This window comes from Cavia porcellus, unplaced genomic scaffold (assembly GCF_034190915.1).
Source record: "Cavia porcellus strain 051 isolate PalLab524CR breed Dunkin Hartley unplaced genomic scaffold, mCavPor4.1 scaffold_2, whole genome shotgun sequence".
NCBI classification, from domain to species: Eukaryota; Metazoa; Chordata; class Mammalia; order Rodentia; family Caviidae; genus Cavia; species Cavia porcellus.
This window is the reverse complement of record NW_026947485.1, coordinates 5778837-5923015: the sequence shown is the minus strand read 5'-3', so window position 1 is coordinate 5923015 and position 144179 is coordinate 5778837. Positions and strand designations below refer to the sequence as shown.

The following is a 144179-nucleotide window of genomic DNA, read 5'->3' as shown; positions in this document are numbered from 1 at the left end:
TTGGGCAGCTCTTGGAACTGGAGCAGATTCTGAGAGCCCTAGCCAATCGTGGGGGCAAACAGAATTTGCAGAAGTGAGGCATAGAAAACATCTAAGTTGGCCACAGTTGCACCAACCAGCCAGTTATTGTGATCAAACTCAACTGGTTTTCACTATTGAGTCACGTACAATCACACATCTAAATCTGTGCTTTCCATGAATTGTATTTAACACTAAAAGAACAGTTTTAAATAGTTCTAATGTAACTGGCCACATTCTCCTACTACAACATATTTTTTCATCATGGGCTATTCTTATCAAGCTTCCATAAAAGAATGGCTACAATAATTTGCAATAAGATCTGTGCATTTGTAGCTCATTGGCTCCATGGGTTCAATTCCTGGTCTGTTTTTGCCATTGAACAAAATCACCCTGTATTTTTTTTTTTAAAGAGGGTAAAACAAAACAGAACAAAGCAGATCACAAGAAAGCAACTCAAGTGACACAGGATTTCAAAGCAAGACAACAGGAGATCAACAGTGGGTACCACAATGTCTGTTGTTTTCTTACGTTCTCAGGATACGTAAACAACTTTTAATTCTAGAAAACTGACATCAAAAATGCATGATGGAGTACAAACTCTTCTTATATTGAAGAAGAATAAGTAGACACTCATACATGCAGATAAGTGCTTTTTCCTCTGGAAAGAATTAGAGGAACCCGACAGGTTTGACATTATGTGTTGTTCTAGTTGACACAGACCTAGAGAGAGTGAGTGTGTTAGAACAGTAGTCCTCCCGGTGTGGTTCCTAGGCAGGAGCGGAGCGGTGTTATTACCCGGGAACCTGTTTCAAATGCAAATTCAGTAATCTGTGTTTTAATGAGCCTCTGTGTGCTTCTGATGCAGACTGAGAATCACTGTTCCAGTACATACAGAGCCAGGTTGAGCATGACTCCAGGGCAGAGATTTGTGACACATTAAAATCATCTAGAGAATTATGGCAAGCACCCATATCCGAGACACAGTCAAATCAACTTAATCAGAATCTGCAGGAGTAAAATCTGGATGTTGTTGCTTCCAAAAATTTCCCGAGATGAATGCAAATCAGAGACGCAAGGTGCTTTCACTTCACACCTGTTAGAACAGCTCCAAAAACAAAGCAAAATAAAGACACCAAGAGCTGGCAGAGATGTAGAGAAATCAGAAGTCTTGCACATGGTTATGGGATACAAAGCATTGCACCTGCTATGTAAAACAGTGTAGAAACTTCTCAAAAAATCAAAAAAAGGAGCTAGCAAATAACCTCACAATCTCAATTCTGAGTACTGCACATGAAATAAAATCAGAATGCTGAAGAGAGATATCTGCACTCCCATTTTCATAACTCAAAACAGCAGATACAATCCCTAAGTCCATCAGTAGAAGGATCCAGAAAATGGGTTATACATACAAATGCATATACATATGGTTTACCATGTGCACACATACATGTGCAACATAAAATACTATTCGACCTTACAAAAGGAGATCCTGACACATACAACAGCATAGATGAACTCAGAGAACACCTGCTAAGTGAAATAAACAATTGCACAAGAATGTACACTGCACCGTTCTGCCTGGAGCTGGTGTCTGAAAGAGACTCAGAATTAGACCAGAGTGGTGACTGCCAGAGGTTTGGGGTGAAGGGAAATGTGGAGCTGTTGTGTGATAATGTTTCAGTTATGCATAGTAACCAAGTTCCAGAGAACTTCTATACAATGTAGAAGCTAGTTACCACATACTACTTTGCACTTAAATTTTGCCAAGAGAATAGTCTCATGCCAGAAAGTCTAACCAGAAAGAGAGATACAAGGAAATTCTTGAATGATGGATCTTTATTACCTAGAGAGGTGCTGGTGAAGTTTTCCCAGGTGTATGCTTATGCCCAAAGTCATCAAAATATGTGCAATGGATAGGAACAGGTTTTTATATATCACTTATGGCCCAATTAGAAAGATGAACTCCCCAGGTGGCTTTAATGTGCCCCAAGGGCTGACACACATTTTGGGTGGCCAAATTAGATGCTTAACTCTTCCCCTTAAAGTCCACAGCTCCTGGGCATTCTTGAGACATGTAGAATGATACAATATGAAGGATGTGAATAATTCTGTCCCACAGCCAGAATCACCATCACCAGGAGGTGTAGTTGATATGTAATGTTTGCTTTTGAGTTAACATTTTTTTTTTTCTTTTTGAGACAGGGTCTCACTGCGCAGTTCAGGCTCACTTTATAGCCTAGGCTGGTCTCGAACTTGCAAGGATCCTCCTGCCTCAGCCTCCCGAGTGAGTGCTGGGATTACAGGCGTGAGCCACCACGCCTGGCTTCAAGTTAACATTTCTTGAATTCCCATATGCCGTAGCTAGAGATAAGAAGGTACTCTGATCATGTTGCAGCACAGAGCCTCTTGTCCTCTGGGAAAATTATGTCTTGGGATTTTTAAAAAAATTATCAGCCTTGGAGACTTGAATATGAATGTGACCAGAGAAGGAAACCCTGTCTCCCTTTCTCTGCCGATGTTATCCCTGCAAGGCTGCAGTATATGTGCAGTTAATTTTTTTTTTTTTTTGTGAAACCTTTGATGCTGTGGTTTGATTGTGATTTAGAAATAAAACATTTCCTTCTCCCAAACCTCTTCCCGTGAGCACCACCCCTCATTGAAAAGCTCCCACCCACTCCAGTGTGGCCAGTTCAGTGCCACACTGAGGACCCACGCTCTGGCCCTGTACTCATCCTCGGGGCTCCAGGCCACCCCTCAGCCTCTCTGTCTCCTTCCTTCCCTCATTTTCCTTCAGAGTTCTTTTTATGCCACACAGGCACCCTGGGGAAGCGAGGAACCAATTATTCACAGCTGTGTCAGCCCGCTGACCCAGGAACGGGAGTGCCACGTGTTCCTGCGCCTTTCCCCTTTTTAAATAAAGAGAACTTTAAATTTTCATTTTAAACTCAATCACTGATAAATTTTTAAACTTTTTTAGACGTTAAAAATCCAAAAGAAGTTTTGACTAAAACATTGCTGTGGCCAGTGGAGGTCAGCATTTGGGGTGGTCTGGGGATGATTCTAACATCTGATGTGTAGTCAATGTCGAAGACCCCTGTCCTGTCTTCTTCAGTTTTCAGTCCTGGCTATGGGTTAGAATTAGCTTAGGTAGCTTTAAAAGCACTCCTTGAGATGCCCCTGAAGGACGCTGATTCAAGCAGACTTGTGGCCAACTCTGATAAGCCGGGATTGCTTTAGGCCACTGACTGTCATGGAAAGAGCTCCATACTCGCCAGGGAAACACCCATCCAACTCTCGAGGAGACTCAGTCTCCCCCCAGCATGGGTGGGGATTGCTACCATGAAAAAGAAAACACAGCAAATGTTGGTGAAGATGTGGACAAAGGGCAACTCGCGTGGCTGCTGGTGGGAGTTTGAGTGCACAGCCGCTCCAGAACACAGGAGGCAGGATGCTCAAAGCCTGCAGCTCGCACCACCGTGGGGTGTGTGTATCCCACTCGGGTGAGACGCTCTCAGGAAAGGAAAGGAACATGTCAAAAAGATGCAGCACTCTGAGGCCCACAGCAGTGTTATTCACAACAGCTCTGCAGTGGAACCAACAGCCATGGCCACCAACAGAACACTAGACAGAGATGCAGAACCCAGTACTGTGCCTCCAGAAAACTGGATGGAATCCTGTCACTCGCAGTGGCATGGATGGGACTGAAGCACATGATGCTAAGAGAAATGGACCAAACACTGAAAGGCAGGCACCACACGGCCTCTCTCACAGGGGGAAGGCGAGAGACAGTAGAGTAGTGGTCGCCGGACGCTAAGGAGAGTGATGAGGGGAGTTTGATCACCAGCAACAAAACAGGATTAGAGGAGAAGTCTAGGGTCCCATAGCATGATAGGCAGGCTGCAGCTTACAACAAATAGGTAACTCATGAAGAACCAGAAGAGAGGATTTCAAAGGCTCCATCCACGATGACATGATACATTTTTAAAAATGGAAATGTTAGCTACTTTGATTTGATCCTTACACATTGTATGTACGTGCTGAATTTACACAGTTTTCCATAAATAGGTACAATCATGTATGCCAATTTAATTTTTCAGCTGAAATTTAAAATGAAGAAAAAAGCCAGAAGCACTTGCTGAAACAGGCATCGACAGAGGAGAAAATTGGTTGGAAACTTGATGTCTACCAAGCAGCAGAAGCAGAAACTGGACGTGACTTACATGTGACCAGCCGTGATCTGTAGTTTCAAAATATCCTGGAAGAGCGTTCTGGGTGTGGGGAAGTCAGTAAGAGCTGAACTCATTCAGTGTATAAGGAAAGCTTTGGCTGGTCAGGGAAGCCCTTGCGTACGCACAGCTCAGATTCTGAACGTGATCTGCTCTGGCTCTGTGCTTCTTGTTTTAAACTGTATATAGGTGATCAAGGTGCAGATGGGGACTGTCTGGGCACAAATATTCTGCCTGTCTGGAAGAAGTTGTGCTGGCTTCTTTCTGCTGCAGGTAAAACCGGCTGTGCCTTTGTTCAGACATTCATTTAATTCTAAGTGTTTCCATCTCTCTGCTCTTGTGAGTCAGTTTCCACCTCTGACCAGTTTCAGCAAGTTAAATGAACATGCCCTAATCTTTATGTCTCTATGCAAATACAAATATTAGTTTGCTATTTTAACACCGAAAATAAAGATTAGCAGGCAAGAGACATTTTTCCAAAAGTATTTGGGGTAAGAATTTTAAATTTTGCAAGTTTGATGTTGCTTAATAAAAACAATCTTTGGTGTATTATGGAATGAATGGACATTTCATAGTACACCAAATGTAATATATGTAATATATTTCATATATTACAACTACTAGTTTTCTCTAAAGAAAATGCCAAGATAAAACACTAGGTGGCAAAGTAGTATTTGCTATCAAATTTAAAGTCCTAAATTCTGGTTAATGTTATTATAATTGGAACAGAGACACTCACTGGACCACAACCCTTTTTCTCAGTAGTTCTTTGACTAAAGGAACTTACCTGTCATTAATATCCTCAAGAAAAAAATAATCTTCATAATATAAACTTTGAAAAACAGCCCCCAAAGTTAAAAATACTGGATCGAACCATCTCTCTTAAAATCAGAGCTAAGGCTGAATTTACAATTATTTTTTATCAGTTATAATACAATCTTTAACTATGACAGGATTTTAGATTCCAGCTCACTAAGCTTCTCCTTGACTGAAGCTCACTTGAAGATATTCCTGCTCTTTAATTATTCATGCTCCTATTAAACATTTAAGTCAGAGAAAATGTAGTTTCACCCATCAGCAGAACCATCATGATAAAGACGTGTTTTCAGTGTGATTATGGAAATAGATATCCTCCCACTCCACATGGCAGGAGACTTTAACAAGCACCCGGGGTGAGTCAGGGCAGTGGGGTGTACACAGAAGCAACAGCACAGAGGTTCAAGCTCAAGGGAGCCCCCTGCTGCCTTCCTTCTCTTTATGACATTGCATCTGGAGGGGCTTTTTGTCTGTTAGTTTGTTATTTTTATTCATTTCTGAAAACAATTTCTGGACTTCAATCCTAGAAAATGTTTCTGGGTCACACAATCTACTTGGCATAAATTCGGTCCAGAACCATCATTGTTAGTAGAAGAACTCTACATACATTTTTCTTAAATGCAAGAGCAAAAACAGGAGGCCCATTGCATTAGTTATCTACTTACAAATGCCCACAAACTTCTCAGCTAAAGAAAGCACACAGGTATTTTCAACATAGTTACTATGCCTCAGGAATTCGGCATCCTTGTGTTGAAGAACTGTCAAAATTGTAATCGAGCTGTTGGTTAGGGCCTCAGTCTCTCTGAGGCTTGATGAGGGATCATCTGTTTTTGTTGAAAAAAGTCAGGATTTTGCATCTAAGATTGAAAGTTTCAGTTCCCGCTGATGTCAGCTGGACCCTACATCTCCACTTCTGCAGGCCGACCTCAGTGTCTGCTCGGTGCGTCTCCTGCCATTGAGAATCTACAATTTGGTGGATTGGTTTTTTAAAAGCAATGGAGTGAAGGGAGTACATGTACAAGATTGTAAACTCAGGCATCACAAGCTTATTTACCTAACCATGTAAATTCCACACCTTTGCCCCAGTCTGAGTTCTTAGAAGGTCACTAGAAGTTATTAGAAGGTCACAACACTCTCAAAGAAGGGATTGTGGCAAAGACAGGGACATCAGGAAACAAGCATGGAGAGGAGGCACCTTGGAGTCATACCCCACAGGCAGCTCTGTTTACTTGACATCACACTTGAGGTGGCAAATGGCCAGAAAACAAAGAGTAGGATAACAGGGATAAAGCCAAATACAGGAATAATAATACTTATCCTGGTCACTTTTGTATCTCTGAGACACATTTCCACCCATGACTTAGAGGAGGAGAGGTTTTAGAGGCCCACATTTACAGTTCATAGTCAGCTGACTCCAAGGCAGGACAGCAAGGCTCAGGGGACAGGCAGAGCAGAAGCTGCTCACATCACGGCACAGTAGGGAGCAAGAGAGGGGAGCTCCAGTGGGAGCCATGCTCCCAGCTCCCAGGGATCAGCTTCTTCCTCCCCACAGACCCCTTTCTTTATGTTACATGCGTGACAGTCACCTCACAGGAAACCCCACCTCTGGCAAGTGAAGCTTTTGAGGGACATCTAGATATAAACCACAATATACCAAATGTAAATGTATTAATTTCCTGCTGAAGAAGAAAATCATGGATCTGGTCTTTCTTATAAAACCCAGCTACATGCTTTCTATTTTGCCTAAAATAATGTAATTTATCTATTTTTAAATTAAATACTCTACAATAATTTTTCAGTATATATAGAAATGAATTTATTTTAATGTATACAGAAATGTATTTGTTGCGTTTAAGGGAAAATGCAATAAAAATTGACAGCATAAAAATGAAAATAGAGTTTTTCTGAACAGATTAATATACAAATGACAAAGTAAGCTACACTGTACTTATAAATAGCTGTTTTTTTTTTAAAGATACCACCCATACAAAACTTTCTGTGCTTAAAAACTTAGAGCAAGATATTTATAAAAAGAAAATGCCAGAGTTCTGGTGAAGTCATCACAAAGAAATCAAGCAATTTCTGACATACAAACTGCAAACACTGAATGAAAATGTGAAGGCCACTCTTCAAAGGCACAGAAAACAGGCAAGATCTGGAGGAGAGTTTAATCATGAGAGACAGCTACCATTCGATTTTCTTCCTAGCCAGTTCCTGAACCTCACCCGTCCAACTGCTCTGGTCAGGGGGCAGAAAACAGAATTCAGGGAAGTAAAAACCCGGAAATGTAATAGGAAACTTTTGGAAGTGAGATCATCACACAGACTCATTGTGGTTTGTCCAAGTTTCTGGACAACTGAAGCATGGAGTGAACCGTACTTTGAAGTATGTGCCCAAGAGGGCAGGAGCTGCTGCACCTCTGCAGGCACAGCTCACAGAAGAGGGGATAAGAAAGACCAGCCTCACCCCATCTGAAGACCCCTGTCCCTTAAGGAGAGGGCGATGCTCCCCTGGGACCACATAAATATGGTCTTCCTCCTTCGTTCTGCACTCTGTCTCTAGTCACCAGCTTTTTTTTTTTTTTTTTTTTTTTCTAAACAACCCTTCATATGGAGCAGTCCAGCATTTCATTCCGATAACAAACTTTCATTTCATTTTCACTTTACCACTGGACCCATGATTGCCATACCCAAGACCACCGCCCAAGATAGGGGATGGCTCAGCCACTAAACAGTGAGTGGGGAGCAGCCAGGCAGCCTGGAGAGAGAGAGGAGGCAGCGGTGCATCAATTCTTGATGGAACTTCTCCGCCTGGGTTGCAGGCCTTTCTGTATCTCTGCCTGGAGAGTTTCTGTGTCTCTGCCTGCACAGTTTCTTGAACTGTGCCAAACTTCAGAGGCAGAAGGTAGAAATTTTTCAGGCTTAAAGTGTGAAGAGAAAAAGCTGAAAATATGGAAGTTGCTAGTAGTTTAAGGAAAAACCCAGACGCAAGAAAATAACAAAAATGATGAATCAAACCTCTAAACTCCCCCACTGTCTGGTTCATGGAGAAACCGCACAGGTCCGGTACCCCAGGAGCCAGGCTGACTGGGCAGGGCAGAGAAGGTGACTGAACTGGGTGGAGACGCTGGCCGATGCTCAGGACAGTGGGACAGAGATGCTGCTTGCGTCTAACCAAGATAACCGCTTATTGTAATAAAAACCAAAGATACTTCAAGAAAAGAAAGATTCCAGAATAACAACTAAAGATTTTCTAAAACATCCATTTATTGAAACAAAAAATAGTACACATGCCAAAAACAGACAAATAGCAACTTCTGAGAGAGTCAAGATGTTAGATTTAACCAAAAAAGGCTTTGGGGTAGCATCTTACATATCTCAGGTACTGACATGTGGATGTTGCTTTAATAAGTGAATGAATAAGGAATTTATACAGAGAAAAGGGAACTATGTAAAAGCTCAAAAACACAAAAAAGCAAAATAAAAAATTAAATAAAAATGCACAGCATCCTATTTGCAATAGCAGAAAAATTTGCAAACTTGAAAACAACTCATTATAAATTATCCATTCTGGAGCCAGATCCAAGCCTCTCCCTGTGAATCAGCACCATTCACAGGCTGGGGACAGAGATACAAGGCCACACCAGGAAGCAAGCCCAGTCTGGGAAGCAGTACCGTGAGTGGGTTGCCACTGGACCAGGAACAGCCAGGTCCAAGCCTCTTCCCATGAGTCAATGCCATTTGTGGAACAGGGGTTCAGAGAACAAAGCCACATCAAAAAGCAAACCCCATCTGGGAACCAGCACCATGCACAGGGCACTACCAAACTGGGAACAGCCAGAACCCAGCCCCTTCTGGTATGCAGGCTGGCAAACAAATAGTGCCAATCCTCACCACCCATCCCTCCAACCGGACCGTAAGCAACCAGCTTATACAGTGAAACACAGGCTGTGATAGAGCTATGGAGGTGAAATGCAGTCGGATGCCTGTGGTGCTTTGGTGTTTCAATGACATTGCAGGTCTAGGGCCAGTGGTCTGACCATGGGTTCAGAGGATGGGGGTACTCAATGTGGCATCAGAGGGGATCTCCTTCTGAGGTTGCAGCCATTGTTGATTCCCTATGGTCTTGTTTTGGAAGTCCTATATCATTTTTACTGTTTTGTTCGGTTATGTTTTGTTTGATTATGTTAAATCTGATGGCAGGAGCAGCTATTTCAAAGGTAACAAGACATATTATGGGAACATATTTGGATCTGGTATTGGCTTGTTTTGCAGTCCTATACTGCATTCACTGTTGTGTTCTTATTATTTCTGTTCTGTTTGATTTGTACTATGTCCAAGATTATCTGCAGCTATTCTGAAGACATCAAAAGGCATTATGGTAACTATTTTTGATCTTGTAATGTTTGAAGTCTCATATCACTTATGCAGGTTTGTTTTGATTGGTTTTATTCTGCTTTATCGTCTTTCAAATAAAATTTAAAAATTATCCATTCTGAAGAATTTTTAAAAATGAAGAAAAGTAAAGAAAGCATCAAAGATCTGCACGGTGATATAAAGCATCCAGTATTCAGAGAATTGGAAACCCAGAAAGGAAAAGGGAGGAGCAAGATTTTTAAATCCGTGATGGCTGGAAAATCCCTTAATTTAATGAAAAATACACAGTTCAAAAACCTCAACCTCAGTTGAATGGAACCACTGAGACACACCTTGATGAAAGCCAAGGATAAATAAAATTTCTGGCAATGGCAGGCATTACAGATGGTTGATCTACAGCCAGAACATAGAACCTCCATGCCTGTTACCTAGTCACGGGAAAGTGTAGCATAGTACAACAATGAATATTAGTGTGAGAAAAACCAAAAAAGGAATGGATGACTAATATGAATATAACTGTGGATGGATCTCAAAAAATACCATGTGGACAGAAATAAGGCACGCATATGAAGCGTGATGCAGTCATTCTTTGTATTAAAATAAAGTCTTGAAAAGCCAACCTTGCCATAACGCAAACTGACAGTTGACGGGAAACAACAGAGAGATGATAGAAGAGGAAGCAGGCGGATCTGGGGACGATGGTTCTCTGTGGAGTGATGACTTGCTACGCTTAGGTTTTGTCATGGTTACAAAACTGTATTTCGTCACCAAAATTCAATAAAATAAGATCAAGTGAAGTAAAATATAAAACATCTGGATTTTTCTATTTGCAAAGTCTGTCTCCATTCTTCTGTTGAGAAATAAATACCAGATAACGGGACACACACATTCATAGTGGACTGAACTCCACAACGGATGTAAACAGGTCAACAAGATAGAATAAACTCGGTCCAGCGAAGTCCACCCAGCTGGGAGTGTGGGATGGGGCTCCTGGCCACAGCTGGGGTCCTGGGTTGGTGGACTCCTGTGCAGAGGTCTGCTCCACCGAAGTGCTGCTCAGTCTGTGAAGCAGAGCCCTGTGGGTTTGGTTATGTATGAATCACCATCTGTTTATCTTCTACTTTAGAAAATGCTTTCCTACCTCAGGTAGAGATATTTCAATAATGCAATTAAAGAGAATGTTTTAATTAGTAATTTATCAAAGTACATATTATGAATAGTTAAAAATACTCTTCCAATGAGTCCAAAGCCCTTTTTACATTTATTTAAAATGGTGATGTGTAGTGTATACACACACACACACACACACACACACACACACACACACACAGTGCTGACCAATACTGTGCATGTGTATACATGTGCAATGGTCATATGTGTTGGCTCCCAATTCAAATACACTGAGGAAAATGCATTTAAATAAAATCCCAAACAATGCTAAAAGATTTTTAACTGTATTCTGAATATTATCCAAATCGGAACTTAATTCACAGACGCTGAAGCTTCATGCAGAGACTGTTTCAGTCTTTCTGGTCCTACAGTTGCACAAGGGAAGTAGTGACATAACCAAACTGAGGCAGAAGATTAGGGCTTGGGCAAACTGGACAGAAAGGTCCCGAAGTCATAGAAGCCCCTGACTAACTGATGTTTCCTTAAAAGAGAAGAAACGCCTGAACCCTGGGCACACCCCAAATGACTCCAGGGTTACGGATCCTGACCACTGATACACAGGACCAAGCAGCACCCCGTATTCACAGTCCTTCATTTGAATTCAGCACCTCTCAGGGAACCAATCAGAAAACCCTATTCCTAATCTTTGAATGTGACCTGTTCACAGGACCAATGAGAAGATGTTCTTCCCAGATCTTCATTTCTGTGTGGGCACAACCAACCAAAAGATGAGGTCACTAATCATTTCCATCTGGTGAGAGGACGGCCAAGTATTTCAACAGGACAGTTTATATCTGGCATGAGGCCCAGTGACTTTGTGAGAGCAGGACTGCCCCAAGGCCGTACTGACATCAGGCACTGTGATGCAAAAGGCCCTTTTCCTGTCACCCTCGGGAGACCTTGCTCCCCCGGCCACAGCTGCCCCTGCCCTTTGGAGTGTGTTTCCTATACTTCCGGGAAGTCTGCACCCTCCCTGGCTTCCCTGCGCGTCCAATCCTTGTCCAGGACACCAAGGACCTGGAAAGAAGCCCTCCAGTGCCTCCATCTAGTACCACGACTGGGTATCAAATCCAAGAAATGAGGAGGAAAAAAACCAAAAGGTAGAAATTTTATGCCATCTTAGAAATTAGAAAGTATTTTTACAGTAGTTCAGGTGGAAGATTTTAAAACCAGTTGATCACGGCTGGCTATGTGTTTTGAAAATCTACAGGAAAGCGTGAACTGCTGAGGACATCAAACAGGATCTACCTCACCCAAAAAGATATAGAAAAGCTGATGGCACAAAACAATGGAAAAGTATTCAAATGAACAACTCGGGTATCTTACTTGATCCTTCCTCCTCCCCCACCATCCTTAGCTTGGAAAAACATCTAAGAATTATACTTGCCACATGTATACATTTTGTAAATAAAAAGAATTTTCAGGAGTATGCTTTCCATAATTTATAACAAAACTATATTGTGAATAATATTCAATAATTTGACTCCTAAATCACTTTTTGTAGGTGGGTAAGAGATATTTTCTAGAGTAAAATAAACTATTTTAAATCAAATATAACAGGAATTATTATAGTAAACGCTTGAAAAGCAGAGGTAAGCAAGGCAAATCAGATAAACCACAGCCTCAGATGACTGCAAGCTGCTTTCTGTACTTGAAAGCGTTCAAGACAAATATTGTACATTCCATGAATGAATCAATATTGACATAATATTGACAATTTATGTAGATACTACAAAGTACTTAGATAATCTGATCCTCTCCTGCAACCATGATATTGAGATAGGAAAGAAAGATATGAGATGTAATAAAAAATTATACTGAAAGTTTACTTCTTTTTTTAAGAAGTATAAGATGCATTGTCATTAATGCTCCTCAGAATCCTCTATCACATCGAGCACACTCACCTCGTCCTGGCCGCCATCTGAAGCAGCTCTAGAGTCCTCTTTCATCAGCATCGTTAGTAGCGTTTACCCTTCCTGGTCGTTTTGACTTTGGAAAAGTACCAGCAGTCATGCAGTGCCGATCCAGGGAGCGTGGGTAACCAGGGCACAGCATGGCCTTCGCCGGAGCCGGGCTGTGTGCTGGACGCCCTGGGCAGCAGCATTCACAGGATTTATTGTCACGCCTCATCAAGACCTACAGAGGTCTTTAGGAGCTCTTTAGGACCTGGCGAAAAGGACCAGGAAAGTGTGTTCTGCATGAGGAGAAATATTTGGAAGGGACTTAATGGCCATACATCCTTTACTCTAGGAAAAAAGTTTTTAATTTAAGCACTCACCATACATCTTGATTGCACCATGTAGGTAGAAGAGAGACAAAGAAAACTGTAGCTTTAAAGTTGTGCTTTTAAGAACCTGCAGCTGTAGGACCCAGTCAACGCTCCCCAAGATCATAATGCTGTTTCCCTACAGGAAACCCACTCCAATAGTAATACTAATTCATGAGGGGCTGAAGGCAGAAAAAGCCTATAAATTGGTGTAGCTCACCAACCGCTATGGCTCTGACCTCCAGTGATTCACATGCCATGAAAAGGAAGAAGATTGTGCCAGGAAAGGGCTGGTGGCCACTCTGTCTCCACAAAGGAGACAAAGGCATTAGGTACTGAAAGAGAACAAAAGACATTCCAGGAGAAAGGCGCTTAAAGGACAGTTCAAGGAAACTTCACGTTCCACTTGAGCTGATAGCGCTGGGGACAGCTGAGCTGATAGCACTGGGGACAGCTCGGGGAAGGCCTCCCACACCCTGGGCTGCCCACGCCTCCCTCCAAGCCACGTGATGCTCAGTCTTCAGGCTTCTTAGCAACTGGCCTTTCAGGGGACTCCAGACCACAGCAGAAGCCCAGCGCTTCACCTACACATTTGCAGTGTTGACTCCACAGTGGGCCTGTGCTTTTCACCTGTAAACTGACTGCGCTTCTCCCCTCATACTATGGATCCCCAAATGCTACAGACGCCCTCCATCAGAGAAGCAGCCCCATGACGTGGGCAGCATATCCCCAAACTTCAAACACAGCCCACAGTCTACACTCTGACCTAGCCCAGCAAACCTGCCCAGATAGCGGAACTACTGAGACTGACTGACCCCGGGAACACACAGCTTAGCTGTCTCCAGGGCACCACAAGAATACATGAGAGAACACTCCAAGCCCGGTCCAGGAGGGATCGCATCCTATGAGTGTGCATTTTTTTCTGCCTACTAACTCTGTCTCTCAATGAGCTGACCTGCAATTCTCCTCTGTAACGTAAGTCGGACAACCTACAAGCTACCCTGTGGTAGGGTGAGTTGAGGTCCCTGTGTCTTCTTTGGGGAACCCTCTCAGAGCCTGTCTGGTGCCATGTCATTATGCTTCCCAGTGGACAGTTCTGTTATGGCTGTTATTATTGTTGCTGTTCTTAGACTTGGAAGAGACTTGCCAATTTCAGTGACTTCTCGAACCATTATCCACCCTAAATAAAACTCTGCCTCAGTTGATATTAACCTGGTGACATGTCCCTCAGCCACAGAGGTGGGTAAAAGAATCCTGTGACATTTTATCGGGTAGCAGGACCGGAAATTCTCCTCCACAGAAATCCAAATTGGGAACAGAGAGGAGAAATGAAGTCATTATTAGTGGACTGTAAAGGTGAAACCATGCCTCGAGGTAGAATCAGGGCTATTAATTGCACGCTGAGTGGCGTTTATGATAAGAAAGGAATTCTAAGTAATTTGGAAATTCAGAATATGAATCAGCAAGGGCCAGGAGGTGGAGAAATGTAGTTAGAGGAGATCTCTGCATTCAGCAGTTATCTAGCTCAACATGCTTGAGGTTAGAAAAATTTAAATGTTAAGCCTTAAATCCAATGAGAAGGGGGTGTGGAGAAAGCTATACATTAGATATTTCTAGGGAGATTATAAGCCTTAAAGATTTCCCAAGGTGCTTTCGATACCTGGCATCACTTCAGTGATAATTACCATGTTCATCTATTTCCCCAAACATGGTAGAATTTCTAGAAAGGGCATTGTGTTTATTAAGCTGCAGTGATGGCCAGTGTTAAATGGCATTTGCACCCCACATTGCTACCAACTCATTAACTCGCTACACAAATAGTTATTAAGATTATTGTGCAGCAGACCCCTGTTACCTGTGGCTGTGGGGCGAAGGTGGGAGCAGTCCACTATCCATGGTTCCACAGGACGAAGGTCACCGAAGGATGAAATCACTTGCCCAGCTGATTATGGCTTCCACACACCAGCACACAAAAAGAAAGGAGGAAAAAGCCCTGTTTCAGTGCCAATTCTTTGGAGACCAAGACCTGAGCAACCAGAAGAAACTGCCTCTCCACCCTCGGGCCAAGTGGTCCAGGTAGGAGAAAGGAAGAGCATTTAATCCCCGGTGAGAAAACACACCCAACACCACATGACAAAAGGAGAAACTGAGGCTGGGTGTGAAAGAGCACACACACAACCCGAACTTCAGATCAGAATGCTTCCTCTTAAAGTCTATTTATCTTCCTAAAGGAATGAAAAAGATGGGTATGAAGTGTGTGGATTATGCAATTTACATAAGATCAAATTCATCCTTTAAATATTCTCAAAATATTCTCCACAGCAGAACAAACATATTCCATCTAAATAGGGGCATGAACAACATGGAACAGCATGAAAGTCAAGCGGTGGGAGACCATGTGACAGTTGGGGAAAGGCTCACGATACATAAAAGTGAAGTTTATACAGTATAGAAGCTACAAGGCAGGTGTGAGCTATGTGGATTTGCCTCATTGGAAGACATGGGAGCCCCACTGGGGTGGGGGACCTCATGTAAATGGGCATCTTCCAGGAGGGGACCTGGCACAGGTGTGGAGCCCAGGCAGTCAGGAAGGCTTTGCATAGGCAGAGGGCTGGTGCATGGGGTCAGAGCGACAGCTGCTGCGGTCAGGCAGGCACTGCCCACCTGTGAGCTCACCATGGTGGGGAAGGGAAGCTACCTGGGCAATGGATGATGATTTCCATACTGAGAAGTTAATAAATGTTCTCATAAGGGCAGCATATAGGGGCCATAAGGGGTCACTGCCAAAGAAGGACCAATGTGAGAACTGTGATAACTGAATGAAACCTGAGGTGTTAGATCAGAACTGGTCAGATCCAACATCAGTGATGACTCACAATTTAGACAAATTCAGTAGAGAAAGAGAGGAAGCAGAGAGATACAGATGTGAGTACATTTGCATGAATAAACACATACGTTTAAGGTGTACATATAGGCACTTTATATATCATGTGTATTATATAGTATATATTATAAATATCATATATATGTATATGTATGTATACATATATGTATATATGACTGCTCTGATTTTCACCACAGGAAGTAGGAGGATGTTTCCTGTGAAGGGGAACAGCGGAGGGTGGCTCCCATCAGGGTGAGGGGTAAGCATGGGAGCTCCTTCTGGCGTCAGATACAGAGGCCATTTGCCCATGCCCCCCTCCCCCTCACTGGTGACACAAGGGGTCAGAAAGAACAGGTGATGGACAGACAGCCATATTCATCCAAGGACAGCTAGAAAGAAAAGAAGAAAGGACAAGGCTTTCTAAATGCAGGAGGCGAGTGAGAGGTTCGGCTTCCTCTTGGGCACATCAGAGAGGGCAGCATTGTCCCTGAGCTGTCCCACCAGATCCGTGGCATGGAGCTGGTCAGCTTGCAGAGAGAGTACTTCAGGCTGCCAGGTATCCGGCAGCGTCAGGTGACACTGCCCATGGGACTGCCTGCACCCTAGCATTTAACCTCAGTTCCCTCGGAAGGACCCCCAGAAACACTGACACTTGTGCCAGCGCCGGCTCCCATCCCTCCCCTCCTCGGTGTCTGGGTGGGTGGTAGCGGCTGTGAAGTTTCACGCATGTGAATTTTCCTGAGTGTGCTTTGCTGCTTTTTGCCCCCATGATGATTTGCATTTGGGAAACAGAGTCGGTTGGATGTTTCTAATTTCCTATTAATCACGGGTTGCTTTTCAGTGACTGTTTCATCATCCTGTCTCTCCGTGTGCATCTCTGGAAGAGGCTGACAAGACGTCTCCCGTGAGCTTTGCCTGGTGCCGTGCCTTCGGGAGTCACCATGGACACAAGTTCTGCTCCGCAATTCTGGAAGTCAAGGATCTCAATCTCCCCAGTTAATCTAGCACAGCTAGGATGGAGAAAACATTCACAACAACCAGGTTTACCGGAAAGATACGCAATGCACAGGTGCACCTGCTGGGAAGATGTCTGTGTGTGTTTGCTAGCTGTGCCGCTCTGAAGAGTAGTTTGAATGATTATGAAACAGACAAAAGCAATAAACACATTAAAATTCAACTCTCACTATATTTGATATTTTACTTTTTTTAATTTTATTTAAGGATAAAAAAGAAAAAAAAAACAGAAAAAGGGTACAAGTTATACAGACCTTCAGAAAAAATAAACAGTAGGAAATCACTAGTTAATTACATATTGTCATCTTAGAAATAGTTGTTGAAGTTACAAAATTAAAGCATATAGAGGGGACTTTCAAACAGTGAGACTGCAAACAGTTTTGTTTGATGATCTAACAAAACTCAGTAATATAGTTATCTATCTTATACACTTAAATATATATGCAGTTATATCTTTTAGAGAACTTTCTTTTCCTTTCTTTTGTACAATGACAATTACACATTTTGGGTTCTATTACTCCCACAGTTCTTATTACTTTTTTTTTTTAAGAAAGTAAAACCAAATGTGACATACCAGGACAGAGTCAGTCAAATCAAAAGGATGGACATAATACATAATATAAAAAACAGAATACAAGGTGATCAACAATGGTTATCATACTCCCTCTTGCTATCTTAAGAAGAATTGCCTAAATCATCAGTTATAATAAAATTGAACAAAACAGTAAAGAATAAGACCAATAAAACCAAAACATTGGAGACATTAGAGGACTTCAAAAGAAGATAATAGTCAACCAGAATGGGCGTCACAATGAATCTTATTGTCTTCATAGTATATTTGGTATTTTAAAAAAGGAAAAGAGTTGAGAGAAAAGCAAGAGCGTGAGACTCCAGTAAGATTATATGATGAAATAAGAAAGTAACATGGTGGAAATCAAACAGATCACGATACCAAGTACTATTTTTTCTGTACTGGGCATCAAACTCACAACCTAGTGCTTGCCAGGCAGGCGCTTGTGCCGCTGAGCTAAATCCGCAGCCCGAGTAGTATCCTTACCAGCTTCTTTAACTATCAACAGGAGTCACAAAGCACACCACATAGGGTTATTATGAGAATCAAATGATTCAATTTACAGGAAATCCTCAGGATGCTATCTGTAAAATTATAGGAAACGCAATGTAAATATTTATTTTCATTCTTTAATTCTTGCTTGTACCCATATCTTACATGTGATTTTGTAGCAATTCTCCATCTTAATGAGGAAATGTCTGTCTATTCATAAGACTTCCCAGCCGAAGTACTATTTTTTTTCCAACTTCTCCACAAACACTGAATTAAAAGATTTCAGGGACTCCAGAGGAAAGAGCAAATCCTACCTTCTTCCTTCACAGTCAGATCTAAACACAGAGCCAGCAGACCCACCCCCACCCCAGACACTAGGGCTAGCGTCTCGAAGTATGGCAGCGTATACCAAGTGAACTTGACCAGGAAAACTGTGTGTGAGTGGATTCTGAGGCCACTTATTTTGAGGCAGACTTTTGGAGCATGGGACAGTTATGGTAGCAAAGTCAGGCTCTGAGACTTGCTTGGCCCTGTGATAGTCCATCTCATGGGTCCTCTGGATGGATCACGGTGTACTGACTCACAGTTGAGGGTCATTCTGCATGTTTCTTTGTAGGATCTGGGTGACACCGAGTACCCCAAGGAACAAGCACTGTCCCCCTTCCTGTGGGAGCAGCTCTGTCCATCCACTAGAGGCCTGAAGTTCTCCTGTCCATGTCAAGGTGAACACAAGTCCTTTCCTGCCTTTGCCTGCAAACTGAAATATCAGTTCTCCCTGGGTACTGGCCTGCCAGCTGCCAGAGTGAAACTACACCAGTGCTCATTGGGTTCTCAGCTTGCCAGTTTTGGGACTTGTTAGCACCATAAAAATATGAGCCAATTCCATATCGATAGATATGAACAGATAAAGGGATATAGAAGTGGGGTAGATACAGATAAATAGAGATTTCCCCATGTATGATTGTGCACCTGTGATCCTGTGTCCCTGATGCATCCTGATGCGTCCTGAATCACACACCTGCTTTGCAGAAACAGAGTGAAGGAGCCCAGCAAGAGCCCAAAAAGGCACAGTGACTGCTCAGTCGTGGTGCAAATATCCAGTGATTGCCACCTCAGTCAGGGCTTCCAGTTCTCCTGGGTAGCACAGCACACTGAAAGCATACATTTTCCAGCAATATTTAGAAGCCTTGGGTGGCCTCTGAATATGTTCCAAGGTACATGGGTAAACACATTTCTGAGTTGTTTCTCAGCAAAATTTACTGCAGATGTTTTTCCTCCCTGATCACCATTCTCATGATTTCTTCTTCAAATTCTCAGCAACACATTTGAAAGGAAACAATCCATCTAAAACATGCTTATTAAAGACACTCCACAAGCTAAAACATGTGTTTCAAAATCAAAGATTTTTAATATGTCTCTCCATGCACTCGCCTCACCTACACATGTGCACACACACAGACACACACACACACACACACACACACACAGAGACACCAACACACACAGACATAGTTGAACCATCCATAAATTTTTAGTGAGAAAATGAACATTATATTTTAGTTGGTGCTAACAAATACTAATCATATGTTACTCAAAACAGTTCATATTTCACTCAGCCAGCTATTGTCATAATCTGTGTCATATTTTTTGCCTACTGCCTTATTGGCCATAGAATTTTTTATGCAGAAAAAAATAAGATGCTGCTTATGATTCATTTGGCATGATCTTTTGAGATTTTACTTAACAACTCACCACAGTTTAAATTTTTCACTGTAAAAATGATTTGGAGGCAAGACTGAACTAATATATATATATTACAGAACACAATTTAAGACATGAATTTTCTTCTGCCTATAAATAGGACTAGATAAATGACAAATTTAAAGGCTCTTTTTCTTTCCCTTATGTCTAAAGCAAAACACATTTATACCCTTGTTTGTGTTAACATAATTTTAACAAATGAGTAAAATCTTGGTTCTCATACAGATACAAATATGAACAGGTGTTTAAAATGTTATTTAATTCACAACCAATGAAAGAAGCAGGCAGATGTTAAAACCAGTTCAAACAAGATTGTTCACAGCCCCCATGCGTGGATCAGGAATACTGAAGGAGTGTGCAGACCCAGGCAAGAGTGTTTTTCAGAGAGAAGGGGAAGACACAGTAGAGTCAACTGAACCTCTCAGCACAGGAAAAGATTGTTTCTCTAGGCTAAAAGACACAATGTCAGGTGTTTGTAATTTACCCAGTTGTCAAATAGCTTCTGCAGAATTAGAATCACATGAGCCAAAGAGCTATCTTCTAGAAATCTCTATATTTAGTTCTCCACGGAAGCACAGATTTTTTTACTCTCCAAATCTAAGCTTTTCTCTGCTTCCAATCTGCTGGGCTGTTTGGGCACAAAGCACCGGAACCCTCAGAGGAGTCACTCCAGCCCTCGCTCGGCCACCCCAGCCCGAGCAGGTAGCTCTTCAGGTACCTAGAGGAACTCTAAAGCTGAAATTCCCTGCAGCCCAAAAGAGTGAGTTTGAGCTCAGTGGAGTGAGCAGGAGTAGGCTGATGAAAGCTGGAGGGACAGGAAGGGACAGGATAGAGATGGGGAAAGGCTCCACCCCTAACCTTAGTGACCTGCGCCAGCTAATGAGTAAAAATAGAGGTGGGCTTCACGATGTACTGCATTATTTTTATCCAGGAGTCAGTTACTTCTTCACCCAGAATTCATTCTCTTAAACTGTGCTATAATACATAGAGCAAGAGTTTACCATGACCTATGTAACTCAGTGGCACAAGTGCATTAAATGGTTGTGTGGCTGCCACACAGCCACCATGGTTAATCCCAGATGTTTCTGGGTCATTTCCCAGAAGAATGAGGTAAGAACAGAAAGTAAACTTTCATATATTTGACATAAAGGAACCTTCCCCTGGTAGCACGTGTCTTCAATAAACATTCACTGTTACAAATGTACACCACTGAAATCTCAAATGTTTTTAAAATTGGTCTGAAAAATGGTCTGAAATTTTGAAAAATGATAACCAACCTGGATCTGAAGCTTGCCTGTAAGTAAGACAGTCTTTTACTCTATGGACACTTTTTAAAACGTCTGAAGCATCTCTTTGCCTACACCAGATAAACACATCACCAGACAGTAATAAGTAATAATAATTTAATAAAAGCTAAGACTCCCTAACCAGGAGCACACATGCGGATATGTTTGGTCTAGCGATATTTCAGATAGTTAGCACTCAGGGTGCACCATTGTGCCCATGGAGTTTTCTGCTTATGATTTCTTCAGTATGAATAAACTATTTATTGATTCCAAAAACAAATACCTCCCTGGCTCTTGGTTAGGTCCCCTCCATCCGAATTCTAGGAAGCTCCAGAAAGAGTGACTGTGTGGGAATTGTCACCAAGAGCACTTGTTTCCGGGTCCTTACTTCGTCTTCATCGTTTAAGTTGCCTTGAAATGTGAAGGTGAAATTGACCTCACCGGTCCTGGGCTTCCCAGCCCAGAAATGTCAGAGCTCTTCTGCAAAGCGCTCTTCTGTTACAGTCATTTCGGCTGTCACCTCCCCGATTCTTTGTCAGGCATGTTTGTTGTCTCGCCTGCAATCGACTGTCACTCCCGTGCTCCATGAGCTACATCAAGGAATATGATGTGGTAGATGACACAACAGATCATTTTGTGCACACAGAGAAGCAGAAGTTTGCAACAACTGCCTCTACTTTTCCACCCTTTAATGGATTTTTTGGAAAATTCAGGCACAGAAAAGCATTTATCTTCTGTGTCATAGTATTAAGGGGGCCAACAACATTCTTGTAATTACCATGTTCTAGCTCGCTGGTTTGATTGCCTTTTGTCTTCTCTGAGGAAGAACAATACAGCCTGTTTTCTCTTGATGTTTTTCAAGAGCAATTTTGTATCTTTAGATCAGGCTCCCAAATATCTCCTCAAATACAAAGGGCTCTATTCTAGTCAGAGCAAAAGAATTATACAAATAACCAGACATTCTCATTCTTGATTGCAAGGAATAAATGGCACTCCTAAAAAATTAAACACATCATTTAAAATTACACATGCCATTCTCTTAAAATCTATTATCACACTTAAAACATTTGAACTGGAAAATTTTAGGCACTGACATTACAAAATATTAACATAGTACTCATTATGAGTGATTTCCCACTAAGTCTTAAAACCAACAAATTTCCAGCAGGCTTTAGATATTTTTTTAAAATTTTTAATTGTAGCAGAATTTATGCTTTTGAAGCTGGACTAGAAGACTCAATGGTTTATGAATTTGTAATGATTGAAAGAAACAAATGTCCTAGATGTCCTGCCAACCACTGTGTGATACGTTTCTCAACTTCTTTCCTAAATCTCCAGTTACGGACAGTATTATTTTACCTTACTATGTGTCTATCTACATCTCACACGTTTGTTTTAGCCAATACATAATTTGAATCTTATATTTAAAAGATGCTGAGTGTTTGATTGTAAGAGTTTTGTTTAATTGTTCACATAAGCTATCTTAAACATATTCTATTAGCAGAAATCTTTGACTTGAAGCTAATGTGAGTTTTAGTACTTACGTGTTTGATTTTTAATCAGGGACTTTTATAGCTACTTAACTTGCTGAATTTTTCTTTATATCTAATCAATGCTTGTGAATTTTTTTCACAACATTTTTCATTTATCTAAGTGTGTTCTGACAGCCCAAAAGAATTTCCCAGCCAAACTTTACCAGTTATTTATTTTGGAAGTAAAAAGGTGGTAGGTTAAAAACCACACTTGATAATGAGAGATTTACAGGAAAGTGTATCATTGGAAACCAGGTGCTTTCCACAGGATATACTTCCGGGTAATCAGATTTTAACCTAATTCATTGCCTTTGGGCTATTTTGTAGCATCTTTGTAAACCTAGGTAACCGACCACTGCATTTTGTCTCCCAGGGAGGTGACTGAATTGACACCTCCCACACTGGGACTACATTTCTACCCATGTTAATTTGTGTCATTTCTGCTTGAAGACAATCACGGCACAGTTTTATATAAGGGACCTGCGTCTCTTCAAACTGCAAAGGACAAATGTATATGTGTGATGGCAGTGCCCTTTGGGAGACCAGTGAGTAATCTCGCCTGGAGGATGAGGAGGAAAACATTTCCAGGAAGAATAAACTGCTCTCTCTAGGCTGTGAAGCTGCAGCAGTTGGTGGGGAATTCTTGGATTTAGACACCAACGGGAAACACTTAAAAGGCTTGATTTGTTTAGCACTCTAAATTTGAGTGCTTATGTCAACTTTAGCTTTTTATTTTTTGAAGACTATTGACATTTAGAAAACAGGAGCGTAACTACTCTGAGAACAGGCACTTTCCTCAGAGCACAGCTTCTTCTGTCAACTTTAGCCTGCAGACCCACAGGCTTGTCTAATCCCCAGCAAGGATGCAGCAAGGATGCAGAATCATCTTTAAAACAAGGTATTGAGAGAATTCTTTTTAGAAAACCGGTCAAAGATCAATGTGTTTTATGATTTCTTTTCCTTGTGTCCGCTCTACAGTGCACGCTGGCCTTGTTCTCACTTTGTAGAACAAGCTGGCCTCGAATTCACAGTGATCTTCCTACTGCAGAGTACAGGGATTATAGTACTCCAAGCCCATGATATCCTCCCCTGTAGCTCTGCATTCATCAAGATAGGATTGTTTTTCATATTAACAAAGACTATTGTTTTATTTTGTTAACCTAGGGTAACCGTTCCATTAATCATCCTAACTGGAAAACTTCAGAGAGCAAAAGGGGATTCTTGTTATGGTGATTCTGGGAGAGCAGGCATAGACCTGAACCACCCGAGGCAAACCAGGAAGTCTGTCAAATGTTAGTCAGCTTCCTCCAACAGTATCTGACATTTCTGGAAGCTCTCTTTCATGAATGTCATTACAAGATGTGATTACAGAAAGAAAAATGCAGTGAATGCTGCTGCCTCGTACCCTGCAATGCAGATGACAGGCTCCTAAAACACACTGTGTGTCCTTGGCCACCCGACTCACTAGATCTGGGGCTGTGGGAGCTCAAGGTCAACATGACCATGAAAGGCAAACATTCTGAGTCAGCTCAGGGCACTGAGGCAGTTGGACAGTGAGACCTAAGACACTCCCTAAAGAGGACTTCCGGGATACTCAGAAGGTGGGAAGAACTGTAGGTGAAGTGTGTCTGAATGAGGGGCTATTGTTCAATGGGATTAATGGTAGTGTGTCTTTCACTGTAATATATTTTTTAAATTTAAACCTTCACTGTATATTCAATCCTACTGCACGTAGTACCTGTAAATAACGATTGGTTTCTTCTCCATTGCTTCTTACAGGTGAGCCTAGAAACACTTTGGACATTTTCCTTTGCTCTTCTTGGCTGCTTTCTCCTCCTCCTCCTCTACTTCTCTAAAAGGTACCTTTCAAATGTGCACCTTTGATTTATGTCTCCCCATATTTTTCTCCTTGGTGCAAATCTGCGTGACTTTCACGGTCAGGTCATCCACCCTTGTTCTTGAAGGAGGATCACTGGGTTTTGATCATTACAATGCATTCTAGCACTGCACGGCCCACTATTCTTGCTGACTGCAAGGTCAGGGAAGACAGTCCGCTCAGTCCCATAAGCACTTCCTTCCTAGACCACCTTTTCTCCCTTTGCGCCCTCATCAGAACTCGGCCAAATCTACAACTACAAATTCCTTTCATCTGTAGCCTTTTCTCCAATGCTAACCCCAATGTTTTCTTCTATAACACCAAATCTTTGCATTCTTCCCTGTTACTTTGGGCCAAATACTCATCAGGGTATTAAGGCCTAGTTTTTATTTGTGTACCAAATGCCATCTCCTCTCACATCCTCATGGATATTGCCCAGAAATTCTTTGTCTCTCAAATTATCCAGGTCTTCTTTTTATTCTCTGTCACTTCTTGAAGTAGGTAAAAATACTGTTTTACAAAAAATTAATAGAAAAATTTCCTAGAACCTCATCATCTCTTGCTTGTACTTCATATTTTTCTTTTCTTATGTTGCTTAAATCCTCAGAAAAGGTGCCTGTAACATCCGTTTCCTCCCTGCCCTTACGCTCTTGAAACTTCTAATCAAATTTAAACCCCTTTTACTTCACAAAACATGCACCTGTTAAACCAGGAACATTTCAGTATTCACTCTGTAATACCAGGGTTTGTTTGTTTGTTTTGTTTTGTTTTGTTTTTCCTTCTCCCTGGACCTACCTACACCACTGCCTATGCGATGGCTTTCTTGTAATTTTCTTTATTTTTTTCCTCTGTGACAGCCTGAACATCACACACCCTGGTGACTTTTTTGCCCCTGCTTCTCTGGACATATCCCAGTCTCTTTCATATCCCTTCACTTCTTCACCTCTAAATGTGGGCATCTTTTAAGGAGTCAACTTTTGGGGTCATCTTGCTATGTCACCATTGATTCTTAGGAAATCTCTTCCAAGTTTATGCTGTGACTGACCAACTATATAATGAGGACATTCATACTCTCATCCTGGACCTCTCCTGCAGAATCCAGACTCACACAATCAACTGCCTCCTTTGTAAGTCTACTTAGATACCTAACAGTCATCTCAAATTGAAACATTCAAAACCGAGCTCCTAATATCTCTTCCTCATGCCTTGCCAAAATAAAGCTGTGATCCATATTCCTGGCTCGACAAATGGCAACTGCAGGAAGTCATCTGTGAAGAGAACGGCAGCCACAATCTTGATGTAAGACATTCAAGTTGGACCTATTCCACTTCAAGGACTGTATATTTTTATGTGCCTAATTAGTGGTATATTATTTTCCTTATATAACTTGAACTCAAAGAATCCTCATCTTTAGGAGGAAACAGTCTTTATGTTAACGTGTTAATTAACTGGCATTGCACTCCCAGGCACCAAGAGGAAAACTAAAGGTGACAATGAAAGTTGGAAAGAAAATACAAGTTACCATAGTATCCCTAGTTAAGGAGTCCTACAGGGTCATTCATTGGGAGGAAAAATTGTTTGCTCTCTCCTTTGTGATGTTTCAACCACTGGTGGGAAGTTTTCTCCAAGAGAAGAGTTCTCCCTGTTACTCTGTGCTCTGCCCTTTGGTCCTTACGGGAGCCTAACAAGAATGCAGAGCCCACGGGCCATGGTGTACATAGCACAGTGCAGATCAGATGGTTAATGTCTTTCAAACCAGATTCTTATCGTGTCCAGCAAAGTCTCTACACTTTGGTATTTTTGAGCAATGTTTAATTAAAAGTAAAGTGTTAAATTAAAAATACCAGCTGTTTTTGTTTTTTGTGAAAGATAAATGTCAATTTAATGTGGCTTCTAATTGTGGAATAATCTGAAAATACATAGGCATTCTGGAACTTCAGCTAATCATTTTATGAATATTTACTGCTCGAGTGTCTGAGTCATTTCCTAAATTATTTCCCAAATTAGAAACTACCTGATACCACATTTTATTCTAATTGTACCTTTCAATCTGTCTGATGTTTGGAATGGTGATGACTAAAGTGAGTGACATGACTTTTTACTGTCTAATCATAAGTGACATTTTCCACATGCAGCTTCAGTTGAATTCCTCCAGCCACAATGCTTTTCTGCTTCTGCTTCTAGTATCTTTCAAAACCACCAAATAGGATTATATTTTTGTGTGCATTATTTGTGGGATCTACACAGATTCACAAATAAAATATCACTGTTAGAAAACTTGATTTAATGTTCAATTTTACTTCAGGCAGATACTGGTAATGTACCTGCCCTAAACCTCAAGGATGAATGGATCTAACTGACTTATTTAAAACCTCAAACTGGTTACAACTGGCTATTAAATGAGTAACTGCAAATTCGGGGAGAGAACAAAAATGCTTTGATTTATCTTGTACGCTCATAATTGAGTTATTCTTTTTAAGGACAGCATACAATAAATAATAATATCTATTTAAGTTATAGTGATATGGAAATTTTTATATTAATTTTATAGGGAACTGCAATAATTAATTCAATAAAGAATATCTTTCAGTAGGTCTGAAGGTGTCAGTAGTGGTTATAATATTAAGAACTTTCTTAAAATAACTAGATTTTGACACACTCTGTTTTTTCATGTAAATGTTACTTATACATAACATATGTGTTAGGCATAATAGTCATATTAAAATTATAAGTTACACAGCCCCGTGAATTTGTACCAGGTACTCCATAACCAGCCTCCAGTCCAAGAAAGAGGGTACTATGGAAATTCCCCCTTTTTACACAGTAAACGTGGATAATGTATGGATAGGAATGTTTAAGTTAATAATTGCCATCTAACACATCTTCAGTTCATGTCTGCAATAATTATCTAAAATGATTTTTACTGAGAGTACAGCAATCATGAGATCTAAGTTTTACAGGCGATCTTATGGCTACCCAAACATTCTCAAGCACAAATTTAATTCTGGGTCTTGACAGTAGCTTCACATTGTCCTTCACTGTTTAGATCAGGCAGACATATCTTATAAAAGTGTCAATTTTAATAGAAAAATACTCAATCATTACTAATTAATTTCTTTATGTATAAAATACCACATTTTTTTGCCTTCTCTTCTCCCAACTAGTAAACACCATACTCACCATAAGTTTTAATGAGCAGTATTTGAGAAAGTTTAAATCACAGATACCTTGTGGACAGGTTTACAGATCGTTAGACAAGAAGCTGAAATAATACTTACATATTACAGTGCTAAAATTGTTCTTACCACTCTATTCTGTGAGAGAAACCAAAGAGCAGGTGGCATAGCTTCCAAAGGGGAAACTGTTTTATAGCTGTTTGCTTCAGGGTAGACTTTCGTTTGATGTTTCAAAAGTAATTTATCCATTGTAGAAGCAGTAGCTCATTAGTACTATTTACATAGAAAATCTACAGTAGAATAACTAAAATAATAAAATGATAGCACTGTGAACACTAGACTAAATATACAACTGGGAAATAAAAGATGAATTTAATATTGCAAATAAAATTAAACCTCTGAAGCAGGAGATGCTAGCAAAGCTACTAGTTGAACCACCTGTAGGCAGCTTTTCAAAATTCAAACTAAAGAGTAAGACAAGTGAGAAATAGTTGGAAGGATGAGTTTTATACATTATTGGATGCCACTGTTTCATGAACAGTTCATTAAATGATATAACTGGTTTCTAATATATAAGTCTTTTAAAGCCACATATTTAACTGGAATGTTGTCATTTTATAGTTCTAAAGTAATCAAATGTCATTGCCTGGGGTTAAACTCACATAAAAATAAAAGTAGTAAGTACTTGATAAACCATAGGATTTATCAATGTTGACTTTTAGATGTTAAAAAGAGCCACTGATGATCAATGATCAAGGAATTTATGAACTAAAATCTTAAGTGGTTGGAATATACACAACAAGACAGCTACATAGGCACATTTGCAATGGTGAATTGCTCAGATCCAAATTATTTTCCCCTCTTACATGACTGCTTTCAGGTTAGCAACACGGTCACCTGTAAAGTGGTATGGGAAAATCTATGAAAAGCAAATACTTCTAACCTAACAAATGGCATTGACTGTAAATTAGATACAAGTAAGTCCATGTTAAGCAGGTTATCTTCAGAAATAACCTATTGATACCCAACTAGAGTAGGTCTTCTTCCTATAAATGTGACAAATCTTCAGGGCTGGCTTGATTTGCTTCATAAAATGAACCTCAAGAAAATCACTAATAAAATTCTTTTGGATGAAACAGAATTGATGCCTAATTGCTCAAGCATACAACGTTTGTTCTCAGGAACTGTGGAAAGTTGGTAGAAAACTGTAAGTAGATGAAATTTTGTATTTTCCAGCTAGCAGTATAGTCTAAATATTATAAGAAGTTCCTTTGGCTAGACTAAGGGTTTTAGAAATCTAATCAAGATAACTGAGCAACATGTATTGATTATTGAGCTATTGTCTTAATAGACAAATGACACCGACTAAGCTGTCATCTGATCATTTTTAAGTAATACACTGTGATAGCACAGGTTACTGTGTTGGTTCCTGCTCCAGAACATATTATTGCAAAATTTAATAGTCTAAAATTAATAAACACATTATTATTATATCTCTGTTTCTGGGGGTCAGATATCCAGGAGGGGCTTAGCCAGATGTTTCTGGAGCAGGTTTTCTTTCAGGGTTCTGATTCAGTTGTGAATTATGGCTGCTGTCATCTCAGACTTGACTGAAATTGAAGGGACTACTCGCAAGCTCATTCACATGCCATTCCTAACCTTCTGTTTTTGCTAGCTGTCCATACGTGTTAGCTTCTACCTGGCTCCTTGTATGATTTCTCACAATATGGTAGCTTGCTGGTCTGCACAGGAGAAAGGGGAAACACACAGTAAGTGCTCAAGACAGAAGCCATGTCGTGTATGTGTGCCAATTCTCCACATGGATGAGGTCAGTATGTACTACAAGATGTACTAGCTAAAAGACAGGAGCCACAGCCTTTTTATAACCCAGTTGCCAACGTGGTACAGCATAATATGTTGCGTATTTCATGCATTAGCAGTGCATCAGTAAGTCCGCCCCGCAGTACTGGCAGGCAGTTGCATAATGGCCCAAATCCTAAGGAGTATGGTGAAGGCAGTCGCCTCAGAAACCAGCCACTGCATCCGCACCAAGGTCTCGGAGAGCCTTCCAGAATCACTCAGAGTGACTCAGTTCCTCTAATCTACACTGCCTTCTCAGCTTTCATCTGATTACTGGACAACTAACTTACTTTGGGGAATATTTGTGTGATATTTTCATGGCACCAGTGTATGGGTTTCACGTAATATATGTTTATAAAGAAAAACAGTGAAAGATTCTGTCATTGTAGCTTTATAAATTTCAAGTCTAACAGAAGTAAATGCCTGAATTAGGAATTGGTAGCTTGATGGCATTATTTCCCGAAATCATTCAACTATGTTAATTATGATTCTATAAATTACATACAAACAGTATAATCTTGCGAAAGTCATGGTCTATTATGAATCTGTCTAAATATTTATCTTCCATCTTAATAAGCCTTCTCAAAATGCAAATGCCTCAGCTCAGATTCCTCAGTGCCAAGGAGATGCAAGGCTGGGCCGGCTGTGCGATTTGCTGGCCCATCTTCAGCTCCCCGACTGGACCAGTTGGCTTCTTCGCTGTGCCAAGGACCCACCTCCTTGAGCCCTGACCTGGATAAAAGGAATGCTAGCATCAGAAAGTGCCAATTAAAATTTTCACAATTGATTTCACGAGTCTCCAGTGACTCACAGAAAATCATTTCCCCAATACTGTAACCTGATAAAATTATGAGTCTGTCATCTCACAGGTACCCAGTAATTGGTGAAATGCCTGAACATGTAAACCTAGCAACCAACTTGCCCGCTCACACCCTTTGTTCTCTTTATTTTAAAGGTCTTTTAATATCTTTCTAAAAGTCCTTCTGGTGTTTGTTTGTTTGATGGCTACTCTAACACTACAGTGCATCTTACTTTGCATTTGAACTATTTATATCTTCTTTGTTCTTCCATTTATTAAAAGGCAAATAAAATGCCTTAAAGTGTGTTTGATTTTATATCTGGCATCATAATTCTATCTTTTTCTGAAAATTACCTCTTGACAATGCTGAGGACTATGTATGACACAATAAAAACCCTAGAATATAAATTACATTTTAACTTTCATGGACTATTATAACATTTTGAATTCTTAAAGTTCATTAAAGTTCTTAAAGTTCATTAGCCTTCATTAAAACATAATTCATGGACATATTTTAAAAATAGTATCAGAGATCTCAAATCAAAATTTTAAAAGGGCTGGAGTTTAGCTCTGGGATGAAATCCTCTATCACGTCCAAAGTCCTGGTTTCAACCCGCAATGCTGAAAAATAAAGAAAGAAAGAAAGAAAGAAAAGTAGCACTGAACAAAAAGAAATTAGAAATTGGAAAAAATTAGAAAAATTAACTTATGTCAATGTTCATTGCAATATTCCCTGTCTCTTAAGCTTCTACCCCATATATCATATACCATATATCATATATCATATATCATATGCCGTATATCATATACCATATACCATATATCATAAAACACAACATGTAATATCTGTTTTCTCTGGTATTCACATTTGTAAGTTAAATAGAAAGCTGTTTCATAACGTCAATTTTAAAACTTTCCTACTGGCTTCTGAGCATGGTGAGTTAGAATTTTGCACCTCATACCATGAAGATCCACTTCTCCCCTCCTAATAACTGCCCACGTGCCTGTGCTTACCCCTACGGAGGGTGCCCCTGTGGCTTCCCAACAAGAACAAATGATTGCGACTGTGTAAACATCCTTCCCTTCCTTTCCAAATAGCTCACCTTGATTAGGCTGCATTTCTAAGGCTGTGGTATTTGTTATCTAATGCTGCTTACCAAATGGCTCCCAAATTTAGCTCCCTGGAACAACAATAAACAATTATTATCTTACTTGATTGCAGTGGGTCTGGAATTCAGAAGCAGTTTAGCTGGGTGACAGTGGCTAAGAATCTCTTGTGAAATAATCAGGGCCAGAGGCAGACACGTGTGCCTGTCACCTCAGTGCTTGTGAGGATGAAACAGGAGGACATAGGTGAAATGTAAGCAGAGGCCAGCTCAGGCAATATCAAATAGAAAAGCTGGGGTGCAGCTGTGCGGTAAAGTGCCCCTGGGTTCCATTCCCAGGGGTGGCCAGAGCTAGGTGTGAGGGGGCACAGCTATGACCCCAGCACTCTGCGAGGCCGAGGACGGAGGACTGCAAGTTTGAGTCCAGCTTGGGCAATTTAGCAAATTAGTGCAATTCTGTTTCAAAATAATAATAATAAAGGGCTGTGGACATAGCTCAGTGCAAAGGCCCAGGGCTCAAGCCCTAGTCCTAAAAAAACTGTATGTGGCCACAGCTGCAGGTGCCTAAATGTCTGACCAGAACTGGGGGCTGGGCTTTCTCCCTGCCTCACTCCCTAGTCTGCCTGGGACTGCAGGCCCATCCTGAACTCCTGGATGAGAGGAAGCCAGAAATCAGGAGAAAGCAAATCAGAAAGCAGCATCTTTCATGACTGAAGTATGGTGGTCAGGAAGTGACGCCCCATGGCTTCCTCATGAGGACACTTTCTTGGTCCATAAGTCACGTGCCTTACCCTTGCTTGTTTAACATGTGCAACTCATTGGTCTTTAGTACATCCAACGACACGTGCAGCCACACTACAGTCAGTTTTTAATATGATCACCTAAATATTCCGATCAGATAACATTTTCCTTCACAGTGTGGAAGGCGGACGGGAGCGATGGCACGCCTGTAATTCCAGCCACTCAGGAGGCTGAGGCAAAAGAACCACAAGTATGGAGACCACCCGGGTGATTTCATAAGACCTACCTCCAAATAAAATATAAAAGGGTGGGGGTACAACTCAGAGGTACAGCACACCCAGATTCCATCCCCAATACTATGTGCACGCACACACACGGAAAAAGAAAAAGGAAAGAAAACAAATGAAAGAAAAGAAAGAGGGAGGAAGGAGAGAGAGAGAAAGAGAGATTTTTGACCATCTCTCCGAGATCTTTCAGCACTGAACATTGCTCTGAGAAGCTCAATACCATTCCGGTTCCATCTCTTGTATGCATCCTCTGCTATGTCCACTGGATGCTTTACCTTTCTACTTGGTACCTGTTCTTTTGAAAGTTCATACTTTGTGGTTTTGGGGGGATCTTCTTCAATTTTTCTACGGGTCATAGTATAATTTGGATCCTTAACATTAATCTCCCAGAGTTGCATACTCTAAAGACTTGGTGATGTCAGGAAATAGCGCTGGATCACACCTGAGGCTTCACACGCACTAGCCCAGGGCATCCCCGTGGAGCTACATCCCCGACGTCCGGTGACAGAAACCTTAACAGATGAGGCTCCAAGAGGTTTTTGATAGGCAGGTGACCTAGAAGAGCACTGTGGAACCCCAGTCTCTTCCCTCTTCTTTTCCAGCCAGCAGATGTATGATGCACTCCTGGCTGTCGTGGGGTACCTCACTGTAGACCTAAGTATGTGCATCCACCTCCTCCCGTACAGAAAGCTCGAGTACCACGAGCCAGAGTGAAGTGTTTCTCTCTATCAGCTGAATACCTCAAGTCTTTCTTACAGTAATGGAAATGTTAATAAAACTCATCTGTGCCAGTTACCTTCAGTGTGTAGATTTGTCCTTCAAGTCTAAGAATTGCATTTCTTGATAGTTTATTCTCATTTTTTTAATGTCTGTTTCAGCAAATGATGCTGAACTTCACAAATATAACCAACAGTTTTCTGGTTTTTTCCCTATGTGTTTTGTCTCAGTCTTTAATTTTCAATTCTTTTATATTACTTATTTCCATCATATTTTTCTTCTCTGAATTCTTTCCTTCTTCTATGTTTGTCATATCTACTTGAAAATACTCTTTTCACACTGAAACATTGTCTATATTGTCTTTGGTTTCAATGTTAGTTTGCCTGTTTTTATACTAGTATTTTGCAAGATCTTATTTTTGTGGTACTGGGAATCGAACTCAGGACCTCACGCTTGGCAAGCAGGCACTTATGCCACTGAGCTAAATCCCCAGCCCAATACTTTTCAAGATTAAAACATTGTGTATCATCATACTCTTGTTCTAGTGAGCTTTGTAGAAGAAAAATATATGATCAGTCATAATATATGCTTTACAAAAGGAATCCACTTTCTTTCTTTATTTTTCAAATACCCATTTCCAGTACTCCAATCGTACCGAGATGAACAGTCTCCTCTAGAATACTCGTCTTACAGAAACTGTGAACGTGTCTTGTTTGGAGTCAGGGTCTCTATAGCTCAATCGATGAGACAAGGTCATCTGATTAGAATGAGCCCTAAATCCAATGCATAGATGGCCCAATGGAGAAAGTTGAGACACAGAGGCTCCCACATATGGAGGAGAGGGGTGTGAAGACAGAAGCAGGGATTGAGCTGACACTAGGGAAGGATTCTTCCCCTGTCACCCGGGAGAGAGAATAGTCCTGTGTCACCTCAGTGTCCGATTTCTGTCCTCCAGAACCAAGAAAGAACAAATTGCTGTGACAAATCCACCACAGTTTACACTTTTGAAAACTGAGTTACTCTTGACTCAGGCAGTTGCAGGTAGAATTTGAGAAAAACACAAGAGTTGTTTTTATGAAAACATACCTACATTAGTATCTTTTAAACCTGCCTTTTGGAAAACCAGAAACCTGAGACAGCTCAGCATTTGGCCTCTGAGCTCTGATCACAGGCCTGGAGGAGCTGAGCTCTTCTCTGGGACAGAGGTCCCCATGCTCTGGACCAGTCCAAACAGCACTGCCCCAGGGTGTGGGAACAGAGCACAGTAGTTCCTCCTAGGGTGATGACGAGGTGAAATTATAGTTTCATATATTTAGCTAATTAGAAGTGTAGAAAATGACCACTTTTCATATATAATTTTGAGGCTTGGGTAATTTGATGCCCTATTCTCTATTTTAAGATTGACATTCATTTTCCTTTTGTGTCAATCAGTTGGTTTCGTGCCACACAAAATTTTTCTTAGTTTTGTTTTAAGATTAGTGAGAGATAGAAAGAAACAGAAAAGTCAGGGAACGATAAATTCATGATGGAAATAGCTCCAGCCAACTCCACCAATGTCTAGAAAGAGTGTGTGGGCGGGGAGTTTCTGAGATCTCAGGGATCTCCAGGGTCCTGGGAGCCACACTGCAGCCTCAGCCGCCTGAATCAGAGGTGAGGCAATCAGTAGGTGTGGAGTGGTTTTGAAAGGAAGGGGACACAGGGGCAGCTAGAGTGCAGTCATTTATAGAACAAAAGTCAGCAAGAATATTTATGTTCAGGACAGAACAAAAAAGACCTGTGGATCTCACAGTGGAAATGCTGGAGAAATGGAGGGATAGAGCAGATAAAGAGATAGAGGGATGAAGAAGTAGAAAAGATAGAGAAGAGAAAAGAGAGAAGGGAGAAAAAATGATAACAAGAGCACGAGAAAGAATGGGGAGAGCTCTTTCGTGAGCAGGCAGGATACAGCATATAGCTTGGTTAGCTCAACGCCTCAGATGCTAACCAACATGGCGGCAGCTCTGTCCTCAGGAAGCTCAGCAGAAGGGACCAGAAGTGCAGGGCTCCACTTCCTGTGGACTGACTCCTGGGCTGAGCCCATTTATGGAAAGGAAACTAAATTGAATACGGTGAAATTATTATTTTACCTTAGAGTTAGAATAAGCCAGTGCTCCAGGAGCTCTCTGTGAAGCATTATAGGAAGAGGATCATTGAGCAGCATTAAGGACCCTAGGCACAGGGCTTCTGAGGCCATTAAAGGAAATTAATGTCATGGTTTATGTCAGTTGCCCCCAGGCCTCCTGTGTTTACACTATGCATCTGTGACTGGTTCATTGTCTAGTGCTTGGATTGACGGTGTTAGTGCTATACCCACATAGGATGAGGAGCCAAGATGTGATGTAATGGCAGGAAGAAGGCGTGTTTTGCTCTCTTTTGCTGGTTTCCGTCTTGCTGTTTGTAGCCGCCATGAACTTCGGCTCTGCCATGCCCGCCTGCCTTGGAGCCAACTGAGTGTGGACTGAAACTTCCAAAAACTGTAAGAAATAAACCTTTCCTTTCCCAACTTGCTGCATCAGGTATTTTGTCTCAACGATGAGTAAAAAAGTAACTAAGACAATTAGTGATTCCACTCACCAGCTCATCAATCTTTTATTCATTTTCAAAACAATACATGATGGGTACAGGCTGTGGTTTCAGATGCTAATAGACGGGGGTTCCGCTGCTTTACCTCCCAAGGCTCTCAGAAGCCTGTTTGGTTTGAAAAAACTCAAGGAGGGAGCTTCCCTGAAAGGCAGCCTGGAGGATGTGGTTTTTGTGAGGCAGGTTCTACTGTACTTGTCTAAGTGCACGATCCTCCGGGTATAAGTAAAGTCTGTATGGAAATTACACTGGCTGTCTTTTTCCAGGGAAACAAACAGAACAACAGGTAGACAAAGCACACAGCTCCTGTGGAGAGAGTGAAAGTCCCTGACTTAAATCTCAACTCCCAGTACAATATAGTAAGTTACTTAGTGAAGTATTTTGTGGCAGAGTGCTTATTCTAGAAAAGAAAGTGCTTTCATCTTTGAGGCATGGAATTTATTCCACCCTCTTGATAAATGAGCACATTCATAATTGAATGTGGCACAAGGGTTTGCTAGAATGCAAAGGCCACACTTCAGAATAAGACCGCTGTTTATCAAAAAAAAAAAAAAAATGGTATTTGTGAAGTAGAGATTTCAAGGAAGCAGGCTAAAAGTATTTTAGCATTGCCATTTATAGTTGTAAGTTTTCTCCTTGCATTTGTGGTGTGGACGAGGGAAAGGACGACACAGTACACAGGCACAGAACTCCGTGGGGCTGGCCCCACTCCGAGGGAGATCACTCAGTAAGTGGTACCTGCTGACCCAGACTGGGATGAAAAGGGTGCCAGTTTCTACAAGGGAAATAGGAGTGCCTTTATGTTTGGGGGCCGCTTCCCCATGCTTTCCTTCTGTCCTGTTGGATTGATGAGGAAATAGAGAAGCACGATATTGAATGGGGTGCCTGTCTTCTTGGTTTGAACTTTTCTACTAAAGATTATTTTGAATGGATTTTAACTTTACAAATTACAGCACCATGTCATGTTCAAGAATTCTAGGGGAAGACTGAAAATACAGAATTATGGAAATGATCCTAGCCACACTTAAAATTTTTTATTGTACTCATGCAAATGAGACTGCCTTAACTCAAGAATCAGATAGAAATTGTGGATTCTGATTACCATAGAAATGGAAGAACTGAGTTTTAAATGCCCGTTTTCTCAATACAGCAGAAGAATATCAAGGCGTTTCGAGATTTATTGAGCAGTAGGAGAAGCACTAAGTGGGTTGAAAGACATTTTATACCAATTTAACATATAATTAATTGACACTAAAACATTACATTAATTACATTTTATATTTTGTTCTCTTGTGCTAGATTTATCTTTTTTAATGAAGAAATATATGTTACTTTAAAGAAACATTTATATTATACAGTAGAAGATTTTTAAAAAATATATTAGGGCCAGGGACCTAGCTCAGTAGCACAAATGCCTGCCTGGCAAGCACAAGGTTCTGAGTTTGATTCCTTTTACCAAAAAGAAAGCTTTGATAATATGTAAATTTGTAACCAGACAAAAAATGTGGAGTGTGTGTACACACACACAGAGGACATTAAAAATGCTATTGCTGGGGCTGGGGATTTAGCTCAGCGGCATAAGCGCCTGCCTTGCAAGCAGGCAGTTGTGAGTTCGATCCCTGGTAGCAATAAAAAGGAAAAAGACAAAAAAAAAAAAAAAAAAAAAAAAAAAATGCTATTGCTCTTGAGTGCTTTGCTTTCTATGCTAAAAAAAGTTCCACAAATTTAGTATGTAAACTAAATTGTATGTTTGCAGCAAATGTAGATAGGTTATAAGTTTATTTCTTAGACTGGCAACTGACACAGCTGTGCATACTGAAATCTCTGATAAAATGCAGAAGGATTAACTCACTGGCTTGCGGTAATTAGGGTGAACTCAGCCTTTAAAAGAGAAACCTCATTTCTATGGTTCCCCTCTCTGGGCCAAGCATAGCGTACTGCTTAGCTCTGGAGTGTGCTTCAGTAGATTTGCAGATGCTTTTTCTTGTCAGTATTCCTTTAATAAAACTTAACACTACTACTCTGTGGTTGGTCTCCTGGGTCTTGCTACTTACTCAGCCTGATTCCTGAATCAGCGGGATCCACCCCACTGGCAGCACATCAGGAAATGCAGGTGCCCAGCTCTGCCCCCACCTGCTGGACTGAAATTTACATTTTAATGAGATCTTCAGGTCTTCTGCATGCACCTTAGCTTTAGAGCAAAAACAGGGACAGAAAGCCTGATGGATTAGAAGGTATAAAGGTCGCAGGAGGCAAAAAAGAAAATAAATTCCAAAGAAACGTAGCTCCAACCCTGCAGCTCTGCTTTTCTACCCCTTAGATTCGCTTTAGAATTAGGCCATCAAGGGAACTAAAAAAATAAGCATAGCCCATAAGTTAGCCGCAGCAAGATTTTATTCACATTTATATAGGCTGGGAAATTGTTTTCAAAATAGAAGGTGCATGTCCAGTGGTTATTATTAATATGTTCTGATGGACTATTTTTTTTTCATTTACAGTGATGATTTCAACAATATTTAATGTTACTGAATCAAATGCAAAAATCTTCAACCATTCAGGAGACTGAGCAGTCCATTCGCTTTCTCTGCATGAGTGAAAAAGAGTCTAAGTCTGAAGCAGCTGTAATAATTGGAAACTGCGCAGGCTTTGGCCCTATGTGACAGTCTACTAAATGCATGTGCTAAAGATTGTCCTATCTTCTCATGTGGAGTGTTTGTAGTCCGACAAATGAATCAGGAGACAAAGGCTATTTTTTCTAGAACAGACTGCAATTGAAAAAGATATCTGGCAAAATCCAAAATGAAGATACATTCAAAATGTTTTTATCTGGCTGCAATAAAATTAGAAAACCCATTTGCTAGTTTAAAATAAGAATTACATTATCAAGAAAAAGGATACTTTTGTTTGGGATCAGCACATTCTCTTTCTGGAGAAAATATGCATCAGAAACATTATAATCAAAAAGCTATCAAAATGATTAAAATAGCTAGTTCCACCCAGCCTAAAAAACTGATACCTAGCTTTTATTTTTATGAGTTCTTTATTATTTTTCCCTTCTACATTGTTGCTGGGAATGTTAAGTGATACAGGTACCATGAAAATCAGTATAAAGAGTCCCCAAAACATCAAAACTAGAAATTCCACTGGACAGCACAATACCCCTTTTTGGTGTCTCACATGAACGGGGTAAAGACATCCTATGACTGGTCCAGGCAAACCCAGCTTTATAGCAGCACAAGTCCTAGTAACTAACCCTTGGAAGTAACCTATCTGTGCATCCACCAACAGGTTAATAGAAAAGGAAAGTGATTCAGTAGTTTTGTAGCTTAAGGATATACTAGTGTTGCATGCAGCTGAGTTAGTCAAAAATATTATGGGCAGTGAGATAGGGCTGGGTCCTCAATGGAGCCAGTGAAAACACCTGGCAGCTGCCTGGGAAGCTGAGGCCTCCTGCTGTGAGCGGGATCTCAAGACAAATGCACCCTTATCCTGGGATTGATACCCTAAATAGTTCCCACCCCCCTAGGAAAGAGTCACAGCTCTGTAAGAATGACTGCTTTCTAAGTGACTCTCTTCCCCATTTGTCCCTAATGTAATCAATTTTACTGAACTGTTGATCTTACTGGCTAACTATAGTTAGGTCCCATCTTATGCCCATCTGCCTTGTGAGCTCCCAGTCTTCCCCCACCTTGAATACGGTTTTGCTCTATAAAAGTCCCTGGAAAAGACAGATCCTTTGGCAACCCGCTCTGGACCCCTTCTGTCTCTCTCAGACAGCAGCTTTGTTTCTCTCAATAAATATATTCTACTCTTCACCTCTGTTGTTCTTAAAATTCATTCTTCAGTTTTAGAAAACATGAACTCGTGGACATGGTAGGTTGGGAGTTTCACTCCCCTATATCACTAGTATTCTACACTTGTGGTATACTAGCTTTTGTGTGTTTAAGGCACCTTTTTCTATGGTCAGTACAGCAGTATTTTGCTACAGTTTTGTCTTCCTGATCCTCCCCCTCTCTCCTTCATTCTGCTCTGCTTTCCTTCTCTTGAAGAAATAACTGTTATGGATTGAGGGAGGCTATTTGGAAAACTGTGGCTCCAGTATATTTGTGTGCGTGTGTATTGTGTGTGTGTGTGTGTGTGTGTGCGTGCGCACATAGATATGACCTCTGCTGCCAGTTTGGCAGGACTAGGCCTTGTTTATGCCCATGTAGTACTTGTCCAGAACTTTTCATTTTAATTAAAATATTAATATTAACATTGGTTCTAGGATAATCAGAAGTGAATTAGGCATAATTGTCATATTTCAAGCTTCTTTGCTAAATAAAACTTAAGAAGCATCCTCTATAAATGCCTGCCTTTTCAGTAGCTTTTCTGGTTTGATGGCACTAACACCTCCCGCCCCAGGGTGGCATGCAGGGTGCTTGCTCCTGACACCAAGGACTCTCCGGTGCAGGTGTCTGAGGACAGCTGCAGGCAGTGAGGGAAGACGCTTTGGCAGCTGTGCCTTAGGTAAGATGTTGTCAAGCCAGCCAGCTCCATCACCCGAAATGTTAAGTGCTTCTGCAAGTCACATAGAGATACTCTAAAGTCTCTTGCTACAGAGTTGCCACTTACTGAACACAATAAATCTACAAATGTTTATGTGAGTGTTTGGTATAGTTTTATTATTGCATCACATTCTTCTAGCAGTCAAGAAATGAAAAGCTAGTGTAATGAAAAATTCAATGCTGAGTATCAAGTAGATAATTACTGTGAACTCCCAACACCTAACAGATTGCCAGTGCTTATGGGAATAAACTTAATAGTCACTAGAGACCAGAAAAGTGAATCTTTAAAAGACGTCAATATCTGCTCCAAAAGTGAATAGTCACACAAAGAATGTTCCCCAAGGGAATTTAACATATCCACCTGCTAATTCTATTTACAAAAGCAAGAACTTTTGTTTAAATAAAATGAGGGTTCTTCTAAATAAGTTAATTTAGTTTGAATTTCATTTGTTTTGAAAGACATGAGAAATGAAGGAGCTCTGATACAAGTTTTATATATATTTTTATATATAAAAATCACGATGGGCTTCAGCTAAGGGATTAGATGATTCCAATAAGACTTTACACATTTTTGTACCCAACTCATGGAATCTGAGTGATGTTGACAGGGGGGAATGAAACTCCCAACCTGCTATGTCTGAGAGTTCATGTTCTCTAAAACCAAAGAGTGAATTTTAGGAACAACGGAGATGAAGAGTAGAATGTATTTACTGAGAGAAAGAAAGCTTCTGTTGTGATAGCTTGGACCCCAGAATAAAACCCAAAGAAGCAAGAAATTAAAATTTGGGGAGCAAAGGCTTTATTTTAGGCCAGGCCTGGCGAAACAATCCCCGGGAGCCAATTTGGAGACTGTGCACCTGACAGCTAAAAGTCAGGGCTTCTATCTTGTAAAAACCACAAACAGCTGCTGGTCTCACAATGCAAGGAAGAGGGGCTGGGGCACACTACAGAACAGGAATGAGGCAGCGATTACATTGGGAAGAGCAAAGTTCAGATAAGGGTTGGGCTGTTAGCAAGTCTCCCTGCATACAAGCAAGTTTAGATTGGGCAAACACCTTCTTCCCCTTAGCAGAGAATAGAGAAGTCTTTAGAGAGCAGTAATTAACAACCCCTGTTAGCTTATTTTAGCACCACATATGTTATTTGTAGAGGGCAACAATGGTTAACATATCAATTAGGTAAGATTTTACAATTTTCACAGAGGAGAGCATTTCTTAAAAAACAGCACATTTTATTACAGATAGCCGGATGAGGGGTAGGGGAGGGGGTTACAGGAAACTGAAACCTAAGGCTTTTACAGCTTTCTCGGGAAACAGAAACTTAACCTAGAAAGATGGGAGTGGGGGGGGGGCTGTGTGGCACATACAGAACAGGAATGAGGCGCAATGGTTAGAACTAGGCTATAACACTCTGAAGAAAGAAGGGGTCCTGAGCAGGTTGCCAAGGACTCTTTTTTTCCCAGGGACTTTTATAGAGTAAAACCATATTAAAGGTGGGGAAAGACTGGAAACTCACAAAGCAGATGGGCATAAGGTGAGACCTAACTCTAGTTAGCCAATAAGATGACTAGTTCAGGTAAAACTGATTATATTAGGGACAAATGGGGAAAGGAGTCTCATAGAAAGCAGGCTTTAAGTCTTACAGAGCAGTGACTTTCCTAGGGGGATGGGAGCTATTTAGGGTATCAATCTGAGGATATGGGCACATTTGTGTGGTCTTTTGTCTTGAGGCCCTGCCCACAGCAGGAGGTGTCAGCTCCCAGGCAGCTGCCAGGTGTTTTCACTGACTCCATTGAGGACCTAGCCCTGTCTCACTGCCTATAATATTTCTAACTAGCATAGCTGCCTACAACAATGTCAAAGTAAACTTTTGGAGAAAGTGAAACATCCGTCATGGATGATGTGATGTCAGTGTTGTAAATCTATGTTGAGAGTTTAACATTTAAGAATTCTCATTTTCTACAGTGACAATAGATTACAAATTTTACTGGAACATTGTGGTAAAAAAAAAAAAAAAATCATGCGAATGAGTGAAGAAACCACTGTAGCAAGTGGACATTGCCACAGTAAAGCTCTGTAATAAATCAGTCCCAAAGCCATTCGTTCAAGGCCACACTGATCCCACGAATGAATGACTGGCTGGCAGCAGGGAAAACAGCTCAGAGATGAGTGTAATAACTAGGGGGAGAAGGTGGCAGTGCAGAGCAGGAGAGGAGTAGGACTTGAAGGGCAGGAGACAGAAACCGGAACGTGTGAGGCGGCTTTGTTTTATCTGTGGGGCTCAGGCTCTCAGCTCTATTTAACCAAGACTCTGTTTTGTAAGTTTCTCATCCTTCCTGTGAGACCAGCACTTGTTCTTATGCTGATAGCCAAGGCCCAGGAGCACGAGTAGAAATCCTGAGGGTTCTGAGCACTGGGCTCCCAACCAGCGCGGTATCAAGTGCATCCACACACTGCAAGCCAAATAAGCAAAGGACGAGAAGATAGAGACTCACAGGACAGCAGTGGTGTGGATATAAAGAAGGAAGCAAGGATTCGGGGCCTGCCTTTCCATCTATAAACCTTCTGGAAGCAAGGACCTAAACAACACACAGAGCCTTGGAATCTGCGTCAATACACAGCTGACTAATCACACCCAAAAAGTACAACATGTATACCAAATGGAGGGCCAGGTGTCAAAATGTACATATTTTATATGTTCAAAGAATTTAAGAGTTACATTTTTTTTGTAAAAGTTATATTAAATAAATTAAAAGTTCCTTCAGCCTTGCAATGCATGCTTTGTCTCTGCTGTTCAACATTAATAGAATTTTAAATGTTGAGCTCAGAAGAATTCATTTATAAAACAACCTAAAAGCCTAAAATGGAATTGAATTTTTAAAAAAGCCTCTAAATTTTTGTTCATTTTGTTCAAAATCAAATTTAGGGAGTTTTACTCAAAATCGTCTTCAAATAATGTAATAAAAACTATACCTCCCCAAGCTTTCAGAAAAGTAAATTATTGAAAACAATACTTAAAACAAGAAGCCATTAAAATATACCTCTATAATAACAATAGAGAGACTGAAGAAATTCATGGGTCAGACCTCAAACAATGTACATAATTCAGTTTTAGCATCCTATAATTGCACTTTGCAATATTTCAATTTTTGAGATGAATTTTTTGATGCAGGTCTTTTCTAAATGGATGTTTATTATATCTATTAATATTGAGTAAAAGACCTACCAGTTTAAGTTTGGTGAAATATTCAAGACATAAAGATAACATTTGACAAGCTTTCTTCTTACAAAATATACAACAAAAAAAGGTTTTCTGAATAGAGACAAAGAGATAAAGCGTGTCAAAATATTGCAGCTAAAATGTTTACATATTCAAAAGCAAAAAAGAAGATAGAGGAAGAAAATTGAATATATGCTCCATTTAGCAAAATTTGCTCAAATCTTACCAGGCATGTGAGAATCTATAAGGAGAATATTTGTTTAGCTGACGATATTATAACCAGGTGCAGTAGTGCGGTCCTATGGTCACAGCTACTGAGGAGACTGAAGCAATTTCACAAGACTCTGTCTTCCTCTGTGCTAGGGTGACCCATTCTCAGTGGCATAGGGCTAGGGGAGAAATTAAAGTCAATAATCAACAATTTAGATTGACTAACCATAAGATATAGCTGATGACTGTTAGGAAAACAAGACAATACTGAAAAGACATTCATAAAAAAATATTAGTGGCATTAAATATTGAAATCCAACAAATATTTAAAAATGATATTTTCCAAAAAATTATTATTCTGTGTATATTTCAATGTTAATATAATCAACATAAGTCTGTGTTAAATTTTTGTTTATGCAATATGTGTATGTACCATTTTTTAATTTTCTAACTCTTTTATAGTTGAGTGCTACACTAAAACATTATAATAAAAGTATTAAAATATATTTCCCCGGCCCTAAATCAAGGCTGGCAGCTTCCTGACACTGTTGGTTTTAAGTAGGAGCCTAAAGAGATGTCTTTCAATAGTCTGTTGGCCATTTCAGAACACGGGCAGTGAAATGGTCAATTCATTAGAAGGAAACAGCTTGAAGCAACCCCTCCCCCCAGTGATTGGCTGTGAGCGTGGCAGGCTCTGGCGGCCCAGGATGGGAGCCACTGATGTTTCCTGGAACCTGTGCCATGCCAGGACCTGGAGCCGTAGGAAACCAAGCAACCCCTCCCCCCTGGTGAGCAGCTGTGAGCGTGGCAGGCTCCAGTGGCCCAGGATGGGAGCCACTGGCATTTACTGGGACCCGCGCCATGCTTGGACCTGGAGCACCAGGAAACCAAGCAACCCCTGCCTCGCTACCTGTTTTGTTTTGTTGAACTTCTATATACATGAAAGTACGGTCTGCTATTTTGAAGAGAACGAGAGACTGTACGACAGCCATTAGTGACTTCCCTATTGTCTAGTTTTGAAGACCTAAAATGCCTTCTTCATTCAGTTCAGATCAGTTTCACACTATGTTGTTTTGTATGAATTCTCTGTATGCAAAGACATGGACAACTATTTGGAAGAAAACAAGAGACAATATGATAGTGAAGATCTCAGGTCCTCTAGCTTTGAAATTAATATCACTTACATTTCTTTCTTATGTCCTGTTTTGTTCTGTTCTGTTGAGTTTGATTTTACCCCCTTTAAAAGAAAAAAGAAAAAAATGTATGCAAACCAATAAATGTAATACACATGACAAAACCAAGGACAAAGATCATATACTGATTTTAATAGACATTGGAAAAGCATTGACAAAGTCCAACATCTATTCGTAATAAAACACTACAGAGAAAAGGAAAAAAATATATATATATATTTCCACTTAATTTTGGTATCCTCTTTCATTCCATTAATTATCCCACATTAAAGTTTACAATCAATGGCCAAATCTATATTTTAGTGGTCTCTGTCTGAAAAGACAATAGCCTAAACTAGGTAGTAATTAAAGGCCGATGGTAGTGTTACTTGTCTTTAAAAAGTAAAATCACAACCAACTACCTTCAGTTTAAACAAAGATAGAAAAGTAGTCTGTATTTATCTTTACATGTTTTATTTATGACATTATTTGTCCAAGGGCTCTAATTTATGGCTAATAAAGTTTATCTGGGGAACTAAAAGTAAGTAAAATCAATAGAGTATGAAAGAGATTCTTCTGGGTTCCAGATTGTGATTCGTGAAATTACTTGGTTAGTGGAACTAAGTGATTACCTTCAGGGCACAATAAAAACCAAATGTCAGAAAGGAGCACTGCTCCCCAGGAAACCTGTTCTCCAGGTGGGGCTCACCAGGCACTGTTCCTTGGGACTGAGCCAGGGCAGCCCTGGCTTCTAAAGTAAATTGCAGGGGCAGCCTCACCTGTGGTGACCACAAGAACCTCCCTCCCCTCAAAACTGGAGTCTTATTCACCTGATACCTCAAAATATAGTCATGTTAGGTGTTGTTAAAAGCTATTAGGAAAAGCACGACATTTTCTGCATCTGTCTGGGTATGACAGAGTAGTAACAAGTTTGTAAACAAGAAAGGAAAGCACCCATTACTCCTTTTTAATTTTCTGTGATACTAAGCAAATCAACGAGGAGCTCAGTAACATAATACAGAGAGATAACTTTCTAATTCCGTTCTCCCAGTAAACATAATGTATAATTCAACTGAACAACCAGTCCATTGGAATTTAGAGTACTAAAGAAATTAATAATTGATAAATTTGCATTCTTTATTGTTTTATCTTATTCTTTATGAAAATGGTTTTGTCACATATAAACATATGCACAATACATACTCTGAAACTACAGGCCATGCAATATCCTGTTGAAAATGTAGATACGTAATTTAGAAAACGGGAACTTCAGGATTTTAAAGTTTTAAAAATAGACTCTTTAAAATTTTGTAACCTGGTTAACAATTGTAATCATCTGAGTTATTCAGTCAGACACTTGCTATTACTGCAGCACTAATTACCCAAATTTATATGATTATTAAAATTTCATGCTTGTGCTTTCCATCTTTCATGATCTTAAATTATTTCATAGGGTGATTTTTTTTATTCATTTATCTGAATATTTTAAAAATAAATTCTTTGCGAGTGAGTATGTGTGCAATTTGGAAAATCTTTGTGGAAAATACAATGCAAAATCCACTGGAGACTTGAATTTATAGGACAGGAATTGGTAGTTCTAGGGTTTATTACATCTGATTGGCTCTAAGTACTTCTCTTTACTAAAGACATTTAGATACTTAGTCTGGGCAAGGGTCACTAAGCAGAGACATCAAGGACTCTGAGAGGTAAGCACAGAGCAGCAAATGAACAAGCTAAGTAGAAAGAGAATTGATTAGACTTTAACTCCCATTAGAAACCTGAGTCTAAAATTCACACACCTTGTTTTCTGAAACTTGGCCAATGTCTGCCTTACTGGTATGTAGATGCACTAATCCTCATACCTCGTAAAGCAAGCTGTTCACCGCCATGGAACACAAGCGCCCTTCCTCAGCCCTGCTGAGAACCCAGGTCTCCTCCCTACCATCCGAGAGTGGCCCTTGAGCCCCTCAGTTTGTGTTCACACCACTTCTTCCCAGCAAAAGTCTCTGCAGTGGCCTCAAAAACACTTTATGCATCCACCATCCCCTGTGACTTTATTCTCCTTTCCACCAATTTATTCTTTTCAGGGTCGCCATGGTGGGCTGCCAATTCCAAGAAGAGCTTTCCTACATTTAACCCCTTCGAGGGACCCTCCCCAGAGGCTGACCCAGCGCTGCCGCCCACTCTGCATCTCTGGTTGGCGTCCTCCTGGTATTTCTGACATGTGGCTTCATCCCTCGCTGCTGCTACCCCCACATCTTCTCCCTAGGTTATGTGTCTCCTTTCCAGGCTTCCAGGTAGCTGACCTGTGCTCCCATGGCCTGACTCCCCTTCTGATGGCAGGTGTTTTCCCTTAGTCTGAATTCTAGACTCATGGTCACCGACCTCAAGTCTTCACTTACATCCCTACCTGGTCTGAAATGTTTAAAAGCCATTCTCTGCCCTGAGTTCTTCCTTTTGTTTTCCCTTCTGGAAAGATGGCCTTACCAGCCTTAATTTTCTGAGTGTTTTGAGTATTCAGTTTGCTCAGCAGTCCAGTATTTCCTAGTCTGTACATATTTCAAATATTAACATGTCAGTACCTCGGACCACTGTTAGGTTTCTACACAGCAAAAATTGAGGCTTCATAGAGGCAAAATTACCGACAAGAAAAAATACGGCCTTTTACCAAAAAAGAGTCATATTTAGTGTTGCTAGAAAAAGTCTTTTAGAATATGAAACAGTGATTATTTCGGGAAAACTAAGTCCTCCTGCATGAGAACTGCTGGATGTGATAGGATGAAGGGTGGTGAGCCCTCCCAAGAGGCCGATCCGGGATTCACACAGTGCAGTTCATGGGAGACACACTGTTGACAGAAGCTTGTCCCAGGCCGAGGCTCCCGCACGCCTTCCCAGTCCAGGTGGAGCAAAGCGATTCCTGTGCTCACGGAGACAGAAGCAGGGGCTGCGGACTGGATTGCTCCCAATCACTCTCAAAATCAATCAACATGTGCACTACCAGGGGGGGAAACCAACGGGCACATCCACTCAAGGGACTGTCTTATAGTCTGCGTTTGTGATCAGGGACTTGGGATCCATACCAGGGTTAACAGGGAGGACAAAATGACACAATCAACATCACTACTGTCATACCACACCGAATCCCTGTCTTTATGTTCCTTATATGAGGAATCATAAGACCTACGTGCTTAAGAGCAGGGTACTTCAGCTGCTTTTATGGTTTCTTTTGGCATCGTGGTGCCTCTTATATCCTGCATCAGAATTTTACTATAATCTTAAGTCAATTTCAATGAACAGTAATTGTGATCTGAATTGTGTTCAGTTCCCAATATTTACACCGTTTACGTAAGTAAACTGAACCTCAGTGAAAAGGCTCTTCGGTTTATGTTATCTCCATAGTGGCCCAGAAGCACCCAGAAGCTCTTGTTTCCCTGTCTCAGCCAGTACTGATCACACAAGCAAGTCCATGTCAATGAACTCTCTGATGGTCAGCGTCCTCCTTGCTAACCTGGGCACAGAAAGTCCTATGCTGCCTGCTTCAGAGGATTATTGTGAGAATCAAATGAAGCAAAACACAAAAGTACATTTTTTTTTTGGAGAAAATAAAGAGAAACCCTTGCTGGAGGTATAGAACAATTTTAATAGTATTAATAGTCACAAGCCCTCAGTTTGGAAATTTTTTTTATACTAGAAATCTTACGATTGCAAGCAACAGAAATTACCTTCAACTAATGGAAGGGATAAAAAGGTGGAAAGAGGGTTGCAGACCCAAAGCATTTCCTGATACTGAAACCAGCAGCCCCAGGAAATCAATGTCTTAAGAAAGAATTCTCTCACCTCTCTTTCATTTGTTCTGTTAGTCTGAAGCATTAAAAAAGTCTATAGATAAGAGTTCTGCTTCTTCTTGAATGAGAATGTGGCTGTCCACAGATTCACTGATACAATTACAGACCCAGCTACCCAAACACCCTCATCTTTCTTCAACTTCTAGCTGCAAATTCAGAGTCTGGCTCTGTCAGATTGTTCAAATCAAGGATGAGATAAATTGTTGGGTGAATACTGCTCTTCTCCAACAGATTGCAAAGAGAGACCTTCCTCTCTTCTTCCCCACACAGGGGATGTTGACTACACAGTCCCTCAGCCATCCACTATTTCTTTAACTTTCCAAATTCCATTCACATGTGAAAGACATAGGGAGAAAATGTTATTTTAACAGGCAGAAACAGGATTTCTCTGAGGTGTGGAGCTGTTTTGTCGAGAGGGAAGAGAGACACTTGGGTAATCCATTGGAAAGAGAAGTAAGATCTTAAGGTGTTGGTAGCAGATGAATTCCAAGAACAAAAGTGTGTAGAGTGCTGGGCTGCAGGAAAATCAGTGCGAGGGATTTTGCTCCTCAGAAGGTTGGGGAGGGGGAAGGCAAAAGATAGGAAAAAAGAGGCCTGGAGCTACAATAAAATAGCAAAACAACCTAAGAAATGCTGTGCATCAGAGTTACATGGAGAATGGAATTTGTAAAACTCTCTTTAGTGGTACACAGCTGCCCTCCTAAAAAGCACATGCAAATACTTTTGAGATGAGAATACTCCATGTGAGAAATTAAAGTTGCTCCTGGTGGATGTTTCCTGAGGGAGGAAAATTCACTACATCTGAACCAAATCAGTATGTGGCAAAAGGGACATGCAGCACACCACAGGAGGGACAGAAGATGTGACACTTGGGGTGCAAGGAATGGCAGGGACAAAGCAGCTGACTGTGAGCTGGAAATGTGTATGCACTGTAACCTGCCACATGACATGAGGAGGAATTACAGATATCAAAACTGGACAGATGAGGAAACTGGAGACAGTCGTTCACCCAGAGTCTTCTCAGAAAAAGGCCTCACAGTAGAAGTAAAGCCAATATGTCTCCTCCCTCTCAGGCTCATGAGACTGCACGGAACTTCCTTCTTTTAAATACTACTGGGCTAGCTGCTTGGGTGGCTGTGGGGAGCAGCTGAGCTGGAGATAGATCACACATGGGCTTATAGCAAGGCCAGCCCTGAGAACGCAGAGCACCCAAGGTGAGCTAAGGGAACAAATTGTTCCAAACCCAAGAGAGGAGGTGCCTGAGGTGAGCCAGGTGAGCAAGTTCTTAGGCAGAGGGGTTTCCTCTGACAGCAACCTGCTGAGTGTCTACATAAACGTGCTACAGTCACTGGGCGGTTCTTTTTTCACCCACCAGGAGACCTTCATCCACCAGGAGTCTTCATTTCTTCATCCTCCACTGTCCTCCCTCCCAGGGCTTTGCTGGACACGGCAGGAAGCGAGAATTAAGTACACATGCCATTAAATGAAATGCTTTCAGTTCTTCAGCAGAAGCCACTAAGATCACCTTTTACTCAGTCATGAATAGAAATTCATTTAATCTCTATTTCTTTAATTTTGGCAGTGTAACCAGGCCTCGGATAGGTAACAGTCCTTTGCTAATGAGTAAGCATGATGTGACTAAAGAAAAATCTTTAAATCATGAAAGAAAAAAGACCAAGTAGCAACACAGCACCATGCAGTTCACAGTGTTCTTTTTCCTCTTCGTGTCTGAAATTGCAGTGACACATGAAGTCTGCTGATGGCTTTAACAGCAGGGTGACTAATTAAGTATTGGAAAATAACCACTTCAGCGGCTCACACCCTGGTGGTGAGAGTGTAAAGGTACAGTCACTTTGGAAAAGAGCTTGGCAGTTTCCATAAAAGTTCAACCTGGTTTCCATATGGCTCAGCAACTTCATTCCCAGGTCTCTGCACCCATGGGAAATAAAAGCTGGGTTCAAATCAGTACTTGCATAAAAATCACATGCATGTTCACATCAGCAATACTTATAGTCAAAAAGTAAAGACAACCCATATTTCCATTAACTCATGACTTAATACATAGAATATAGCACATCCAATAATAGAATAATATTATTCTGGGGATATCGCTCAGTGGCATATATGCCTGCCTGGCAAGCACAAGGTTCTGAGTTTGATTTCCTCCTACAAAAAAAGGTAATGTTATTTATCAAAAAAATTACCTCTATATACTGCAACATGTATAAAACTGTAAAATACAAGAGAAGACCCAAAAAGCTCCATATTATATGATCCTATTTTTCCAAAGAGTGCAGATAAGACAAATGTGTAAGACAGAAAATAAACTGGTTTCGTTTTGGGGTGATAAAGGTGTCCTGGAATTAGTGGTAAAGATTGTATGACATTACAAATAAACTAAAAACTTCTGAATTCTTCAGATGAAAACGGTCAGTTTTACACATGAATTAAATTCCAGTTAAAAGCCATGAATTACGTCATATGTCTATTTGTGGTACAAACATAGAGAAATAAAGCCCATAACAAAATGAATGATAAACAGACCATAATCACCACACCGTCCTTGAGCAGCTCTCTGCTCACTGTGTCCCTGTGCTATTGACATTTTCTGCCTCAGCCTTATGTTAAAAAGCCACCTCAATGATCACCTCAAAGAAGCTGACCTTCTAAGAAAGATTTGTACTTCGCTTTAGCTTTCCTTTTTCAACCATCTGGCTCTGTTTTGTAATTTTTAGCTACTTTCTCAGAACCGTGTTCTGTTGTTATCGCTGAAATGGAATGATCAGTGGTGCTGTCTAGTACGACCGTGCTCTCCATCTGTCCCAAGAGGTGTTAGAGGTAAAGGTAAAAGGCAGATAATTGTTTAGACATTTCCTTTCTAGGATCAAGACATGCTTGGAAAGTACCCTGCCAGCCTACCTGGTTTCTTCTAGGATCCCCAAAGGAGCTGTTGCCTAAAAATGCTGGAGCATTTTTGTAGATCAAAATACCACACACAGCTGGGCCTGGTGATGTGCACCCGTGACCCCAGCACCTTGGGAGGGAGAGCCAGGATGATCACAAGTTCAAGCCCAGCCTGATTGACTTAGTGAGTCCCTGTCTGAGAATAAAATGAAGCTGAAGGGGCATTGGGAATGAGGATGTTGCTCAGTACAAAAGCCTGGATTCAACTCCCAATCCTGCAAAAGCAAAGAAACAAACATCACTACTGCTATGTTCATAACTGTGTAGGACCAAGTATCTGGAGCAGAGTAGGATGAGGAGAGAAGCTTAAAGGTTGAAGGGGAAGGATGAGGGATTAGGGTGACTGAGGTGTAAGGGCTAAGGAGCTCTTCCTGGCAAATCTGAGTTTCCATCTCGTGGGCCCATGTGCTTAGCATGCATGTTGGGAAGCGTGTCATCCAGGCAGGCCATGCAGGGCATGCAAGAGCAGCCCCTCAACGCCCAGGATCTGAACCCCTTGAAATCAGAAGCTGGAGGAGATCCTGGAGCCTGGGAGTCACTTCAGAGGAAGCTACTGTCCTGAGATCAATATGACCTTGGCCTATTGCAATAGTCAGCGTGCTTCCTGGGTGTTAGGGCGACAAGGATGAGCCGGGGAAGGGAGAGGTGGCAGGATCTTGTGTGACTACATCTATTCTGCTCTGATTTCTTCTCTTGCAGGAGATTGAGGATGGGATCTCCACTGTTTGGCTGATGGTCTCCACATTTGCAGGCTCTTGAGGCTATGTATGTGGAAAACATAAATAATTTCAAGTCTAAATATAATTTTCCCCTCATTCAATGAGCTTGGACTTTTACAGTGAGCTGATTTCCTAAAAACTTACTATAACACATTTTGTCCCTTTTTCCACCTCATCCATGTGTGGACTAATAAGGTGTTGTGTTGCTATTCAGAACATGCCTACCGAGCTCCCCAGTGCTGTTATTTGGACTCATCTTGCTGCTAACAGTAATTAGGAATGAAGCCCTCCGGCCTGGCTCCTACCCCAGGTCCTCCAGCAGCCCTTCTGTTACAGTTCCCGCTGAGCCGAACAGAGACACATGTCAGCTTCACAGCTCAACCCTGGAGCTCCCATGAAAGGGAAACAGCTGAGCCAGCAGGAAGCATAAACAGAGGGGGAGGTGTCAACATAGCTATTTTTTAACCCAACATAGTAAATAAACATGCAGGCTTCAATAAAGCCAGGTAGCTCTTTCTCTGAGAAGCACTGAAGGAAAAAAAAAAAAAGACTTTTCGCTTGGCCCAGGGCTTTTGATCCTTTATTAAAATAGAACTTCAGAAATTTTGGCATTGTCAAACACACTGGGACGAGGGAAGACATGTCCTTATTCCTAGACTTTTCTTTTTTTAAGTAGGAAGCATGAGAATCACGAAAAAACAAGACAGATGGGAATCACAAAAATATACATAAAATGTTATCATCACCCATCAGGCGACAAGTGGAAGCTTTATCATGAATTGGAGAAGAAAGCAGTTTCTCCCCTTGGGATTTTAGCCACAGTCCTCCTCTTGGCCCCAAAGGCCCAGCTGTCCCCTCCACCTTTCATCGCCTTCTCTCTCCTATTTTTCTTAGTCTTTAATCTCAGAAAGCAGAAAGCCAGCAGCACTGCGGAGTCCACGAGGTACCGGAACTGCATCACTCCTCGGTTATTAAATCATGGCGGCACTTCCGGTGTCTCCAGATTACAGAGGAAATTGGCACACGTGTCATTGAGAATAAATGCAGAGTGACTTGAAGATAAATCCACTCTATTGTGCCCACCCAGCTCTACAGAAATCTGGCCCTTGCCTATTCTGCAGCTTGTCCTCTCCTAGGTCCTCCCTTTTGCATCTCATTACTGTATGGTATTAGATGAACTTGGATTGTTGCAGCAAACTAACCTCACATCTACTCTAGGGATTTTGCAATTATATTCTGCTTACAAAAGAGATTGGACCTTTGCTCCCAAATCCAATTTCTTATCATCCATTTCTCTGTGGAAAACGCCACTGACCCTCCCACTGTAAAAGTCCAAGCTCCCACTTGTCAGCCAAGTGCGTTGCTCAGAGCACTGTCTAAGGGAGCCTTCTTGGTGGATTGTCACCAGCTGGGCCCTTCAGTCCACTGTGGTGCTCACTCCTTGGCTGCCCCAACCTAAGACTGAGCTGGTGGGATACTAGACCAGCCTACTTTCTCCATCTCTGCCCATCGCAGGCCTGCTTGGAGGACAAATTCTCACTGGAGCCCAACTGCACAGCGGTCTGGTCCGGGAGGGCCTGGCTGGGATGCACTCAGAGAGGCACCGCTGACTGAGGCTCTTCCCATACTAACCTTCCTCTTTCCCCCTCGATGGGCCACCTACTCTTGCACACCTTCTCCTCTGTGCTTCACAGCCCATCCCCAAACAAGTCAGAATCACATCTAATTCCATTCTGGAATCTACTTCTCAAAAGCCCTGGGCTGGTGCACTCTCTAATGAAACATTCTGTTTTTCATCTTTCTCGCACTTAAAACTCTTTTTATTTTATCCCATTTAATTGATCTACTTATAGATTTATTTGTCTCCCTCCTATCACTCCTATCACTCCTGCCGATTCCACTTCAGTGAAATCCATCTTTTTTTTTTTTTTTTTTTTTTTTTTTGTATCATCAGTATGTGTTTGTGTTCCTTGTAGAGCTGGTTCAGGGACACAACACTTCTTAATTCTATTTTTCATCCCTTCCTCTCCCATCCCCACTCCATCTCTTGATTCCCCTCCAGTGGAAAGATCTATCTCCTCCTTACTGTTATCTATCTTATATTTTGCCCTTTATTTATAATTTGCATTTCTCATAGAAGATAAACCACATGACAGTTAAGCTCGTGGGTTCAATTTATTTCACTTAGCATGATGGTCTCGATTCAGTGCTAGGAACAGATCCTGGCTCACAATAAGTCTTCAGGGTTTATGGATTTAGAAGGCTACATTTGCACTCTCAGTCCGGTGCCTGCTTTCCAATCATTTGCTATAGATTCTAATGTTCTAGGTATTTGACACAAAATAGTGGACAAAGCAGGCAAGGTCTCTGCTGCTGTGAGTTTATATTCAAGCGAGAAAAGACAGGGAATCAAAAAATATATACTATATTAGAAGTGTTATATAGAAATTACAGGGCATAGTAAAAGAATAAAGAGTGATGTGTGGGTGGATAGAGAACATACCTCTCTGACAAAGTGACATTTTTGAGCTGAGATTTGAATGAAATGAAGGTGAAAGTCAGTCACATAGCTGAATAGTGTCTTAGGCAGGTGGAACGTAAGCAGGGAGACGCTGTTACCCAGTGTGCTTGGCAGGGCAGGGATGAGCCCAAAGGTCCACGAGGCTGACCAAGCAGAACAAGGAAAAGAATGGCAGGAAATGATATGGGTAGGAAAGAGATGATGGGGAGCCGGGCACAGCCTGTGGGATGTTGGAAGAACTTTCCATGAGGATGGAAAGTGAACAGATACCTAGGTATCTTTAGACTATGGCTGTTTAGCGGAAGGTGCAGACAGCAGCTGTGACAGTGTTCCATGGACACCTTGAATGAGGGTGTGATGAATAGAATGGGTATATTTGGAGGAACACAAATCAAACACACAGGTGTTAGGGGGAAAGGAAAGATCCACAATGATTTAAGTTTTGACCTGGACTTACAGTGGCGTGGCTTGTGGATGGACGGCTGTGCTTTCCTCCAGGTGAGCAGAGCAGAGAGGCAGACACGGGCCGGGCTGGGCGGCTTCATGGCTGTGCCAGGGGAGTCAATGTGGAGGGTCCTCGAGGGGCCGTGCCCGGGATGAGCACCCTGCCAGACAGGGGGAGCACAGGAGAGGAGGGAAACCAGCACAGGATGGCACAAAGGATGGGGAAAAGGCAAGTGGCCAACAGACGATGGTCTCCTGGGGTGGAAGAGAAGGTGGCCATGAGCTGGCAGGAGTGAGAGGAGCAGGGTGGGGGAAGGGCTGGAAAGCGTGTCCTTTCTCAGTGCCATGAAATCCCTCTCCCTGTCCTGCAGAATGCTCGGGAAGAAACCAAGCGGCGACAGAAGCCAGCTCCCCATCTGCCTGCCCATGTGTCTACCACACAGTCTGCTAGCATCCGAGTCTGCACTTGGCTTCTGCAGCTCTGGGTCTCCTTCCTCCCTGCTCCTGTGTGGCGGGGCAGGGTCCCCGCAGCACTAGGGCTGCACAGCCGGAGGTGAGCAGCAGGCAGTGAGCGAAGCTGCCCCTGTATTTACTGTGCCTGGTGCCTGCCGTCACCCCTGGAGCCCCAGCTTCTCACAGGCGCCTGAACCCCACTGTGAAGCGCACACTCCAGGCATCTAGATTGCAAGCTCCTTTGATTCAACCCCAGTCTACCCCCTTGCCCTCTGGTCCACGAAAAAACTGGCTTCTACCTAACAGGTCCCTGGTGCCCAAATTTGGGGGACAGCCGTGGAAAGACTTTCTTGTAGCTCATAAGAATATATTAAATGCTTTGTTTTATTGATCGACCATCTTGTTTTGTTCAAATGATAGACTCATAGAAGTTGGGAATTACTGGGGCCCCGTGAATGATCTAATTCAGCACACTCGTAGGTATCCTTAGGGATATTGCAACTGGAGGCTAAAAGGACTTTCAGAGACAGGTATGTAGGTGAAAAACTCCAAAGTCACCTGATGGCTGGCCTCGATTCTTGACCCTGCCATATCATACCCACCAGTTCTTTTTCTGGTTCTCTCTTGATGTATTCAGGATCCCGTGATGTCTTCTTTCCCTTTTTCCTTTGCTTTATTTATCTGTGGCGCTAGTCTTCCCTGCACCCTGGCTCGTGGACAGTGCTTGAAGCCGTCCTTGATTCGTCAGGAAATTAAGTCTCCCAAAGTCATCCGCAGATCGAGACATCAAATTCACACTTATTTGAAGTCTTACCTGTCGCTTGGTATCGCTGCTCAGTTTTCTCCATGTTTGTTTGACCTTCTACAGGGCCAGGACTGAATATTCCCTCTAGTGTAGCATCTGTCAGGACACAAAATGTCCAATTCCACGTGCTTCTCCGGGAGCTGCAGCCTCTTGGGGCTCGGGCACCCCTGAGAAGGTGTGGCCCTGCTGTGCCATGGCTTTCGCAGGACATCTGTGCCACACCGCTGGGACCTGCTTGCCTGCAGTGCTGCTCGTGGGAGGGTCCCTTAGTGCTAACTCAACCGCTCTTTGTTTCTACTGTCTAGAATCTCAGTGCATCGATAGTGAAAATGGTATTGCCTTAGGACGTTTGTCCCAGAATGTGACAGCACGAACGTCACGCTGCCTCCTGCAGCCTCATAAATATTCCTGTCTTGCCCCCGTGAACTCCTTCCTCGCGTTTTGAAGGGAAAAACCACAATGAACGTAGTATGGAGAGGTCACGACCACAGTCCACACTGGCCGCAGTCTCAGGCTGCCCTTCTGGCCACTCTCTCCCTCCTTTCTGTCCTCTCTCTCCACGCACTCCCAGCTCTCCTGACTTGGTGTCTTTCCTCCATGTCCCTCCTCATCCTCACACAAATCTATGAAAACATCAAGGCCAGGGACCTCAGCGGACTCTCCGCCTCTGCTTTTGCTCATTTCTGTGAGTAGAAGTGTTGGAAGGCAGGAGTTTCCACGTTGTCTCGGTGCCGACACAGCGCTGTTTGCCTTCTGAGGCATCCAGGAGCTGCAGGTTGGAAGAGATCCTAGAGGTTCACCCTCTCTAGACCAAGCCCAGCATGAGCTCCTCCAGCCTAGATACTCATATTCGGAGAGCACAGAGGATGTGCAGTCTCCTGTATCCTTGCATGGGAAATATACACCGTTTTTCCTCACACCAAGGTAAAGTTTCATTTGCAGTAGCAGTGTCCCCCCCCCCAAATAGACTACCTTGTGGCCAGACCGATATGTGCTTATTCTGTTAAATACTTCCTGTTTCTCCAATCATTCTTTGTGATGCAATTTAGAGTTCATTTAAAACCCGATGCTTCCTAGTGACTGTGTTCGTTTCTCTCAACATATGTGGCCAATTCACCAAGCAGAAGGCTCAGAATTATTGAGCAATAAAAAGAAATGAAGAGACATGCGGCAACATGGGTACATCTTGAAAACCTCATATTAAATGAAAGCAGTCAGTTACAAAAGACTGTATGAGGCCAATTCTTCTATATAAAATGTCAAGAATGTGTAACTGGCGGGGGGGGGGGCATACAGCAACGGTTGGTTGTTCAGGGCAGGGGAAAAGAGGGACTCCCATGGGGACTGAGGTCAGCTGATGGAGGCAGGGTTTTTATTTGGGGTGCTGAAAACATTTGACAGTGGATTACAATTGTGATTCCACAGCCCTGTGTATCTCCTCAAAGCCACTGAGCTGTTCATTTCCAGGGGGTAAGTTCTATGGTCCGTGGTTTAAATCTTTTAAGGGGAGGGGTACTGGGGATTGAACTCAGGAACTTGCACCTGCCAGGCAGGGGCTTACCCTGCTATATTCCTAGGCCCCATGATTTAAATCTCAATAAAATAGTTAAACACATGATGTGGAGAAGGAAGAAAACAGTGCTCCGAAGTAGCGTGCTTTAACCTCTGTCGTTTGTAACCTCCTTCCCTGTATCCAGCAGACTCTGCCCCACACCCTTGACACAGCTGTGGAATTGCATTTTGCAGCGTGGTACTTATGCAAGCGATTAGTCCGAAATCTCTTACTCCTCACAAGTGGGTTCCACTTCTCCGTGACACATCTGCTTTCCACATGGTGGTGGGAGATCTCTGAAAAGCAAAAACTCCCCTGTCACTCAGCTCAGGGAATTGAGGGACACTCCGTACTCACAGCAAGGAGTCTGACTCTTACCTTCCTGTTTAAAGCCCTACTACAGCTTGTCCCAAAATGCCTGGCGGTCAGTACAGCCAAACTCCAGTCCCGTGACAAATCACTGCTATCTTCCCTGTGCCTCTCTTGCTTAGAGCCCTCCTGCAAGGGATGTCTGATCTAGCCGGACCATGTAGGACTCTCCAAATCCCTCTGCAGAAGTCCTGCGAGGACACAGCGAGAAGGTGGCCGGGGAGAGCCCGGAGGAGCTCCTCACCTTACACCTCTGGGCATCCAAGCGGCTCACGCCATCCAGCGTGGTCAGGCGGCCCACGCTGACCTATCCCCGGCCCTCGGAAGCCCCCACTGACCACCCTGCGACCTTCTCCCCTGTGTTTCACCAGGCCTTTCCCTCCTGGGTCACCCTCCCACGTCCACCACCCCACTACTAGGTTTGCCACGTGCATGGCCGATTTACACTTCTTACCCTTCTCTGCATTTTAACTCACCTACTTGACAAGCTTGTCACATGACAGGAGTCACCTATGCAATTCGGCCACAACTTTCCCTCCCAGTATGTTCTGTAGGGGTCTCCATGACAACCATGACTGACCTGGAAACTTCTAGGGCAGACTATGACTTAAGAGGACATGATGGCGACAAAGCTGAGCACCCCAACACCGTGCTGACGTGGCGGTCCCTAAGGACCCAGCCGGGATGCCAGGAATCACAGAGGGTCCACAGTGATCACCGCGCGGAAGCTCTCTGCTGTTGTTTATTGTGAGGGGCCTTAGTAGGAAAGGTTGAGTCAGTCCTTAAACTGCATCTGGTGAGTCCAGCAGTTTGACCCTAGCAGGAGAACAGGAAAAGGCACATTCCCAGAAAGAGGGCCTGACCACATCAGGCCTGGTCCGGCTGTTTCTGCCTGTCACCAGCTTGGTCTGGTCCCACCTTCTCAGGGATCTCAAGCCCAGTCCTGTCAAAGGACTTTTATTAAAAAAAAAAGAGACTTCCAGGTGGAAACCAAAGAGCAATCTCCCACTTCTCAATACACCACAGGCGCAGTGTTTTCTTTGCCAACGGCTGCATCTTCTCGCCCGTCAGCATTTAAGCGGGGGAGGGGGGTGGGTCTGCAGCGTGCCCGGGGAAGGGACCGGGTCTCAGCAGCGGCAGAGGGGGCTGCTCCGCGTGGAGCCCCGTGCGCCCCGCAGCCGAGCCGCCCCGGCGGTGGCGCAGACTTGTTCACGCGGCTGCGTTGTGCTGCTCTCGTCGTTTTCAAACAGACTCTCGCGTCCTTTGTCTCACGTTTGCTAAGCTCGGGAAGAAATCCCTCCAAACGTGCTGGGCCGAGTCGGAAACAAAAGGTCGAGCGGCCGCACGCAGGGGCGCCGGGGAGGAGGGAGGCGCAGGAAGCGGCCCCGGGCCCCGCTCCCCGCCCGGCCTCGCGCGGCGCCCCGATCCACGCACCCGCGGCCCCCGGCGCCGCCACGCGCGGGCTTAGACGGCAGGGGGCGCGCGGGGGTCGGGGCGCGCGGGCGCGCGGAGTGGTCGCGGGGGGCGGGGCGGCGAGGCGGGGCGGGGTGGGGCGGGGCGCGCGGACGCGGTCGGGCCGGGCGGTGCCGCGCGCCGGCTCGGCTCGGGGCCCGGGCGCGGGTGCTCGCCGCTCCGCAGAGCGCGCCTGGCCGGACCTGGGCGCCGCACGGGCGGGCCGGAGCCGGAGCCGGAGCCGGAGCCGGCACCATGGGCTGCACGCTGAGCGCCGAGGACAAGGCGGCCGTGGAGCGCAGCAAGATGATCGACCGCAACCTGCGCGAGGACGGCGAGAAGGCGGCGCGCGAGGTCAAGCTGCTGCTGCTCGGTGAGCCGGCCGGGCCGCGCGGACACGGTTGGGCCGGGGCGGGTCCCCCGGGCTTCCCGCGCTCCCCTCGGGTCCCTGGGCGCCCCGAGGTCCCCGCGTCAGCCGGGCCCCGCGGCTCCTTGGTAACTGTGCGCCCCGAAGTCCTTGCGCTCTCCCCTGGCCTGCGCTCATCTCCCGGTCCCTGTGCACCCCCGGGGTCCCTGGGCTCCCTGGAGTCCCCGCGATTCTGGGCGGGCGGCTTCCGCCTGACCCTTTGGGCCGGCGCCTCTGGTGCACCCGGGCCCTCGAAGTTTAGGTCGGCTGTGCAGGCAGAGATGGAGGTGATCGGAGACCCGAGGACGCGGGGACCTCCTGGTACCACGCCCGGTGCGCCTTGACCGGTCTCCTGGGGCTGCGACGTGTCCCCGTCCACGCCCACGGCGGTGCTTTCTGCGTTCACCCATGTCGGGGAGCCGAACGGGCTGCGCCGGGCTTTGTTCCCCCTGAGTGGGCGCACCGCGAAGTTGGGGTGCTCGTGACCGCGCGGCGAGAGCTTCAAGGGTCTCTGGGATGCAGAGACCCGCGCACCGCTGTCTCTGTGCTCGTGCTCGCCGGCCCCACGCCGCGTGCGTTATTTCTGGACGATGTTCTCTTACCTGAACCCGAGTCGTTGCTGGAAGCGGAAGGAAAGACGAGGAGCGCAGGCTTTGACTGAGGGGTGCACCGGGAAAATGTGGACAGCTGGAGATCCTTGGGGTGTTGACTGAGTCGTGCGCTGGGAGGAAAGATGCTGACAGCAGACGCCGTGGAGCCCCGGGGTTCCGGCGCTTCCCTTTTGTTCTCATGCTTTCCTCCAAGACCCTTAGGTGTTTAGGTAGATGATTCCTTCCAGCCTGCATTTGCGCTTTCCTAACGGTGATAACCAGAAAAGAAACCGGATCACACCTGCAGGAGCCTGTTTTCAACCAGCGTCTGTTGTTGCATTGGTTTAATGACTGCAGAAAAATGGTGGTTTTTTTTTTTTTTTAACCTTCTCCAATGCGAGTAGGCTTAGAAGAAGCAAACTTGGCATGACTAAAAGTAATAATGACCTGAGTCATTTTGTAAGCCAACTAAGGAATAACTTAGCATCTGAAAGATCCAGGTGGCTTTTTACACCCTCCACAGCCTGTGGCATAAAGATGTCTTAATACTAAATACTCTCCGCCTCAGTCTTGGCTTTGGGAAGAAATACTATGTCTTGAGGAGGCTGGGTGTTGTCAGGGTATGGGCCACGGAAGGCACGAGACTTGATTCAGGGCCAGGTGCGGGCTCCTGTAGGGAAGTGCATGTTCTCGATACAAAAATGAAGGCTCCAGACAGGAGCAGGGTGAACAGTTCTTTGCCAGTAGTTGCCCTGCCCCCCTGCTGGGTGGCATTCGTCATCCTGGTTCATTTCCATGTGACCCCCGGTTGAAGCCAGCCCCCACCTGGGTTAGCAGGGAAAGGAGGAGTTCCCTGTAGGATTGCTCTCTTGAAAAGTAGGTTTTGCTTCCACTGGGAGCCGAAGGGTCAGCGTTTGTTAACCAGCACTCTTGGCCTTTGGACTGGCAATTCTTGGCAGGGCAGGTGGGGGGGGGGTCCTGCCTGGGTTGATGCCCTGCCCCCTAGATGGTGGCCCCTACCCTGCCACCTGTGACCCTCAGAAATCTCACTGTGTCCCCTGGGGCCAAACATGTAACCTCTGTTGAAAATTACTCTTCCAGGTGGACAATTGGATGTCACTGCTTGTGTAGTATAGAAGCAAAGCTGGCCCTCGGGAGGCAGTCCTCTGTGCTGGGTGAGGAGTCCTAGGTCCTTGTTTGCAGAAGAAATTATGGAATTCTTGTTTCTTCATGCCAGTGACATTAGAACAATTCCAAAATGATTTTCTCTTTAAACCTTCCCGTCACTGAATTGCTTTGACTTTTTCTAGCTGGGACTTGGGCTTTTCCATCCATCCCTTCTCTGGATAGACACTGGGCCACACCCCTCGCTGTCTCCCAGGCTCCTGGCTGTTCTAGGACCTCAGCACAGCTGCCCGTCCCCAGAGTGCCCTCACCACCCTTCTCTAAGCGGAGCACAGGTGCGACCAGGTCACAGAGCTGAAGTCTTGGAATGCGTGGAAACTATTTTTCCCCACTAATTTGACTGTGAACCTTGGTTTCTTTTTGGGTGTGTACAGCCTGCTTGCGTAGCTCAGGGAAGTCTTCCATTCTGGATGTGACAACTGCATCAGCTAGACAGGGAAAATGCGGTCTAAGAGCCAGGAGCCCCTCTGGACACCTCCGGTTCTTCCTCCTGCACGGTCCTTTGTGTGCTCCTCAAATGATTTCTTTGAATTCGTTGAAGGCTGAACATTTCCAGAGTACACAGAAGTCAGTCTGTTAAATAGCCTGTTATGTTGCATTTCCATTAATTAATTAATTTATTTATTATTTGTCTTTTTCCTTTTTATCGGTACCAGGGATCGAACTCATGACTGCCTGCTTGCAAAGCAGGCGCTTATGCCGCTGAGCTAAATCCCCAGCCCCCATTTCCATTAATTTAAATTAAATTATGAATGTGTTGTCTTTTTAGACATCTGGGCTGAGAGACTCACATATGAGATTTGCATCCTTAGTAGACTTTTGGCTCTGGGTATCTAATATATTTGCTTTAAATCATAGGCATTTTGCCATCCTAGTTAGCTGCAGTGAATTAGGCCCTAACAAGAAGACCTAACCCCAAAGTGGGGAGCCTATGGCATGTGTGCACAGTGGGCCCTTTGTGTCATTGAAAGCCCTAAAATGATTGCCAGCTAGGGGCTGGAGACTTAGCACAGCGGCATAAGCACCTGCCTTGCAAGACTGTGGTCGTGAGTTTGATCCCTGGTACCAGTACAAAAAATACAAAAAAAATAAAAAACAAAAATAAAAGGTTTGCCACCTCAGACTTCATCTTTTCAGTGACCTAAAGGAATTTTAGGTCAGGGTTTGGGTGATTTGAGATTTTCAGATTTTGATTTATAGGCTTTGGTATTGGAATAATTGAAGTGAAGAAACCTACTTTAATGAAAAACAGTAATAAGAAGAGTTATCTTTCTGTCAGTGTGTGGCTAGTGATTTCCCTGGAATTTATCTTTTGTTAATCTCTGAAGATGCTGTGATTTATCATCTGCGTAAAGTCAGTGCCATAAGCCTGCTGCTTTTCAGTCAGACATTAGTGTACCTCTGGTGCTCATTCACTATGATTTTCCCAGCTAGAAGGAGTTAGATTACAGAAAAGTCTAATTTTTGTGAATTAGTTTTGAAATAGAATTTCACCCCAAACCTCGGCGCTTTCTTTCCGTTTATCTCACATTATGACCCTTCCCTCCAGAGACCTCTCTCTGCGGGAAGAAGTCCCTACCAGTGTCTCTTTTTGTAGCTCAGTTTAAATGTTACAGAGTTGGGAGAAAGGAGGTGGGCAGTTGGTTGTTTTCCCGCAGCTGCTTGCCATACTCACCTTTTTGCTGCCTTTGAACTTGTCCTGTGACTTCCCCAGTTGAGCTATCCGGCATTCTTAATTTTGCTTTGCTTTAGTTACCTTTCTTAAAATTGGCTCGGAAGCTAAGGTATCAGAAAGTCCGTTTCCTTGAATAAAAGGACCGGGTCGTCTGGGTCTCCCTGGCTGGCCTGCCTCTTCCGCCCAGTGGCCGCAGTGGAAGCCACAGGTGGTGGGACAGGACAGCCCACCTAGAACGTGCCGGTCCCTGGGTGTGCTCTGCTCTCCATTCTCCATCACTCTGGCTCCCGCCTCTGTCTCTCCCTCTTCTGACCTCCGGTCTCAGGAGGCGCTTGCTTCTGTGCTTTCTGCCCTGAGTCTCATGCTGCTTGCGTGGTCAAGACTCCTTAAGAGCTGTCTCTAGGCCTGCTGGCTTCCGTCCTTAGATGCTCACCCCGGTACGTCCTTCCCCAGCTGGAGCAGGCACATAACTGCCATTAATGCTGTCTGCGCTGGTTTCTAAGGTGTGGCCTCTCACTCTGCTCATTTCGCTGTCCCGTGAGCACCTTAAGGGAAGAATCCTTACGGTTTTCTTTGTGCTGTTTGCTCCCCTTCTGCTTTGTCGGGTAGAAAATATGTCTTAAATCATGTGACACTGTCTCACTGAAACCCGGCCTTCAGCTTGGCCATGTTTGTTTTCAGGGCTGCCCAGCTACACAGTATTTCTACAAAGGAATGCAAAAATTTGGTGATGACCAAAAGTACACCGTTGGTATTTAAAAGCCGACACTTCGGTTTCATATTTTGCTGCTATGTTTATTAGAATTTAATAGATGTTACTAAATCTGATAAAAAAATGGTTGTAATTTTTTTACACAAAAATTCAGTCTCTAGCCGTGGTCTTCATTTTTGTTCTGCTACATACTCCTCCCTGCCTTAAGGAAATTCAGGATGCAGCAGATCTGTCGGAGAGGACTGGAGAGGGTAGGCTCCAGGGTCACATATTTCCTGACCACATGTCCTGGCTCGCCTGTCCCCAGTGTGTGGCCGCTGTGAGTGTGACATGTGGAAGTCCTCATCCCAGGTGGCATGGAGCCCACGGGGGACCGCTCGGGCTGCTTTGTCTCTTAATCTGTTGCATGCTAATTACATCCCTAACAGAACGAGAGCAAAATCATTTTACAGTGAATGTTTATTATCTTTACACAGTGGCTTCAAATGGCATAGAATTCATTGCCATACACTCTAGAAAGTCAGTGGTCCTTTAAAAAGGGGACCAGGCCTCTTTTCTCCTGGAATTACCATCTCTAGCCTTGTCTTTGCCACCTAGTCAGAGGTTGTGTTCATAGCTTCTGATCCCTTTCTCCATTGTCAAAGCCAGCAGTGGCCTCTAGAAGTCCTCTTGCATCTCTTAGGGGGACCTTGTGGCTGCCTTAGGCCTACCCCCATCTTTCAGCATGGCGGCCCTGGTCAAGATCCTTGGCTGTCTTGTATGTGACCACATCCCTCTTAGCGTGGAAGGGGACATAGTCACAGGTTTCAGGGATGGGGCGGTGTCTCTCTGAGGACGGCCATTCTGCTAACCCTGTTCTCCCAGAGTGCAGTCAGTTCTGCATGGAAATGCATTCACACCTCCAGCATCCTCCGTCTCCTCCACCCATTACAGCACCAACTCAAATTCCAGAGCTCAGGATCCAGCTCAGGAATGGGTGAGATCCCAGGTGTAAACAGTACTGGGATAAATCTTTATTTGTGAACCCAAAAAACTGAAAAACAAGTTATCTGTTCCCAGAAAACAATAGTAAGTCAGGCACAGGTTATTGGCTATAATGAAAACGAAAAGGCAGTATCAGTTTCAAGCACTTTGAAAACTCCGGTGGCTTTCAAAGGCCTCTTTGCCTCTGAGCTGCGCCTCTGGGGCACTGGACAGTGCCCCTGGGTCACCCTTCCTTTCTAGTGAAGCTGTACACATTTGGAGTTGGTAGTTTCTAAGCCTACTTCTTTCTCATAGAATTTTGGAGAGCTGACAGCATCATTTCATAAAAGCAGCCCATGCCTTTGCTTGGCAGTCACGCCTTCTAAACACCCAAGGTCAGAGCTGAGAGGACTTGCTTTCTTTTTCAGTGCAAGGCATCCTTTGAGCCTTGTGCTTCTGTGTAACCAGGGCTCTCTTCCCTGTAGTTTTTAATAAATGTACACTGGCTCTCAAGTCCTTACCTGCAACATGCTGAAAGTGTCTCCACGATAATTTAGGTATTTTCTAAGATGAGATGTATCTTGTCCACCATATTTCTCACTTCCTTTTGAGCCTTCGCTGTGTGAGAAATGTGGTCATATAGGTTAAATTTCTGTCATGTTCTTCAAGCTTCTTGCATCCCACGCCTGTTTCCCAATTCCAAGGCCGTTTCTACAGTTTTTAGGTAGTGGCAGGTTTCTTCACCGGTAGCTCGTATACACCTTTAGAGAGTGCCTAGCAGTTGTAATTTAGGTTTCCCTCTCCTTCATCATGTAGGTAACTGGGGCAACGGTCAGCTGCCCGGGGCTGGTACTCCCTGCTCAGGCCATCGCGTGAAGAGTAGGCGTCTCCTTTATCACCCCTTCTGGGAAGTTTTTCCTGATCATCCAGACTAAATGACTCTTCCTCTCATTCCTAATTACATCACACTGAATTCTTCCTGTGCACTTACTTTTTCTAATTGTCACCTGTCTCTGAGGTAATCTCCATTAGAGCAGGAATCCCGGAGGACATGTGTCTGAGGAGACATCATCCGATAGCCTTTTCTTAAATGCTGGTTAAAGGATGGGTAATGCAGGCTGTGTTTATTTTGGCTAGTGGCCCTCCCAAGAGAAATAATCTATACATCTTGTTTGTACCATGTGTAAGCTGAGTGAATTCTAGCTCACATTTTTCCCTTTTTACATCTTGCTAGTTAGAGTAAAACCTCCTCACACAGTTTGAAAATTCAATTTATTGGGGGGGGGATTCTTACTGCATGATCAGAAAAGTATTGTGACTGAACTAAGTGGTAGAGAAGAACGTGATTTTTATATTTACATGTCCTGAATACTTTGTTTTCAAGAGTATTATTGCACTGGTATTTCACATTTCAACACTTTCTTCAAATGGGGACATTAATCCAGGGAGGCCTAGAATATATTCCTGCAACTACACGTGTCACAAGGATGATGTGATAGTGGGTGACCTTGGCTTTGCAGAACCAGCAGGGCCCCAGGAATGTCCTGCCCAACCTGTTCTGTGGGCCCTGCCTATCCTCATGTTGTGAGAGCTGTCAGGGTAATTATTTCTTACAGTATATTTATGCCTTTGGTGTCAAGTTATGCCTTAAGCCTACCAAATTTTTATGAGAGTTTACAGTGTACATGGGAAACTATAGTGGGGGTAGGGAAGAAGTAGAATGGTAACAGATACCCGGGACTCGTGGCCCTGGTGGCGACTCAGCTTGCTGGTCCTGAGGACTGAGCTGGAGGAGGCATGGTTACACCTCTGCTCCCTGTTTCCGAGCTTACAGTTTGATCCTCACTGGCTGCAAGCTCTGTGTTGTATGGAAACTACTGGTTTGAAAGACTCTCTGATCTGTGAAAGCCGTTTTCTTCCAATCTCCGCACGTTAGGGGAGATTATCCCACCAAGCCATCCTTGGCACTGTAGCGATACTCCTGATAGGACAGAGCAGAGCGGTTGACTTCCAGCTCTGCTTGCAAAATGATTTTCTTAGGATCTTGAAGTTACCTGACTTCTTTAAGCTTCAGTTTTCTTTTCTATCAGTGCCGGATAATAAAAGCATCTACTTCATACAGCTTGCAACAAGTAAGCTCATGCACTGAAAAGCTTAAGACACGTTCTTAATACGTATAAGCTGTTATTATAAATACCCAGAGACTCTTTAGATCAGCACTGCCTTGCAGTGCGGTCCTGTGTGGCCCCAGACAGTAATCCTTTTCTTGCCCCGTTAAGCAAGGGTGTGTATATAGCAGACTTCAAGAACTGCAAAATCAATTTTAATTACTGGCTTTCAATCCCACCCTTGCTGCCTTGTGGAATTTGGATTTCGCACAAGAGCTTCCTTAATGGGACTAGAGCAGGTAAGCACCGAGCTATGTTAGAAATTCTGTAGAGAGAGAACTTGAGGCAAGGACGACTTGTGATTTAAAAGTAATTTTCTTTCCATTTTATTACTCACTGTTAGAATAAATGCAGCGGTTTCTTGCAGCATTTCATTTTAGCTTTCCTGCAAGTAAAACAAAGCGATCGTGTAAATGGTGAAGCGTTATTGAAGCTGATTCAGAAGAATAAGCATCTTTTCAAGGAAATTCATGATTACATCCCACAAACTTTGAAATCTTTCTGAAGTGGTTTTGTTGGCTCAGGCAATTACTAGTAAAACTCCAGAGTTATCAGGAGGTGCCTTGCCTTTTGGAGAAGCACAGACCATGAGCAACTGGTAACAATTTACTTATGTAGTCTGTAGTACATGTTTGGGGGAGCGAAACTATTGCATGAGCAGAAAACTGTTGTGACTTTGTGAGTGAAGCGGTAGAGTACAGTGCATGTTCTGGATCCTTTGTTTCCAGCAGTGTTAGTGCCCTGGTCCTGGTGCTGGTCAGGAGGGGTGCAGGACTGAGGAGTGGTGTCCCCTGGTGCAGCGCCAGCTGTCACCCTCACCCTATACCCTTTGAGGCTCCTCGTTGACATTCACAGTGCACAGCAAGGGGAGCCAGCTTGCTTCCTGGGCCGGCACCCCTGGCTGAAGTCTGAGCAGGCTTCTCCCGCCACTGTCACTCCTCTGGTGTTGGCAGGGCCACTTCTCTTGCTGTCCAGGCCCTGCCTTCTCCCTCTGGGACATGGTGGCCTTGCTGTCACTGTACTCTCCAGGGAGCACCACCTGGGTGATCAGTGCTGTCCTATTGTGCATGAGACCTTGTCCTCGGTGCAGAGCTGCTCAGGTGCGGGCAGAGGGGAGCTCAAAATGTGCGGGCTTCTCCACTAGGCTGTGTGGAGACTGTCTCAGCCCACCTGGGCCTCCCTGTCCCTAGCAAGCACTTCATCCTCTGAGGAACTTGGGCCCAGAGAAGAGCTCCAGCCAGATGCCTGACTGTCCCACCTAACCCCTTCTGCTGTCCAAGGCCTTTGGCCCTCTGGCTTTGCTGGGGATGCGTAGTAGGGGGCGGGGAAAGCAAGCCTCGCCTGCTCTTTGCCTCTGTCTTGTGAGGGGAGGTCTGTTTCTTCTTCATGGTGCTTCTTTGGAGCACCAAAGAGAAAGAAAGTGCAGTGGTAATTTTCAGAAGTAGCATGCAGCTCTGCGTCAGCCCTTGTCTGTGTCCCTGCTTCTCATCGTGTGCAACCTGCACTTCTTACACTAAGACTTGGACATGCTCAGAAATAGTTTAGAATGTTTTAAAAGGCAGGTCCTGATTCAGTGCCTCCAGTGGCTGCAGTTCTCACAAGCTCCTGGGGAGCCGGCGCCCAGACCCATCCCTACTCTGAGATGCAAATCCCAGAGGAGGGAACTTCCTGGAGCTTCCCATTTATCTCCCAGTGTTGCCTCAGCCTGGTTCGGGAACCGCCCCTGATCTTATCAGTGAACAGAGCCTTGCAAAGAACGCCTGCTGCTGTACAGGTTCACATGTGTGCACACACAGGTGTGCAGTGCCTAGCATGCTTCGCATTGTTCTTCTGTAGTTAAACTTCTGAAGTGAGTTGGGAGCCTTACCTTAATTGTGCATTTTGGGAAAAGGCAGCATTGCGTTACAGGAAAAGCTGTGCTTCCTCAGAAGTGACTAATTACTTACTGACAGCAGGCCTTTATGTACCTTGTGTGTGCAGGAACGTTTAAGTACAGTCTTTTGCTCCTCAGATATCTTGGTCGGGTTGCGATACCCTGTAGTAATCAGGTCGTGTGTGGGATGGAGCTCCTTTGTCAGACGTGATGAACAGCAGTTGCTGCCATGGACTGTGTGTTTGTGACTTTCCAGAAGTCTGCCTGTGAAGACCTAACTCCCAGTGCAGTGACTGAACAGGGCTGTGGGAACACAGTTGGGCTTAGATGCCATCTGAGGCTCTGGCCTTCGAGATGGGGCTGCAGTGCACCATGTCGGCTCCCTGATCCGGGCTTTCAGGCTCCAGAGTTGTGAGGAGTAAATGTTTATTTTTTGAGGCACCTGGTTTGTTTGTGCATCCAGCAGCCTGGACTCACTGTGGCAGTTGAAAAGTGCAAAGCGACTGAAGAGAATCATCTGCTCAAGTTGATTGAACCTGAAGTAATTGACATGCTATTTTTGTATCACTTAAGCTCTTCTGATCCAGTTGCATAAACACAGTTTCATTGCTTTTAAAAGGGAATTCTGATGGTAGAAATGGTCTTCTCTTCTCTGTACTGCCCAGTGAGAAGCAGTTGCAACATGTGAGCCTGTTAGTGACTAAGCCCAGCGTACGTGCCCTGCAGCGTCTTCTGTTCCTCTGGGTGCCATCTGGAGTTGGGCTGTTTTGGAGTCAGTCATGGCACCTGCTTCTTAGGAAATGCGTGTTGTATATTCAGCTAGTATTTGTGGAATGCCAACTCTGGGGCTCGCATGTGCTAAACGTTTGGGAATGAAACAGTCTTCGGGCATCTGATGTCAATTAGAGAAAACTTCCTTTGAGCATTTACCATTATGTAAAATAATAAGGCTGTTTCATTGTGCGTTTAATTAAAACACAGCTTCTTGGCACTTTGTTGCATTTATCTTGCTGGGTGTCGGGAGCAGATTACTGGGACTTTTGTTTCCAATGATTGCACTTTATAGGGCTGTTCTATGGAGGTTTATTGCTTTTTGGCAAAAGCTGTTTCAAAAGTTTCAGAGCAAAAGCTAAGGTGTCATGGGCCCAGAAATTTATACTGTGCACATAAGAGTTACAATTACAGAGTTAATTTCCTGCAAAGCTAACAGCTGAGGAATTGGAGTCTTAGCAGTCATCTCTGAAAGAACTTCTGCTCTGATTTAAAAAGTAACTGGATAAAATGTGATTCTGAATAAGACAGAAAATGCTTTATGCGATCTTGTAGTGACTCCCTTTGACAAATCAGCGGGACCTTGTCTTTGTATCATTCACAGATGAAGGTTGATTTTGAGTTGTAGTCGGGTATATGTGGATGTTTGGCCCATGAGTGACCAAATGCGATTTTAAAATTCAGACATGAAAATAAAGTCTTAGAAAATTCAAGCATCTGAGTGGTGAATCTGTCAGATAAGCAGCATGAGGCTTATGAATGTAGGTAGAAAGCTCTAGGGTGGGTTCATACACGTGAGCAACTCAGTTGAGAGCTGAATATTAACATTTTAGGATTAGGGGTGTTCTAGAGATGATGTGTCTGTTACTTCTGTCATCTTTGTCAGGTTTTTTGTTGTCTTGAGACATCCTCACGCAGTAGGCCAGGCTGGCCTCAAGTATGGGATCCTCCGCCTCCTGAGTGCTGGGGTCACAGGAGAACACCCCTAGGCTTGGTTTATCTGCTTCCAAATGCTAAGAGGAGGTGTTCTGATTTATGACAATTCTAATTATTAAATACTATGTAGATAAATTTATATCCAAGTTAGCCAGCATATTTGATAGAGCTTTTGAAGTAAAAATATACAGTTGTGACTAATTTGTCATATATTCCCAAATATATTTCCCATATATATGTATGTTTACCCTATATATGTTTAGTGCTAAAGAAGATTTGGTTTAAATCACTTATATTTGGGGAAATTTTCAGTTTAGTTTGCAACGATTTGAGTTTCTAGCCATTTATATGTGAATAGCCTTCATTAAAGCCCTGGCCCAGAGGATGTCTGTTATGATAGTAACCCTCTGAATATGTTACTTTTTTCACTAATAATGAAGTTTTGAATGCAGGTATAAGATTGCTTCATCTTTCGATGCAGTCTTACTGTTAAAACCTCTGTGCAGAGGAAATAATTCTGCAGCTGCCTTGGGTGTGAGACATTTGAAAAGTGTTTGCTTTCCTTGGTATCTCTGCTTCTCTGGTTTCATAATTAATGCTTGTATATTATTTTCCCCATAGACAGGGGGCATTGGCAGGTTCACTGAGGGTGTGGCTTGACGTGCAGAGAACACTTCTGACTGTAGGAGGGGATCTTTATTGCTGGGAAGGGAGACTCCTCCAGCTGTCTCTAGCAGAGGGGCTGTTATCATAGGGAAAACTCAGGAGACCAATACACGGAGCTCCAGGTCAGGTGCTGTCAGGGTGACAGCATTGCAGTGGTTCCCATCCAGCCACTCATTTCCTCTCATCCTGAGCTCTGAACTCAGCACCCAGCTTGTGCCTCCCTGGAGCAAAGAGCTAGGGTCGAGGAGCACTGTACAGAGAGTCACTATCCACTCAGCTAAGCCAAGGAAAGGGCCGCCAGCCTATTAAAAAACAAGCAGCCTTAGCATTGCTTCCAAATCCTTTCCGTCTCTAGTATCGGAAAATATTTTTTGTCTTTTAACTAGTAATGTGATAGCTTTTTAAAGTAAGCGTCTCTATTTAGGTTGCCTCTTGTGTTTTTGACGTGCTCAGTTTCCAGACCAGTATGTGAGTCACCTATATCGCAATGCAGTTTGAATATCCTCCCGCGTAGCATGCAGCAGCAGCAGAGTGTAGGAAGAAATGGTAGGCATTGTTCCCGCTCGTCCTAATGTTAATCATCTTCAAATGCTGAATCTGTAGTTACAGGGTATTGTGTGTGCATGTACGGATTTAGAAAATAAATGTGTGAATTTCTCTCTGATCTGATGTCTGCTAGTCAGCCTCACACTGCCTGTGTAACTGTATGCTCTGCTTTTGACTTATGTATTTATTGGTCGTGAACAATTTTCTGTGAATTCCCAGTTTAGTGGATGCATAATCATCCGTTTTACAGGTCTTGCATAATGCACATAATGATGGTAATGCTGAATTGAGGTCTTCCGGTTTATACTCCCTCTATGTGGAGAGGAGCGTATTTTATGCCTGTGTTGTTGCCTGTGTTCCTGATTATTTCCTAGGATGTGATTGGGTTCAGAGTCCCACACACTGTGTAGAGGATGCTCAGGAAGCGCCCTCTCTGGTCCTGCCATGCGCTGATTCCTAAGCAGGACGCTGGGTACCTCTGTGGTCATCACTTTATCGTCAAAGTATTTTTGTATGGCAAGAGAATTTCATAGACAGACAGACGTAGTGTCCTGTGGGCCGGTTCCTGTCAGTTTTGGCTCCTCGCTCAGTTGGCCTGTTTCCTAATCCTTGTTTACTGTTCATCGGCAGTGCTGTCAGCCTCCGCTTTCCACGTTACCTAAGTCCTTCTGTTGTAACAGCCTCCTACCTACCTGGTCCTCTGCCTACACGCTTTCTGCCCTTCCGTCTGTAAAAGCCTCCTTAATGACAGCTTTCATCTTATCTGTCACTGCTCAGGTGCCTTCCTTAGTTCCGATTATTTACAGAATGTCGCGCTGATTATTAGCATGGTGTTCCAGAGCTCCGGGGTTTGGCTTCCACCTGTGTTTCCGTGCCTGTCCTTCACTGCCCTCCTGGTCTTCCCGGCCTCCTCCCCAGGTGGACCCCCTGCTTCCTTCTGTAGAAATGTCCTTCCAGCTCTATCTGGGTCAGCCCTATCCATGGGTGGTCACCAACAGAGTTTGTAATCTTTTTTTTTCCCCTCTAAATGAGTACTATATTGATTCCTAATACAATATTTCTTACGGATATGTAATATTGATTTAAGTGTTTTTTAGTATCAGTTAAATGGATACAATTGTGCATATGTGTAATTGGGTCTAAAAATAATGGTTTTCAGTTCTACAAAAACACAAAGCTGAAAAATGAGATACAAACTATAAACCAGCCCAGTTCTGATGAATGCCACTGGTTCTGTGCGGGCGTAATGTCAGGTGCAGATTCCTTTGCATTTGGATGCCAGTGCCAAATGCCAGAAGGTGTTTCGGTTCTCAGTTCTCCCCTCCTCTTTCCGAAATTGCAACACCTTGTTTCCTGGGAAGGACCCACCTTCAGTAGAATAAATGCCTCTCTGAGACAGCGTGAACTCCAAGCTTCATAGTGATCCCACCAACGGCCTACTTTTTATACATGAAAAAAAAATCTACATACAACTTTTAGTGCAGATAATTATCCAATAATTGCCACATCACCTAGTGTCTGCCCTGGGCTGTGTGAAGCCTTGTGTGGATCCTCTGTGCCTGTGACCTGAATCCTGCCCTCAGGAAATTCGCTGATGAATGCTTATGGGAAGGATCAGCTGGGACTTGGGCTTGAACTTGTTCGGGGATGCAGCCCACCTTCAAGTTTAGAGCTGTGACTGTTGGGATCCGTCAGCCGTTGAAGGAGCACCAGCAAGAATCTGAGGGCTCTATGTTTATTTGGCGTTAACTTCTCTATTTTTCTCTTTGTGTTGTCTCTGCTTGATGCCTGTTTGCGTGGCTTTCTTGTGAGCCCCATTTCCATCGGTTTTGGGTAACTAGGGAGTCCGTGGTGCTGTCTCATGGCTGAGAGACTACAGACACTGCAGTTTAAGGGGAAGAGAGATTTGTTCCAGGTCTGTAGAGGTTTCAGTTTATAGTCAGCTGGCTCCAAGCAAGAAGGGGCTGGAGAGAGGTCTGCAGAGGAGAGCTGCTCAGGACAAGGCAGGCAAGAAACAGAGCTCAGGGAGGAGCTGGGCGGGGAGGGGCAGCCTTCCCAGTCACATGGCTGGGACCCCTCGTCCCTCCAGGCAGCCCTGCCTGCCTCCCAGCAGCATGTTCAGCTAGAGCACATGGGAGACAGTGAGCCCGCCCATGAATACAGTGCCCCATGATCTAATCACTTCCCAAAGGCTGCCTGTGAGCCTGTGAGGCTTTGATGGGAGCGGGGGATCTAGGGCTAAATCGTAACATAGGGCAAGTAGTTTTAATCTCATCCTGTAAAACAGGAAGCCGAGATTTTAACAGTTCAGCTATTTTTGCCTCGGGGCCTATAGCGAGTGTGTAAGTGGCTGGACTGGGTCTGCAGCTCTTCTGGTCTGATTTCCATTTCTTGACCTTCTTGATATACTGTGACTGCCTCTTCGTATTCTCTTATGCTGACTGTAAAAGAAGGTTCCTGCTTATGTTATTTCATGTACACATTTACAACTGCAGATAAAAAGTATTTTTCCCCATTAGGGGTTGGGGCCAGTAGACTGTTGGATAAATTAAAAATGTCAGATATACTGAAAGACAAAGTTAACTATGACATTACTATTAACTGATATCCATTTAATAAAGCAATTTAAATAAATTTTTTGAAAGTGAGACTAAATCACGTATACACATTAAGTTAGTGATTAGTTCCTTAAATAAAAGAGAAAAAGCACAAGAAACCAATGGGAAGGCATAACCTAGGATTAATAAAATTCAGTTTCATCTCATATCTTCCGTATCTAGGGGTAAAATATTTCAAATAAAAAGTGAAATTTATTTTAAAAATTGCGAGGCAATTAAATATGTGACTTTTTAAAGAGAGAGTTAATTATACTTAATATACTATATTTACCAAAGAATGTCTACTGTTCTATTTTGAAAGATTTTTCATTAAAATGAATGACTTTCCCAAGCGGAGTAACTAACATTACATGTCTGAGGGTATCCCACAATCTGAAAGTTTCCTTAGCTGTGTGGCCACCACAGAAGGAGGTGGACACTCAAAGAGGGAAGAGTAAATCAATCCAACTTCAGTGGGCCCTAAGGTTACACCGCACATAGGAACAATCTGGGTCCTGATGGGAATCTTAGGATTAACTTATGACCAAAATCTTGAGTCATGACCCTAATACTGGCTGCTTGTGCAGTTAAACACAAATTCTCGTCATGCCAGATTGCATAGCTTCAGTCTGAGCCCAGAAGTGTGTGTTTGTGGATGGGATTTTTGTCAGTGCATTATATAACTACTATGATAACTGCTATCCCCCAAAAGCTACAGAAGCAGCTAAGGAAAAAAGGGAAGCTAAAAAAAGCAATCACAATGGAAAAGACAAAGGAAATTGGGGAGAAATATGAGAGTGATGTTCGTGTGACCCATCTCCCTAATGTGTGCAGCATATCGAAATCCATCATCTAGACAATCCTACAGAGAAAAGATTTGTGTAAGGAAGCTGGTGTTGCTAAAGGTGTCACGCAGATTAGTGAATCACACTCAGCAGGGTTAGACGAGGAGGAGAGATTATTATTAGTGTGGATAAATGAAAAGTGGGTAACAGATATTATTACAACCTGAGTCTATAATTTAAAAAAACTTAAGGTCTTGTAAAGAATAACCCATCCATGAGTGATGATAGTGAAATACTTCATTCCAGGAAGGGTTGGATTCACAATTTTAAAGTAAGAATTGGGGTTCATAGCGTAACTAGGCCTGGTGAAGCAGCCAGTGCTGTTAAAGGCTGCTGAAAATTGCACGCATCACTTTGAAACAGTGACACAGAGAAATGGCTTTTGCTCTTATCAAGTTTTCAACTATGATGAAACTGGCCTTTTCTGGAAGAAAATGCCCAGGGGAACATACAGTACCCAGGAAGATAAGAAAACGCCAGGCTCCCAGCCTATGAAGGACAGGCGAGCTTACTGCTGTGTGCCAGTGCGAGGTGCATTCCCAGGGCTCTCAGTCCGGTTCCTCCCACCCAGCACAACTCCTCTATTGCAGCTGTGGGCCAGCAGATTATAGATAACTACCACCAAGAAGCTGCTCCTGCAGAGCTTCCAGATGGTCTCAGATACAGACTTAACCCTTAAAGAGTATGGAAGGACCATTAGAGCACCCTTTCCTGTGTGGGGTTGATTGAGAAATCCTGGGCCAGTATCTCTCTAAGGATACTGGGTACTGTAATCCCAAATATTGAGTTCAGTCAACCAAGTATTGTAATCCTTTTTAGTTTTCCTCACAATCCAAAAAGTTATATTTGTAATTCCATTGAGACGTTACTGGAATTCCAGCAAGTTAATTCCAATTTACCACCACCAATGCAACCCACAGGAAGAGTAAAGACACCAAGACATGTTCCAAGTTAAGGGCAGCCACGGGGTCCTAAGTCCCATCCCTGTGAGGATGTGCAGACAGAGGCCTTGATCCTAGGCTTCTCCCAGAATTTATTATCTTGTGAGAAAGGCCGGGGTGGCTCAGGGATGAGTGTCAGTGAGGATGGCGGGAATTAGTGAGTAACTTGAGCTGGTTGGCCAGGTGAGGAGAAAAGCATTTCTGCAAGTTGCAGAGAGAAAGATGTGCAGAAGGATCAGTGCACATATTAAGGCAGCCACTGAATTGTTTTAGGAGGCTGTGCTTTGCTCATATCCTTTATGGAGAACGCTATTCTAGTCCGCCTTAAGAGATTACATACCAGTACCTAGGCGAGCCTTATTTATAATGCTTAGAGCCAATTAAAGAGAGAGAGAGAAAAATACCACAGCCACCTCTCTACATGTCAGTGTAAGGAAATAAGTCTCCAAACAGTCAAAGTTGCAGTAATTGTTTTGCGTTCAAGGGGAGACACTGGAGTTGTCTCCCACAACTGAGATCTGCCTGGAAGGAAGTGTGGCCTAAAGTTTATAGGAGAGAGACTTTCAGGGCTGTGTGGAGGAGCCTCGGTTGGCCCCTGTCACTGTAGCGGGGTCCCTAGGCTTGCAGGTGGACACGGGTGCTGTTGAAGAACTGATGGAGGACCCTCAGGAACTGTCCACAGAGGAGCTTCAGCAGAGAATGGCAGCTGGGGAGCTCTGTGAAGAGGCAGCATCAGCAGTCACTGAAATAGAGGAAGTCCTGAAAAACACACAGAGCTGCAATGTTTGTAGAGAAACCCAACCCAGACAGAAAAAGCCAATCACTGCATTCACTCACTTAAGGACAGTGTCAGGTCGTATTACAGAACAGTGTTAAGAAACAGACAACCTTAGACCAGCTTTGCATTCAGAAAGCATTGAAACCTAGCGCGGCAGAAGCAGGTTCTAGTGGACTGTGGACTACAGGCTCTGCCGAGGAGATACAGGACAAGAGAGTCTGATTCCAGGTGTTCTCACGGAAGGGGACTCTCCTTCCAAAAGGCAACCTTCCATCCCGTCCTCCCTTCCAGAAGCCGAGGCCGTCAGCTTGAGTGGTGAGTAGTGTGAAATTATTCTTTCTGGTAGACTAGGCACATTATATGACTTTTCATTGACTGCTTTAGGAAAATTATTGATATTTCTGTTAAATTACTCACATTATATGATACTTTTTATGATGGAAAGGTTGAGGGGTGCTTTGGGAGATTTGGAATGCATCATGTGTATTTCCATTATTTTTTATGGAAAAGCAGTCTTGACTATAACCGACCTGAGTCACAGGCAGCCCTTGTGAACTCACTGAATTCATGAGTCGAGAGTCTGCTGTTGTCTGAGTCTTCAAGAAAGATACAAGTATGCATTTTAACTCTGCATGTTTCTTTTTTCTTTTGATATAGCCAAAATATAGTTTTGCATTCCTGGTTTAGGATTTTTTTTTTTTGTAAATGTGTACCTTGAAAAATAATACAGTGAACACTTGTGTTTTAAAATAAGTTTTTAATTATGTTTGAACACTGACTTGTGGGTTGGAATTGGAGCATCTCAGCTCTACAGGTTACCGGTGAGTATGTTGGAGATATTTTTCTATGACAGAGTAGGAGAAAACAGTGAAGTTATTAATCAGTAAGTAAGAGGGGGCCAGAACAGCATGCCTGCTCCTTCTCAAATGCTGGAATAGAATAAATATTCAAAGGTATAATTCTGCTCAGTCCTTTTGAAGGGTCGTATTTGTTAGTAGTCTTACTATCATGAATCATAGTACTAGAGGATTTTATCCAAAAGCCATTAAGAAGAGATACAACCTTTTGCCATGGTCCAGAAGTAGAAACAAATATAAGTGAACAGAAAATAATACTTTTTGTGTAACATGAGAAATTACCAGAAATTGCTAATTTTAATCTTACCTTCTGTGAATTCTCTCTTATTTCTTATAGACATATTTTCTTCTAGAAATATTCAGCAGCCAGTTTTTGGAAATTTTAGTGAAAATTAGGCTTATATATTGAATTTGTTTTTAAGAAAATAAATACAAGGACACACCTGTGTTTCAGTTATTATTTTTATGGTTGTAATGTGTTGTCTTTAACTGAGTTCTGGGTTGCATAGATTTTGGTAAAAGGCTTATTGTAATGTATTTGTGAGAATTTTGTGCTGGTTGTAGTTTGGAAAACTAGGATTGAACTTGATGTATAGAATGTTTAGAAAGAAAACCCTACGATTCTTGAAGTTCATGGAGTTTTGCTCTGGTAGGAGTGGTGGGCAGGACAACCCGAATCTGTAAGCTGAGTAGGTGTTCATTTCCAGGAGTGATTCATTTTTCCAGTTTTTATTTGAATGCTTCTTATATAAACAAACTGCCAGAATAAGTTATATTCCTTACTAGATTAATTTCACGTAGCTTCATGGTTGACAAATAGCATTCTTCTATTTCATTTTTTTTTAGAGTTTGTTTTCCTTTATCCATATTTTAAAAAAATGATGAATGCACATTACATTTAAGAGAAAAGCATAAGCTATCTGTTGAAAATGGTGCTTTCCCCAAGCTACAAGAATTTGGAAAAGGTTTGATTATTGCCACTGGTGTTTTACAGTCAGCAGTAGTTTTGTGGGCTGTGTTTCAGAATTATTTAAGGGGTGTAACTAGGAAAGACTTGAATTTACAGTTTACTAGGTTTTAGATATAATATTTTAAAAGCAGGTTATTTTTCTATAAAATGTGATTCAGGCTTTAATGAAATATATTCCTGCAGGACAGATAACCATTATACATTATAGAAAAATGAAAGTAAAATATTGGTTATACATCCATTTTAGTTTTCTTTTAAACTATTTGTTTATGTTTGAGGCAAGGTATCACTATGTAGTTCAGGCTGGCCTTGAGCTCACTACATAGCCCGTTAGCCTTGAATTTGCCGTGATCCTCCTGCCTCAGCTTCTCAGCTGCTGGGATTACCAATGTATGCCACTGCTCTTGACCTTTAACTAACTCACTTTTGAGTGGATGTGTGGTAAATGTCTTATTTCTAACTAAACTGCAGTGGCTTTGTAAAACTTATTGACTGAATATAATCCACCTTTTGAATTAATGAACTTTTTTTGGTAAAAGGAAAAGTTTAATTTTTTATAGTCATCTTACATGAATTAAGGCAAAACGTTCTGAGTTGATATTAAACACAAGTTATTTTGTTTCTTGGATACTTTAATTGTGGTGATTATGTTTACATAAGTAAACAAATTTTTCTCTGATAATATCAGTTTCAGTTGCTAATTCTGTATTTCTGTCAGACAATAGAGTTGCATTGCATTAAAATATTTTTTGCTCTATGCAAAATCTGGGAGAGTTGAAAGTGTTCGTAATTTCAGACTTGTTTTTATTTATGCTGGAGTCACGTGGTTTCACCTCATTAAAACTTCCTGTGTGCCCTCTTCAAATACATTTTATGTAGTCTAGTTTTCAAGGCTTTGCTCTCATAGTTATTAAGGTGTCAAAATCAGTGAGTAGGCTGGTGTCTTTATTATTAAAGATCAGTGATTATAATTGAGGTTTTGGAATTTTGAGTAGCGGTATTCTTGGAAGAGTGATAGCAGAGACCTGCAGTTGGATGTTTAAAGAAAAAAAACTCAGCGTGTCGCCCAGAGAGCAGACTCCCCGGAAGCTGCTGTGCGTGTCAGCAGGCGAGCCTGCTTCTCCCCTGTGACTTCAGAGCTCAGTGGGAGGAGGCCTGGCTTGTCTGGAGACGCTGGTGACCGCCTTTCCATGCTCTGCCCAGGCACTTGCCTGGCGGCAGAACCATGCTGTGCTCACGAAGCGTTTGTGTTATTGCACACTTATCATGTGCCTTGTGTTCTGGCTGAAGAAGTGAAAGAAACCAAGGAGAGAGAAGGCCCTTGCACAGTGAATCCAGCAGGGCTGAAGGACTTAAAATGCCCTTTTGGGAGCAGAAGAGACTCCCTGGGCAGTTTTACAGGTCCACCCATTCTAAGGAATCCCTCCTGATTCCGTAACTTTGTAAAGAATTCTTTGTTCTCACAGCAGGCTAACGTTTTCAGTGATATTTCCAAAAGATAGGGACATTTCCCATCTTCACACAGGTGTAGCGTGTGCATTATCAGCACCTCCCCCTAGTAGCACATTTTTTTTGAACCGAAGAACCTGCATGGAAGGAACATCCTTGGCATCCAAATTCTGCCATTTGCATTGTTACTTACTCCTGGCATTGCTCATCCTGCAGGTTCGGACAAAGCCTTAAGAAGTGACATTAGCTAACAATTAGAGATTCATCCAGAGTAGTCTCACTGCCCTATCAGTCCTCTGTGTGTCTCCGGGTACCCCTCTCCCTCCAGCCCCTGAGAATCACTTTCTGACTTCCTCCTCCATAAGTTTGCCTTTTTCAGAATATCACAGAGTTGTAATCCTACATATGTGGCCTCTTCAGACTGGCTTCCTTCACATAGTGGTCAGCGTTTAGGGTCCCTCGCTATTCATGGCTCAGTAGCCCATTTCTTGGTGATATTGCAAAATACTCTGTTGTCTGGGTGGCCACAGTTTACTCATTTACCTACTGCAAGACATCTTGGTGGCTTCCAGCTTCAGGCAGTCTTGAATAAGGCTCCTAAAAGGTCACGCACATGATTTTGGTGATGCAAATTTCTGCTCCTCTGGGTGAATAGCAAAGTCATGTATGCATGCATGCATGTATATATGTATGTATGTATGTATGTATTTCAGTAGTGGGAATCGAACTCTGAACCTTGCACTTGCCAGGCAGGTGCCGTGCCACTGAGCTGTATCTGCAGCTGTATCTGGATCCTGTGAAAAACATATATTTAGTTTTGTAAGAAGCTGCCACACTATCCTTGAGAAGAGCTGTACCATTTTCCCTTCCCCCAGTGCTGGAGAAATCACTGTTGTTCAGCGTCCTTTTCATCGATTAGTGAGCTCCGCAGTGGGGTTTGGGCTGCTCGGAGTGTGGAGTGGCATGTCATTGTGTTTCCCTGACCATAGGTGTGTGAAGTGTCTTTTCATAGGCTTACTTACTGCGTGTGTATCTTCTTTGATAAGGTGTCCATTAAGCATTTGGCCAATTTTTCAATTATGTTTTTATTGTTTTAAAAGTTCTTTGTATATATAGTTTTAATTTTTCAATTGATGAAACGTGTATGTAGCTTGCTTATGTAGCTTGTTGTTTGTTGATAATATTTTTGCAAATAATTTCTTCTAGACTTTTCTTGGCCTTCTTTTGATTGTGTCTTCCCAGAGCAGAATATTTCTATGTCTGTGAGATCCAGCTTATCAGTTCTTTCATGGCTCCTACCTTTGGTGCTGAGTCTACAAAGGTACCCCCACACTGGAGATCATCCGGGTTTTCTCTAATGTTGTCTTCTAAGGGTTCTCTAATGTTACTTACTTTCAGGTTTATGATCCATTTTCAGTTTTATGAAGAAAGTAAGGTCTGTGTGTAGGCTTATTTTTTCCATGTGGACATCCATTTGATCCTGTGCCAGGCATTAGAAGATGTTTTTTTAGTGCTGTCCCACACTGCCTTGGTGCTGTAGCTTCACAGTAAACCTGGAGGACAGACAGTGTCAGCTCTGTGGCTTTATCCTCTTCCATCAACATTCCGATGTCATTGTGAGTCTCCCTCCTTACCACGTAAACTTTACAGTCAGTTTATTGATGTCCAAAAAATGATTTGACTCTCTGGCTAATTGTGTAGCTCTTAATGAGTGTGTGCATGCTTAATTGATATGCTAATATTCAAATGTTTCTAGATATTCATTAATTTCCTCTTTCTCAGAGGATGGCTCTTACCATGAAAAGCTACAACGCAAATGGCAGAATATTGTTTCCTCCGTTTCCCTTGGATAGATACTCAAGAAATTTACTTCATTCCGGTCCTGCTCAGCCCTTCTTGGAATCTGTCCAGCGGGAGCTCTGGGTCCTGGTCTGGGAACTCATGGCTTTGTGTGGTCTCTTTCATGGTGCTGGGGGTGCTGTCCACTAACGCCACGGAGGTTGGAGGTGGCCCTGCCTCTCCCATGGAGGCTGCTGTCCCAGGCCTGGCTTCGCTGTTTGTCTTAAGGCTCACGGAGTCCCTTGCGATGTTCCCTGTGGAAGCTGAGAGTTCTGTCCTAGGCCACATAAACAGAACTGGATGCTGGCACCAGTCATGGGCTCACAGTCCCAGAGGCCTTCATGAGGCATTCCCTGTGGGTTTAAGGTGGTTGTTTATTGTGGTCCTTGATGCTCTGTTGCAGCTAACAACCAGAAAGTGTATTTCGGGCCTTAGCCTGAGGCTGCCCCTTTGCTGAGGCCGGCCCTGGGGGTTGACCTGCCCAGCTGGCTTAGGATCTCTAGACAGCACAGGTCTGGTTTAGGCAGGATGTTCCTGTGTACTGCTGCTCCTCTGAGGAATTGGGGTGCTCCTGGTCAGGTAGTGAGGGCCTGAGCAACCGTGGCTGCCCTTGGAAAGGACCTTCGTATTTACTTGGAGATTATTTGTGTTGAGGAGGAAATTGGATCTCACACCAGCATCAGTGTGTTGTTCTGAGAAGCATTTGAGAAGCTGAGCTCGCTCTGGAGATTATAGAGGAATCTGTTAGAAGATGTTGATTTGGAGCATGAACATTTTAGGAATCCCAGCTATTTACCACTGGCATGCTAATGAAATTTTCCACTCCTTAATTATGTTTGTAAGCACAACGAAGACTTTTTTTAGATGGCTTATAGTTTTGGAAGTATGGGGTAACTGAGATATAAACTAACTGGGTTCTTTAAATTTATATGTTTTGGTTGTGTTTGTTTCTAAAGTGGAACCTCCACAATTCAAAATACCCCATATCGTACACTGACATGAAATTTAGAGTCCAAAAAGATTTTTGGAATCCTTGGCTCAGGCTTCCATGCAAAATCTGAAATTATGCCTGCAACTACTGGATCGGGGGATAGTATAGCAGGACAGAAAGTCACTGGAAAGGTGACCAGTTGTTCTGTTTATTAACAGGTACTTGCCACTGGCCAGACTGAACCAGGAATCTGTAAATAGCAGACGAATTAATGTGCTGTGAATTGCGTATCTGTGCCACCCACAACCCTAACCCTCAGCCTGATGGTGTTGGTAGTGGAACACTGCTGAGATCATTGTGATGCAGTGGAGTCCTCATGTTAGCACTGGGGAGCTTCTAAGAGGAGGAAGAGACTAGAACTTACCCTCCTATGAGAGAATCCGGCCATGGTCACGACCAGGAGAAAGACCCTTGGTAGGAGCTGACCTTGCTGGCTTGATGGCAAGCTTCCAGCTTCTAGAGCTGTTGAGAGAGCAGTTGTTTGTTTCTTAAACCACTCAGTCGGGTGTTGTTAAAGCAACACAAGTTAACTAAACCCCTGTGGGTGCCAGGTAGTTTGCCAGGTCCTGGGAGAAGGGCACCTGACGCTTGGCCTGGCCAAGCACAGTGCAGGCTGTGTGAGCAGAGACCACAGAGCATCTGGGGACCCAGGGTAGGAAGCATGGGCGTGTGGGGAGCATGGGGAGGTCCTGCCCAGCACTGTGTGAGGTGCATGTTATCCTTTGCCTCCCCACGAGACACATATTAAATGTTTGACTTAAAACAGAAAACAGGGTGCAGAGCCCTGAGTTTGTTTTAGGCTGTGTGTCCGATTGCTCACTACAGCTGCATGGGGCACTTCGTTACTAGGCTCCTCCGGGGGCGCTGACACATACAAGATTCTTTTGTCTCCCTAGGATTTGGGTTCATTTGCCTCGGCCCAAATAAATATCCCTTTTCTTACACACAGCCTCATCCAAGAGGGTTTAGATGTTAGGAGTGAGAGTGCACCCTCAGGATTTTGTTGAAGCTGTGTCCTTTGCGTTCTGTGATCATCTGAGCTGCATTGCCACAGTCACCTGTAGCTGGCTCTGTGGCCTGCTGGCCCCCGTGAGCAGGCATGGACCTCTCGGCAAAGCTAAGGTACATTCTGAGCCACAGGGAGCACTTATACCTTGCTTGGCCACTGTGAAGTGTGGTCTGTGCACAGCAGTGCTCTGTTACTCTGTTTATCAAATACTTGCTACCACTGTGCACGTGAAACTCAGGTCAGTACTTGCCTCAAACTGACAGCATACATGTCGGCGGTAAGTTCTGTATATTGTGTTAAGGTTCACATAGGTGAAGATGATCCCTGTTAGCCCAGTGCACCTGGTTTAGGGATAGTTAAAGAGAGTAGTTTTTTCTCGACTCATAATCAGAGGATGCAGTCCGAGCTGTGTCACCCTAACAGTGGTACCCGTTCTGGGCAGTCAGTAAGCTCGCCCTGGACTCACCAGAACGAACTGGGGCTAGTGCTGCATTCTTGGATGGGATGCAAGGATGTCGTGGGACATTTTATGAAAGCCCCGCTGAAACGTGGCTTCTCTAGTTCTCAGGCGCAGTCATGGCTTCTTCTGTCCAGTAATCCCATCTAAACAGGACTCTGTTTTTAAAGGTGAGCCTGTGCTGTTTCCAGGGCTTTCTTTTCTGAATGCTTACCCCGTACCTTTGGGTAAGTTGCCTTTGAACTTGTGAGGAGTTGATTATGCTCGCCTCAGGCTGGAGCATTTGTGGGTCTCTGCTTTTCTCTGACAGGCTTCTTGTGTTCCCAGATCCCCTTTGCCAGAAGATCGGGATAGGACATAGTAACAGCTGGCTGACATGTTGGCGCGTCCAGGTGTCACCGCCTTCTTATGGGCCTTTACACAGTGCAGCAGGGGACCAGAGAAAGGCTTCCAGAGCAGGCAATGAGAAGGAGCGGAGGGTGCTGTTTTGTGTCCCCGAGGAGACTGTGTCTCAGGCTGTATGGCAATCAATACACAGCTGTGCTGCGCGTTCCAGAGACCAAACCAAAGGAAACGGTCCTAAGCTGCATTATCCAAAGATTTATATCGGGCATAAATGGAATTTTCTGACTCTCAATGTTGTTTATCTCTAGAATGACTTTCGGAGGATGTTATGATTTCTCTCCTCTCCATGGTCTCTAAAAATAACCTCGGTTTTCATTCCCCAGGAACCCTGGAGTCGGATGGTGCTCCACAGGGTGGCAGGTACGAGGTGACCTTCACACGTCCTTTCCTGCTCTGAGGCTGACTTTTCACAAACCTCATGGCACATCCAGAGATCTGTCGGTTGTGCCAGGGTCTTGCTGTCATTTAAAGTGCTGTTCACAGTCCGCCCAGGATCTGCTAATGGGAAACGGACCGAGTGGGTCCTCAGTGCCAAAATAGAACTTGACGCTGTGTGTTTGTATCAGAGATGAACACTTCATGTAGCATCTCAGTCAGGTGGGAAGCTCTCCACGCTGGGTAAATTATATTTTGAAAGACAGTCTGCATTGTCGGCTCACCCTCAGGTTTTGGCAGAGGGTTTTTTGTTTGTTTCTGTGTTGAATTTGAGCATACCTTGCATTTATTTTCATTTGTTTTTCCTTCAGACATTTTATGACTAATTTTTGACTAAATAACTGGAGGTATTTTTCAACTGCGATCATGTTTAGGAGCGGGATCACACCTAAGCATGTCATATCATCTGTCCCCGTGCCCCACCAAAACAGTAAAAGCTGATAGGGAAGGTCATGCCTGAAAACTTCTGATTCACAGAGGAAGTAAATAATAGATGCCCTGTATTAATGTAAGTATTTCTATCACAGCCACTGTACCATTTGAACAGCCTGGTTGCATTTACCTTTGTACTCCAAGGTGAATTAAAGACAGACAGGATAAATTAATATAAAACTTTGACCCCTGGATCGCCGTGTGAAAATGGCCCAGCTTTGGGCAACTTGTTTAGTGTGTGTTAAGCCTCATCTGTGTGGCACATGCGGTGTAGTACTTGTTGGGATTGACAAAAATGCGTGCAAATGAGCGAATGTACACTTAGGGCAGTGCTTTTGGCATGGTGGGAGCTTAAAGATCATCATGGAAGGCGCTGATAGGAACTGATAGTTTGTTTACCGTTCCCTGGGCAACATGCTAAGCAGTGAGTGTGTAAAAAGAAAAAAAGACTCATATTTTTCTTCTGAAGGAGTGGTCATGCTTAAGTGGGAAAGGTTGATGGAAATACGTAATTAAGAGAAAAGATTTTCCCAGAAAATAGAGATTGATAATATCTTAACATAATCATTGGGATAAACAGAACTTTGAAATTGGGATAAAGAAGGAGAAAGGAGAGGAGGAGGAGATGAGTTTCTTTCTAGGAGCACATTTTCTTGTGTGCAAAACCGATGCCTGGTCCCTTGAAGCAGTCCTGTGGTTAGCAGTGGAAATAAAGTTTGCATCAGCTTGAGGATAAATGTGTCTGGCGTGCTGTTGGAGAAAGGAGGCATTCTCCATTCTGGTGTGAATGTTTACATACTGATGTTCATTTAATATCTAGGTTGACTTTAGGATTACTTATGTTCAGTTTTGATTCTAACTGGTTTCAAGCAACTTTTTTTTTGTTCCTTCAAAGTACATAAGCGTTTTGACATAGCTTGGGGGTGATCTTCACAAAGGCACCCTCCCAACTCCTCAAACTTTTTAGAGTAGATGTACTGTGCCTTCCCAGTGACTTCTGGCAGCTTCCAGGGGATGCTTACATCCTTTTATTCTTTGAGTTTATGAGTTGATCCACGGAGACTTTGACAGGACACATTTGTTTGTCCTTGTTGGAGTGCATTACTTGGGGTGCCCCATTGCCCTGAGAGCTGGTGAGGCTTATAAATAATAGCCAGGGAGCGTGGGTGTTTGACCGTGGCTGTTTTCTGGTAGTGTGTTGTGACTAGAATTCTCTGAGGACCACTGTTGGCTTCATGGGCTTTTCCAAGTTAGAAAGAAAGTTTGCAGTAGAGTCTGGTGCAGCCTCACTACGAATGGGACAATGACCCAGGCAGAGGACAGCCGTGGGATACGCCATGCGCTTTTCATTCTATGTGGACAGAGGGACGGGTCCAGTGTGTAGCTGGAATCACCTGAAGATCGCTTCCTTCTCTGTGATTATATGAGTCATGCTGCAAAATCAGAGGCAGAGGCAGGTGGCTGCCCCAGGGAAGGGGGACTGTCTGTAGGGGCCTGGTGGCTGCCACCTATTAGATGGCACGCTCCTTTTGTAACAAATAACTTTAATGTTTCTTGTAATAGTTTGAAATAAATTCTAATATTTTATAACACAATTTATCAGTAACAGCCTATCTTTATTATGTAATAAAAAAAATAAGCAGTGTGACATGCCCTGACTACATTGTGTTAGAAAAATGAAGAACTGTCATTTATAGCGTTTCTAAGTTTGTGATGCTCTTCAGCCACGGTTTCTTTGTTAGGAGAGTCAGGCACTGGTTTCTCCATAGAGAATCATTGTAGTGTGCTGTGCATGCAAACTGCTTGTGCCTCTGAGGATAAGGTTAGCAGAATGGTGCTAGGTTTTTTATTTAGGTAGTAGCCGTGTTTGTGGAGAAACTCAGTGTGTGTTAGAACCGTGCCAGAAGTCTTTGAGTACGTGGAGAAAACAGAGCTAGAGTGCTTGAATGTTTTCTTCTTATCAAGAAATAGTCAGAGGATCATTAGAAAATGGTTCGGGCACAGGGAGTATTTCATCAATAGGACTGTGCTGTGTGTCACCGTTGTAGCGCAGTGAACTGCACCAGTGACTGAATTCCTGTGCACTGCCCTGCACTACTCTTTCAGAGCTTTGACTGGTGGCATGAAGCTCTCAGTGCTGCCCACACCGGAACTTGCACATGATGAACCTTTGCCTTTGAAGGGTGCCCTAGAGGTCTCCAGAATTATATGTTATCTCTTTTTGAAAAATCAATTTACTAGGTCACTTCTAACAATCCAGACTCACTCTGGTGCTTGTGCTAAAATGCTAATGACAGAAAATTCACCATTTTCACTATTTTTAAGTGTACAATTCAGTGGAACTCGCTACCGCCGCACTTGTCCACACATCATTCTTATCTGACTCCAACACCTTTGCATTGTGTTAATCACTGCCTGATCCTAAGACCCCACACGCAGCACCCAGTATTTACAAGAAGACAGGTTTAATTTGGCTCATGGTTTCTGGGGATTCAGTCCATGGTAAGTGGGCTCCAAGGCAGAAACATCATGGTGGGACCTGGTGGAATAAAAGTGCTTAGTTTATAAGCTGGGAAGGGGAAGCAGAGCAGAACAATATCAGAGAAGACGAGGCAAGGGACCATATGTAGTACCCAAGATCATACACATCTCCATGACCACCCAGATACATCCAGAAGTGCCGTCACCAGCATGTCAGTCAGACAAACTGACATGTCAGGGTTAATGGTCAGATGCATGGTCAGCACTGAAACTCTACATCCATTAAACAGTACTGCCCAGTGCCCTTTCTCCCAACTCCTTGGCAGCCACCAATTTACTTTGTGTTTTTATGGATTGTATAGCAAAGGTATTTGTCCTTAGTTGGCACAATATCTTCAAGGTTCATCTGTGGTATTACATGCATCACAATTTTCTTTTTAAAGCTAGACAGTACTGTACGTCACTGATGGAATAGTTGAAATATGGGGAATATATGGAATATAGATATATATATATATATACACACACACACATACGCATTCATTCACGCATCTATTACTGAATATTTTGGCTGTTCACTCATTTATTACTGAATGCTTTGATTATTATGCTTAAAACTGTAGTAAATGTATCTCTTTTAGACCCTGCTTTTAATTCTTTTAAGTTTATGTCCAGAAGTAGACTTGCTGGATCATATAGTAATTCTATTTTTAGAAAGTGTTTTAGGAAAAAAAGTTGCATTTTTAATCTTAGTCGCCCTGCTGTGTTCCGTAGCATCTGTACCACTTCACATCCCGCCCACAGGCCGCAAGATTTCCATCTTCTTCCCTTCCCAGCTTGCCAGCGTGCTGCTTCTGATCCCAGCGTTCTAATAGGTGTGAGGTAGCCTCTCACGGTGCTCTGATTTGCTTTTTCCTAAAGGGTAATGATCCTGAGTGCCTTTCTCTTGTGCTTACTGCCCACTTACATAACTTTGGATAAATGTTTTAGGTCCTCTGTCCATCTTTTAAACTGAGGTCCTTGTTTTTCTGTAGCAGGAGCTCTATATATTCATCACCATGTGTAGGGTTTATGACTAGTTTGTTTTCTTTTTAATGTCGTTGGTGAGCAGGTTTTAAATTTTGATGTCTAATTTACTGTTTCGTTCCTTCATTGCTGGGCTTTTGGTATCGAATCCAAGGAATTATTCCTAAACCAACTATCATCCAAGCTTTCTCCTAAGCATTTTGTAAAATTTACTTGTTGTGTGTAGGTCTGTGATCTATTTTACTTAATTTTTGCATTTTGTAAGGAAAGGGTCCAACTTTATTTTTTCGTATGTAGGTATCTTAACTTGCTGGGTTTTTAACTTTTAATTCTAAAAATACAAATAAAGAACAAAAATTCCTACTATGTTTTTGAAATTCTACATTGTTTCTATGCTTTTAAAAAAAAATAATGGGAAATAGAGAAACAGATCTTTTTAAAATGAGAGGAGACCACGAGATGGAGAAAGAGGAGGAGAAGGAGAGGGACAAATAATTAAGAGGTCTTGTGTGTGTGTGTACCAGCCCCCATGAGGAATGAAATTGTTAGTTACTACAAACATGTATGAATTTAAAAAAAACAATGAAGACAAAAAAATTGTCGCATGTACACTTAGCTGTCGTACTGCTTCCATTTTAATCCCCTTGTCATTTGTAACTTTTTCTACTTTAACATTTTCAAACGTGTTTTCTTTTTATTCTTAAATATAAAAATTTATATACTTTAAAATTTTATCAGTTCTTTTAGCTTTTTCCTTTTTCAGTCTCATTTTTTAACCAGAGTCTTAGAGCTTACCTTTTGTCACTGTCTTCCGGCTATACTCATGACTTTGAACGCTACTGTAATGCACTCAGTAAACTCTATGATATATGATTGCAATATCCCAGCACTAGGGGGGCTGAGGCAAGAGGGTGATGAATTAGAGTGAAGGCTCCTTAGCATTTTGGGAGCCAGCCTGAACTACATAGGAAGACCCTGCCTCAGAAAGCAAAGCGAACAAAGTCAAAATTGCTTGATTGTTTGATCACTCTTTATGCTTAGATCATGTAACCTGCTCCTAAGATAACCACATACAATATATTAACTAGTGTTAATTTCCTACTATGTTTTTGAAATTCTGTATCATTTCTGTCTTTTTTTCTGTTTTGTTTTAAAACAAACAGAAGTTTGTAGTGAGAAGTTCTGGACAAGAATGGTTCCCTGTAAAAAAGGTTTGATCTTACTGAGCAAAGACCCAAGTGTTAGCCCGTGTTTCTGCATGATTTCACGAGAAACACAACAGTCGACTGACTGTGCAGTATGATGTATAATTACTATGGATACATATAACGCAGAATCAGTAAGAAGTGTGTAAGATACAGGATCGCTGTAAACTGTACACGATGCAGGACCAGTGTCAGCCACACGTGATTAGTTCCTTGCAGTGCATGCTGGCCATATCCCTAGGGAGGTGCTAGCCTGGCATTTAGATCTGTTAATGAGGATGGACCGCTGGGACATGTCTGTCCTATTTCATTAGTCCTGAGACGTAGAGTTTTCACGTTTTACATCACTCCAACCTTACCCCACAGTAAATGCGTTATGTCTTTAGTAAAGACATTTTAAGAAATAAAATCCATGTGACAGTTGAGAAGTTTTTTGCTTCTGTTTTTTTTTTTTTTTTTTTTTTTGTCTTTTTCATTTTTTTTTTTTTTATCAGTACTAGGGATTGCTTCTGTTTTTGTAGTCCCAGAGCAGCTGATGGAACCAGAAACTAAAATGTTCTTAAATCAAGACCATGTAAATCCTTCCCTGATAGATCATCAGATTCGCAGTAATTTATGATGTGAAGTCTTTTTGCCTGGGTAACCCTTTTCTGTTACTGGCCAGTATTTGCCAACCTATTATGTTCTAGCCAATCTTCAATGATTTGATACAATATTTACCTTAAAAAAAAAGGACTCCCGTGTTTTCCTATGGAGAAAAACATTAATTAATTCGGTGTTACGATCGTTGTCTGTGTCCTCTGTGGATATCAGGTCTCTGTGAGGATCCCACACAGGAGATCAGGCCCTTCCTTACTCATCCTAAGACTTGCAGTAGTGGGGCGAGGATGGCGGGGGAGGAAAAGCAGCAGGTCTGGGCTTTATGGTTCTTGGACTCTGAGCTGCTGCAGAACTGAGATGGGGAGAACCTAGGAACTCACATCATAGTGGCCTTTCACTGATGTTTACTGAAAACGTACCCTGAACACAGCGGCCTGAATCCATAGAGATGGGCAGTATTAATACTTTCCAGGGGTGTAATCTGGGCATGCCCGACCCCATCTCCTTCTCATTGAGATATGGGTACAGAATGGCGTCTAGCAGAACTAGATGTATACTTCCCATAATAGGTGACCAGTAAGGGGCTATGATCTCTCCTGTTGAGGGGCAATACAGTTTTATAGATTCTGGCATCGGCTTGTTAATAGATTATTCTTGTCCAGAGCCAAATGTGCTTCTGTGTAACTGCAGTTACTGATGGGAAATGGAGTCTCTTGAATGTCACGTGTCTTGGACCTCAAGGCTCTTCTGATGTTTATCCTACATCATTCCCCCCGCCTGTCTTGTTTCCCTCTAGACAGTCCTCTTTCCCTTACCTTCAAAAACGTGGCTGGTCGTTTCCTGCACCGTTTCCTGCGGGCCATCTTATTAGTCTGCGTCCGTCCTCGGAGCAATGACAGGGCAGTGGTTATTAACTCTGGGTCTTGATGCACTGTAGGGCTCATTTGTATCAACTTTTCTCTCTCCCCGAATGTTCATCTCTTCTTTTCCTTTAATTTAGCACATTCCCTACAGTGTGTTACTACATCAACTAATTGTCCAAGTCCATGAGTAGTAGCAGTGGCATTTTACAGAGTCTGTCTGTACATATTAATCAGTTCCTTTTGTCACCACAGTCTGACATGTTTTGGGGGCGCCTGTTCCTCCTCCCACCCTGTGAACAGGGACCACAGCTGTTATTCCCACTAATTCTGCCCTGAGTGTCTAGCTTTGGGTTTGCCATGTGGTTGCCACATAATCCAATTTTTTTGAATGAGGAAATTTTAGATATTTTGATCATTCCTTCATGTGACTGTGTCCCTGTGGTGGGGTAGACTTCAGAGAAGAAGGGTTCTAAACGTTTCTCCACTTTGGCTTCACTATCTAAGGCAGTCTTTGCACAAGGTGCTGAAGCCCTGTTTGTGTGGGTAGTAGATAATTTTTTTTTGGTAGTAGATAATTTGAAGATTTATATGGTCAGAGGATGGTTAGAGATACGTGAAAGAGATGAGGCTGAATGACACCCGGATCCCATCCTTGACTGCTTTGGTAACTTGTAAAAGTGTGCATTAAAGAGTTGATAACGGATTTAAAACAGTTCAGAAAAATAGTTCTGAGAGGAAATGGTGGTAATTAAGTTTTGAATTGATGTGCAGGGAGCAGGTTGCTCTGTGCTGATGGCATCAGAATTCACCTGTCAAAAGCAGCCTGTCTTAAGGGAAATTGCTAGAAATAAAATGAAAATTGCAAACCTGGGTGTTTCACAAACACCTTGTATACTTCATGTTATTTGGAGACATGTAAGTGTACTGCATGAGGCAGCCTTGTGATGTGGGGTCTGGGCTTTCTTTTTTGGAGTATGATTCATTGATTATGCTGTAGAGTTGTCTTTCTCTTTTTTTACATATCCAAAGTGGTCCCCTTATTTCTAGTTTCTGGATTTTTTTTTAAAGTGAGAATTTAAAGACACTTGCAAAGCAATCTGAATGAAGAGTTCTTCCAGATTTTAAAGTTCGTTCCTTCCCTATTTGACAGTTGTGTCATCATTATCTAATTCAGTAGCATTTTCTTTCTGCAATTAGCCTTCTTTCTGGATTTTTTTTAAGACATTCCAGTTAGCCTCCAGGAAGGAAACCAACATAAATAAAGCAGAAAAATCCTAACTCCTTCATATTGCGTATGATGAATCACACCGTATTTAAGAAATCCAAGGTGGAACCCAGGAAAGACAGACAAGCAGAGACTTACGGAATGCAGCGGTCACCTTGTGTTACCTGTGTCCCGGGTCCCTCCTTGTCCCTTTAACTGGTCATTCTCTCCCAGCTTTACTGTAGCAGGCGAGACGGAAGACAAGCTTGGGCCTTGGGGGTGGAGTGGAAGTGCGGGAGACATGGGGATCCCCGTTGGAGGACTGAGCCACCCCGCTCCCTGAGCACTTCCTCAGCCTCCTGCTGCAGGCTCCTGGGCAGCTGGGATCCTGAGGACCTGCCACACAGCTGCACAGCTGAGGTGCCATGTGGCAGGGTGAGACTACATGCTGTTCACGTTTCTTTCTGAGTATGCTTAGAAACCTGGCACTCAAGGGTGAGTAGTGAAGGTTACAGGCACTGATTAATATTGCTTAGGCACAGAAGTGAACGATTATTTTAATGGAGTCTAAAATTAGGCTACTTCCGGCTGATCAGTAGGGAAGAACTACACGGTGTTCAAGGCTTATGAAATGCTTACGGCTTCTTTCAGTGTGATCATTTAACTACGCAATCATGTAGTGCTGGGATAAACACCTTCATTCCTTGCCTTTGTCCTTCAGAGGTGAGGGAGTCCAGGCTGGGGACTCGTGCTATTTCTCCCAAGGACACTCTGGTCCCCTCTGCAGGTCCGAAGGCCATGGGCTCATGGGGTGCCCTGGCCCTAGCGTCACAGTGGACCCCCCACATGCTGTGTCTCCTGGTGTCCTTCCAGCCTGCTCAAGGCTCTCCCAGCCCAGGCCTCTACTTTCTCCCTGGGTTTCCAGGGAGCTGGACAGTCCCTGGCCATTGTCCCTCTGTTGCCACCCTGGGCCTTGGGTACGCAGTGACCGGCCCTGAGAAAGTGGAGGCGCTTTGCTTGGGGAAACTGGAGCCAGCTCCTCCTCTGCCTAAAGCTGGTTCCTCCGTTTCTGCCCAGGTGGGAAGGAGTCCCTTGTGGGACTCAGCAGAGTGAGTCCCTGGATGAGGGTGTGCATGTGTGAGAGGGGAAAGTGGGTAGGTGCAAATGAGCTCCAAGATGATGATTTTATTCAGCTTTAATCTCAAGAGAGCTGTGGCTGAATTTTTCTAAATAAATTACATAATTTTGATTCAGTCTTATGTACAATGTAAAAAGGCAGAAATTGCTTAACTGAGGAATAAAATCACATTCCTGAGATACATACACACCTCTTTGCAGGTTTCCTTTGCCCTGGCGCACGGATGGATGTATAGCTGTAAAACACTTAGAAATTCTCTCCTTGCTTTTCCTCCGTGAGTTGTCTTGATGACTTTCTCTGGCTGTCCTCTTAGAACACCTTCATGTCCCTGGTGCCTAGAATAGTGCCTGGCACATTAAATATCTTCTGCATGAGTGCAGTGACTTAGAGCCCAGAATGTGTCCTCAGCCTGCAGACTATATCTGTGTCACCCACAGCAGCCCCTGCACCTTGTTAATGTTGGGGTATCTTCTTGTCAGTTAAGATAACTGATAATGTAGTAAAGAAATGATACTCATTACAAGCACTTTCCTTATTTTGCAGCTTATCTTTTTTTATCATATGTGTGTGTTTTAGAACTTTTTTGTTTATATGCTTCTACATTTATATATTTGTTTATTTAAATTTAGCCAACATTTTGTGTGTATAGTACTAAGATTGAACTCGGGGCCTTCACACTGAGCTACATCCCCAGGATTTTTAATTTAACTTCAAAGTTCTGAGACAGGGCCTTACCATGTCAGCAAGTTGCTCAGGCTGGCCTCAAATTTGCAGTTCACCTTCCCCAGCTTCCCAGAGTGCCAGCATTATAGGCATATCCGGCCACACCTGGCTAAATTTAGCCAGTTTTTAAACTAAATGTCAGGCTCTGTATCAAAGAAACCTAACTTGACCGTGCCTTAAACACAGTGTTTATTTCCCCATGAGTCATGTAATAGTGCAGGCATGTCCTGTCTCAGGCGGCCATGCAGGGACCCAGGCTCCTGCCTTTTCTTGTGCCACTTGCTCCTGGACTTGACCAGAGCAAGGCCACAGCTCACCTGTTCTGGAGACAGGGCCCACAGCGTCACTGTTGTACACGTGTGATTACGTGGCCTTGGTGAAAGCGTGGGGCACTGTGGCCTCTGTGCCTGCCACAGGAGAGAATGGGAGTGGACTCCAGCTGGACAGTTGTGCTCCTGGCCACTGCTGTTTGTTTTGCGGGCCTGGAGATTGTGCCTCTTCTAGGACAGTGCTGTCCCTGCTGAGCCACATCCAGCCCCCAGTTCTTCTTGACAGCAACAGAAGATGGGAGAGACTGGTGGCTCAGGCACCAGCTTCCGGTGATTTCATCTGCCCTGTAGTAGACCCTTCTTCCATTCAAGGGTTGGGTAAATGTGCCCTTACAGGTCCTCACACTTTCTTTACAGTATCAGCCTACTTTCCTCCCTTCTTCTCTCTTTCTTCCTCCCTTTCTCCCTGGAGGCAGTGCATTCACACTGTAGGTCCCCTGCCATGTCCTCCAGGGTGAGTCCTGGGAACTTCATGGTGGTGACAACAGTTTATGCCAAGTAGGAGACAAAGATACCAAATGATCAGTGTTTGCAGTGACCCCCACGCCCACCCCTGGGAATGGTCCTTGATACCATTTTCCTAGCAATACTGAGATATTGCCTGCCTTGTTATGGAGCTGTTACCTGTCTTGATGGTACTGAAGCAAAACTGGGTCAAAAGGCTGACATTTAGCACAGATCAAGTCAGTGGCACAAAACTGTACTGATTATTACTATATTTTTCACTGTGCTTATGATTTATAAAATAAAGGCAAAAAAGTCATTATTTTTATTAACTCTCAAGCCTTAAACACACATGGCTTTGATAATGTGAACAGTTGAGAAGCTGTCTACAAGGGCCAATATGAGGCAGGTTTCTTGAAGGAGGCGCTTTGTGACTGTTTGTATTTTCAGAATTAATCCTTCAGTCCTAGAAATCAGCTCACAGGGGAAGTGCCGGTAATGAAAGTTTAGCTTTAAAGGACAAAAAGAAGCAAAAATTAGGAACACTGCTCTCTACACTGGAATGTTGAAGGCCTTATACTTTCTTACACCTGAGATTAATAGTCTTTTCTAATAACATTGGAGATGATATTGAAAAGACAACTTAAATAGATAAGAAGAGGTAAAAATATATGGTGAATGATTAAATTTAAGTAATTAAAGTAAAAGATACATTGCCATTAATCCCCCTCAAACAACTCCTGCTTGCTCTAAATACACTTTTGCCATTGTTCTAGTCATTTCTGTAAGAAATTCTTCTTTCCTGAGTGTCCTGCTAGAGTATGGTCAGAAAAATGGTTACCTTTGTTCTGAGAGCCACCCAACAGAAGGCAGGCTCATCAGGCCTAGTGCTGGCTTCATCTGCTTGACACCGTGGAACTGTGACTCACAGCTCTTGCCCAAAGTCAGCATGACAGTGAGTGGTCGGTGTTTCAGATTGTTTCAGAGCCTTGAGGCAGCCACAGCAGCACAATTAAAGATGCTCATGAAAGAGGTCTTCCAGAGCTGCTCCAGAAAGTGACGAGAATGTGGGATACGTGTTTGATGTGAAAGAGAGTATTTCGAGGGAGAATTATTGGCAATCTATATTTTATGGTAGTACATTTTAAAAAAATAACACTTTTCAGTCATGTCACATGTATACATAGTAATAAAGTAAGTCAACATTCAATTCTTCATAACTCATTGAATTAATTTCTAAAACAACCACAAAGGATCCATTTTAAGTATGAGACAGACCAATGACTATGATGTATAAACATATAAATAGTGTATACCAATGTCTCCAGATTCCATGTTATAACCAAACCCTAAGAGGTAATCCCTTATCAAATTTTGGTATAGAATCACAAAGTACAAACAGAGATACCCCTTGAATTCTGTTAAAATGTCCTTCATTTGCAGCTACAAAATTATGAGAAAATATATTTTCATCTTGCACTTCAACCAGAGTACTATATTGTGATATATTAAGTGCAAAATAGATAGAAAAATCCAGATGCCTTTTACTAAGCTATTTGTAGGCGTGTAAAATGGTGATACTTGTCCTACTGTTTTGGGGATGACAGAAAATGTAATTATTTTATAAGATTAATGCATTGCTCTCAATAACTAATCAGCTTTAAACTATGCTTGCCTCACAGTCTCCTTGGGAGGGTTTTAAAGCACAGACTGCCAGGCCCTGCCAGGCTAGGGCCTGTGAAGCTGCATTTGTAGACAACTCCCAGGTGGTTGTAGGTACTGCTGTGATACTCGCAGGACCTCTGCCCTCTATTTCTTTGGATTTGTTAGACAAACCTGTTTTAGCAGCTATTTGGGGCAGGAAAAAGGGTCAAGTAGCATGGGTGTCATGGCAGTGGCTAGAGCTGCCCTAGTGATCAGACATCTGGGGAGGAGTTGAACACTGGAAAACTGTTCAGAGTCTGAGGCTTTACCCTACTTACACGCTCCCCGCTGGGCCTCAAGAAGTTTCGTGAATGGTGTCAGAAGACATGAGATTCCTGGATCAAAGACAGGAAGGACTTTATCCCAGCACCACAATCTGCAGAGAATCGACCTTCCTGCAGTGTGGCCAGGCCCCAGTTCCTAAGGGTAACATGGGGTGACAGAGAGAAGCAGGCGACGGCTGCACAAACAGTCATCACCTCACTGCAGAGGGAACCCAAATGCAGGGTCCTGTTTTGTCTTTTGTAATCGCAGTGAGCCTGCCTGGCCTTGGCCATGGGATCAGTCAGGTTTATGATGCTGGACCGTAGCCTTCCGACACTCTAGTGGGATCCATCGCTTCTCTTTCCCTGAGCTCTGTTCTGCACAGATATCCTTGGAAACAAGGTGGGCAGTCCAGGCTCTTGGGGACTTGTAGCTCCAAACAGGAAGCTCGAAGAGCTTGTCTGTGCTAATTATTTAGTGGTCCTTTGCAGCAAAGAGCTTTAGTGGACACAAGAGCCTGTGGACCTCAGAAGACGCAGTGTAGGATATGGCCACACTTCCTCCATATGCCTCTAAAAAGTATTGTCACAAATGCCTACACCGTCCGAGGGAGTCAGATTCGTTCTGCCTGCTGGTCTTACAGGAGCTACAAAACAAAACATTAATACAAAATAAAATATATAAATTTAAAAAGTAAAAGTGGTACTCATTCATTTATTATTTTTTAAATTTTTTTTTGTGTTTTTGAGACAGGGTCTTGTTGTGCACTTCAGGCTGGCCTTGAGCTCACTTTTGTAGTCCAGGCTGGTCTCCAACTTACAACGATCCTCCTACCTCGGCCTCCTGAGTGCTGGGAGTACAGGAGTGCGCCACCACACCCGGCTTGAATTTTATGTATATTGATATTAGCCAAATGCACATTTGATAGGTTTTCCCACTGCACCTGCGTCTTCTGCAGTTGGCTTTCTGATGACTGATTCCTGCACTGCCTGACTTCCTTTGGTACAGGGTGCTGTGATTACCACGTGTTCTTCACCTGGTTGTTCCCTCATTAGTGCCGAATAGTTAAAATCACACTACGCTGGAACTCTCTCAGGTCCCCAGGTCACTTGATGCTTTCATGGTCCTGGAGGCTTGGGCTCCAGAAATAAGATGCCCATAGGGTTGCTTTCTTTGATATGTATTTCCATCTTCTTAAGGCTAAAAATGTTCAAATTTGTGTGTGTAAATATATTCATATACGTATATGCATAATACCCCTAATGTATTTTATCTCTATCTATCTATCTATCTATCTATCTATCTATCTATCTATCTATCTCCTGGTACATTTTCTCTGTCTGCGTATCTCTTTGCAGATACTTACACTGATTCCACATGGTGGCCGCTGTGTGTAACACTGTAGTAACCGGGCAGTAGGACCTCTGGGATGTCCCAGGGTTACCACTTTCGTTTCCTTCACATGCACGCGTCCATTCCCCATAGTTTAACAGCATTGTCAGTCCACAGGGTCAGAGGAGATCACCAAGGTTGTGATAAGGAGGCTTTACCCGTCCCACCCAATAGGATTGCAGGTTTGTGGACTCCTGTTTGGGAACAAGAATTTTCAGGACAGGTCAAGACGAGACGGAGAAGGGTTGTATTTTTGAACAGAAAGAGATAGCATGCTGGCCATCCAGAAAGAAAGGCATTTTATTTCCTGGAATGGGGAACATTTATGCTTCTCTTGAGGGGTGGAGCCCCAGGAACAGGTGGTCCACCCGCCAGAAGGGCGCCAGCCCAGGTTGGGCCCTGTATTTCTTAGATCGGTAAGGTCAAAGTTCCCTGCCTTTTCTCAGCCTGCTCCGTTTATCTCAGGATCAGGTTCCTGTGCTTCACATTGCAGTTAAATCAGTGGTTTAGAAGAAAAGGGAACTAGACTGAACCAGTGGGATGAGGCTGTGGAGCACCTCAGGCGAGTGACCCGGGCCTGGAATTTGCTCTGCAGAACACAGTTTTTACTGTGGATGTCCTGGTGTCTTTCCACTTCTACATTTTCGTTCCATCTCAGTTTGTTCCACATGAGTGGCTTGGGGAGTAGTCTTACGGGAACCGAAGGCTGGGGACATTGGTTTGTTTTGAAAATCTAGATTTTGGTGTTTACCAATTATTCCTCCATCCCCCAAATGTTAGGTATATTCTGTGTTTTTAAAATACGTTTGGCAGTTCTTACAGATAAATAGAAAAGATTGTAGATTATTTTTTCTATTGGGAAATTACAATGAAAACCAAAATGTTCTCCCACTGAGAAATCTCCTTCACAAAGGTAGTAGAGGGGAAAAAAAGAACATTTTATTACTGGATCTGCACTAAGCTCAGCGTACAGCAGTGGATGTCATAGCACTCTGCTTAGGGAGAGACCATAGACAGAGTCATCTTGCCCCAGACACAGCCAGGTGACCCACCCATCACAGCCAGGTTTCCGAGGTGACCAGTGAGGAGGTCCTCATGTGGTAGGGCCCTGTGGCCTCAGACTTCCCCTACCCTCACACTGTCACAGGAGTGAACGCCTGTGCCAGCTGATGGCCTCATCCCGGGAGCGGCCAGTGCCCTGTGGCTCTAGCAGAAGGATGTTAGGGAGTGAGGCTGTGGAGGATGATTCCCGGGTATGGAGAGAGACGGCCCGACCTCGCAATGGCACAGGGAGATAGATACATTTCAAAGACAGGCAAATGCTTCTAGAGATAGTTTTTCTGAAGTCAGTGGTCCAAGCAAAGGAAAGAGGGAAGTGTTTCCCTTTCCTTTTAATGGGGAGAATTAGGCCATTTCCTTTTAATTTGTATTTGCTATTACATTACTTTTATTGACTTCTGTCTTAAAAAGACCTTTATCACAGTGATCTCACAAGAGAACTTGCAAGAACAAAGGTGACTTTACTTAGTTGTATTAATATAAACTTTCTAAATTGCTAACCCTACATTGATAGTTAGAATTTCTCTAAAGGAGCAATGGTGTCTGCAGTTCCTCATATGATTACCCGAACAAATCGCCCTGCTTGTAGACCGTGTCCCGGGGGGTCCCAGCCCTACAGCCTGGCACCAGGGCACAGCTCACAGGGATGAGACCCTAAGCAGGTGGCATGCAGTATTTTCTTTTAAAAGCACAGACGAGCTTTTGCTTTCTGAATGTGGATGCTGTTGGTTTTGGTTTTGTGTTTTCAGTCCTTGGCTTGGACCTGGGGGCTGTCCCCCCGTGGGCTGTATGCTCCCTCCTTTTGGTTTGGATTTTGAGCCTGGGCCACTCTCAGTGCCCTTGGGCCTCTGCCACCCTCAGTGCTCAAATGATAGACTGGCAGCCCCGCGCCTGGCTGCTGTTGTTTTTTAAGCTCACTAGCAATTAAAACTTTAAAATCTCCTCTGGTGCCCTGTCAGTGAAATCAGGAGAGACACACTATTTGGCTGTCATTTTTATGATACTAAATCATAAAATTCTTATGGAGGAATCAGGATCCCACCAGTGGTTCCTTGACTTGCCTTTGCATTTCAGATTCTCCACCTTCCTTTACCTTCCCGTGCGCCCCTCTCTAGGCTGCTGCCCCCCTCTGCATGACTGTCCCATGTGCCAAGAGCCACCTCAGCCCCTCCTGAGTTCTCATCTGCTGCCTTCCAGCCCAGAGACCGAGTTGTCAGTGCCTGGGGGCGGAGGCACCTCCCTCCTCTGAGGTCTCACTCTGGTCACCTGCTTGCTGCCAGGCCTGTGGCCACAGGGACCACACACGTTGACTTCCCCCCGACTCACGCCCTCTGCCTGTGGACATGTGCTTCCTGCTTGTGGCCGACTGACACTTGGATCCCACTCTGGGTTTAAGAGGAAAGGAAGAGTGCCTGATGAGTGTTTCTGGAAATTCATTGCTTCTCCTCGCCCCTTCTTGTCCCTGAGTTGCACCTTGGGGCGCTAGCCTCTCAGATGCGATGTTCTGGAGTTTCGGGAGCACCCTCGTCCCTCCTCTCCACCAGGTGGAGCGGACACCAGCACGCATGCGCACTTGGAAGCTTCCAGCGCTGGCGTGCGTTGTTTTCCTGTTAGGAGCCTCTGCATGAGAAAGTGAGAATTGAAAACTAATTACATAACGGCTCGGCTCCGAAAGGTGTGTGCAGTTTCTGCCTCTCCACATCTATCCCACAGAGTACCTGATCGCTGGGAAAGAGCCTCATTAGTTGCACCTCCACTTTTTAAGTACATCTCAGGGTTGTTTTTTAACCATAGCAATGACAGTGTGCTTATTGCAAAATAAGCTAAGTGTCCAGCGTTTGCAGAGTTCCAGGCCGGCCTGGGCTACACAGTGACACCCTGTCTCAAAAGTCCAAATATAAATAACGAAGTTTAGAGATTCCTGTGTGCAGGTCTGCTCACTCTTGCCTTCTGAGTGTTGCTCGCAGCTTCCTCATCCCTGTCCCTCACCCCGTGTCCCTTGCTTTGGGCCGGAGAGCTGCTGTGGTGGTGGGTGGGTGTGGTGTGGGTGGTGGGCGCCTGGGGGCCTCTCACAGAAGCTCAGCGTGCCTGGGCATCAGTGTCCCCATGCCACACCCCTCGCAGCACAGCAGGGGCTGTCCTGTTACACAAGGGGACGGCCAGAGTGCCTCTGCTGTGGCCTCTGGGCTGCTGTGCTTAATAAATAATGGGCTGTTTATCTTGAGACTGTTTATTGGCAGATGACCTGGGAGACTCAGGCTGCATAGACGGAGCAGGCCCTCGCTGTCTATTGAGTGCTCCTGTTGAATTCCATGGGAGTGCCTCTGGGGAAGATTTCCTCAGTATCAAACCACCAGGAAAAGAGAGGCTGTTATCTCCCTGGATTTTTCCAGTTGTCCACTTAAGAACACCCTGTTCTGTGCGTCGGTCCCTGGTGGCAGGAGGCAAGAGGCGGCATGGGAGGCCTGGAGGTTTCTGTGCAGTCCTGCCAGTGACAAGCAGCTTGCATACATGCAGCCCTCAGGTCTGCAGGCTGTGCACCTGGCACAGGGTGGCTGCTGTGCTTCGGTGTAGCAATGGATCATGGGTCAGCAGTTGTGGGGACAGGGACCAGGATGTGGGTGGGTGGTACAGTGTGGCCAGGTGGGGAGCAGAGCTGGCTGTGTCTGAGTGAGAGACTCTGTGCTTCCAGTGTGGGTGGCCATGGTGCCCAGGAGGGCGGGAAGGGACGACTCATGGCCTCCTGTCCCTGCGTGGCACACACTCAGATGCTGTCTGGATCCATAAGTGGAGAGGAGCCCCCCCTCCCCCAGTCATCACCAGATCCAGTCTGCTAGAGAGCAGCAGCTGCTGCTAGGCGGGAGCCCCTGAAAGAGCCCACTCTCCAAGTGGGAGCTGGGATAGAGGAACTCGGGCCAAACCCCTGGGGAGCCCCGTGGAGGAACAGAGAAGGGAGCTTTGAAGAGGCCTTGGCTTTTTGACTTGTGGGCTTTGGGTTGGGCTTGGATTTGGGGTTGGGGTTGGGGCTGGGATTAGGGCTCGGGTTAGGGAATGGTTAACTCAGAAGCCTTGTGTCCTGCATAGCACTGTGCCCCTGTTACCTCTTGACAGCTGGGCTGGGCTGGGCTGTAGGGATGATGATCGAACATGTGTTGCACAGGTCACAGCCATAGTCATGTGATATGCGGTCACCTGGGTCCTGCTGCCATGCAGCTGGACAAGAGCCAGGAGTTAGGATTAAAGATACTCGGCTTCAGTGCAAAAATAACGTATCTGTCACCTCACATATCGTGCACATTGCCCCTATACTACTAGCAAGAGCCTGAGTTTGGTGTCCAGCAATACGAAAGAAGGAAGGAAGAAAACAATCTGAGTCCAATACACGGTCACCAACCGTGGTGTTCGTAACGTACGTTAAGGGTTTAGACGTGTAGATCCTCTCTGTTTACCTCCTTGTTTCTCGTTTTAATATAAAGCAAAGCCCAGCTGTGAGGCACACACATAGAGAGTGTGCATTTGGTGTGTGTGTGTGTGCATTTTTGTGGGGCGAATGGGACATACTTAAGTGATGATATTGAAATCAGAGATCTCATCTTGTATTACTTTGTTTTTAGGTGCTGGTGAGTCTGGGAAAAGTACCATTGTAAAGCAGATGAAGTAAGTAGGATAAAGGATTCGACTGTTTTAAGCTGTCCTGTCCCCGGGAGGAATGTCGGGGTTCTGATTTTCCTCTCACCCTGTTAGAATTATCCACGAGGCGGGGTATTCGGAAGAGGAGTGCAAGCAGTACAAAGCCGTGGTCTACAGCAACACCATCCAGTCCATCATTGCTATTATCAGGGCCATGGGAAGACTGAAGATTGACTTCGGGGACTCAGCGCGGGCGGTGAGTATGCAGTGTGTTGGCACAGCCTGAGGGTAAAGGAAATGGTTGTGTGGCAGTGCTGTGCTTTCTAACATAGAATTGTCAGTATCACTGTCACTTGACACATGAGTAGAAGTAAGTGGAAGCCTTAGAAGAGTGTGAAATAAGAAGTGTACAGGGTGGCAGCCTCTCTTTCTAGCTGCACTTACCCTCTCCATCAGTTTATATGCTCAGTTCAGTAATCACTTGTCAGCCTTCCATTACTGTTGCAAAATACCCGAGGTGATCAACTTAAAAACAAGAAAGGTTCATTTTGGCTCATGGTTTTGCAGGGTTCAGTTCTTGTTGATTTTGGCCTGTGGAGAGGCAGCACATTACAATTGCAGTCCGTGAAGGAGAAAGTGGAGAGCGGGGAGAGTGCTGTGTCCCATGATCTCCCTTAAGGACATGGCCACAGGACCCTGAGACCTTGCCCTAGGCCACTGTGTCGGAGGCACCACCATGTTGCAGTAGTGTTCTGGGCCAGGGACCAATCAAGCCTTTAAAGCAGGAGCCGCTGGGGGATGTGGCAGACCCAAGCCAGAGCAGCCCGCGTCACAAGTTTGTGAGGCTTGTTCCACATCAGCACAGTAACATCTGCATCTACAACTGGGGAAGCTGAAATGATCTGATTATTTGTTTTCATAACAAGACTAAAAAGGAGACTAATCTTAAATAATGAAAGCAGTATAAAAGTGTGCATTTCTTTGGAAGAAGAAAATATTGGCTATTAAAAAAAAAGCAGTTTTCAGAATTTGAGAGTTAAAGGGAGCCCTTGGAAATGGGCAAACTCCACCCATTTGTGCTCCTAGTAAACCAGTAGGAACCCATGAAAGTCCCTGAGAGCAAACGCATAGTACCTTTTCTGGTGGTCCAGGGCCGGTGCTGAGCTTCCTTCTTGGACTGGGAATCAGATTTGCAGCTTGATTGGAAGCAGCCTGGTCCAGTCCACAAGGTGCTTTGTTTCCCTCTGTTCTGCCAGCGTCTCTTGGATTGCTATCTATTTCAAGTTGGCCATTTGTGTATAGTTTATATATCATTGGTTGCTTTGTAATAACTGATGTAAGGGGCTGGGGATTTAGCTTAGTGGCATAAGCACCTGCCTTATAAGCAGGAGGTCGTGAGTTCGGTCCCTGGTACCGGTTTAAAAAAAAAAAAATGATGTAAAACTTGACCTGGCCTGAAACCTTTAGCCAGATTCTACCATAATTTTGATTTTTCTTTTACAAACAAGGTGCAATTGAACATTACTGCTCCTTTGTTTTGTTATTTATTTAATATGTTTGTATGTACTGTGCAATCTGTACCAGTGTGATGAAGATTTTCCATGTGGAGTCTGTAACTTTTTGTCTTAGAATCTGCTAGGTTTTATTTTAAGGTCTAGGAAATCCATGTTAAATAGACAAGAAAGTTGAATGAAAGCAACATTAGGGGATACATGTTGGGAGACTCTGTAAAGTAAGCGTTGTTTGTTTGTGAGCTATTGCAAAGTTTCCTGATAAGCTCTAAATTAATTTATGTGGTTTATCCTTTTGAACAGTATTTAAAATCCTTGGTATAATCAAAGTTTTCACTTGGACTTCAAGATCCTTTTTAAATGAATTTTCATGTGTATGTTTAAGGTTCAGCACATGAAGTGTCAGAATTGTTTCTGTAATGAAGCACGTTAGCATCCATCACTGTACAGTGTGTGTGTGTGTGTGTGTGTGTGTGTGTGTGTGTGTGTAAGGGAGAAACTGTAATCTTTTTTAAACAAAAATCCTAATAGAGTGCCACTGCTGCAGTCCTGCTGTCAAAACATGAGCACTAACCAGTGTTGGTGAGCTCAGACACAAAGGGCGCCCTGCTGCGCTGTTGGCCAGGATGTGGCTTAGTTTGTCCTTGTGGAAAATGGTGGGTGATTCCTGAAGAAATGGAAAACAGAGCAGCCATAGGACCCCACCCACGCCCAAGAGAGAGCAAGGGCCAGCCCTGGTAAAGACACCCACGCTGTGGTTTCATCCTGTTATTCACTCAACAGCCAAAGGGCACGGTGTGGCTCTCAGCAGAGAAGCAGCTGAAGAAAACGTGTGTAATTCTGTCTGTGCACGTATGTGTCTATACACATACATGCACGCATGTACACAATGGAATGTTGTTCAGACTTTAAAACCTACTGTTTTCCACCACATGGAAGTGAAGGGCACAGAGAAAACATCACCTGGTCTCCCTTATGTGAAATTCAACAAAGCAGTCAGCTGTACAGAGATTGAGAAAAAAGCAGTGGACCAGGGGTCCAGGAGTAGCACACAAAAAAACGATGAAATGAAGACCGAGGGCCACAAAGTGACAAATACGTATAGGGAAGAGATGTAGGGGTGAAGGCACAACGTCAGAACTGATTGAGATCATTTAGCATTTGCTCAGAAAGGTGTTCACTGAATGAATGAGTGATAACCGTACAGTTCCAAGTCGAATATGAGGTGAGGCACAAATATCCTGGGCGTAGTCAGATCCTTTCAGAAAAGACCGCGTAGAAGACTTGGGGATTGTTAAAACCGATCTCAGAGCTCCCTTAGAAATGTTAGCCACACTAAGCTTTTGAATCTGTTTAAAGGAAGAGCACGCCGAAGGAATCCCTCCTACTTGAAAGAGGATCGATTCCGGTTAGGTAACTGAACCTGGGGTGGTGCTCACTCGTGTGTGGACCCCACGCTCAGAGCTTCTGTGCGGTGCAGGGAGAGGGCTTGGCGCTGGGTTTGGGGCATTGAAAAGGCTCAGTGCAAGCAGCTTTAAGAAGTGGTTCTATTCCATACTTTCCCTCAGTGACTGTTGTTCTGTGCACTTTTCTTTTCTCCCTCCCTCCCTTTCTGTCCTGTCCTTCCCCTTCGCCTGCCCACCTGCCCATGTTCCTCCCCTCCCTCCCTGCCCCTCCCCTCCCTCCAATCCTCCTTTCCTTCTTCCTAAATTTGACCTTAGATTCAGGAGCAGCCGCAGATCTCTTCCTTCCCACCTAAGCTTTTCTTTCTTCACCCCCTTTCCGAGGCTCTGGAGTGGCTGGCTGGCTGGCTTTGCCCTGTTCCCCCTAGAGAGAGCCCAGGGACTGCTCGCTCCCTGCAGAGGGCTGCTCCTGCCGGCCTTGGCCATTGTATGAACTTGGAACCTTCTGGACTCCTCTGCCAACTCCGGGTTGTGTTTCCTTTTTTCTTATTTATTTATTCATTTATGTGTTTATTTGTTCATCTTTGGAATTGGGACTTGAACTCAGGCCCTGGCGGCTGCCAGGCAGGCACCCTGGCACTGAGCTGTCTCTGCCTGGGTCAGCTCTGCGGTAGCAGCAGGCCTGGCAGGGCTGCTGAGGGAGACTCAGGTGAGATTAATGCGTCCTGGACATGAGGAAGGGACACTCATGTGGCCAGGAGTTCCCTAGACCAGATCTGGGGACAGCGCGTTGTGTGCCAGGAGGACCAGGGTGGACCTGGGCCCTGGCACCGTATTCTGCCCCTGTGGGTGCTGCCCTGGCGCAGGTGACCTGAAGCATGATGTGGGCCAGCGCAGAGGCCCCAGCAGGAGCAGCGCAAGCATCTCGGCTCTTCCGCAGCTTTCTTGGTGTTGGTGTTCTGGAGTCTCACTCTCTCTGACACCATCAGCATTTCCGTTTTTAACAACTGATGGTGGCAGAGACCAACTTTTCTCTTGCTGTCTTTTTTAACAAGGTCAGGATGTTTTAGTGCCTCTTTTCCAGTCGTCCTCTTGGGAACTCTGTAATTTCTTTTTTCCAAACTGCTCTGATTTCTGTTAAGTGCATTTCTTTGGCTCAGTGATTCTCTTGGAATATTATGATGAAGACTTCGGGGTACATTGCAAATATTTTCCAACAGGTTTGCTTTTTTCTTGTTATAAAACTTTTGTTTGCAACCAATTCAATTTTGTGTCTTGATACAAGGAAAAATCTTCACCTCACATTCATTTTTTAAAATTCTTCTATAGTTTTGGAATGTTTGTACTTTTTTTTAGTATCTTTCTCTATGGACCTACCTAGAAAAGTTATTTGTGTTGATTGCTAACTAGGACCTAAATACGTCTTATACAATCTCCTTGTCTGTTTCTGTTGCCTTACAGCCATTTATTAACTTGTGGGGAGTAAGACAAATGGATGCCAAGCATTAGCCGCGTGCCTTGGTCATGACAGATGCTCAGTGAAACATCTGTGTCATTATTATTTAGCATGTCACACTGCTATCATGGCAGAATCATGTCGTTTTAAGTTCTATTGCTTCTGAAGGTTAGGTGGCATCCAGCAGGTTAGGGCCACCCCTCCTGTTCCTGTGGCACACACCGTGGCTGGCCTGCCTTTCTCCTCGCCGTGGGCCTTTAGCACCAGTCCTCCGCGCCTCTGTTGAAAGCATCGGTGGCATTTGAATTGCAGTGATTGTGCAGCATCAGGTTGGTTTGCTGAGAATGGACTCGAAAGGGCTGACAGATAGATGAAGACATAGCGACCAATGTTAGCAGAGTCGCCGAACATAGCACATCATGGGTTAGTTATTTTAGATGATGAGACACAAAATATTTTAAACCATGGGTATGGAGCCATCAGATCTGATGCTTATGGTCATTTAGGAGCTCTCTGTGCAGGTGCCTGGCCCACCTGTAGCCCTAACACTGATACCAGGTGGGTGCGTTTCTCATCCCATGGCAGTGACATTAGGAAGTGCTGAGGGCCACTTAGCACACCCCCGGCTGTGAGTGTGGCTAAGGTCGTGTCCTGGCCGCAGGGAGGTGGGACAGGAGGACAGAAATTAAGCAGAAGTGTCTAGACGACCTCCCAGCCATGGACATGGTATGTATGAACTCCAATCGCTTGAATTCATGGATTCGTGGCATTTCATTTTATTTTTTGGGGTAGTTTTAGTTCCAAAACAAATTGAAAATAAAACAAACCCCAAAGCATAAGACCGGTCACTTGTGGAGTTGGGGGTCGCTGGCATCCCTCAGACATGGGACATGGTGGCCTGGGGTGAGCTGTCCTTGTCCCCTTCTGCCCATCCCACAGGGAATGTCTGCATGGCCATCACCTTGCTGTCCCAGGGATGTGCTGATGGAGTGTCCTAGTGTCTGGTTCGGGCCTGTGTGCCCAGCCACTTCGGGGTGAGGTGGTACTGCCCTAACTTCCTGGCAACCGTCTGTGAATTGCTTTCCTTAGCACTCTGGACGACCGGGAGTGAGGAGTCTTGCATTAAAAAGCAACAGTGACAGTGAATAGCTTTGCTGGTTTGTTTTTATTAAATCGTACATCAGCTTTATTTTAGTTTTCACTGTTTGTAATAGTTGAGCATTTTTCCATATGGTTTCTAGGTATGTAATCTGTGTATTGTGGTGGCACTTTTTCCCTGCCGTTTTGGGTGATGCCTGTCCCTTTGCTGGCCTTTAATCCCTTTGAATGAAATTTACTTGTATGCACAGAATAAGGATCTATATTCTGGTTTTCTCCTTTTGATCCAAAGGCTAACTGGTTACCGAATAGCCACATCCTTTCCTACCCGTTTATCTTGGCACCTTAACTGTACAGTGAGTTTAACTAGGGGGTATTTTTGATCTGCATTAATTCTGAACTGTTGTGTGTGTGGCGGGAGTTTAATCTCCACTGCACTCTGCTCCCATCCTAGCCTTCTTTTTCAAATGCTCCTGGCTATTTTTACATGCTGGTTTTTTTTCCAGATGAAGATTGAGGTCATTTATCGTAGTATTCTGGCTTATGTTTGAGCCTGAGGGCAGAGAGTCTTTCTCTTTTATGTTGTTTTGATTCTAAGAAATACTGAAGTGTACATGAGGCAAAATAATACGAGTGTGTGATGTGTGCCTGCAGCGAGGTGTGTTTCTGCTGCCGTCTGGTCACGTGGGTCCCACCTTCCTGTATCTCTGTCCACACAGCAGTTCTGTTGTCCACACAAATAACACATAAATGTCAACAGTTGTACAGTTTAGTAATTTGTGTGTTGTGTGTGTGTATATATATATATATATATATATATATATATATGCATATACACACGTTCATGAGATTCGTAAATATGCATTACAGTTATGCTTGTGTGGTACATTTCTAAGTAATTTTCTTTGACATAATAGAGATTATGCTTCACAGTTAATTCGCTGCAACCTAGTCTACATTTTTTGCTCTTCGTGATTTCTTGACAGTTAACACAGATTATATTATTTTTAGGCCTTTCCCGCTTTAAAATGACCTTATGGAAAAAATTTAAATGACTGCCTATTTTCTTGCCTAAATCATTTTGCAAGTTGACTTGTATTTTTAGAGAGAATGTGTTTCACATTTACATGTGTCTTAGAGCAGCTCTTAGAAGTATTGGTGCCAAAGAATCCATGGAGGTTCTCAGACACTCCCTAAGGATACCCTGACTTTACTCAGAGTGACAGAGCTGTGGTAATAATTCATGCCATCATACTGTGTAGATTGAATACATAAGTGGTTGTTAATGTGCAAATATTATCAGCCGGTTTAAAAAGGTCCTGTTTGAAACAACTGGCTGCTTAGTAATTGCTGACTTACTGACTGGAGCCTAAGCAGTTGTGGAGCCTTAAGCGGTCCCTAACTGTTCTGTGCCCCAGGCTTCTTTCTTTTCTACAAAACAAAGGACTCCTTAGAACAGTTCTGGCTCATCCCTCCAGGGCACCTCCTGACACTGCCTGTCCCGCAGGTGAGTGTTCCAAGAAGTTTTTTAAGAAGAGGCTGTGCTGCATTTTGTGAGGAAGAGACCTTTTAAAATAAACACTGTGCTGTGTACCCTGGAGGTTTGCAGTTGGATCCCTGGGTGAGACCCATGCAGGTAGTGAGGTGGTTACTGTAGTGACGCATATAACCGCAGCTTATCATTGCATCCACTTTTTTTTTTTTTTTTTTTTTTTTTTTTTTTGTGGCGAGGACAGCTACAATCAAGTTCTTTAGCAAAAAATTCTTTTACTAGAACACCAGGATGTTATTTATAGCCCTGGCGCTGTGGCCTTGATCTCTGAGCTTGTTCCCCTCTGTGGCTGCTAGGCTGTGTCCCGAGAGCATTGCCCCCCACCGCTAGATTCTGCTAAATTAAATAAGCCAGATGCAGAAAGGAAAAGGTTACACGACTCACTTATCCATGGGAGCTGCAAGGGGGAGAGACATTTTTTAATTAAGTTTATTGGTGCGTTTTAGACATGCGTAATGACCACATTCATCACACGAATTTGTATTGGACGTGCTGGATGGTGCTTGTTTTCCCTTCCTGTTCCCCTCTGCTCCTTTCAGTCTCTCTTCCCTCCCATCTGCGATCTTGGTTTCCATTTTGTCCTTCTATTCCTTGTCTTCCTCTGCTCTTCTCCCCCAAGCCAGTTCTCCTTCCTGTGGACCAGTTTCTTTCTATTTCAAAGATCTATTATGACATAGTTGGCCCTCATTCACCCTTTCAGTTTCCCACACCACAGAAACAGTGCAGTATTTACCTATGTGAGTCCCCTTTATGTCACTTGGGATTATGGTCATCCATGTACCTAGAAATGTCTCAGGCTTATGTCTAAATACCTATCTATTTATCTATATATGTATACACATATCTTCTTTATTCATTCATGAGCTGATGGTCATTTGGGCTGTTTCCAAGATTTAGCTATTATAAATTGTGCTGTTATAAACATGGTGCACATGTATCGCTATGAGATGATGTTTTGAATTCTTCTGAGAAGATACCGAGAAGAGGGACAGCTGGGTCAAATGAGATCTCCAGTCGTGGTTTTCTGAGAAACCACCATCCTAATTTCCACAATGGTTGCACCAGCCTGCACTACCAGCAACAGTGGAGAAGGGTTTCTTTTTCCCCATAATGACACCAGCATTTGTTATTGGTTGATTGCTTGATAACAACAATTCTTTCTGGAGTGAGATAGAATATCTGCATTGTTTCAATTTGCCTCTCTTGAATGACCAGTGATGTTGGACCCTTTTTCGTTTATTTATTTATGATTTGTACTTCTTCGTCTGGGACATGTCTATTCATTTTAGGTGCCTGGTTTTGGATTGGGACTTTAAATTTATGGGGGGAGGATCTGATTTTTTTTAAGTTCTTTATATATTCTAGATATTACTCCTTTGAAGAATACCTGGCAAAACTTTTTTCTCACTCTGTGGGTCAACTGAAACTTTCACTCTAGAATGGGGTTTATGAATACAGTTTCCAAAGTTTCTTCTGTCTTTTCTTGAGGCTTTTTAGGAAGTTTAAAAAGAATGTGACCTGATAACCCACATTGGAAAGCATTATTGTTCTCCATCAAAAAGTTTATTGAAACTGACTAGAGATGGTGACAAAAGCAGTCACATGTAAAGGTAGTTATTTGGTGGATTAAACACTCATTGGAATTAATTTAGGGCTGAGGATTTAGCTCAGCGCCATGAGTGCCTGCCTGGCAAGCATGAGGTTGTGAGTTCGATCCATGATACCAAGGAGAGAAAAGGTAGAATTGACTTAAGGATGCTAAACAGGACTCATCAACTTGGTCTGAGGGGTTCACTGAGGATAGCGTTACCCATGCCTTTCCCTGTACTTTACTAAAAGGGGAACACGTACTTGACTAATATCTTCCCATGCTGAGAGACTTAATTATTTTTCATGATGTGCTGCAGCTGAACAGAGAATGTTCTTCAAATTGGCAACAGGGTGAGTTTATATTGTCAGCCAGTGTATTCTGCTAGCCTAGGTCATGGAATGGGTCTCCTCTGTCCTGTATGCCTTATAATAAGTTCTGTTCCATGACAAGCCCCTGCTGTGACATACCTGTCTCCTGGAGATTAGCTTCTGGACCCCCAGCAGGTGCCAAGATCTGGGAGGGATGTAGGAATGGCATGGTAGTTGCATGCTGTGTATGCACATCTTCCTGAATATACTTTACATCCTCTCTGGATTCCTTATGGTATCTAAAGAGTATCTTTGTTTTCTAAATGACGGCTCTGTTGCATTGTTTAGGGGTTAAATACAAAAAGAAGTCGGTAGGTCTTTAGTTCAGTTGCCTTTTTTCCCTCTTGGGTACCTTCGTTCTGATTGGTGGAACACATCAATCCCACTGATAAAGGCAGCCAGTTGTACTTGGAAAAAAGCCTGTCAGGAGCAATTAGGGGTTCTCCACCCACTTAAGGCAAAGCTCCCAGTCTCCTGCTAAAGAGGACCTTTGAGCAGGGAGAGGCTTCCTGCTTTGCCTATGTGTGGGTTAACTGTGCTATTACCAGGAGGCCAGAGTTCGCAGCCATCTGTGACTTCCATGTGGGTACAGAGTCCTAAGATGTGTCTGTGCTGTGTGTGTAAGTGTGTGCACTAGCCTGTGCAGAGCTAATACTATGAGAGTAATCTGAGATTGCTGCTGATAGTATTGCTCTGATTAGATGTTGAAGTGATGATAATTTTTATTTTTATTTATTTATTTGGTACCAGGAACTGAACTCACAACCTCACACTTGCCAAGCAGGTGCTGTGCTGCTGAGCTATATCTCCAGTGCTGAAGTGATAATACTTTCTATATAGATTAAATAAAGGGCAGTGTTAATGTCAGGGGGCTTCTTTTGTTTTTACTTTTTAATTGTGACTCCCTGTGTTTTTGGTTTTCTTTTGTTTTGTTTTGGGACAGAGTCTGGCTATGTAGCTTGGGCCATCCTTGAGTTCAGTATAGAGCCCAGGCTGGCCTGGAACACAATGACCATCTGCCTATGTCAGCCTCCCTAGCTAGCGTTACAGGGCGTGTGCTGCCGCACCCAGCCTTAGGAGGCTGTGTGAAACCTGAGATCCCATCAGCAGCTCATGATATATATCTCCCTGACTACATTGATCAAAAGTGGCTCAGGAAAACTTAAAAACTGGCAGCCTCCATGTTAAGGAAAATTTAATTAAATTTATATACACTCTGTTCTTTTATTTAGAAAGACTTGCATATTTAGTTCCTTTTGTTCTTTGTGCATAGGTTAGCAAATATCTCCTCCCAGCCACTTCGTAGATGAATTTAGCATGACTCTCCTTCGAGGTCTCCTGGGAATGTGCAGATCATTCTGTGAAACTATTTTTACCTACTCTACATTGATTTCTCCCTTCTCTGAACATATTTTGCATCAATAAAGTATACCAGAAAGCTGACACTTAATTAGATCCCATTTTAATGTAATCTAGAATGCTGTGTGTTTCTTAGATTAAAAGTGTTTTGAGGTGGGGGAAGCAAAATCTAGATTCTTCCTCTGTCCTCAGAGATGGTCATCTTCGTTCCACAGCAAACAGTCCGTGGATAGTTCTCCTTTGAGCAGTCGCCATTCTTGCAGTTTCCTGCAGCCCGCCTGGGAAGACCGCACCGGTACCTCCAAGCCGAGGCCTGTCATGCTGATTGAGCACCTTTGGCTAATCTAGTTCTTAATGTGGTGTTCAGGGAAAGAAAAGCTATGCCACTTCTATTAAAAACATGGAAAATTTGCCATTGCCCGTTTGTATCTCTGGTCTCTCCCTTGGTCCTTTTCTAATCTGTAATGTCTCCCCTTTCTTCTCTAAATCATTGGCGACTGCATGTTCAGGATGACGCCCGCCAACTCTTTGTGCTCGCTGGGGCCGCAGAAGAAGGTTTTATGACGGCAGAACTCGCTGGTGTTATAAAGAGATTGTGGAAAGATAGTGGCGTGCAAGCCTGTTTCAACAGATCCCGGGAGTACCAGCTGAACGACTCTGCAGCGTAGTAAGTATCATAACTTCAGAGCTGAGCTATCAGGAACACTTAACTTACGAATCAAATATAACCACCAAGTCGATTTTGTTGCCAGATTGGCTGACATGTTCTCGTACAACTCAGGATCTTCTGGATGACAATATTTGACAACTCTTTCTGTCTTTTGTGTTTGTAGATACTGACACCTTTATTTCCTGTGTGTTCCATAGTCTCAAGAGCTCCTCCTTACATGCGCTGTATTGGGAATATGCAGGAATGTTTCTAGGATATTTCCAAGACAGCAATTCAGCTTTAAGAAATTCACTGTGACTTTGAGTATATCGCTGTATATCCTAGTTTACTGGAAGTTAGCCAAAGAAGAGGATGACTGATATGGGTTCTTTTCTTCATTCTAATGGTGCCTTGGTCAGTGACAGACACTCAAAGTCAGACCTTGTAAAGGGATGCGTGAAGACCCCAAGATATTTTCTAAGTAAGATAGCTTTCCTCTTGGAAATTGTCAGTGGTAAACATCCTATGACGTTAGACACTGCTTACAGGTAACTAAGTGCAGGTTTCTGGTGGAAAACTCTGCCCTGATTTTGCAGGTGGTAACCCCAGAAAGTTTATAAAACAAGTTGTGATTGTTTGGGAATACAGATCAGCATGGTGCCTGCCTGTCAAACACCAGGTTATGAGTTTGATTCCCAGGACAGAAAATCCAACCAACAAATAAATATCCAACCAGTGTTCTGTTAGTGACCGACACAGAACAATCATATTTTTTAAAGCAAGTATTTTGCTCATAATTTGGCACACAAACTAACAAGTGCCAGACATTGTATCACTCTTTGCAGTGTCCACTGTGCACTGTTAATACTTTGCAGTATTGTTCTGCTTTGTGGACAGAGCTGTCGAGTTTTAGGAACAAAGGTGAAGATTTGATGGAAGATGACAGGTATTGCTAGATGCATCCATTTTTCCACAGTGAAAGACAGATCAGTGGGTTATGGAACCAGTGTGCGGTGTGACACATCACTGGCTGTGTCTCTGCGTGGTGTGCTGTGCACCTTATTTTGAGTAAATAAACATTGCACATCATGGTGTCACCCACAGCTGTATTTATAGTCCTCTTATTATAATCTACACTTTTAATGTTTGGTACCTCTATACATCATTGCATGGATGTATATAAGTATATGTAACGTATTTTTTTGATGAGTGGGACCAACTGGTACCATCACTTCTACACGGAAATACACCTGAGGCCAGCGGACACCCTCAGTGTACTTAGATCTCATAAACGCAAGGCACTTTTCCTTTAGAGTTACACTTCGAGGTTGTTTCCTTTGTATTTATCTTCTGATTTTCTTCATTTTCTGTCCCCCACCTCCACTCTGTAAGTTCGGGAATGTCGATTTTGACCACAGTGTAGCACTGTTACCATCATTACTTGTGTAACAGTAAGTAAATCAGCCAGACTTCACAGCGTAGAAGACTCGGTAGAGGAATCTCGTAGAGAAAGAACCAAACCCATGAGCCGTGTGAGCTGTGCTGCCGGCTCCACACTGGCAGGAATATTAAGCAGAATTCCTTTTACTATACAAAGATCACTCCCAGCTGCGTACAGCGAAAGGGCTGCTTGCGTGGCTCAGGAGGGGCATCTGGGGACAGTAGCCAGTGCTGTGTACTCACCAGGAGGGGCACATGCGGGCCCCCCAGTCCCTGGACCAAGCCTGCCTGCTTGTGCGCACTGTGAGGACTTCTGCCTCCTGTGCGTCCTCTTCTTGTCCTCCTGCCCCAGGATACAGTGATGCAGCCGTTTTTCAGGAATGAAAGAAATCATAGCGACCGTTTTTGCAGGATGATTCCAGGCACCTCGGTCTCCAGCTTTCTGGGAGAGGTAGCAGGGTCCTGCCAAATGCTCCTTTGGACGTCAAGTTGCCTGTTTGCTGCTTAAATTTGTGATCATTTAAAACATGGCAGCTTTTTACAATGCTTGTTTTTTTTTTTTTTTCTGTCTTGTTGAAATATAACTATGTATTTTTTAGAGGCTGTCAGAACTACAGCAGTTTTAATAACATGTATCTATGAGTAATCAGAACACATTTGAAAGAATAGCTGTTTTGAAGGAGCAGTAAAATCTTGCTACAGTTTTTGTTAAATCAATATTTGCAGGAATGTACAGTATCGTGTGGGATGAAAAGCACAGGAGAAATACTGGTGGAGGAGTCGTCAGCATTGTGATTTTTAAAAAAATCTGTAAAAATGATGCAGGTTGAGCATACCTGAAAAAGTCCAAAATCCCCCAAATCCAAAAATACTTCCGGTTCCAAACATTTGGGGTGTGGGATATGCAACCTGTGCAAGTGACCCAAGCTGTCATCTCCCTGTTTTCTGGTATCCCTGTACCTGACTGTCTGTAAACACTGTTGCTAATTCAGTGTTTACATCGCTTTCCAGCTCCTCCCAGAGCAAACACAATACCCAGAGCCAGGCTCAGGAGAGCCTTTAGTGTACACGAGGCGCCTCGGGTTCAGTCCCGAGCACCGCCAGAGCAGTGCGAGCAGCGGTACTAGTAATGTGCACATTTTGTTCCCAAGACCCTCTTCTAAATGGCTGAGCAGAGTGTCCGGAGGATAATTCCAGTTAGAAGGCATGCTAGTTGTGACTCTGTGCCTGTAAACTCATCTTCTGACTCAGAGGTCACTCTGAGACCCCAGCACGGCAAACACTGTGGTGACGTCGCCAGCACTGAGCAGAACGCAGGTTCCGTCCCAGCTTTTTGCTCAGGGCGGTGCCTGGGTCATGAGAGGGCTCCCTCTCCACGGGTTCAGACTGCTGTGCAGCTTCCGGTGGGGTTGACAGTCCCCGTTCTCCCTGTGGGTGCCGGCATGTCCATCCACAGCTGTCCCTGCCCACGAGTCCTCCTTCAGCAGCCCTGTTCCTCATCAGCTCCTCCGTACCCCAACTTCCTGTGCTTAATTGCTGCTGCCATTTAGCTGGGCACAAAATAACTTGCTTTTTTTCCTGGCATGTTGTGCTACCGCTATGTTTTTATCTCACAGAATATTTGGCATAATTGGCAGAGAGTGTTCGATGAGCTACCGAAATCCCTGGAAAGGGAAATATGGGTGTTGACGGACCACAGTGCCGTGAGGACGCCAGAGGCCTGAGGCCAGGCGGAAGGGTGTCATGCAGCCTGCGGCTTCCTCACTGCTGTCTGCACAGTTAGCGCTTAAAATCTGCAGAGGAAGAGCAGTCTGTGGGACATAAGTCTCATTTTACATCAAAAAAAGCATGATGAAGAATTTTAAGAAACAAATGCATAGTGTTTTGGGCATCGAAAAAATACTTTTTCTCCATTGAATTTGTATACCTCAATCAGTACACTTTTAAAGCTACTAAACAAGAGGATTTTTTTGGCTGGAGGAGGCTAAATATTTTCATTTCTGTAGGAACTGGGTAAGACCAAGACTTAAACTGGTGGTTTTGCATCACTTCACAGAAAATGTGAAGCCCCCAGCGCGTTCCAAATATTGCATGCGTTCAGGTAACGTCCAGCTTTGATTTAGAGAATCTTCCTTGGCCAGCTCCACCATTTCAGGTCATTCTATTGTTTGTTTTTCCAGCTATTTGAATGATTTGGACCGAATCGCACAATCGAACTATATCCCAACGCAGCAAGATGTGCTCAGAACCAGAGTGAAAACGACTGGGATTGTGGAAACCCACTTCACCTTCAAAGACCTTCATTTTAAGTAAGTGGATTCCAACTATGAGACCTGCACAGTTAGAAATGAAATATTCTTGCTTGAGAAAGAAGCGCCGTAGTAACAGAAGTTTAAAATGTTTTTATAGTTGGGAATTACAGCTAGAAAATCTATTCTCAGATGATAGACCAAACAAACTTACACGCAAAAGAGGGCAGAAAGACCCATAGTTAGACCTTTGCTTAAAATAAATGTTTTTATTTAGGAAAAAACAACCAAGCAAATGCCATTGTGTCCTTTTGTTTTGTTTTGTTTTGTTTTGTCTTGAGAGCGAGCACCACCGCTAAGCTACTTCCCTGTCCCTTGCAATTTGGTAGTGAGACAGGGTCTCACTAAATTGCTGGCCTCAAATTTGCAGTCAGCCTCAGCCTCTCAAGAAGCTGGGATTACAGGCGTGAGCCACTGCGCCCAGCTTTTGCATATAATATTAGTGTTTTAAACTAAAATATTTTTCTAGGTTTTATTTTTAAACAGGAAATACTCCTTTAAGGTAACCATTCTCTATCTGTGGGAAATACCACTCTGTCTTTAGGGGGAAAGAGGAGAAGTTTCACCGCGAGAGCAGGTTCATAGGAATAAGAAGGACCTGTAAAATTACTTGTGAAACTGTTCCCTTTACCGCAAGCCAGTAGGAGCACCATAGAATGGGCTGTTAGCTTCCTGCAGTGGGAACAGGAAGGGGCAGGACTGCAGCCCTAGTGACAGAGGGGTCCTGGCATCCATTCTGTCTACACCCCTGACTCCATCTGAGCTGTGCTCAGGAGAGGCCAGCGAAATACCACTTTCAAATTCACACATGCACTTTTCTTTTTTCCATTAAATTCATGGGAAAGACTAGGGGACCAGAACACAAGCAGAAGCCACCATCTGAATTTCAGGTCCCTGTTGGTCTGTGAGCCGCCCGCCCTGTCCTTCACCCCTCGCCCCTGCCGGGCACCTGCTGTGTGACTTGGGTCCCCGCCTGCCCCTCCCCAGCGCCCCGGCCAGCAGGTCCAGCTCCCCCTGCCCGTGCTGACCTTGTGTGGGCCTTGGTATTTGTTTCTATTCTAGTTCAGATGGTAACAGGAAAGTCAAGGGAGAATTCCCCAGGAAATCCATCAGTATGAAAGGGAGCGAACCCCGCAGGACTCTGCCTTGAAAGCAAACGTGTGTGTCCTTCGAAATCCCAGATCACTGTGATGCTCCTTGACCTTCAGAATATATTGGTTTCAAAATTAAAGTTAGTTCGTAGTTCTTCCTGTTATCTCTGGCCATACTTTGAAGCTGCATGGTGTTTGTTGTTGTTGTTGTTTTAATAAACTCTGCTTTCTTCTTGTTCATACTCCTGGAAGCACCCATCTCTAAGTGCCAGTCACATGCCCAGCAGATGGGTCACCAAGCAGTGCCCTCTATGGCCAGGTTGACCCAGCACCATATTCGTATTACCAGAGAGTCGCAGAATACGCACACTGAGATAAGATACACCACGCATCGATAAGTTTTGCTTTGTTTTTATTTTTCTTTTCCTCACTTTTAACCCAACAAGGCTGGAGCCCTTCCCTCTACCCATGGGGCACTCTGCTGGTTGCAACAGAAAATTGGGTTAGAAAAGATACTTACGATTTATTTTAGCCCCTTAGGAAAATTTTCATAATTTTTATTTTCCTTGTTTTCCAAGGCTGCCTTTTAAAAATAGCTGTGAGGGATGAGTTAGATCATTTGTTACCAACTTGTGACATGTTTTTTCCAATTACGTTTAATGGAGGTCTTTGTTCTTTTTATGGGAGTTTGACTTTGTGTGGCCATGCATATATCCACTGAACGCTCACCCCCCTGTATTTCTGTAGTAGCAGAAAAAATGAGATTTTGAAGAGGAAACAACAAATCGTTAGATCATTCTCTCCAAATTGAATTTATTTGTATTTGGTTTGGCAATAGAAAATATCCCAGGCTCTTAGAATTGTTTTATCATCGTAGTTTGATTTAAAGTGTTCTGATTTAAGATAATCATTCTAAATAAGGCTTCTGTGTGAAATATCAGTTAGGCTTTGCTTCAGTTATCTCCAGCGCTCTGCAGACTGGTAATCATAGTACAGTAGAATCTCTGAGGCACCCTAATAAATAGCTCCTAATCAAAGATAAAAAAGAAATTACCAGTTCACTTCCTAAAGAAAGCTCACTATTACAGATTGAAAGCTGTCTTACAAACATGTAACATGCCTCTTATTGTTCCAAAAATATTTTAATTGGAATCCTTTTGTTACCAATGCAATGCCTTATCAGTGATTCACGTAATGAGTTTTCCAGAGCAAAAAAGTTCAATTTCAGCTCATCTTGGTTTCTCCCTGCAAAACACAAAACATTGCCCTGGTTTCTTAAATGCTATAGATAGAGTTCATAATCAGTTTATCTGACTACTAACTACTAACTACTGACTACTAACTTTCTGCTTTAATGCTTGTGTGCATTTGCATATGCTATTACTTTATGTTCCTCCATGTTTTAAGCATTCTCAGTGGACCAGTGTTTTGCTTTTGGTATTTGCTTATTTCATGGTTACCTTCTTTTAGTGGGTTTATAGCTCTGGGACATTAAATGACCACATCATGTACCTGATCTGGGAAATGTTGTCATAGTTATATTTAAATGGAGTGATTTTGAATTATAGGAAGTTTACTGTGATAATAAGATTTAAAGTATACTTTTTAAAACGTGATGCACCTTGGATTCTATTTTGAGGGGGTTTTGTTTACCTTGTTTTAAAAGACCGTGTGCTAAGGAACACTTAAATTGTTAGGTCCAAGAGCTGGGTTGTTTGTGGCTACTATGATCTGAAAAGAAAGTGCATGCAGGCGGGGTTAGTCTGGAAGAATTCCTGCCCCTCGTCAGTCACTCGGGAAAATCAGTTACCGGTGTCTGGGTTCAAGATCTTGATTTTTTCCAAGATTCTGGCTGCAAATCAAATTGGTCAAGAACTGAACCAAGTTTCCCTGTAAGGTCAGCATTGACTCTACACACTGACTTCAATTTGGTTTCCAACCAATTCGGTTTGCATCCAGAATTGTGGAAAGAATTAAACTTGTGAACTGACGCACCATTGTAACCCGCACGTGTCGATCTGGGTCATAACAGAGTTAATCCATGTGTAGGCACAGAGAACAGAGCCAGTGATACCCCCCAAGTACTCGCAGGGTGTGGCCGGGTCGGGGACAAGAGATCACACAGGTACAAGGGTGCCCTTTCACCCCACCCGGGAGGGCGCCTCTTCCTGGCTCTGGTGGCTGCCGGCCATTCTTGGCGCTCTTGGCTTGGAGCTGGATGACTCCACCTCGGGTGTTGTGTGTCTTCTCCCTCTCTCTGTGTGGCGGTGTTGTGCCTGCTTGTGTGAAGGGCTCCTTTTCATGTACTACTTCGTGCCTCAGTTTACCTTCCTGCCCTCATTTTACAGTGAGTGGCAAGAAGAAGGCCGCGCCCTTCCACTCTGGGCTGCAGAGTTTCTCCAGCTGGCCGTGCCCGAGTTCAGCCCCTGTTGCTGCTTCACAGCATGACATGGCTTTCCTTGCCATGTTATCCTGTGCTTCCTTTGAAGACCTCATCAAAAGCATATGTAACAGCCACATACCTATATTCTGTACACGATTCACAGCAGAATCATCATTTTTAAGAATTATGGTACTAGGGTTAGATCCAGGTCTTCACACTGATCTACATCCCTAGCCTTTTAAAACTTTTATGTTTTATTTGGAGACAGGGTCTCACTAAGTTGCCCAAGCTGGGCTTGGGCTTGCTGGCCTCCTGCCTCAGCCTCCCAGGGTGCTGGGATTTCCCTCCCCTGCCCCTGTCATCCACAGCAGCTGTGTGTCTACCGGCCTCTTTGCAGATGCCCTAGATGTTTTCCTGGGCAGCACGAGAAGCTTCTTCCAGCTGTGACTCACTACCCAGTTCCAAGGCCACCTTCATGTGCTTAGATGTTTGTGACGACAGCCGCCTGCCTCTCAGCACTGTCATTTCTGTGGACAGTGCCCCCCGAGAACCAGCACCCTGCGCAGTGTTTTGTTAAGAAGGGGCGATGGAGGCAGGTGCAGCGGAGGTCCGCAAAGTGAGCCCTCCTGCTTGGACTCGAGCTGCCATGCAGCCTTGAGGAAGATATTGGGTCCCCCGAGAAACTGCAGTGTTTCGCCCTGATGCCTTCCCCGAGTGGGCAGGGAGCTGTGGCCCACGTGACTGAGGATGGCTCTGTCCCTCACGGCCAGGTGATTGGAGGATGACAAAGCTCCAAGATGCTTTCAGAGTGGCCCCAAGGGAAGTATCTCAGGAGACCGCTGGGTGCCCTCCTCTGCTGAGCTGGCCTCACAGCCACCATCACAAGAGAGAGGCCAGGTGGAGAGGTTATTTCGAGTTGGGTGCACGGGGAATGTTTGATCAGGGAAGTAGCCCGAGTTAAGGTCTATGTGGTCAAATTGTTTTCCAGTTGTCTTCTGGGGCCGTTTTACAAATGAGGGCGCCAGTCTGCCTTTTACTTGGTTCTTTCTGGAGCTCTGGTACCATTTTTTTTTTAAACTGTTTTGTATCCCATCTTTCTTTTGTATCTTAACCCATTTCGATTTATGGTATGGAAGAATCATTTGTTTCTACAGCGTTCTTTAATAACAGTTTCCAGCTAAAGCAAAATAAAACCAGCTTCAAGGATGATAGCAGTAACAACACAAGTTGATGCACTCAGGTTGGGTTTGTAGGCCGGTGCTGGTCTATGGGGAAAACTCTTTTTACTTGGGAATTAAATAGGGACTTTAATTAGTGCACTGTCTAGATAAATGAAGCCTTTAAAAATGTACCAGTTCTCATAGCCTTTCCATTATATAAGTGGTTATTTCTAGGTTGCATAATGTAGTCTGTGCAAATTCAAACTTTTCCTTAACTTCATCTAAACTCCTGGAGGAAAAAGAGGCCAAGGGCCGTGGCCGCTGCGTGGCGGGAGGGCGTTGCTGACCCTTCGCTGACGGCAGTGTTCACTACTGTGTAGAGCAGAGGCGTTTGCCGCTCTCCTTGGTCCATGTTCGGGCCTCACCTTCCCGTTGCTGGTTCTGCCTGCCCAAGTAGTCTGAGCTTTGTGTCCTCTTTGGGTTTGGTTGAGGTGGCCTGCGTGTGCTCTGTGCGAGGCTTCTGCTTTATGATTTGCTGCCCCTGAGTAAGCTCTGCACCGGGAAGAGGGGTGCCCTCCTGTTCCCTGACTTTGCCCATGAATACATCCTCTGACCTCAGCGTGCCCAGTTGCCCGCTGTGTAGAATTTCACATGCAGTGCACACACTCGTGTTTGCTCTGAGAGCTCTCAGGTGCCCATGAATGCCTTCTTTGGGGACAAGGGGACATGTTTTGTTTGCTTGTTTCAGAGATGCCCATGCTAGAGTCAGAAATTATAAATGTCAGCAGACTTCTCCCCTTGGTGAAAACCAGCCTGTGACAGGTCACACAGGCCATTTCTCCTTCCTCCGGGTCCCTCGTTCCCTGGCCACCCAAGTGCGTTCTCATGGCCATTGCCTGGGTCCCAGGTGCGGTGGGACACACAGTGTGATCTCAGGTCCTGCCTTCTCCTCTGGCAGGATGTTTGACGTGGGCGGCCAGCGCTCCGAGAGGAAGAAGTGGATCCACTGCTTCGAGGGGGTGACTGCCATTATCTTCTGTGTGGCCCTGAGCGACTACGACCTGGTGCTGGCAGAGGATGAAGAAATGGTAAGTAGCGCGAAGTGGGGGGCTGGGTGGGGACCCCAGGACCTCAGGAGAGAGTGCTAGGAAATTTTCTGGGAAAAGTCTTGGGAATTCTTGCCTCTGCCTGGATTCTCTGGAAGTTCTGGTTTTCCTGGGGCCTTTCTGCTTACACGACAGAAAGGAAGTAGACCAGAGAGGCACAGGGCCACCTCGGGGAGAGGGCAAGAGTGAGCCCTGGTCTCAGCCACCCCGGCGTGCTCACCCCTGCGTTGCCCTTAGCTGGCGGCCTGCACGGGCCCAATGTAAAGAAGGTGGGGTGCATCCTGGCCTGGCCCAGGACTCAGGTCCACCCTTGTCACCTCTGCAGTTTGCATCTTCCGCACCTGGTAGGCTGTGTCATTGTATCCCACACACCCCTAAATATTTTCTGGGGAAAAATTTTCTAATAGAAACTGAAAACAGTCATTTTCGATTAACTTTAATGCACAATGGAAATTCAGCAGGAATGTTGGTTTTGTATTTGGAAAATGCGGTGTATACATTTAGACTGCCGTCCGTCTGCGCGGGACAATGGCGCACGTCCTGCTCATTTCCCTGTGATGGAAACACAGGGGGTGGGCTGGGGACAGAAGCGCAAAGCTGTCACTCACACAGTGCTGGGCCAGGTGGATTTCAGGCTGTTTGATGCCGTGGAGCCGTCCTTAAAGCCCCCACGCCTCCTAGTGCAAACCGACTGACCTCTGTAACAGAGACCTCTTTCCCCATGTCTGCACCTGGTCATCCTCCCATAACATCCTGTGGCTGGTGTCAGCACGGTGACAGCAAGGACACTCAGCATGCAGATCCCATCAGTGATGATGAGACCCCCGTCTCACCTAAAGTCAAAACTACGTAGGGACAGCACTGTGCCTTTAGGGGACAGTATCCATTTTTCGACTGACTAACCTCTATTTTCTTGTTCTTTTAAAATGTTCTCACCTTCTCCTGGCTGTGAGTGACAGTTTGATGTTGTCTTTCCTGATAGAACCGAATGCATGAAAGCATGAAGTTGTTCGACAGCATATGCAACAACAAGTGGTTTACGGATACGTCCATCATACTCTTCCTAAACAAGAAGGATCTTTTCGAGGAAAAAATCAAGAAGAGCCCTCTCACCATATGCTATCCGGAGTATACAGGTATCTGACTTCCCTGAATAACTTACCAGTCATGGATTTCTAAGGGAAGCTTCCCCTGAAGCAAGATTCCGGTTGTTGCTTTGACTGTCTGAGCTTCGTAGTTCTTACATCTTTGGGGGATTTTATCAGCCTTCTTTGAAGCACAAGTCATTTGTTCAGATAGTAATGTTTTTATGGAAAAAAAATGTGTGGAATAACTCTGTGGAGAAGCTGGTGATGGTTTCAGGGATGGGTCCAGTCTTCCCAAAGTGACAATGTGCTTTGTTCATGGCCATGTGTGGGTCCCAGGCCTGACGTGGTGTGGTGCACAGTATGCAAGCCTCACTGCAGTGCTCTCGGTCTTGGAGATGGACCTCACAAGGGGCAGGAAGCCAACAGGGGCAGGGAACAGGCTGAGGAGAAAAGGCAGAGGGGCCCTAGAGGGTCTCAGGCAGTTTGCTTGGAGGGCTGCACTTTGATACTAAGACAGGCCATGGTGCTTGGATTTTACTGCTTGGAAATGCTCTGGAGCGAGGAGAGTAGACAGAACAGTTTCTGGATTTTTCAAGAATAGTGCTTTGATGTTGAACAAAGCCGTTAATCTATCCAGGCCGCATGCCTTATCAGTGCAATCAAGACTTGTGCCAAATCCCTGGATTGCAGCTTGAGCGGTTACATGGAGCTGCTTCAAAGTGCCTGCAGGGATCTGAGTGCTCACTTCACACACACGCACGTGTGCATGCCTGACTCACTTCTTGTGTTTGTTTGTTTCATACGTTGGGCTTCTGCATGAGATTGTCCGTTAGCAATGGACACTGCTCCATAAAGAGGGGTGTGGTGCGTGGTGCCCACTGGGTTATATGGCTCTAATTCTAAATACTTGGAAGACTTCGGTGGGTTATTTACCCTCACCCCAGCCCTCTGTCTAAAATAGAAAAACGTGACAGGAACTCATTTTGTGAAGAGCAGCATTCGTCAGCTGTGCATTGAGTTAGTGTTGCCTTGTGTGGTGACCGCCCTGTCCTGGGCCACGTGATGGAGTCCTTTTGTGTCAGCACGTGGGGTCTCAGGTGGGGACAGTGTGGCTTGATGAGGTCGCAGAGCCCACAGTCGCAGTGCGCATGGAGCCCTGACCACTGACAGCCCCGCACCACTGGACTACGTCCTCGAGCGAGTCAGGAGGGAAAGGGCTGCTCTCTGGTATCACTCTGCTCAGTACCAAGCTACACTCCTGCCCAGCGTAATTCCACAAACTGGCTCCTTTCGGGCTTCTCGCTTGCTTTTCGAAAGTCATAGAATCCTAAGTCCTTTTATTCAGAAGCTTTTTTTTTTTTTGGTGCTTATTGGTAATACAGCTGTGTATCATTCAGTTTCTGATTGAAGTATCTGGAATCAGCATGGCTGTTTCCCTGGCCTAGAAATTTGCATTTCCTTTGTGCCAGTTTCAATGACATAGTGTGTGTTAGGCACCAGTTCATAATGCTGGTGGCTCCAGACGGGTCCATAGCTGTTGCCCACCTCGGGGACCCCGGAGCAACCAGGAATGGACTTGGTAGCCCTTTCCTTGCCGTGTATAAAGTGCTTCAAAGTCTCTGCAAAGGAAGAGGAGAACACAGCTCTCTCATGGCCCCCGTGATAAGATTATGATTTAAAACCTGCTCTCGGGTGGGTCCTTCATGCTGCTTCATCGCTGCCTGCTTCGGCCTTGGCTCCTGCTCCCCAGGGCTGCCGCCTCCTGCAGAAGGCCCCGTGCAGACCTGATCGCGCTTTGATTTCTCGTCCACCTCTGCCTGCCACTTCCCCTGCGCTTCTCCATGCTGTACCCCACCATCGCCCCACATTCCGTCCCTCCCTGCTCACTTCAGCTCACTGTGTGAAACCCCACGGGATCCACGGCGCTTCCTGTTTGCGTTACCAGCTGCTGCTTGGACGTGTCTGCCTTTAGCACCCAAAAGGCAGACTCTAGGATATTTTTTTCCCACCTCAAATCTCTTCTCTTCCTCTTGTGATTTATGTAATCAGCTTCCCAGTTCTCCATTCTCCAACCCCATTTTGTTTATGCTTGTTTTGGTTCAGGACAGTTCCAACACACACACACACACACACACACACTTCGCTGTTCTCTGCTTTAGACATAAAACGAGCCCAGGAATGAGCCTCTGAGGCTCTTCCTGTGTCTGGAGTGCTTGGGGTGCAGTAATTTCACTCCCCAGAAGGAGCCGTGCCCTGAGCTGTGCACATGGCGCGAGCTGTTTCCTCAAGCAGATTTTTCATCAAGGGTTGCGTGGCTTCCCTGAGCCAGCCAGACACTGCTCATGGCTTCAGCATTCCTGAGCACCAGCCCTATTGTGCTTTAATAAAATAACATGGGGTTCGAGGCAACCTAAGTGCGAGGCGTAAACTTGCTCCAGGGCTGAGGTTCCAGCATTCCTGTTTGTCCTTTCCTGGTGACTTTTGTCATCTTGTGCCCTTCCTCAGGTGCACTGCCTAGAGTGCCTGGTGCCACAGAAAGGGGCAGGGGTTTGAGGCTGGGCTGCTGTCTGCTGGAGCTCACTTGCCAGCTCTGCAGACCTGGTGCTGGTGAACAGCTGGGCCCCTGAGCAGCCGTGTTGGGACGCGTGTGAAGTGTCTGCAGCATGAGTCTGTAGGAGAGAGGCCACCTGGAGAAGGAGTTCTGCAGGGTGCAGCTCTGAGCGCAGAGAGAGCTTCTCAGACAAACACAAGGGCAGTTGTGAGTGCAGAGCGAGCCCGAGGCGGAAGGGAGCCACTCTAGCAGGCTGGTGAGCAGGGGACCTTGTAAACTGGGGAAGTAGTTCTGGATAACCGCTACAAAAGCAGCTGTCACATGTGCTGCAAAGGAACATTTTACTTAAGGATTTCATGGAGTACAAGTATCAGTATGTTTTGTTACAACATTCTGTGTGACTTTACCTATACATACGCAGACATGCATACACAAAGTCAACCAAAGTAGGACTCACTGAATTTCTGAAAGGGAAAAGTGCAAAAGGACCACCCACCACCCAAGCCAAGAAATCAAGCATTCTGGCTAGTCCACGGTGGCTTGCAGGTGTAATCTCAGCACTCGGGGAGGCTGAGGCAGGAGGGTGGCAAATTTTGAGCCCAGCCTGGGCAACTTAGTGATACCCTGTATCTGAATTAAACATTTTTTTTTTTTTTAAATAAAAGGGCTGGGGATAAAGCTCAGTGTGAAGGCCTTGGGTTTAATGCAGTGCGCCAGTCTTAACTAATTACACAGTCCCCTACCCCAGACATATACAGAATGGTCCTTAACTTTTGTCCTCCCCAGTTCATCGGAGTTGTTTTTCTAGACCTCATTTGGAGCACCTGAGGGCTTTTGTGCCTGGCTTCTGTGGTTCAGCAGAGAGTGGACCAGAAGGCCCGAGGTGCTGTGTGTGGCTTTCTCTGGGGTTTGTCAGCCAGCTGTGTTGATGAACTTTTCAGGTTGTTTCCTAAAGCCAAGGCAGCATGGCTGTTGACTGCCTGGATGACAGCTCTCTCAAGTGTGCACTCGAAAACTGGGTGCTGGTTGGAGGAGTCTGTGCAGCTGTCCTTGGGGGGAATGCATAGTTGGTGAACTGTGTGTGTTCCGAGGACCTCTTTAGCCAGTACGAAGCAGGAACTTGTCATCGGCTTTTGGTGATCTGGCCTCAGTCCACATCCACACAGTGGACGCTGAACGGTTTTCTGGACAAGGAAAAATGAGCGGAAATGCTAATTAATGTGTACACAGAAAAGGAATTAAACTGCTGGTCAGCGTCCTGCCAGCATTCCTGCTCCCCCACAGGGACAGACCTCCCCCGCTGCCAGTGCCAGGGCCCCGAGAACTTGAGCCTTGGGAATGGGTGATGGAAGAGAAGAAAAAGAGGTGGTCAGATGTGGAGATTTAGGCTGGAATCAAGATCAGGCCAGCTGAAAGCCAAACCCAGAAATGCTCAAATGATAAGAGAATGTGCAGCCTTGCAGAGTAATTCAGCTGGGTGATTTCACGCAGAGAACACTGTGCTCTCTCTCTCTCTCTGTCTGTCTCTCTCTCTCTCAGAGGAATTCTGCGAAGGAGCCCGCATTTTTAGATGCACGAAACTGACTTCAGTGTTTTCAGGTCTAGTTTGCTTACCAGCGCGGGTGCCCCAACTCCTCGCCTTACATTTTCTTCTGTTTCCCACCCCAAGGCTCAAACACATACGAAGAGGCAGCTGCCTATATTCAGTGTCAGTTTGAGGACCTGAATAAGAGGAAAGACACGAAGGAAATCTACACCCACTTCACCTGCGCCACCGACACCAAGAACGTGCAGTTCGTCTTCGACGCCGTGACCGACGTCATCATAAAGAATAACCTGAAGGACTGTGGTCTCTTCTAAGCCTTGCCATTCGTGGTGCGGTGCATTTTCAAACCAAATGAGTGCTTGTCCGTGGATTGCTCTAGAGTCTCGCAGCGACACCGAATGTAGCGTGTGGCAGTGCTCCTGGGACTGACCAAAGTCGCTCTGTTCCGTTTCTTTAGCAAAAGGTGGCAGAAGGGCCTTCCTTAGACTGAGAGGGCTGCCTGCCTCGGGGAGGGCAGGGCCGGGCTGAGACAGACTGTAGCATGTAGGTCGTGTCTGTGTGAGTGTAAATACGCGCCATGTGGGCAGTGTGTCTATGACTTTGAACCTTCCACGTGACTTTTTGCTTTCGAGGGTGGCAACTTACAGCTCTAGTGTGACGGCTTTGGAAATCACATAAATGTTTTAAGTACCCAGCACTGAATGACAGATGACCCCGTGTTTGCCAGTTTTAAAAAGCTTTATTTAAATTCATATCCTGTAAATTGTTAGGTACAGTAATTAACATTATGAATTGTCACAACCCTTATCTTGAATTCTGTGTATACCTATATTCATAAAAATGTTATTTGTATAAACATTGCACAGACTATTTTAATACCATGATTTGTTCTCTGAATTTAGTGTTTTATTGAAATGTTCTTAGAAAGGATGAGTGTACATGCTTTGGGATCAATAATTTTAAAATTACACGCATTTTAATTTTTCTTTAAAGAGTGCATACTGCTATGATTCTACATTACATTTGGTTTGAAAAACTAAAATTTCAGATTTTTGAAACTGTACTGTCTTACAAATATTTAATTTGTATTCGGTTTGTTTTCACTTTGAATTTTAATATCTAGGTGGTATTCATGCATTGCCTTACAGGTGGTGCTGGATTACTTTTATACACTTTAAACAACTACATTTTTATTTGTAACTAAGTTTGGGTGAATGTTGGAAGGATTTTTGTGGGTACAAAACTTTTTAGCATAATGAATTTTGAGACATTCATTTGTGTATTTCCTTTGGGAAATCCCTTGTATTTAGCATACATGATAGTTCCTTGTTTGGAAAATGCCAAGAAAGATCTTTGAATATTGTCTTGCTGATATTATGCAAGCTTTAAACTTATCTATGTAGCTAGCTTCAAATTTAATTATTAAACTATGTTAAAATTTTTTCCCTTAGATATTCAACTTCCCTTGCCTTTGCTTGAATTTATATTTTCTTTTTAAATTATTCTATTGTTTTTGAGAATTAAATGCATAATGACACTTAGAACATGAGTAATAGTACTTAACAAAGTCAGTGACTGTTCATTTGTGCACATAAGTGTTGACATGTCGCCTAACTCAACTTTGATAGAATCATTTGTCTTGATTCTTTACTCTGTCTTGTGACCTTGTTTTACCAAAACGATTAGTATTCCCCACTTTATTTCCTTTTTTTTTTTACTCATCCTGAAAAGCTGTGTTTTAGTAAGTGTTGGTGGTAAGCAGTTTTCCAAGGTTATTCTGTGTCCCCACGTGGTTGAAGTATGTTTGTTGGTGTACCTGTACCCGTGTGTGTGGATAATCATAAACTACATTCACAGCTGTTTGTTGGGGGCTTTTTTCTTTTTCGTAACGTGAAGAAATTCAGAGTTACCAAATTCTTTAAATGTGTTAGTTTAGATTCTTTATGTGCCTTTCATGAAAGATTCGTGATCATTCATTTTACTGGTAGGAGACCTGTCAGATCTGCATTGTGAGCTCTGTATGCAATTTAACTGTAATATGAATAAATTTGATTGAGAAATAAGGTGGAAAAAGCCACAAAGAAGCACATCTTGGTGACCATCGTTGATGAATTTCTGAACTTTACTCTGTGTAATTGTGTTACTAATAAGTCCTAATAAATTTAAATTTTTAAAATTTTACAAACCTGTTGGCTTAGCCCACTTTACGTGGCTTTGGTCAGCAATCGTGCATCACATCTTTGTTCTTTGACAAGACTCTTTTCACCATTTTAGCTATTTCAGGAACCAGAATTTCCTACGTCCCAGATTTCTCATGCAAAAGTGAGATGCCAGTTTGGACCTGCTGACATCCTCCTGAGGGTTTGTCACCTGCTGCACCCTGACCACCTCATCACCATTCTCCCTGGAGAGCAGCTGGCCGATAGCTCTGCCATGGTGGCTGGTACTGTGGTTTGGGTGGTGAAGATTGCCCGAGGTCCATATCTTCAAGACTGGGTGCACAGGGTGGCCCTGTGGGGGGTGGCGGGGTGCTTGAGAGGCTGGAGCTGGGAGCTGTGGCTGAGGTTGTACCCGGAAAGGAAACTGTGGGAACCATCCCTTCCCGTTCCTGTTTGCTGCCTGGCTGATAAGCTCAGGGCTTCGCTTTGAATGAGCACCCAGTGCTACTCAGTCCTTCACTGCAGCCCCCAGACGGTGGGACTCAGTCTCTCAGGGGTTGGAATCTCCGGAGTGATGGCCCAGTCTGCTGTTCTCTTTACAAGTTCAATATCTCAGGTGCATTGTGATAGCAGTTGTGTGTCTGATTTATTTGATTAACACTTGCTCCCACAGGGTGTCCATTAAGATTTTTAAAAATGCTGCCTGTTAACATCTTGCCTCAGAGCTATGTGTGACATCTTAACACCCATGAGATTTGAGGCTACTTTAGACATGGTCATGGACTCTGGCATCATTTTTGTTTTCCCATTTGTTTGTTTTGTCTGCAAAATCAGCTTCCCTGGCCGTGTGATGAGTTGACTGAAAATGCAGTTGCCTGCCATCCCTGATGTCACCGGGGTCACGTAGAGCGTTGTTTCAGAGAGGAGAAGGTGATGCTGACATCCTAGGCGCTGGTGCCCAGTCTGCTTTAAAATCCTGGCTTACTGTAGGAACTGGTGGGCCTTGGCGGGTTGTTGAGTCTTCCCCTACCTCCCTTTTACCATCTAAGAAAAGCAAGGATCATGGAGACTGTGCACCTGGGTGGAGTTGGTTGGTCTCCACTAAGCTCGCGGTACACGTTCAACATTACAAGGCCGTGTGGCGTGCGGTAAGCCGTCCGTGTTTCGCTATTGCTGTGGGTAAAAAATACGTGACTGTAGAGTAACTTACTAATCTGTCTCGTTGTACCTAGGGTGACACTGGAGGCCTTGGTAATGAGCCGCATCCCAGCCCCTCACAAAGTCACCCCGTTTCCCAGGCTGGGCTTGACTTTACCACCCGCCTGCCTCAGCCTCGCGGGTGCTGAGAGGAGAAGGGAGCAATCATGCCAGCTCTTGAGTGCCTGTGAACATCACAGTCAGTGTTTGTCCATCCATAGTTACCATACAAGTTTTGGAAGAAATGCCTTATATGAAACAACTATCACATTCATCTTCATAGTTAAAGCTTCAGAGTTCTGATACTGATCACAGAAAACAAGAATGAGCAACAAAAATGCACCAATTTTAGGACACTTTCCTTATTTAATGTAGCCAAAGTCATGGGAGATTTTTTGTTGCAAACTTAGTTTGAGAAATTTAATTTTCTCTTTGCTTTTCCAAAGCCCCTCTTGCAGTTAAAATGCATTTGTAGCAAGAACTTTAGATTTCACAATTCCACTGGCCTGGTTCTGGGAAGTCTGTCTTTTCTGTCTGTCTGTCTGTCTGTCTGTCTCTCTCTGTCTGTCTGTCTCTCTCTCTCTGTCTCTCTCTCTCTCTGTCTCTCTCTCTCTCTCTCTCTCTCTCTCTCTCTTTTGTAACCAGTACTGGCTTGCTGTTGTGTTTGTTTGTGATTGTTTTCATCCCCTCAGGGTTTTTTTTTTTTTTTTTTTTTTTTGGCATTACATGGAAAGTTAGAAACACATGTCATCCAGTCTGGAGTCACCAGAAGAGCATGGCTAGGAGCTGGCCTTGGGTGCATTGAGGCTTGAGCTGGGGCAGCATGGGGTGCAGTGGACCTCTGCGGGGACCTGGATTCCGCGCACTAGTTCCAGCTCCTTCCTGTCGTTGCCCTCCTGACGGACCTTGATCTGTGCATGGAAACATTGCTGCCTCACAGAGATGGCTCTCCAGACACAGCACACTGCGACAAATTAAAAATGACACAAGTGTGGAGGGAAACACGCATGGAAGACCAATCCCAGCAAGGACTTTTTAACCACTTTTAGAAATGAAGGTGCCCTTTCCTCCTAATTGTTTAGCAATGGCCTCACGAGATGTCCTTGGGGTGGAGGTGGGGACTCTGGCAGCCTAGGGGCTGAAAGGATTCGAATTGTTCTGCAGACTCCTTGCGCAGAGCCGTGGTTTGCTGTGTCCACCACAAGCCCATTTTGGAGAGTGAACGGCTGCCCAGGTTTGTACGCTGATGGTGTTGGTACTTGGAAGTGGTGGCGGCCGTGAGGGTGGGGTCCCCGGGTACCCTGCGGCTTTGTTAGCAGTGGGAGGGACCTGGTGTCCGCTTTTGCCGTCTGTCCCTGGCCCATTAGCCCCTTGACTTGGGACTTCCTCACCTGGAACCCCAAGGAGCACATCTCTTCTTCACAGGCCACCGGTCCTCAGCTAATCCTGTCCAACAGCAGAAAGCTGAGGGAAAGGGCTGCTTAAAACTGTATTTGCATGTGAACACACTGTGTGTACTCTGTGTTACCAGGACTCTGCTTCTGATAAACCAGGTCTACCATTTGCATTAGTGCCATTAGTAATTTTTACTAAACTGACAGATACCTGTGCAATTTCACCATCAATCTAGCCTTCAAAATAAACCACCGTGGCCATTGGATATTCCCTGTAATTTTTCTGTTATGCATGCTTGAATTGTAATTATTGTCTCTGGGCACTTCACAGAATATGACCCTTGCCCAATTTTTGAAAATCAAAACAGTGAAGTCAAAGCTAACTCCAACTAACTCTCCCTTTAATTTTCATTCGATTTAGTAGAATATTAGATTGTCAGTTGTTTGGCTCGTGGAACATGAATGGTCCAATAGGAAGTTCACCAGAATGATTTTGGGAGGGTCAGTGCTAGGGATCAAACTCAGGATCTTGCGCTTGCCAGGCAGGCGCTTATGCTGCTGAGCTAAATCCCCAGCCCCCACCAGTGTGATTTGTACAGCACTTACTTTGCCACATTTGTGACAGGGTAACATGTTTCCCTCACTGCCAAGATAAGTAATTACCTTTCTGGAAGTGATCAGGTTTCCAAGTCCCCTGCTTCATAAAGCAGCATACCTCTAAAAGGTAAGTCCTTTTTTAGAATTGGATACAAGCTTGATTCTCAAACTACCTCTTAGAGTAAGCTAAAATTAATTTTAACTGCGAATCTCTTTTCCTCATAAAGAAGCTTATTTAAAGTCCGATAACGACCTTCTCTGGCTACAGCTGAAGGGAAAGCTTGCAGCCCGGTTCAGGAATCTTCTCTTCTCCCAAAGCCCTACCTCTGACCCACGCCCAAGGCTTCTGGACACACATCCACGCCACATCATTCCAGTGAAGAGCGATCAGTGTTTTGTGCCACGCTGGCTCCCTGCTCAGTGCAGAGCCAGGAGTGAAATTCACAGTGATGTCATTGACTCATCCTGTCTTCAAATTCAGCGGCCCTGGGGCTGCTGCCCAGCGCGGAGCCATGTGTCTGATTGTGTTAATAATTACACACATGAGTGAAACTGATCGGTAGAACACTCACAAACTCTGCCTCCACATGAACACAGCAGTGGTGATCCCACAGTGAGCAGCCAGGGAACTCTTGCAGCCAGTCCCAATCCAGGGACCTTCTTTAGTATACGGTATGTGAAAGAACTCAGAGACTTGCACACGCACGCACGCACACACACATACACACACGTGCGTGCGCACACACACGACTTGTTTATCTGATAGTATTTTTGTAGTGTACTGGATTACATTAAATGTGTTTTAAAATTCCACCTGTTTCTTACTACAGTTTTAATATATAGCTACTGCAAGATACATGATTACTCATGTGTCTTACATTATATCTCTATTTGGAAAATGGAACATGCTTTTCTTTGCACAGTTCTGTTTGCATGGAAAGGTTTGCAAGTTTTAGCAACGGTGACACAATAGGTAAAAGGTTCAAATTTGAGTGTTAGGTTGGGGTCTTGGTGCTTGGAATAAGTCACCATGTTAGTGAGTGCTTTGGAAAGTGGCCTGCCTTAGTGGAAGTCTGGAATGTTCTGTTTCTAAGGGCTAGGGTTTGGTTTGATGTAATCTGGACTTTCCTGTGGGGGTGGGGTGGGCAATGCTTCCCATTTTCACTTTCAAGTATGTCAGCTGAGATAGAAGACCCAGCTATGCAGAAGAGCATCCAGACGCCGGAAGTGAGCCTAGGAATCAGAAGCACCTTATTTTTAGTACTGGTTTTGTAGTGGGAGTAGACCTATGGGGTCCTGGAAAATTACTGAGCCCTGGTTTACAAAGCCAGCTCTTCATGTTCTTTAGCCAAATCACAAGATCAGGCTTTTTAAAAATGTTACTTGGTTGTGTTTTGTTTTTTTACTACGTTTCAATTCCCCAGCCAAATCCCTCTCTTCCTCCATACCTCCCACGGGGCTGGGCTGAGCACTGTCATGCATGGAAAAGCTCCCCACTTTCCAGAAAGAGTAGCTCCCAGTAACCGTGGAGCAGGGCACAGGATTCGGGTGCTCCGTGGGACCTGTGTCTGACAAGAAGGACATTCCCTGGGTCATGGATGCATGCTCTGACTTCTGATAAAGAAAAAGAACTGCAAATAGTTTACTCTCTAAGGGCCCATGAAATCATCCGCACTCAGTGTGCAGGATGGCTACTAGATGGTCAGACATCTCTCATGATTCCGATTCCTTAGTGGGAGACGAAGAGTTCCTAGTCATATGCAAGCTGTGTTATCCTTAGAATGTATTTATGGTAGACAGACGTCATTCCCCATACAAATGCTCATAACTCTCTACTTGGCACAAGATGTATCCAATGAATTCAGCTATATTAGAATATGTGAATAATTTGTTTCTAATTAGTTGAAATTGTCATGCTCTAAAAAAATGCATTTTGGGGGGGGGTAGCAGGGATCGAACTACCATGCGGGTGCTTATGCCGAGCTAAATCCCTAGGCCCAAAATGCAATTTTTTAAAAAAAATTTGGAGCTGCTCAAATAATTAAACCTGACTGAGTTGTTCCGGTGGTTCTGAAGAAAATGCATGGGTCTTAGGTCAATGTGATTGTCTGTGGATGAAACAATTATGTCCACTAAAGCATTAAGATTTAAGCCAATGTACAGCCACATTGTTTTGTACAATCTAATGTATATTAGCTTTTCCACATCAAATCACCAGGTTGTAAAAGTCCTACCATCATCTATTCTTTGGCTCTCATATCACTAAATTAGTAGGAGCCACTGACGTTTGTCTCAACAAGGGCAATCGCCCTTTCCACGGTGAAGAAGCACCCACTTCATTACTGTTTGAGCCCAGCTTTATCCAGTCCCCGTGCTGTCAGAGTGGAGTGTGAATGACCAAATAACAGCTGTCCAGTTCACTAAGGAGCAAAAGGCTCCACACACTGGCTGGGTGGGAGGTCCTGGCCCGGACCTGCTCCAGCACTTGCCTCAAACTTAGCCAGAAGGTTCCTTAAAGGAAGTCCTAGAAATGCTGTCTTTTCTAATGAAACATTAACTCTCTTTCTGTGAGTCTTTGGCATACATGCCCTTTCTGTTTAGCTACTGTCAAGGACAGTTGGAAAGCATTTAACCTGTTAAGGAATATACAGCCGCCAGCTCCACTTACAGACGCCCTGCTTAGAGTCTACTCAGAAAGCAACTTCAAATACACCTGTGCCCTTCCAACTACTTACTGTGCTACATTGTTTCTAATAATTTTTATTTAGGTCTGAAGCAACCAAGGACAATTTGTGTAGATGCTTTTCGTGTTTTCTTATCTTTTCTTGTGTAGTTTGCCAGAGAGGTTTGAATAAGATGCAAACTTTTAACTGGCATTATTGTGTGAGTCCTGAGCTCTCGTGCCCGGCAGTGTTTGGGAGTAGGTGTGTCAATGTGTGATCCCAGGTGTTGGGGTCTGCATACACTGCTTAGCACCTTCTCCATGAGAATCCTGCTTGAGAAGCGTAACAGGAACACTGGTTAAGGGGCAGTCTGTCTGAAACCGGACTCTGGCCCTGCTGCCTCCCACCGGTGACCTGAAGCAGGATCTGGGCCTCTCCGTGCCCCAACATGTCTCTCTAAAATGCAGATAACATTAGCACCATCCTCCTGTTACTGCAAGGGTTAAATGGGCTGTCAGTGTGAGGTGTGTGATGTGCCCCACACAGTGAGACAAAACCTTAGTTTCTTACATTTCATGATGAGGACAATGAACATAATATGAATATGAAAGGGGAGGAGTGGTGGTAACAATCTAGGTAGGGAATCGTCTGTGCCCTCCCCGTCCCGTCCTGGCATAACTGTGTCCATCCCAAGGTGCTACATTGTGCCAGCACAGCGGTGAATAGAAGCAGCTTGGCTCTGAGGCCGGACTGGAAGCAAGTCTAGCAGAAGGAAAGACCTAGAACTGACCGCCCAGAGGAGCAGGATGGAGGGAAAGTCTTTCCTTCCCCCCACCCCGCTCCTCCTGACACCGGCAGGATGCCTTCACCAAGGAGAAGACAGAGGAGCTGCAGAGACCAGGTTCTTAGTTTCCCGTTGCTTTGGTAATAAGCTGCCACAAACCTATAGCTTAGAGTGAGGCAAATTAATTCTTTTTAAGTTTTGGAGATCGGAAGTCTAGAACAGGCCCACAGATGTCACATCGTCTGGAAGCTCTGGTGGGCGGGAGGAGGGAATCTGTGTTTTTCCTTTCTCTTGTAAAGTTTGTCCAAGTCTCCTGGCCCACGACCTCTCACTCTGTCTCCAGCCTCGACCTCTGTGGCTTCTTCCTCCTCCTCACCCAGCGACAGCCCCGTTCTGCTTCTGTTTTCCCCACCCGAGGACCTGTGTGGGTTACCTGCAGCCCTGAGGATAACCCGGCATAATCTCCTAGTTTAAGATCTTTCATTCAAACCACATCTCCAAAGTCCCCTTCACCCTGCAGAGTGACAGCCACGGGTTCTAAGAAGGACAGGGACATGACGAAGGATCATTTTTCAGCCCAACACAGAGACCGAGTGCTTTGGTCTCCTGGGAAGTGTTCAGAGCCATAAGCCCTCCTGCTTCAGACAGGGGGTCAAAGACTTGAGCACTCTTAGGGTCACCGCTAAACCTGCCAACTGCAGCTTCCAAAACAGAACCAGAAATTCACTGGAAAAAGAGGGCCCCAACATCGTGGGGCTGTTTAGATGTACAGCAGATAGGAGTGCAGGAAACAGATGGTCGTGAATGGATCTTAAGCTAAGCTCTCTTAAAATAAGGAGAAGAAGGGCCAGGGACTTAGCTCAGTCACATAAGCCCTTGCCTGGTGAGAGGTCGTGTGTTCGATCCCTGGTACCAAAAAAAGGAAAGAAAGTAAAGAGAAACATTCATAATACTTAATGGTTAATAAAGTTAGGACTAGGTGTTTGCTCAATATATAAAACTTGAAATTCTAAAAGTAGTTGGGCTATTTATGTTTAATGAGATTTAAATTATAATTTCAAATGTGGTCTGATTTGTTGAACAGAATAAAGCAAGCTGACACTTTTGGTATCATTTGAAATAAAAGGGCAGAGTGTGACTATCCTATATTTGGCTATCAGGGAGGGATTATAAGGAGTTACTTCTGAAAATATATTTGAATGCTTATCAGGTTTCTGAATAATACTACATACAATTATTGTTATTAATAACTCATCTCTGAACAGAATCATTTTCTTTGTAAACAGTTTTCTTCATTTTTTTAAACAACTGTAATTCTACTGTGTATTCATTTCTTTATGAGACTGGAGCAACACTTATTTCATTAGTTATATTAAATCTTATATTCACAATTCACAATATTTTTACTTCATAGTTTGAGCCACGTTTGTATTAAGCATCGGGTCTTGCAGAGCAAATATGATAATTAAGAGCTTGGATGGACAGCAAAGATGTTGCTGACGTGGGTAGAGCTATGAAAGTCTATTAATAGGGGAGGGATGAGCAAAGGTTCTAAATAAATGTTTCCTCTCACAACTTTCTATGCAGTCCATTCTATGGGAACTCATACAGTAGATATCTAAATAACCTGTCATGGCTTGTGTCCCAAAGCCCCAGGCAGTCAGGTAGGGCTTTTTCAGAGATGGTTGGATCTAGAGTGAGTGATGCTGTGATCAGTACATGGTGCAAAGCTAGGATCAAAGGCACAGGGTGGAAGGTGTGAGTGCTCCCCATCTAAGTTGCCTGGATAAGATAAAAAAAGACAGAAAGAGCTGTGGTCATCTCTTGCTGCTTTTTCTACCTGCTGTCTTCTATGAACTGTTTCTTCTCTTTGACGGCTGCCTGCTCTGCTAGCCTCCTTTGGATGTAGCTGTTGATGGATGGAAACCTCTACAAACTATGAGCAAAACAAACCTCTTTCCCGCTTTAACTTTGAGGGTCAGGTATTCTATCTGAGCAAGGAGAAAAAAGTAACTAAGACAAGGATGTTCCTCCCTCTAACACACCTACCAAATACCTTCAGACAGATGGTACCAAGAAGACTGACCAACTGGAGTGGCGCACATGTAATTAGAAAGTCCTCTTGAGTCTTTGTAAGAATTCTTCATGTGTGAATGGCTGTGCAGGTGCATCCTGTGTACATGGTAAAGTCCCCTGTGTACATATGTGTATATTTATCCATCTGTACCTGACCACAGCTCTCTTTGTCCCTGCAGAGGTAAACAGGATCCCAAGCTCATGTTCATCATTTCCTTGTGTTTTATTAATGTGGACATCCTTTATATATTTTATTGCATTTCTGAGCTGTAGACATAGGCCCTCAAACTTTAGGTATTTTTCTAGGACTTGAGGTTTTAGTCATTTGACATTTTTTGGTGAGATTTACACAGGTTGGCATGCGTTGCTCTTTGAGTCTGGGGTTCTATCATAATGTATTTAGGCATTTTTTTTTATATCGAGACACTTCAATGATTTTTCCCTTCCTTCCCCAAAACTACCTGGAACATGTTCATCCTAAACAGAGAGTTAGGGTGGTGTAGAATTAAGGGGCACACAAAACTTCTCCCCTTGACATTACTTGGTTTGAAATTGTGTTTCAAGGTGAGAGTGGTGACTTATACTCCCATCACGCATTTTATCAAACTTGCAGCTCATCCCCACCTTCAAGAACACATCACCTTCTGGCCAGCTCCTCAGCAAAATGGCAAGGTTTGACCTGTGACCACATGCCAGGAGGCTGGACTTGTGGAATTCTGAGTTCCTCCTCTAGGAAAATATCAATCATGTTTCCTCGTGAGTCAGTTTGAGCTCAGTCCAGTAACATGTCCTGTTCTAGGGAGAAATTTGTGAAAATAAATAATGACCTAAGATCTGTGTCCTTGCAACTGAAAACTGGTTGCCACTCCATTGTGTGTGGCACAGCATGGGACAGGGACACGGAAGGGGGTGACGAACATCTGTGTGACAGCGTGACCAAGTCAAATGTGATGCAGACTGACTGCCTTCAGGGTTCCTCTCTTCTCTCTTGTGTTTGGAAACAGAATAATCTTCTTTGTACTTAGTTAACCCTTCAGATTTTGGATACTTCTGAGGGGGCTGGGTGGGAGTGTGGGGCATCTGAAGGGAAAATACGGGACCTTGTGCAGTAGAGGGAAATGTGAAAACACAAGCACCTGATGGAGAGTAAGCAGTGTGGCTGTGCTTATACTATAAGCGGGCCAGGGGACGTTAGCTCACTCCATTAGGTAATGGGAGAAGCCTTCTCTTGCTCCGATTTCATACTGAATCCGAGTTAAGCTTTCTGAGAGGCTGCGTCTAACCCATCCCTTTTATATCTAAGCAGTCTTATTTCTCACAGCTGTCTCCCGAATTTCACATTGTCCCGTCAGCTTGTCCTGCTCAAAGCTCTGGGAGTCACTGCAGTTTGGTGTCACTGTTTCCCTTCCTCTGGAGCAGCCCCTTCCCCTCCCTTCTCTCCATCATCCCTGAATAACTGCATCTTATATTGTGGTACCTCAGTCCTCCACCGACCTAGCTTAACCGCATGCTGGTGATTAGTTGTAAGAATTTCCTTCTGTTAAAAGTGTCTAACGTTGCTATGGTGAATTAGGAGAAAGTTTGCCTTGGTCTCACTTCAGGGCAGCAACACATCAGTGAGAGCTCCTACAGCTCTAATCCCATGTCCAGTGCCCTCCTTGCAATAGCTGGCTGTGCCTCCTGGAGTTCTGCCTGTGATTTGCCGCTGTTCTTCCCAGCAGTGCAGCTGGATGTAAAGGTTCCTGCAGGCTTTGCTGGATGCCCTACCAGTTTGGCTCACCCCACATCTCTCGCCTCTTCCTGGATGTGGCTCTGCTGTCTCATCTGCTCCTGGAGATCCCTGTGAACCATCCTTCTGGGCATCCTTCTTGCCAAAAGAAAGATGGACTATGGTACGTGTGAGTCATCCTCTCAGTAAAAAAAACCAAGTGCAAGTTCAAGCTGGCTTAAATAAGCAAATACATGAGGAAAGACATTGACTCATCACTGATGATCCTAAACCTGAGGTGGACATTGAACATATCCTGTTTCCAGGGTTTCTAACAAGGTAGTCAGCATGTGCAAGCAAAGACACGTCCTTTATTTCTTACAGCTGTTAATTGTACCATTCAAAGTGACAAGGGGCCAAGGGGTCCACGGCTGGCAGGTGGGACACACTGGGAAAGAGGCATTTTGGAAGTGAGAAGTTAGGAAATACCGATGTCCTTGTGGCTGGAGGGACTAACTGCTTAGTTCACTGGGATGTGGGGTCTTTTCAGTTTCCTAGCTGTGGTGCCAAGACACCAAAAGGGAAACAAAGATTACGCAAGTATGACGGATTTATTTTCTTAGAGGTACAACAAAGAAACCCAGGGCTTCGAAGCATTTGCTCAAAACACACTCTGTGACAAAGCCTCTGCTTTTACAGGATGTTAATTTGATTGAAACAAGGAAGGAAACTCACATTTTCATGATAAGGATTATGATGTAAGAGGTCCGGTCTGAGCAGTGATTTCCCTCATCAGCGAGGGCTCTAAAGGTGGCTGTGTGCCTGCCTGAAATGGATCAGCAGTGCTGCAGAACGCAGGCTTGTGGCAGCAGGGGTCTCCTGACTGGGAGCACAGTGGAGGGTATGTAGGCTCGCGGTGCCAGCTCAGTAAGTGTTAGGTGACATCGTGCTTCCGATTCTCTAGGAACCTTGGCTCCCTTATAAAGGACCCTTTCTTACAGCTAAATAGTGGCCTGGAAATTGGATGTGGTTGTCAGGTCTGATGCGCATTTCAGATGCACACGAACCATTTCAAAGTTCCTGTGAAAAATAAAATCCACTGTTTATAAACAGCTGCATGGCAACCGAGGAATGTATGAAGAAAATGCAGCGTTTACACCAGGAGGTACTGTTCGGTCCCTAAAAGGGACACGTTGGAGTCATTCGTGGGAATGAGAGGGAAGGGAAATCAAGAGCTGAGATGTGTGTGGTCTGCACTGCCCCAGCTCCTCCAGGGAGGAGTCATGTCCTGCTAATGTGTTCCAGTAAAAATACATCTTAAAAAACCACTTGCCCTAATCATATGAAATATAATTTAGGTCAGGAATTTAGTAATATTTTTTATAAAATAGCTTTTATTCTTACAAAATGTAAGTGCCACAATGGCAGGTGCTTCTCTTACTGCTTTTTACATGGACATCCTTCAGGCCTACTGCCCAGTGCCATCCAGGGACAGCGAGGCATTTCTGTATTGC

At 44.0% G+C, this 144179-nt stretch overlaps 1 protein-coding gene, 1 long non-coding RNA gene and 1 other non-coding gene across 3 annotated transcripts; 2 read left to right on the top strand and 1 right to left on the bottom strand.

Annotated features, from left to right (window-relative positions):
* Nucleotides 1-44083: 44083 nt before the first annotated feature.
* Nucleotides 44084-44220, top strand: LOC111756888 (small nucleolar RNA SNORA2/SNORA34 family). The gene has a single exon (XR_002791275.1). It is a non-coding gene; the product is annotated as a small nucleolar RNA SNORA2/SNORA34 family (small nucleolar RNA).
* Nucleotides 44221-52835: 8615 nt separating this feature from the next.
* On the bottom strand, nucleotides 52836-58842 carry LOC106027713 (uncharacterized). The gene is made up of 2 exons (XR_010043640.1): nucleotides 58426-58842; nucleotides 52836-58343 (listed from the first exon to the last, which is right to left on the bottom strand). It is a non-coding gene; the product is annotated as an uncharacterized LOC106027713 (long non-coding RNA).
* Nucleotides 58843-60123: 1281 nt separating this feature from the next.
* Nucleotides 60124-130401, top strand: Gnai1 (G protein subunit alpha i1). The gene is given in 8 exon segments (NM_001172953.1): nucleotides 60124-60241; nucleotides 104411-104453; nucleotides 104541-104682; nucleotides 115274-115431; nucleotides 119034-119162; nucleotides 124755-124884; nucleotides 125885-126038; nucleotides 130211-130401. Coding segments are annotated over 8 exon segments (1065 nt in total).
* The last annotated feature ends 13778 nt before the right edge of the window (nucleotides 130402-144179 follow it).